This window comes from Aquarana catesbeiana, linkage group LG05 (genome assembly GCF_042186555.1).
Source record: "Aquarana catesbeiana isolate 2022-GZ linkage group LG05, ASM4218655v1, whole genome shotgun sequence".
In the NCBI taxonomy this organism is placed as follows: domain Eukaryota; kingdom Metazoa; phylum Chordata; class Amphibia; order Anura; family Ranidae; genus Aquarana; species Aquarana catesbeiana.
This window is the reverse complement of record NC_133328.1, coordinates 5,251,385-5,381,141: the sequence shown is the minus strand read 5'-3', so window position 1 is coordinate 5,381,141 and position 129,757 is coordinate 5,251,385. Positions and strand designations below refer to the sequence as shown.

The following is a 129,757-nucleotide window of genomic DNA, read 5'->3' as shown; positions in this document are numbered from 1 at the left end:
TTAATAGCAAAAAATATGCATTTTAACTCGTAAGCAACAAATGTCAGAAAAAGGCTTAGGCATTAAAGGGTTAAAGCATGACATGTTGGGTATCTATTTACTTGGCGTAACATCATCTTTTATATTTTACCAAAAATTGGATTACCTATTGTGTTTTCTTGCATTAAGCTTCATTAAAGTGTGTTTTTTCCCAAAAATTTGTGTTTGAAAATTGCTGTGCAAATACTGTCTGACATAAAAAATTGCAACGACCGCCATTTTATTCCCCAGGGTCTCTGCATAAAAAGTCCTCCTCCCCTGCCACATTTGGCATGTCATTTTGTTTGGGAGGGGGGGGCAGGTATCTAGTTTCGACTGGCACCCGCTCCCACTTCTGCTCGCATCGCCTCCCTCCCTCCCCGCAGTCCTCTGGTACACGGCGCGGCTCCCGGGAGACTGCAGGATCCAATTCACAAAGTACAGAGCGGCTCATGAAAGCTGCCCATTCGGCTGCCCACCGTTAGGATGCCGGCGCTGGGAACCCGAAGACTAGTGAAGAATTCTCCCCGGTTAGGACGGCGTTGGATCCCTGGACAGGTAAGTGTCCTGTTATTAAATGTCAGCAGCTACAGGATTTGTACCTGCTGACTTTTATATATTTATTTATCTCTAGAATGAAGAATCGATTGTAATCACAGAATACAGGAGGAGACCTAAAAAAGAGGAGGAGAAAATGAATGAGAGGTGGCAGTGAGAGAGGAGATACTGCGAGGAGAAAGGAAAAGAGGGAGGAGGAGAGAAGATAGTGTGAGGAGGAAGGAGGGGAAAGGACGGAGGAGGAGAGAAGATAGTGTGAGGAGGAAGGAGGGGAAAGGACGGAGGAGGAGAGAAGATAGTGTGAGGAGGAAGGAGGGGAAAGGATGGAGGAGGAGGAGAGAAGAAAGTGTGAGGAGGAAGGAGGGGAAAGGACGGAGGAGGAGAGAAGATAGTGTGAGGAGGAAGGAGGGGAAAGGACGGAGGAGGAAGGAGGGGAAAGGATGGAGAAGGAGAGAAGATAGTGTGAGGAGGAAGGAGGGGAAAGGATGGAGAAGGAGAGAAGATAGTGTGAGGAGGAAGGAGGGGAAAGGATGGAGAAGGAGAGAAGATAGTGTGAGGAGGAAGGAGGGGAAAGGATGGAGGAGGAGAGAAGAAAGTGTGAGGAGGAAGGAAGGGAAAGGATGGAGGAGAGAAGATAGTGTGAGGAGGAAGGAGGGAAAAGGATGGAGGAAGGAGGGGAAAGGATGGAGGAGGAGAGAAGAAAGTGTGAGGAGGAAGGAGGGGAAAGGATGGAGGAGGAGAGGAGATAGTGTGAGGAGGAAGGAGGGGAAAGAGGAGAGAAGATAGTGTGAGGATGGAGGAGAAGAGAAGATAGTGTGAGGAGGAAGGAGGGGAAAGGATGGAGAAGGAGAGGAGATAGTGTGAGGAGGAAGGAGGGGAAAGGATGGAGAAGGAGAGGAGATAGCGTGAGGAGGAAGGAGGGGAAAGGATGGAGAAGGAGAGGAGATAGCGTGAGGAGGAAGGAGGGGAAAGGATGGAGAAGGAGAGGAGATAGTGTGAGGAGGAAGGAGGGGAAAGGATGGAGGAGGAGAGAAGATAGTGTGAAGGAGGGGAAAGGATGGAGAAGGAGAGGAGATAGCGTGAGGAGGAAGGAGGGGAAAGGATGGAGGAGGAGAGAAGATAGTGTGAGGAGGAAGGAGGGGAAAGGATGGAGGAGGAGAGAAGATAGTGTGAGGAGGAAGGAGGGGAAAGGATGGAGGAGGAGAGAAGATAGTGTGAGGAGGAAGGAGGGAAAAGGATGGAGGAAGGAGGGGAAAGGATGGAGGAGGAGAGAAGAAAGTGTGAGGAGGAAGGAGGGGAAAGGATGAAAGAGGAGAGAAGATAGTGTGAGGATGGAGGAGAAGAGAAGATAGTGTGAGGAGGAAGGAGGGGAAAGGATGGAGGAGGAGAGAAGATAGTGTGAGGAGGAAGGAGGGGAAAGGATGGAGGAGGAGAGAAGATAGCGTGAGGAGGAAGGAGGGAAAAGGATGGAGGAAGGAGGGGAAAGGATGGAGGAGGAGAGAAGAAAGTGTGAGGAGGAAGGAGGGGAAAGGATGAAAGAGGAGAGAAGATAGTGTGAGGATGGAGGAGAAGAGAAGATAGTGTGAGGAGGAAGGAGGGGAAAGGATGGAGGAGGAGAGAAGATAGTGTGAGGAGGAAGGAGGGGAAAGGATGGAGGAGGAGAGAAGATAGTGTGAGGAGGAAGGAGGGGAAAGGATGGAGTCCCATCCCCCATACAGTTAGAACACACTGAGGGAACACAGTTAACCCCTTGATCGCCCCCCTAGTGGTTAACTCCTTCCCTGCCAGTGTCAATTATACAGAGGTGATCAAATAGCACCAAAAGAAAGCTCTATTTGTGGGAATAAAAGGACCCAAATTTTGTTTGGGTGCAACTTCGCATGACCGCGCAATTGTCAATTAAAGCAACGCAGTGCCGAATCGTAAAAAGTGCTCTGGTCAGGAAGGGGGGTAAAATCTTCTGGGGCTGAAGCGGTTAATCACCACTGGGGTATATAATTTTTTGCTAAATAAACGAAAAAAAAGACAGAAAATTTTGAGAAAAACATGTTTTTTATTTTTTGTTTCTGATCTTAATTTAGCAAATAAATAATATGTCTTCAAAAATATAGGCCAAAATGTATTCTTTTTTTTTTACATCCTGTCACCAGTGCACTATCATCATATAACTGGTGTGGCCGTGATCAGGGACACTGACTGGTGACAGTATGAAAAAAATATATATTTTTTTTTTTTTTTTGACCAATCACAGCTAATCAAGACAAAATAGACGGAATGATTCATTTTCATTCAGTAAAATGCTTGTTAATAGCAAAGTAATTCACTGCTATGAGCAATCAGAATGTGTACAAAAAAAGTAGAAAAATCCTGATCACTTCCCCAGAGTAATACAATGTTTTTATGGTAACATTATGTTGCTCTGGTCACAATGTGTTAAAAAAAAAAAAAGTAAAATAAAAATGTATTAAAAAAAAAAAATGATATATATATAATTTTTTTTAATACATTTTTATTTTACTTTTTTTTTGTAACACATTGTGACCAGAGCAACATAATGTTACCATAAAAACATTGTATTACTCTGGGGAAGTGATCAGGATTTTTCTACTTTTTTTGTACACATTCTGATTGCTCATAGCAGTGAATTACTTTGCTATTAACAAGCATTTTACTGAATGAAAATGAATCATTCAGTCTATTTTGTCTTGATTAGCTGTGATTGGTCAAAACTAATCATATGGTACAGATAGGCTGTGGTTGGCCTTGTCTGTACCATGTGATCATTCCGACCAATCACAGCTAACCACACATTTGTACACATTGGATGGTATGAAAGGAAGCCATCTATTGTGTCATGTGACCTGCTGTGATTCGTCATGGCGGGTACATCGTACCAGCTGGGAACTCGCATCGGTCATCAGCCATGTCCCGTGGATGCGGCTGGTGACAGATCGTGCCGATGCGTGGCCCTGCGATCGACATATCCTGACAGGACAAAATATGATGCCCAGTCAGGATGGGAGAAGCACCGCCACGCCGTCATTTTGCTATAGGCCGGGAGCGAAGTGGTTAAGAAGAAACTGTATGTTCAGCTAAGTCCTTGGAATACTGATTCCTGAATGGGGGTGTCTGTGTTCATCCTAATCAGCTGGTGCCCTGTTTGCTAGTGAGGAAAGTTGCAGGGTCTGCATCCCCTTGGAAGTCACTAACCCATGGGGGAGTGACCATTGTATGAGTTTTTTACTCATCTGTGAGGTGAGAAGACAATTTGGCTGGTGAAGGTATATACAAGTATTGATCTCAGGACGGATGAGCACAGCGATGGATCGTTTTATACACTGATAAATTCAATAATAGATGTTATATGTATACAGGCTGGTCTCACTGGGATATCAATCATTTATTCAGAATATATAAAAGTGGATTATCATGTTTTTTTTAAAAGATTTTGTAAATGTCATACAGAGCTGCACTATAAGGAAATAATTGTTCAGTTGGTGCGGTGAATCACTGCGAGTGTTACAGCAGCTGTGGGGTTTATTTTCACATTTATTTTGATCTATACATTGTTTCTATATAAATAAACATGAGAGAGGACTAAAGGGATTTTGACGGTGCAGTTTTTTCTTCCTTAAAGTGGAGTTCCACCCAAAAGTGGAACTTCCACTCATTAGATTCCTCCCCCCCTCCGGTGACACAGTTGGCACCTTTCAGGGGGGAGGGGGGTACAGATACCTGTATATTACAGGTATCTGTACCCACTTCCGGCATAGATACCCGCAGAATCTGCGGGTATTTACGCCACTTCCTGCTCCCTCCCGCTGCCTGCTGGGAAACACACGGGTCCCAGAGGCAGCAGGGACCATCCGGATTGCGCTGCGCGACTCGCGCATGCGCAGTAGGGAACCGGGAAGTGAAGCCGTACGGCTTCGCTTCCTGATTCCCTTACCGAAGATGGAGGCAGCAGCACCCGAGGACGGAGAGACGCTTCGGCCTCGGGTGCCGACATCGCGGGCGCCCTGGACAGGTAAGTGTCCATGTTTTAAAAGTCAGCAGCTGCAGTATTTGTAGCTGCTGACTTTTAAAAAAAATTTTTTCGGTGGCGCTCCGCTTTAAAAACAGTTTATTGTTTACAATCAATTAAAAGGAGAACATATAGTTCGTGTATAATAACAGACAAATTTCTTTTTGCAACAATATAAGAACAAAGTGGTCAGATAGGGAGAAAAAGTGTATACTATACTACTGACCACTTTGTTCTTATATTGTTGTCAAAATCCCTTTAGTCCTCTCTCATGTTTATTTGTATCTTTGTTCAGGGATGTGGTGCCTACATATGAGGGTGTTTTTCCCATACTCGGAACCAAAATCTTTACTAATTGATTCTATATAGTTTTATGCACATTGCACTTTAGTTTATTGGCGCTGATTGGCACTATACACTACACACCCTTGGGGAGTATCTCACCAAAAAATATAATTCCGATTACAGGGGATGCCTAAAATCTGACTTGTGTCTTAGTGCAGACTTCTGGGAAAATCAGTGAGCCAATCACAAAAAGCAGGAAATTACATTTCTGGGGACTTTCTGTGCACCATTGGTTTACAGAATACCCCCAGGCGGCCATATTGCATTGAATTTTACAGAAAACGACAGAGCCGCAGATTGAAAAGGAAAGATCATGTTTAGTAACATTCAATTACAATATGACTTGTGTAGCAATTGTATAGGATATATTTTTTTTTCCCACAAAAGTGGAGTCACCCTTAAGCCTAGGTTTACATCGATGCTTTTTTTTGTGTGTTTGCAGATCTGCAGAAATGCTCTATAATCCATTCAACATTTTTTCCAATGGGTCCTGTTCGCCCCTTTGCAGTTTCCTGCAGTGCGTTTTTTTTTTTTGTTTTTTTTTTGGAAAGGTTCTGGGACTTTTTAACATGTATTTAGCTCTACAGACGTCAAAGGAACCGTTGTACATTCGTTTTTTTTTAAATGCGGTTTTGGTGGGGTTCTGTGTTTAATGACCGGTGTCCTCCTCTTACCAAAAAGGAAGCATGAAAATGCACCAAAACATAGATGATAGAAAATATTCACAAGACAATGTGATAGAATATACTATCTGGCTAAAAGTCTGTGGACACATGAACATCATCACACCTATATGATCTTACTGGACGTCTCATCTCAAAGCCATGGCCATGAATATGGAGCTGCAATAGTCAGAGGAAGGACAGCTGCCATCTTAGGCTTCTCACACAGGATTTTTCTTCATGACAGGTTCCCTTCATCTGTCTCTGCTTAGATTTCATGTGAGTAGTGATGGAGTTACATTGATCTGAAATTTCTGGCTGTTTTTGAATGTTGGGGGCTCATTGGGTCGTCATCCTGATTCTGGACTTCCTGTCTAGTGACCCACCACCAGTATGGAGATCAGGGTAAAGTAGGTTAATGCCGTGTTTCCCCCCCGAAAATAAGACCTAGCGTTATTTTCCAGGAGGGCTGCAATATAAGCCCTACCCCGAAAATAAGCCCTAGTTTAACCACTTTCCGCCCGCCGTATGCAGAATGACGTCAGGGGAGCCGTTGTGTTATCCTGACTGGGTGTCATATGACGTCCAGCAGGATAACATGCCGGCGCGCGCCCGCGGGGGCGCGCAGCGTGGTGATCGCGAGTGCAGCGTGTCAGTCTGAAACCCCCGTATCTCTGATCGTGATAAGAAGCCTCTGTCAGAGGCTTCTTAGCATGTGATCAGCTGTGACCAATCACAGCTGATCATCGCGAGAACCAGGAAGTGCCGATAAACTGCATTTCTCGGTTCGTGCTGACACGGCTCTCCCTGTCAGAGAGGGGGTCTGTGCTGATAATCGGCACATCGGTACATTGATTATCAGCACAGCCCCCTCAGATGTGCCCCCTCAGCTGTCAGTCAGTGCCCCAAGTAAAACACAGCTCAAAGTGCCAGTCAGTGCCCAGCAGTAAAACCTGTCAGTACCTCAACATCAGTGCTGCCCATCAGTGCCAATCAGTGCCGCCAGTCAGTGCCCATCAGTTCAGCATATCAGTGCCTATCAGTGCTGCATATCAGTGCCGCTTATTGGTGCCCATCAGTGCTGCATATCAGTGCCCATTAATTGTACATATCAGTGCCGCCTCATCAGTGCCGCCTCATCAGTGCCCGTCAGTGAAGGAGAAAACAAAATTTTATAACCGAAACGAAGAAAACTTTTTTTTTTTTTTTCAAAAATTGTGTTCTTTTTTAGTTTGTTTAGCAAAAAATAAAACCCACAGAGGTGATCAAATACCACCAAAAGAAAGCTCTATTTGTGGGAACAAAATGATAAAAATTTAGTTTGGTTACAGTGTTGGATGACCGCGCAATTGTCATTCAAAGTGCGACAGCGCTGAAAGCTGAAAATGGTCCTGGGCGGGAAGGGGCGAAAGTGTCTGGCATTGAAGTGGTTAAAATGCTTGTAAAATCCTATAATACACTCTATTACAGTCCTATATAATGTACAATGTGTGTGTTTCTGGAATATAATTGTGGGGAAGAGAGCTCCGGAGGGTCACTGAAGCGCAGAGTGGCGCTATAACGAAGGTATTTGTCAAAATTATATTACAGAAACACACACATTGTACATTATATAATACTGTAATAGAGTGGATTAGAGGTTTTTACAAGAATTTAACTCAGTTCACACCGGTGATTCCTGTCAGGCAGGGAGAAGGGGAGAGAAGACAACACATTACATGGTAAGACCTACCCCGAAAATAAGCCCTACTGTGTCTTTAGTTGGCAAAATTAATATAAGACCCGGGCTTATTTTTGGGGAAACACGGTACTAATCTGTCTCACGACGGTCTAAACCCAGCTCACGTTCCCTATTAGCGGTTGAACAATCCAACGCTTTGTGAATTCAGCTTCACAATGATAGGAAGAGCCGGTCCTTGCTGGAAGGTGGTCAGGGCTCCTCCCCCATTCTTTAGTAGAAGAATATACTGAATGGACATTTTTATTCTTTGTCAGTATAAAGGTTGTAATGGAAGGTCCCACACTCCGTGTGAGTGCTTCCGTCAGCACACTGCTTCCCCCAGTCTGGAACTTCAGATATCAGATATTACAGCCGATATATTGTAAGAACCAGACCAGACTAGCTCAGTTACACAGTTTGAACATGGAATGATTTAGTGGACAAGAATACAGCCTTTTATACATTTGAGAAGTATGTAAGTCTCTCACATACACAATAACCTCAAATATTTACCCAAAACATCGCACAATGGTATAGCTAACGAGGTAGGGCCGACTCATGGCTAATCCCATCACCTAACCACTTGCCGACCGCCGCACGCCGATGTACGTCCAAAGTTTGGCGGCAGATATCGTTGTTATGGCAGCAGCTAGCTCCCATAACCCCGGGATCCCCGTTTTCGTGCGGTGGTCGGCTTTCAGATAAAAGTGGTCTCTGCGGCGGATTCGCCACAAGATCACTTTTATCGGTGGCGGGAGAGGGGCCCCCCCCTCCCGCCACGATCCAGTGCCCTCCGCCGCTTACCGGAGCCGTCGGCAGCGGTGTAGGCAATCGCGTCCGTCTCCCTTCTGTGCCCGGAGACGAGTGAGGCTAAGATGGCGCCCACTCGTCTCCATGACACTGCAGGACGGAAGCGACGTCAAAACGTCACTTCCGCCCATACGTCTTAAAGGCACATTTTTTTCAATGTCATTTTTCTAAATGACTTTTTTTTTTTTTTTTATTGCATTTTAGTGTAAATATGAGATATGAAGTCTTTTTGACTTCATATTTAGGAGGTCCTGTCATGCTTTTTTCTATTACAAGGGATGTTTGCATTACTTGTAATAGGAATAAAAGTGACACCATTTTTTTTTTGTTAAAACAGTGTAAAAATAAATAAAATCATGTAAAATAAATAATACATTTTTTTTTTTTAAAACCCCTTGTCCCGACGAGCTCGCGCGCAGAAACGAACGCATACGTGAGTAGCGCCCACATATGAAAACGGTGGTCAAACCACACATGTGAGGTATCGCCGCATTCGTTAGAGCGAGAGCAATAATTCTAGCCCTAGACCTCCTCTGTAATGCAAAACATGCAACCTGTATAATTTTTTAAACGTCGCCTATGGAGTTTTTTGAGGGTAAAAGTTTGACGCCATTCCACGAGCGGGGCGCAATTTTGAAGCGTGACATGTTTGGTATCAATTTACTCGGCGTAACATTATCTTTCACAATATAGAAAAAAAATTGGGCTAACTTTACTGTTGTCTCATTTTTTTATTCAAAAAAGTGAATTTTTTCCAAAAAAAAGCACGCTTGTAAGACCGCTGCGCAAAGCAGCAATAGATTTCATCAAAAACAATAGACCCACCCAGCAACAATGGACCCCCACAACAAAATACCACCCCAGCAGCATCAACAGATGCCGCCAGCATCAATAGTCTCTCCAGCAGCCAGCAACCATAGATCCCCCCCTTTGTCAATAGTAGATCTCTTCAGCAATAATTGACCCCCAGCAACAATAGACCTCCCAGCAAGAATAGACCGCCACTCAAAAATCAATCTGCTCCAGCAACAATAGATCGCCCAGCAGCCAGCATTAATAGACCCTCCGGCTCACCCCAGCACCCCTTGCCAATACACAAAGTACATTCAGTGCTGGAGATGTCAGAACTGCGTTCCCCCACGTTCCCGCTGAAAAAAAGCCCTGATTTTAGGTAATCCAAGACTCATTTTCTCAGTCATCCTGTGCCCTTAATGGACACAGGGTGACTTAGACATAGGGGGTGTATATGGGGAGCTGAAACAAGGGTTTCCCAACCTCTCCAAGGGATTCTGGGTTCCATGGGCCCTCCCGTCACAAAGGTGCCTGATGGTGGCCCAGGTCTTTTTGGAGTCGTAATACCCCTAATGATAATCAGGGAATCTCATTTTCTTTATTTGGAGGCCACCAAGCCTATCTGCTGTCCAATGGGTCTTTTTATTTAAAGAAAAAAATCTGTGCAACCAAGAAAATCAGTCTAGTTGTGGTATCAAGTAAACACCGCAACTGTGCTAAAATCAGAACATTTACTCAGTTTTCTCTCACCTGAGTCTATATATTTCCCTGTAACAGTATTCAAAAGAGCACCTCACAGGGTCAGTTGGAGGGTTGTAGGATTGTAATTCCTGGAGCCTGTGCTGTTTTTCTCTCTCTCACCAATCAGACCAATATTCCAAGGTGAGTGTGAATCTGATTGTTGGTAGAAACTTCTTAGAACTGACCCCAGGATTTCAGTATGAAGGAGTCGGCAAAGATCCTGCAGAGGGTGATTATGCATCACAAGCATCCATGATCCAGGATCACCAGATCCTTTGTCTGTAGTCTGCTCGGTGGAGGAGGTTGGTGTATAGTGGAGCTTGTGCAGAGATTATTTCATGACCTGCAGTGCTGCCCTTATGAGTCCTCACCTTGACTGAAGTCTTTTTCTTATCTGTTTTCATGTGCGTGTATTTACTTTGTAACAATAAAACTTTACAGCGGAGAGGACTGTTTTTCTTCCTTTGCGTTGTCGCACATTGGTTCTGATTAGACATGTGCACAGCCAAAAAATGTGTTCGTTTTCGTTTCATTAGTTTATTATTTTTTTCGTTTTTCGGGTCATTCGTTATGATCGCGATTCGTAAATTCGTTCATTCGTACATTCGTACATTTTTACATTTGTACATTTGTAAATTCGTACATTCGTAAAATCGTACATTTGTAAATTAGAAAATTCGGACATTTGTAAAATCGAAGTTTGAAAATCCAAAAACCCGAAAATTCAAAAATCTGAAATAGTAACTAACTATTAACCACTTCAGCCCCGGACCATTATGCTGCCTAAGGACCAGAGGTCTTTTTCCAATTTGGCACTGCGTCGCTTTAACTGCTAATTGCGCAGTCATGCAATGATGTACCCAAACGAAATTTGCGTCCTTTTCTTCCCACAAATAGAGCTTTCTTTTGATGGTATTTGATCACCTTTGCAGTGTTTTAATTTTTTGCACTATAAACGGAAAAAGACCTAAAATTTTGAAAAAAAATGATATTTTCTACTTTTTGTTATAAAAAAAATCCAATAAACTCAATTTTAGTCATACATTTAGGCCAAAATGTATTCGGCCACATGTCTTTGGTAAAAAAAATGTCAATAAGCGTATATTTATTGGTTTGCGCAAAAGTTATAGCGTCTACAAACTAGGGTACATTTTCTGTAATTTACACAGCTTTTAGTTTATGACTGCCTATGTCATTTCTTGAGGTGCTAAAATGGCAGGGCAGTACAAACCCCCCCAAATGACCCCATTTTGGAAAGTAGACACCCCAAGGAAATTGCTGAGAGGCATGTTGAACCCATTGAATATTTATTTTTTTTGTCCCAAGTGATTGAATAATGACAAAAAAAAAAATATTTACAAAAAGTTGTCACTAAATGATATATTGCTCACACAGGCCATGGGCCTATGTGGAATTGCACCCCAAAATACATTCTGCTGCTTCTCCTGAGTATGGGGATACCACATGTGTGGGACTTTTTGGGAGCCTAGCCGCGTACGGGGCCTCGAAAAACCAATCACCGCCTTCAGGATTTCTAAGGGTGTAAATTTATGATTTCACTCTTCACTGCCTATCACAGTTTCGGAGGCCATAAAATGCCCAGGTGGCACAAAACCCCCCCAAATGACCCCATTTTGGAAAGTAGACACCCCAAGCTATTTGCTGAGAGGCATGCTGAGTATTTTGCAGCTCTCATTTGTTTTTGAAAATGAAGAAAGACAAGAAAAAACTTTTTTTTTTTTTCTTTTTTCAATTTTCAAAACTTTGTGACAAAAAGTGAGGTCTGCAAAATACTCACTATACCTCTCAGCAAATAGCTTTGGGTGTCTACTTTCCAAAATGGGGTCATTTGGGGGGGTTTTGTGCCACCTGGGCATTCCATGGCCTCCGAAACTGTGATAGGCAGTCAAGAGAGAAATCAAAAATTCACACCCTTAGAAAGCCTGAAGGCGGTGCTTGGTTTTCGGGGTTCCGTACGCGGCTAGGCTCCCAAAAAGTCCCACACATGTGGTATCCCTGTACTCAGGAGAAGCAGCAGAATGTATTTTGGGGTGTAATTTCACATATTCCCATGGCATGTTTGAGCAATATATCATTTAGTGACAACTTTGTGCAAAAAAAAAAAAAATGTGTCTCTTTCCCGAAACTTGTGTCGCAATATAAAATATTCCATGGACTCGACATGCCTCTCAGCAAATAGCTTGGGGTGTCTACTTTCCAAAATGGGGTCATTTGGGGGGGTTTTGAACTGTCCTGGCATTTTATGCACAACATTTAGAAGCTTATGTCACACATCACCCACTCTTCTAACCACTTGAAGACAAAGCCCTTTCTGACACTTATTGTTTACATGAAAAAGTTATTTTTTTTTTGCAAGAAAATTACTTTGATCCCCCAAACATTATATATTTTTTTAAAGCAAATGCCCTACAGATTAAAATGGTGGGTGTTTCATTTTTTTTTTTTCACACAGTATTTGCGCAGCGATTTTTCAAACGCATTTTTTGGGGAAAAAACACACTTTTTTAAATTTTAATGCACTAAAACACACTATATTGCCCAAATGTTTGATGAGATAAAAACGATGATCTTAGGCCGAGTACACGGATACCAAACATGACATGCTTTACAATTGCGCACAAACGTGCAGTGGCAACAAAATAAATACATTTTTAAAAGCCTTTAAAAGCCTTTACAGGTTACCACTCTAGATTTACAGAGGAGGTCTACTGCTAAAATTACTGCCCTCGATCTGACCTTCGCGGTGATACCTCACATGCATGGTGCAATTGCTGTTTACGTTTGACGACAGACCGCCGCTTGCGTTCGCCTTAGCGCGAGAGCAGGGGGGACAGAGGTGCTTTTTTTTTTTTTTTTCTTTATTATTTTTTTGCTTTTTTATCTTATTTTTAAACTGTTCCTTTCATTTTTATTTTTTTTTTAATCATTTTTATTGTTATCTCGGGGAATGTAAATATCCCCTATGATAGCAATAGGTAGTGACAGGTACTCTTTTTTTGAAAAAAATGGGGTCTATTAGACCCTAGATCTCTCCTCTGCCCTCAAAGCATCTGACCACACCAAGATCGGTGTGATAAAATGCTTCCCCAATTTCCCAATGGCGCTATTTACATCCGGCAAAATCTAAGTCATAAAATGCTTGTAGCTTCCGGTTTCTTAGGCCATAGAGATGTTTGGAGCCACTCTGGTCTCTGATCAGCTCTATGGTCAGCTGGCTGAATCACCGGCTGCATTTTCAGGTTCCCTGTTGAGACAGGAGAGCCAGAGAAAAACACGGAAGACGGTGGGGGGGGGTCATTCCCTCCCACGGCTTGTAAAAGCAGTCTAGAGGCTAATTAGCCGCTAGGGTTGCTTTTACATGAAAGCCGACCGCTGGCTGAAAAAAATGATACCAAGATGATACCTAAACCTGCAGGCATCATTCTGGTATAACCACTCAAAGTCGTGAATGGTGTACCTGAAGACAAAATAATGGTTAACAATAAAGCACAGTAAACGGTAAAGTATAAAAAATTGCATACCCGAAAAGCAAACATGATAAAACATAATAACAATAAAACATTGCAGAATAGAATACAGTAAAAAAAAACAGAACAATAGAGAGAGAGAATAGAGAGAGAGAACAATAAAACGACAACTATTTTTTTTTATTTTATATATTTTTTTTTTTTTTAAACTTTTTTTGTAACTGTAACTTTTATAACTGTAACCGGTTCCAGGTTCGGGTCTCTCAAAATGCGATGGCATCTTGGGAGACCCTGTGAAAGTGTGCCTAGTCTGTGCAATGCTGTACCCTACGCTAATACTCAACTAGTGAATGGTAGCGTTCAAAACATTCACCAATGCAAAGACCAGGATTGTCAGGACAGGAGGGACAATAATAGCGGGTGTCACGCCTATATCCACGCTTGCTGCAGACACGACATCTTTTTTGGGGGTTCGTTGGGTAGGGGTACTCGGGAGGACATAAAGAAAATGCCTCTCATGCAGCCGACTGCATTTGGTTGGGGATGTGAATGGGGGAAGTACGGGTGCTGCAGAAGTGGTGGGTTCCCAATTAAGATTGGCGAATGCAGGAAGGGCACTATGGGCACGACGGGCCTGTGTTTGTCTTCTTCTTGGTGGCAGCGGGACACTACTTGTGCTTGCCACCTCACCAGCTTGAACTGCACTTATGGGACTCGCCACGTCACCAAGTGTTACTGCAGTGCCGGTTTGACTACGACCGGGGTGTACTAGGCCGCTGGCGCTTGCCAGTTCACCAAAATGCTACCAAAAAAACTGTTAGCGATCGCAGGGATCAGGCCTGACTCTGAGAATGCTGCAGTTATGCGTTTAGTGTTTTGTAAGTGACAGTGATCGATCGATACTGCACTTGGGTGGGCTGGACTGGGCCGGGCGGAGGGGCAAAACGCAGGTGCTAGCAGGTATCTGGGCTGATCCCACTAACACTGCGTTTTTGGGAACCCTAAACTGCTGGGGACGCTAGTATAGATCTGATCGGATCAGATATTGATCCGTACAGATACTATACCACTAAGGGAGGCGTATGCTGCGTGCGTGGGTGTTAGCGGTACTGGCGCTAATCTGACGCTGCCTGGGGCGACACATATCACCGCCGGGCGATCAGGGGGCTAAACCTTTATTCGGTAATAAACGGCGGGTGCCCTGACACTATAAAAAATAAACGAACTAACCAGCGTCACCCGTAACAGTTATACGGTGATCAGTGGTTAAAGGGTTAACTAGGGGGCCATCAAGGGGTTAAAACATTTATTAGGTAGTATATGGGGGTCCCTGACGCTATAAAACGCTGACGGCGAACCTAAATATTTACGTCCCTAACTAGCGTCACCAGCGACACTAATACAGCGATCAGAAAAATGATCGCTTAGCGACACTGGTGAGGGGGGGTGACCAAGGGGTTAAAACTTTATTAGGGGGGGTTAGGGGGGTATCCTAGACCTAAAGGGGGGTAATACTAACTGTCTCAACACTGTAACTGTCACAAACTGACACTATGCAGTAATCAGAAAAAAAAAAAAAAAAAACTGCTTGGTGTCAGTTTGTGACGGGGGGGGTGATTGGGGGGGATCGGGGGGTGATCGGGGGGGGGGGGGATCGGGGTGTTTTGTGTGCCTGGCATGTTCTACTGTGTGTGTGTAGTGTTGGTGCACTCACTCACATGTCTTCTCTCCTCGGGCCGAAACGGAAATTACCGAGCCGAGGAGAGATGACGTCATTTCCTTTGCTGCTGTTTAGCATACAGCAGCAAAGGAATGATTCGATTGGCCGGCGGTGATCGCGAGGGGGGGGCCACGAACGGATGGTCTCCCCCTCACCTCTGATCGCCGCTGGACAAAAGACGACCGCCTCGAGCACCGGGGAGGGGGGGTCCGATCAGACCCCCCTCCCGCGGAAGGCAAATCACGTACATGTACGTGATTTTGCCTGTCCGTGCCACCTTGCCGACGTACATCGGCGTGAGGCGGTCGTCAAGTGGTTAAATGATAGGTATTGTAATTTCCTTTCAAATTTGACTGTCAGTGAACGTAACGAATACGAATTTTCCGAAGTTACGAATTATCCAAAACGAATGCTGCATCTAAACAAATTGGACGGAACAAATTAATAATAAATAATAATAATAAAACATTGTTATTATTATTATTGTTATTTATTATTATTAATTCATTACGTTCCATTCCGTTTTTTCGGATCATTCATAACTTCGGATAAATTTGTATGTGTTACGTTCACTAACAGCCAAATTTGAAAGGAAATTACAATACCTATAATTTAAAAGTTACTAGTAATAATTACTAATAGTTAAGTTATTATTAGTTTAACTATTATTTAAGATTTCCGAATTTTCGAATTTACAAATTTACATGATCGATTATGAAAATAGTTGTCGACTATTTTCATAATCGATTAGTTGGTCAGATAATTAGTTGGCCTGCATACAGAATGCATTTCTTTGTTTACATATCAAGAAATACAGTGCAGCTCACATACAGCTCAGTACACTGTCCATACATGTCAGTAAGTGCCTGAGAACGTGTGAATGTGTGAGGAGCCATGCCTCATGGGACATGTAGTCCTGGGCAGGACAATTAAGTGATTTAACCACTTGACGTCCGCGCTATAGCCGAAAGATGACTACCTCAAATACTGGGAGGGCGTCCACGCTACCCTGGGATCCTTCAAACTCATCACAGAGCAGGTTAAAGGGCCAATCACATCGGCCCTTTACCACGCGATCAGCTAACAGCCAATGACAGGTGATCACGGTTATCGGCTTTATTTATTTTTCTTCACATTGTCAGCGTGAAGAAAAGAATAAAGCTGATAACTGGCTTCTGTTAGAGGGACATCGGTCCCACACAGTGCACATCAGTGCTGCAAATCCATGCCATCTATTAGTGCCCATCAGTACTGCTAATCAGTGCCTCATCAGTGCCACTTCTTTGTGCCGCCTCATCAGTGCCACCTATCAGCGCACATCAGTGAAGGAGAAAAATGACTTGTTTGCAAAATTTTATAACAAAATATGAAAAACATTTTGTTTTTTCAAAATATTCTGCCTTTTTTTGTTTGTTTAGCAAAAAATAAAAAACCCCAGTGGTTATTAAATACCACCAAAAGAAAGCTCTATTTATGTGGGGAAAAAAAAAAGATAAATATTTCATATGGGTACAGTGTTGCATGACCGCGTAATTGGCACTCAAAGTGTGAAAATTGGCCTGGGCAGGAAGGGGGTGAAAGTGCCCAGTAAGCAAATAGTTAAAGTTGTTCTAAAGTCAGAAGTTTTTTTTTTACATTGCTATAGGGGGCGCTCTATACTATACTCTTTGCAGCTTGCTATTGGGGCACTCTGAGGGCAGGAGGAGCCAGAAGCATCGGTGGGGGACCCCAGAAGAGGAGAATCAGGGCTGCTCTGTGCAAAACCATTTGATGAAGGGATGAATGTCATTCGAAAACTTTGCTTGCTTTTGACACTGAATTTTAAAATGAAGTTAATTTCTGAACAAAAACCACATACACTGTCTGAAAATTGATTGGATCATTTTCCTATTTTGCTTCTTCGAAAATGAACGTCGATTTTACCCAACCCCCCCCCCCCGGTTCGGTTCGCACCAGAACACCTGGAACAGGCAAAAAGTTCTAGCGAACACCGTTTAAAATCTCTGGGACACGACCATGAAAAATCTAAAGTCCTCAGTTGAAAGGCTTATATGCAAGTTATTGCCATAAAAAGGGTTTGGGGACCCGGGTCCTGCCCCAGGGGACATGGATCAATGCAAAAAAAAGTTTTTAAAACAATTGTTTTTTCAGGAGCAGTGATTTTTAATGATGCTTAAAGTGAAACAGTAGAAATTAAATATTCTTTTAACCAGTTGCGGACCGCCCCATGCCAATGTTGGTCGGCAGAATGGCACAGGCAGACATATGGGCGTACCTGTATGTCCCCGCCTGCACGCGGGCAGATCGGGCCCCCCCCCCCCCCCGGTGCCTGCGGCGGTTGGAATCATTACAGGAGCGATCCGTGCTGAGGGGGAGGCCACGGATTCATGGCCACCCCCTCGCGATCGCTCCTGACGAATGAGAAGCTTCCTCTGCTCCTGTAATGTAAACAGAAGCAGAGGAAGTGATTTCATCTCTCCTCGTGTCAGTCTTTTTATTCCACCGCCCAAGGAGAGAAGACATCAAGTAAGTGCACCAACACTACACTAACAGTAGAACACTCTAGGCACACAAATCACCCCCCCTGCACCCCCTGTCACAGTGACACCAATAGCAGTTTTTATTTTTTTACTGATCACTGCATTGGTGTCATTTGTGACAGTTATAAGTGGCAGGGCAGTTAATGGTAGGCCCCTTTAGGTCTAGGGTACCCCCCTAACCCCCCTAATAAAGTTTTAACCCCTTGATCACCCCCCAGTTAACCCCTACTTCTCTTGTCGCCAGTGTCACTAAGCGATCTTTCTTCTGATCGCCGCATTAGTGTCACAGGTGACGCTAGTTAGCCAGGTAGGTATTTAGGTTCACCGTCGGCTTTTTATGGCGTCAGGTACCCCCATATATTACCTAATAAAGGTTTTAACCCCCTGATTGTCCCCTAGTTAACCCTTTCACCAATGAGTTATTTTGAGGGGACAGCAAATTTACACTGTTATACAAGCTGTACACTCACTACTTTACATTGTAGCAAAGTGTCATTTCTTCAGTGTTGTCACATGAAAAGATAGAAGAAAATATTTACAAAAATGTGAGGGGTGTACTCACTTTTGTGAGATACTGTATGTAATGTACAATATACTGTATATAGTGTAGGGGGAGTGTAATGTACAATGTGGTGTGTATAGTGTAGGAAGAGTGTAATATACAATGTGGTGTGTGTAGTGTAGGAGGAGTGTAATGTACAATGTGGTGTATATAGTGTAGGAGGAGTGTAATGTACAATGTGGTGTGTATAGTGTAGGAGGAGTGTAATGTACAATGTGGTGTGTATAGTGTAGGAGGAGTGTAATGTACAATGTGGTGTATATAGTGTAAGAGGAGTGTAATATACAATGTGGTGTGTATAGTGTAGGAGGAGTGTAATGTACAATGTGGTGTATATAGTGTAGGAGGAGTGTAATGTACAATGTGGTGTGTATAGTGTAGGAGGAGTGTAATGTACAATGTGGTGTGTATAGTGTAGGAGGAGTGTAATATACAATGTGGTGTGTATAGTGTAGGAGGAGTGTAATGTACAATGTGGTGTATATAGTGTAGGAGGAGTGTAATGTACAATGTGGTGTGTATAGTGTAGGAGGAGTGTAATGTACAATGTGGTGTGTATAGTGTAGGAGGAGTGTAATGTACAATGTGGTGTGTGTAGTGTAGGAGGAGTGTAATGTACAATGTGGTATGTATAGTGTAGGAGGAGTGTAATGTACAATGTGGTGTATATAGTGTAGGAGGAGTGTAATGTACAATGTGGTGTGTATAGTGTAGGAGGAGTGTAATGTACAATGTGGTGTGTATAGTGTAGGAGGAGTGTAATGTACAATGTGGTGTGTATAGTGTAGGAGGAGTGTAATGTACAATGTGGTGTGTATAGTGTAGGAGGAGTGTAATGTACAATGTGGTGTGTATAGTGTAGGAGGAGTGTAATATATGTAGCGCTGGTAGATTTTTAATCTACTGCTGATAGGTAAATTTAGTGGGTTATCCGTTCATACATAGTCAGATTTGCCTCTGTTCCAGCTCAGCTGAGTTGCATGTAGTTTCGCACTGTGCCTGTGGGTGTCGTTGTTACTATGGGCCGGTGTTGGAAAGGCAACACGTTGAAGCGTATGGGTGCTCCTCTGTCCCGGAGATAACTCGGTGGAGGTGGTCCTCCGAGTTGCATTCTGGGAGAGGGTATTTATGGGTCAGACGCCATGTTTTAGGGGTCTTTTCGTTCCACCTGCTGGCCCTCCTGGCCGACAGGTATGTGTTAGGAGTACTACCTCATGGTCCTCCGATCGGGAGGCCCACGTTGCTGCAGCGAGTGGGAGGGCCCAGAAACCTGTCTGGGGCCTACCACAGCGGCAAGGGAATGGTCCTGGGCTGTCTGTCCTACGGGAAGAAGCTGGACAACTGAGAAGATCCCAGGGGAGGACCCATCATGGAAGGATCATGCAGAGTGCTGGTCTGGAGAGGGGCCTGGTGACTCAGTTGGAGGACGCATCCTAAAGTTAACTTAACCTTTAACGGCTTAAATGTTCTAGTGCTGTGTTTGCTATTCATCGTAAACCATTACATCCTGTGGCAGAGGATCGTACGGGTTTCTAGTTCATTCAAGTCTGTGGCAGAGACTTTTGTTCGTGCTGCGTACTGGCTGCTAGGTTAGTGAGAGAAACCTATCCAGGCGGGCAAAGATTCAACTCTAAAGTGAGAGCACATTCGACTACAAGATTCCAAGTTACAATGATTCACTAAGAAAAGGTATTTGAACTTCCCTGCAACTCTTCTTCTGCCTCTTTCCTGCTACTTCCTTTAATCACGTTTATTAAAGCATTGGAAAAGATACTCAAGTGTCCGGTGCCTACATTGTTCTGGTATTAAACTCAACAGGACCCTAGACCCAGTTCTGGTAAAATTGAGGTAACGAAGGTGACGGTAACAGCCCGCTATAAACCAGCAGCTCCACCGAGAGTTATTGCTACATATACAATGTGGTGTGTATATAATGTAGGAGGAGTGTAATGTACAATGTGGTGTGTATAGTGTAGAAGGAGTGTAATGTACAATGTGGTGTGTATAGTGTAGGAGGAGTGTAGTGTACAATGTTGTGTGTATAGTGTAGGAGGAGTGTAATGTACAATGTGGTGTGTATAGTGTAGGAGGAGTGTAATGTACAATGTGGTGTGTATAGTGTAGGAGGAGTGTAATGTTCAATGTGGTGTGTATAGTGTAGGAGGAGTGTAATGTACAATGTGGTGTGTATAGTGTAGGAGGAGTGTAATGTACAATGTGGTGTGTATAGTGTAGAAGGAGTGTAATGTACAATGTGGTGTGTATAGTGTAGGAGGAGTGTAATGTACAATGTGGTGTGTATAGTGTAGAAGGAGTGTAATGTACAATGTGGTGTGTATAGTGTAGGAGGAGTGTAATGTACAATGTGGTGTGTATAGTGTAGGAGGAGTGTAATGTACAATATACTGTATATCATGTAGGAGGAGTGTAATGTACAATGTGGTGTGTATAGTGTAGGAGGAGTGTAATGTACAATGTGGTGTATATAGTGTAGGAGGAGTGTAATGTACAATGTGGTGTGTATAGTGTAGGAGGAGTGTAATGTACAATGTGGTGTGTGTATAGTGTAGGAGGAGTGTAATGTACAATGTGGTGTGTATAGTGTAGGAGGAGTGTAATGTACAATGTGGTGTGTATAGTGTAGGAGGAGTGTAATGTACAATAAAGTGCAGCCCCTCAAAATTTCTGCTTGCATTTGGCAAGTGGAAATTAGCTGAGGGCAAATGTGGAGCCTCATCGCAAAGGAGGGGGCAGGTGTCTCCGGCAGACAGGGTTGAAAGGGAGCCGATTCTCCTTCCAGCGATTGGCCAGGAAACTGTGGGGAAGGGAGAGGAGAGGAGGAGGAGAGCCAGACGGGTCACACAGAGGGGGGGATTTCTTCTGTGACAGCTTGGATCTGAAACACAGACCACTGTCAAAGTCCTGCTTCCTAGACCGGTTCCCATTATAAACAGCACACTGGTCCAATGCTGGGAAATTGAAGTGCGACGTCTATCATAGGAGCCGGTCCAGGCGGGTGGACTTTGTTTGACAGCGGGCGACATTTCAAATCCAAGCTGTGTGATCCCTGTGAAGAGATAGGCTGCATTGATGGGCACTGCTAGGCTGCACTGATGGGCATTGATGTTGTTAATATTTATTTTTGTAACTTAATTCTGCATAAAATATTTAACAGTGTCATTTCATGAGATAATTTATGAGGGCGTGTTTAGGGGCAGAATTAGGGGCAGGGTAGGGTTTGGGTAGGGCAACTGGTGGAGAGAAACTATTAAGGCCTGGCTAATAGCTCAGGACTTGAAATTTTGAGCCCTGATATAGTGTATATAGTGCAGGAGGAATGTAATGTATAATATAGTGTAGGAGGAGTGTAATGTACAATAAAGTGTAGGAGGAGTGTAATGTACAATAAAGTGTAGGAGGAGTGTAATGTACAATAAAGTGTACAAAACAAACAGAAATAATTACCGCGCTACCATGGAGAAAAAACCCCAATACAAAGCAGCAGTTCAATCGTGAAAATTTCACAATAGACAATAAGAAACCAAAAAAAAACTGCGCTAAATTAATATGACGAAAATAATAATGATATGAAAACAACACATACAGATAACAGTGATGTACAATCAGTATGTTAAATCGATATCATATTGCACTCAATCAAAAAAGTAATACATGATAAATACACACATATGTGTTACTGGTGTCAAATCAGTGCTCTGAATAAGTGGCAAAGTTCATAGGTATAGTGGAAAACGAAAAAAAAAGTCCCCTGGTATCTCTCTGTAAAATCCCAGTGAGAAATGGAAAACGAAATGCACCATGCAGAGTGAACCTCCACCAACAATCAAAATGCGCTTACCAGATGGGAAGCACAAATAGGCTCAACTAGGACAACTTCCAGGTAGGGCTGCAGGATAATGGGGACAATCCTCTGGAAACCCTTGTGTATGATGAATGTATAGACCAGACCCTGGTAAGCTGTCTAGGATCTATCTTCGTATGGCATGGCTCCAACCACTCAGCAACCCGAGCAAGGACATAGGAATGGAGGGAGAACAACCATAAATCCGGTACAAAGAGTTTATTTAAAAATGGTAAAACACTTACAAAAAGCAGCAATAAAGGAAACAAATGCCGGCCGGCAAGCGAGCACCCGTTCATAGTGAGTTGCGATGACGTCAGAGCGTCACCCTCCCGACGTACGTTTCGTCTGTCACTGACGTCGTCTGGGGAACGGGCGACACTCTGACACATCGCACTATTATACAGAGAAAAGATCCGCCCCGTTGCAACATCTCGGAGGTGTCGGACACGGATAACTAATTAGCTAAGAGAGTGAAACCCGGAAGTAATCTGACCATAGGAAGTTGCCCCATGGACAATTCCTCATTATACCAATACTTATAGTATTATAATACTGAATAGAAAATGCAAAACATATACCGTTAGACATAAGGGATCAGTCCAAATGTGAAATAAGAAGCACAAATCTGACATGAGTACATAGAAAAAATCTAGCATATCGGATCCAAAAGAAACATAATAAGGCACTGTGACAGGAGACAATAAATCGCCATCTAGTGGGAAGAAAACAAAATTGCTACTAGAGAGTAGCATATAATTAATTTAAATGTAACCAGGAATGTTACTCAGAAAAAACATATATTTAATTCTTAAAAAATATATGTAAGGAATAAAATTAAAAAATATGAAGGTCTGAAAAATAAAAAATATGAAATATAAAATTAAATAGCGGCCTCAAGCCGTCTTAAATGAAAAAAACCATGTTTAAATGTTAAATAATTGACATCTCCAGGAAAAAAACAAAATTATATCTTGAACTTAATATGGGGTCCTAAAAATTAACGATGACATACTTCAAAACATACGAGGGACAGACCCATACTTCTTACTAAATAATTAGGGGACTAACATAAAACCTCGAACGTAATAAAGCTATTAACCAAAATTATGCACAAAGAATCTCCACAGGACTACAAAAATAATAACCATAAATGGTCACCTAAAACAGTGTTGACCTTAGGGAGTATTTATAAATGCCTCCTTCAAAGTATTGAAAATAATGCGTATAACTGCCTAGGCCCAAAAGTTGAAATAACCAAGCTCCAAATGAAACAAACACAACAGCTCGTTGAATGTTAAACCCATGCATACATTTAGGCCCATTAAGTTCCCGAGATGTTGCAACAAGTTCACAGAGGCAAACATAAGTAAAACTACCATAAAAAATATACTGTATGTGTAGTTTTCATATCATTATTATTTTCGTCATATTAATTTAGCGCAGTTTTTTTTTGGTTTCTTACAATATAGTGTAGGAGGAGTGTAATGTACAATATAGTGTATATAGCATGGGAGTCTATCCTTCAGATCAATCACCCCCCAGGTCCCTGAGCACAATTACCAACCCCCACATCAGTGTCCCTCAGCACAATACTCCCTCCAGGTCAATGTCCCCCAGCACAATTACCACTCCCCCAGTTCAGTGTCCCCCAGTACAGTCACCCCCCCTGTTTTGGTCTGCCAGCACAATCACCCCCCCCCCCACAGTTTAGGGTCCCCCAGCACAATCATAATCCCCCCCCCCCGTTTAGGGTCCCTAGTACAATCACTATCTCCCCTCCCCAGTTTAGGGTCCCCCAGCACAATCACCATCCCCCCAGTTCAGGGTCCCCCAGCACAATCACCAAGCCCCCTCCCCTCAGTTAACAACTAATAGACTTCAGACACATCTGCGGCATGTAAATTTTCTTTCCCCCCTCAGGCTCAGGATGACAGCGCCTCACCCCCCCAGTGCCACTGGCTGTATCCCCACATGTTATAATCAGAATTGTATAATCTCATTAAGATCTACCAACATCTATGTAGTAGAAGGATCTGCCTGATTGGATACTAATTAACAACTTTCTGCCCGCCCACAGAACTCACTGTATCGGTCTTGATGGTTCAAATGTTTTACCTTCCTATGAGATAGTCCAGCCTGTGACTGTTTCTTGCCCAGACATAGTTTAGCAAACTAATATGAAGGCTTCTATGGGCCAGTGACATCATGTGTACTGATGGGTCAGATTATGTGGGATCTGTGCAGAGCCGGGTCAGATTATTTGGGATCTGTACAGTGCCGGTTTGGATTATTTGGGATCTGTACAGTGCCGGTTCGGATTATTTGGGGTCTGTGCAGTGTTGGGTTGGATTATATGGTTCTATGCAGTGCTGGGTTGGATTATTTAGGGCTGTGCAGTGCTGGGTCAGATTATTGGGGTATGTGCAGTGCTGGGTCATATTATTGGGGTATGTGCAGTACTGGGTTGGATTATTTGGGCTCTGTGTGGTGCTAGGTCAGAATATTTGGAGTCTGTGCAGTGCTGGGTCGATATTTAGGATCTGTGCAGTGCTGGGTCAGAGTATTGGGGTCTGTGCTGTGCTGGGTTAGATTATTGGGGTCTGTGCAGTGCTGGATCTGATTATTTGGGCTCTGTGCAGTGCTGGATCTGATTATTTGGGCTCTGTGCAGTGCTAGGTCAGAATATTTGAAGTCTGTGCAGTGCTGGGTCGATATTTAGGATCTGTGCAGTGCTGCGTCAGATTATTTGAGATCTGTGCAGTGCTGGGTCAGAGTATTGGGGTCTGTGCTGTGCTGGGTTAGATTATTGGGGTCTGTGCAGTGATGGGTCAGATTATTTGGGGTCTGTGTAGTGCTGGATTGGTGTTTAGGATCTGTGCGGTACTGGGTCAGATTATTAGGGTCTTTGCAGTACTGAATCAGATTATTTGGGGTCTGTGTAGTGCTGGGTCGGTGTTTAGGATCTGTGTAGTGCGGGTCAGATTATTTGACATCTGTGCAGCGCTGGGTCAGATTATTGGGGGTCTGTGCAGTGCTGGGTCAGATAATTGGGGGTCTGTGCAGTGCTGGGTCAGATAATTGGGGGTCTGTGCAGTGCTGGGTCAGATTATTTGACATCTGTGCAGTGCTGGGTCAGATTATTTGACATCTGTGCAGTGCTGGGTCAGATTATTTGACATCTGTGCAGTGCTGGGTCAGATTATTGGGGTCTGTTGCAGTGCTGAGGAGACCTTCCATCCTTCTTATTGAGGATCAGTTTGTGTTAGTAAATGAGGGCGGTGAATGTTACATCTCACACCCTCCTTGCTCAGGATTATAACACGGGAAGATCTCACCACATAATCTATCTGGTATTGTTGGGCAATGTTATTGTATCAGTGGAGAAGATGTCGCAGGCTTTAATTTGTTTTCTTTCTGCCTCAGGCACACAGGAGAGGATTGCTTTGTATGTGTTATTCTTGGACTCCAGCCAGTCTCCAGTCTTGCACAGTTGTACCGGCTCCTCTCCTGGACTGAAACGGCTTCCTCTGATTTCACTGCACACTATGAGCTTCTCACAATGTGCATTGGAAGCTGCAGCAGTCAGATAGAGCCCCGCCTCGTTTCCTGGCTGGAGGACGTCCAGCATCATCTAGCCCTTCCTCTTCAGCCTGACTGTCCTTTGCCCCACCCCTTTGCTCCCCAGCCTGAGTGTTCCCGGCCCCGCCCTTTGCTCCCCAGCCTGACTTCACTGGCCCCACCCCTTTTCTCCCCGGCCCGACTGTCCCTGGCTCCTCTCTAGATTGGATTTTAGTTATTTCAATCACGAAGGAACAGAATCACATGTGGGTTGTCTTCTGCAAATACAGCCTGTCCAGGACCACCCACTCCAGACTGACTCCCACCCATTTTAATCATTTTTTTATTTGAACTTCTCCCACTACTTGCATCAGTGCTGAGAGGAGTAGTGAGGTCGTGGGCTGGGATGTGTTCAGGAAGCTCTGTACAGCACCCGACTGGCCCCGCCTACCTGTCATGATCTGCCTGCATTGCAAAGAGAAGCACAGAGACCCGGTGATGACATCACTGGAACTAAAATAAAGTAACCAATGAAAACAGAAGATTTTATTTATGTCATTAGCATGTTAATGAGGGGGGAGGGACCAGGGAGGGCACAATACAAGCAGATTAAACTGCAGCTTTAACTCTTTGCTGCCCGTGCTATAGCCAAAAGACGGCTACAGGGCGGGCCTTAATTGCCGGGAGAGGATATCCATGGACGTCCTCCTGTGCATGAGCTACCTGCGCGTCTCTGTGATCACCAAGTCTATGAGACTCGGGTGATCACAGATCGGAGTAAGGGGCCGATCCTGGCCCCTTACCACCTGATTAGCTGTCAGCCAATGACAGCTGATCATGTGATGTAAACAGAAGATTGGTAATCGGTATTTTTTTTCCCTCACGCTGGAAGAAAAAAGACGATCACCCGCTTCTGTCAGAGGGACATCAGTCCCTCACACAGAAAGCCGCGGCTTTCTGCCCTGCCCACCAGTGCCACCTTCCTTTGCCCACCAGTCCCACCCATCAATGCCCACCAGTGCTGCCAATCAATGCCCATCAGTGGCTCATCATCAGTGCCACCGATCAGTGCTGCCTATCAGTGTCACCTACAAGTTCCCATCAGTGCCACCCATCAGTACCGCTTATCCGTGCTCTTCAGTGCCACCTATCACCTATTATTCCATTCTACCCATCAGTGCCACCTATCAGTGTCGCTTATCAGTGCCCTACAGGGCCACCTATCACCTATTATTCTATTCTACCCATCAGTGCCACCTATGAATACCGCTTATCAGTGCCCTTCAGTTCCACCTATCACCTATTATTTCATTCTACCCATCAGTGCCACCTATGAGTACCGCTTATCAGTGCCCTTTAGTTCCACCTATCACCTATTATTCCATTCTACCCATCAGTGCCACCTATCAGTCTCGCTTATCAGTGCCCTACAGTGCCACCTACTGTATCACCTATTATTCCATTCTACCCATCAGTGCCACCTATCAGTACCGCTTATCAGTGCCCTTCAGTTCCACCTATCACCTATTATTTAATTCTACCACTAGATGTCCTCAGTCTTCCTAATTAAATGACACCCAGCTTCCCTTCCAAACTTGAAACTAAAGATATCCTGTGTCATAGACCCGCCCGCCCCTCTCCATGGGGCACCTGGGGCACAGTCAGGATAGAGGGATGAGATGAATTGTGCAAACAAAAAAAAAAGGGGTGATTTTCTTGCTGGGGGGTGTAATGGGGCAGGAGCATTTAGGGAGAGAAAACTCATCCCCCCGTCCATGAAGATCCATTTAATTACAGCACAGAAAAATCAGGTCACTTTCCCAGGCAAGATCAGGCTCCTTCAGTTTCTGTATAGCAGAGCTCTGACTTAAAGCGTTTGTTAACCCAAAAAACAAAAAAACAGATCCTGGTTATTTAAAGCATTTTATACAGCACAGTGCTTGTCCTGTGTCATTTGGCCGCCTGTAACACCTAAAAAACCTGGCTGATCCTGCCTGTTTCTCCCTTTCCCTCTGCAAACTGACCACGGTGTATCATGGTTGCTGAGCCCTGACACTGTGGTCAGATTACATGCCTCCGTCATGTCATCCGCAGCCTGCTCTTTTGTGTCTCCTCCCCCCCTCTGCATGTCACCTAGTGAAAGTGCCGCCCCATCCCCCTCCTGCTGCAGGAATAACACATTTTTCTGTATACTATCCGTTCTGTCTCTTAATGCAGTGCCCCCCCCCCGCCTCCTTGTTTTAATAAAGAAATGCTTCCTTTACCGTATTTCACGGCGGCTCCCTGCAATCACGTGACCGGCCGTGTCTCCTCTCTCCTCTTCTCCTCCCATCTTGCTGACGTCAGCGGGGGGATCGCGGCCCCTCCCGCTGCTTCTGTCAGACGGGCAGAGATCCTGGTCACGTGATCGCCGGGAGCCACCGTGAAATACGGTAATGGAGGTATATTTTTTAATAAAGCACAGAGACAGGGGGGCACTGCATTAAGAGACAGAATGGATTATGTGAATTTCTGAAGGTGGGTTAAACCACTTTTTAAGATGGAAGACATAACACAAGGAGCTGATCAGGTGTGCCGCTCTGTACAGTGTTGCAGAGCTGTAATAATCTCAGGACTGGCTGGACAGAAATACAAATCCTTTGGAAATGTTCTCTCATTGATATATTTATCTTTTTTTTTTTTTCCTGATGTTCAGCTTTAAATCACTACTAAGCTATCTTTTCCAAATGTAATATGGACAATTAGAACCTTTCATACCTCTGTAAGTGAGACTTCTGACAAATGATAGAGATTATGGAGTAATACGAGGTGAAGTGTGATGTTTTTTCTTCATGTGACTATTGTTAGTATAATGAGGAGAACAGATTAATGTCACATCAACAGTCACACCCAGATACTTAATATCATCACCAGGAAGGAGCGAGCCGCCCCCATACATCATTCCTATCCAGACACTCCACCATGGATCTCCGGGTCACCTCCATCCTCCTCTGCCTGGTTGGGGGTAAGTGGGGGGGTGCTCCTCGTGTCTGTTGGGGCTCTTGGAGGATCTTTATTTTTTTGAAGGAAATTGTTTTCTGTGTGTCTGATATCATCACCTGTAGACAGAGATCTTCATTCATGCCTGAGGTGACTGTAGCCGTATTAGTTTACTTGCAAGAAGAACAATGAAGTCCTGTCCGTGATACTTTCAGGACAAGCTTTTAGGGTGTACCCCCTTCTTAAAGACCCCCTTCATCAAGGTACTTCAAGAATCCTGCTTGGACCCTGAAAACCTGTCCTGAATATTTGCATGGAAGTGCAAATAAAAAAAAGTATCAGATATTGTAGACTGAGATCTGAAATTAAAGGTCCATCTATGATCTTCTACCCGTTCTACCCGGGCCCCTTACCAGTGGGGTAACTAGAACCTTCAGGGTCTCGGTGCAAGAAACTATGAAGTACCCACCCGGCCAGGGCCCTTCCCTTCCGAGCCCAGTGGCGGAACGCCAGGGCCAGTCACAAGTGCAACCTTTGTGACCCTGGTAGTTCCGCCACTGGTGTGTCCGTTTGTTTTATTTTTGCTATTTTATTTTTTATGATTTTGTTTCTATTTATTTTTATTTTTTTTTAGGAGTCTCGCTGGGGGGGCTTTGGTGAGAGATCAGGGGTCTAAACAGACCTCAAATTTTTCACCTTTGAGACAGAGAATGGAGATTGAGGACACAGCTATCAACTGCACAGAATGAATGGACAGGAATAGCTCTGTACAGAAGCTTCCTGTTCATTCATAAACTGAAGCATAGGAAACACAGTTTACTATGTTTCAGTTATGATTGGACAGAGTCAGTGATTGGTACTGATCACGGACTCTCCATTCAGATTAGGAAGGGGCAGGTAAATTACACTTATAGAAGAACTGTTGCATATAGAAGCTGAATGCCTATGGGAGGGAGAAGAGGAGAAGCAGACATTCAGCCGGAGAGATTGATTCTTCTATATGCAGCCGCCCCACCTCTACTCCTATCCAGGCATACAGGAGAGCCGGATGGCCCCCTGCAGCATGGGGCTGGGTTGCAATTGCGACCCTTGTAGGTATGCTCCTGCCCTTTACAAATTCTATGAAACTTTGGTAGACTTGTAGAAGCTCTGGTGTTCCGAGGTCCCCCCTCTGTATGCCCCCTGTGATCTCTTTTGATATGGAAGCAGAAGGCCAGAAAGGGATCACTTAGTCGCAGTTGACTAGAAAGGGATCATTTTTGATGCAGTTGGCCAGAGAGGGATCACTTTGACACAGATGGCCAGAGAGAGAGATCACTTTGATACATTTGGCCAGAGAGAGATAATTTTTGATGCAGTTGGCCAGAAAGGGATCACTTAGATACAGTTGACAAGAAAGGGATCACTTTTATACAGTTGACTAGAAAGGGGTCACTTTGACGCAGTTGGCCAGAGAGGGATCATGTTGGCACAGTTGGGCAGAAAGGGATCACTTTGATGCAGTTGACTAGAAAGGGATCACTTTGATGCAGTTGGCCAGAGAGGGATCACTTTGACACAGATAGCCAGAAAGGGATCTCTTGGCTGCAGTTTGACTAGAAAGGGATCACTTTGACCCAGTTGGCCAGAGAGATATAACTTTGATGCAGCTGGCCAGAGAGATATAACTTTAACGCAGATTACCAGACGGGGATCACTTTGATGCAGATGGCCAGACAGGGTTCACATTGACGCAGCTGGCCAGAAAGGGATCACATTGATGCAGCTGGCCAGAAAGGGATCACGTCGGCACAGTTGGCCAGAAAGGGATCATGTTGGTGCAGTAGGCCAGAAAGGGATCAAGTTGGCACAGTTGGGCAAAAAGGATCACTCTGATGCTGTTGGGCAGAAAGGGATCACATTGACTCAGTTGGCAAGAAAGGGATCACGTTGGCACAGTTGGCTAGAAAGGGATCACTTTGATGTAGTTGGCCAGAAAGGGGGTCACGTTGGTTGGAAAGGGATCATGTTGGAACAGTTGGGCCCGAAAGGGATCACTTTGATGCAGTTGGCCAGAAAGGGATCACGTTGATGCAGTTGGGCAGAAAGGGATTACGTTGGCCAGAAAGGGATCACGTTGGCATAGTTGGCCAGAAAGGGATCACATTGGCACAGTTGGGCAGGACGGGATCACTTTGACACAGTTGGCCAGAAAGGTATCAGGTCGAGGCAGTTGGCCAGAAAGGGATCACGTTTGCCAGAAAGGGATCACGTTGGCACAATTAGCCAGAAAGGGATCACTTTGGCAGAGTTAGGCAGAAAGGCATCATGTTGACACAGTTGGCCAGAAAGGGATCACTTTGATGCAGTTGGCCAGAAAAGGATCACATTGGCCAGAAAGGGATCACGTTGGCACAGTTGGTCAGAAAGGGATCACGTTGGCACAGTCAGCCAGAAAAGGATCACGTTGGCACAGTCGGCCAGAAAGGGATCACGTTGGCGCAGTTGGCCAGAAAGGGATCATGTTGGCACAGTTGGGCAAATAGGATCACTCTGATGTTGTTGGGCAGAAAGGGATCACTTTGACTCAGTTGGCCAGAAAGGGATCACATTGACTCAGTTGGCAAGAAAGGGATCACGTTGACACAGTTGGCCAGAAAGGGATCACTTTGATGCAGTTGACCAAAAAGGGATCATGTTGGCCAGAAAGAGATCACGTTGGAACAGTTGGGCTGAAAGGGTTCACTTTGACACAGTTGGCCAGAAAGAGATCATGTTGACGCAGTTGGGCAGAAAGGTATCACGTTGGCCAGAAAGGGATCACGTTGGCATAGTTGGCCAGAAAGGGATCACATTGGCACAGTTGGGCAGGATGGGATCACTTTGATGCAGTTGACCAGAAAGGGATCAGGTTGAGGCAGTTGGCCAGAAAGGGATCATGTTGGCCAGAAAGGGATCATGTTGGCACAATTAGCCAGAAAGGGATCACATTGGCACAGCTGGGCAGAAAGGGATCATGTTGGCACAGTTGGCCAGAAAGGGATCACTTTGATGCAGTTGGCCAGAAAAGGATCATGTTGGCCAGAAAGGGATCACGTTGGCACAGTTGGTCAGAAAGGGATCACGTTGGCACAGTTGGTCAGAAAGGGATCACATTGGCACAGTTGGGCAGAAAGGGATCACTTTGATGCAGTTGGCCAGAAGGTGATCACATTGACTCAGTTGGACAGAAAGGGATCACGTTGACTCAGTTGGCCAGAAAGGGATCACTTTGATGCAGTTGGCCAGAACGGGATCACGTTGGCACAGTTGGGCCGAAAGGGATCACGTTAATGCAGTTGGCCAGAAAGGGATCACTTTGACGCAGTTGGCCAGAAATGGATCACGTTAATGCAGTTGGCCAGAAAGGGATCACGTTAATGTAGTTGGCCAGAAAGGGATCACGTTTGCACAGTTGGCCAGAAAGGGATCACGTTTATGCAGTTGGCCAGAAAGGGATCACGTTGACGCAGTTGGCCAGAAAGGGATCACATTGATGCAGTTGGCCAGAGCGGGGTCACTTTGACACAGTTGGTCAGCTTGAACACGTATTGCAATATATGCAAACTAAGAATCCCCATTTTATAAGCTAGAGTTTGCTATATGTAAGGGTTCATGAGTGATCACACCTCTTTAGTATCTCATGTGTTGTACATATGAAGCTATTTAGGACCTGAACACTTGTATCTCCATTTCTACTGGACGGGGATGCCTGAAGTTAATATAATATTCTTTTGATGAAGCTATAAGTTTATGCTCACTGTGCTTTAACCTGCTTATATATTATAATATAATATACTCACACCTGAAAAAGTCCAATATTTTATCTAAAACAATAAAATCACTCCATGTAAAGCACTGATATGTCCAACTAGATTGCAAAAAAGGAATATACACGGAAGCATAACATACCACTGTACTCCCCATGTATACAATCATGGACATGGTCACTAGCATCAAATCTCTAAGCTCCACCCAACACGTTTCATCCCAACAGACATCATCAGTGAATAGAGACGGGACACCACCACTTGCTTTGAATCAGAAACGAACCCCTCACAATTTCTGCTATGTTGAAAATACGCATGCATCACAAAATCATTTTTTGGGGGGGTTGTGTAGAGGAGGAAAAGGTTAAAACTCCTGCCAGGTTATTTTTTTATTTTTTTGCTGTCTGTGTATCATTGGTCTAGTTCCCTTTCACTTTCTGTCCCAGAAGTGCAGCTGGAAGTTAGAGAAAATTTCCCAATGTTTGGTAAATTCCCCTAGTGGTCTCTGAAAAAGGTGTCCCCTTTGGAAGATTTTCCACTACCTCTTGTTCTGAGGACAACTCTAAATGTTTGGAATAAGCCTCACTTTCTATTTTGGTGGCAATGGTCAGCTGGATAAAAAGAGGGTGAATCTCCCCAATGGGGAAACAGACAGCAATAAAAACATGGCAGAGGGCCTAACCCATCCCCACATCATCCAATAATAAAATTTTATTTTGCCGAGAGTTAAACTTTAAAACTAAACAGTGCTCCCATAAAAAAAGAATGAGACATGGTGTGGTGCTGGATTATCTTAATTTAGCAGTAAATAGTATTATCCAGGAAAAAAAAACTAATCTCCACCAGTTTCTGGCTCCCATACCCGTCCATACGCCGCCCCCCTAATCCTTGCGCCTGGCCCCTAATCTACATGCAAGGCGCATGGATTCCAGTGGGGTTTTTTTTGTTTTTTTTTTTAAGTACGTAATTAAAATGGGAGGCTCTAATTGGCTTAAAAAAAAGGGTGGGCTCGGGGCGCAGAGCACTGCAGCCTGAGCCCACCCAGTTGTGTGACAATAGCAAATTAATATTCGCTTTTGTCTTCCTGATTCTTCTCCTGGCCAATCAGGAAGCAGGTCCTGAGACCTGTCACCCGACTGGCCAAGAGGAGAAGCGATCCTATTGGCCCGCCTAGGAGGAGGAGAGAGGAGACTCACGGCGGAAGCTGCCGTGATGCCGAGGAGGAGGAGACGCAGGGGAAGCGCTATAAACAAAAATAGAGCGACAATTTTGAAAACTTTTTGCTATAATAAATATCCCAAAAAATATATAAATAAACACATTTTTTCCTCAGTTTAGGCCGATATGTATTCTTCTACATATTTTTGGTAAAAAAAAAAATTTGGTATTGATTGGTTTGCGCAAAAGTTATAGCGTCTACAAAATAGAGGATAGTTTTATGGCATTTTTATTAATATTTTTTTTTTACTAGTAATGACCGTGATCAGCGATTTTTATAGTGACTGCGACATTATGGCGGACACATCGAACACTTTTGATGCTATTTTAAGACCATTGTCATTTAAACAGTGATCAATGCTATAAAAATGCACTATTACTGTGTAAATGACACTGGCAGGGAAGGGGTTAACCACTAGGGGGTGAGAAAGGGGTTAAGTGTGTCCTAGGGAGGTATTCTAACTGTGTGGGGGCTGGGCTACGAGTGACACGACACTGATCACTGCTCCTGATGTCCTGTCACTAGGCAGAACAGGGAGATTTTTTTTTTTTTTTTTTATTGAAAGCCTATGGCGTGCATAACACACCCAAAAAACTTCACCCGGTGCTAAAAAAATGTGCACACACATAAAGAGTGCTCACAAAAAAGTGCAACGGGTACACAGACGTGCCAATTCCCTGATCCCCCGGGGCGTTCAGAGGCTCCAGACGGGGACAAAGGTACTTTACATTGGTCTATCTGGCTGAAACCAGACAGACCCCGTTCTCTGGAGGGTCTGCCGAGACAGAACCCACCCAAGTACTAGGTGGGGCTCCCCCGAAGGGAGACCCCATGAGAGAGGGCGAACTAAACCAGAAGGCCATGTCCACCCCTTTCCAAGACTTTCAGGGCTGGCCCGAGGACCCGTCCTTAATTTCCACACAGTGAGACAAACGTGTACAAGACATGACAAAACAAAGCATAGGATTCAATCAAAAGAAAATAAATAAAAGAAAGTGGGGAAGGGATAGTGGAGAGGAGAGTGAAAAAAGTGGCCAATGTGTAAAACAATGACCAGGCCCTCCGGCCTGGAATAAAAAAATTCCTCTGGTCCCAGCCAAAAGGCCCGGCCCAAGAGGCAGGTGCTAAAAAAGCGTGTTTATGGTGCAGTGACCGTGGTGCCTCAAATCAAAGTGACTGCCACTCACAGTGATTTTATGGCACCCCTGGACTGCCACTCCAGGGGCACATACTCCATAGGCTTTCAAAGACCAACCCTGGCCACCAGCCCAGACCACAGCAGCCCCCACCCCAGGCAGAAAGGCATGAAGTTCTGGAAGCTTGGTGAGAGCCCTTTACCATCAGGCTTCACCGTCGTTCCGTCCCTCCTACCTAATTACAATCGGGAATTACTGGCCGCTCCCCCCCGGTGGGAGAAAGGGGAGCCAGCGGTCTCTCACGAATAACTGTCTGGAGCTAGAGCCGCCCCAATCCAGGCCAGAAAGCCAGGGTCCCGACCCTCCGGTTCAGACCCTGTGGTTCTCCATCCCCATCAGAAGGCTTTCCTTTCGGCTACGAACCGTCCAGGTCACCTTTACTCCAGCAGGTTTTGCATAGCAACCGCCATCCCATCTCCATCTCGCCATAGATCAGGGATGGAAGCAAGCGCCACCTCCTGGAAACTGATAAGAACAGATACTACACTTGATCTTAGCCAAGAGGCCGAGAAGCGATACAGGGAGATGCCTTGTTTACACTGGCCTCTCCCCATTCTGCAGTTCCGTGACACGATCGCGGGACACCGGCGGACATCGAGTCCGCGGGTCCCGTGGTCACGGAGCTCATGGCAGGGCCGCGCGTGCCCGCACGGTGTGAAATTCAAAGTGACGTAAATATACGTTACTTTGCACAGCCGTGCTATTCTGCCGATGTGTATCCACAGGACACGGTCAGCAAGTGGTTAAAGAGCATACATTAAAAAAAAAAAGAGCATACATTACAGTATGTACAAGTGTGCAAGGGCCTTTAATGAAAATATTTTCTTACATCAATGAAAGGAGGTCTTTTTTTCTCTCACACTGCCTACTTCTGCTTTTGAAACGGTAATTTATTTTAACATCTTGAATATCTTATCTTTGTTACCATTTTAGTACCCTTACCACTTTTCTCTGATGTCATCTCACAACCCCCAACTTGGAGCAGAAAAGATCCTTCAAGGAATATCACGGAACTATCGCCAGTGACACCAGAAGTTTTTGTCTCTATAAATATCACTGCTGGGGACACACTGCCTTCAGAGTCTTCAGTTCCAGCAACTATTCAGAGGAGTGAGTCCTCACCAGTATCCCCTCCAACCAAACCCATCTCACCTCCAGGCCCTGGTAGAGGAGAGACCATGTCACCGAACAGCAATATGACTGCCGCAGGACCAATTCCAATAAACAAAAACATCACATCACCTACTAAGAGACCACGGGCCATCACTTTACCTGGTTCAGAGACTGATTCCACTGAACTTCTGGTCACCTCAGGACCATCTGCTACTATGATAATGGAAGGGGATACATCCCATAATGAAGCCAGAAATATTGCCACCAGCACTTATCCTTCTGGATACTTGGGTAGAGTTTCATCTGAAAATGCTTTTGAAACCCACCCACAAACTAACCCAACATCATCGACTGACAGAACTGCACCAACCTACCCAAAATCTTACCAAATATCTTCAACAGCCACAACTGCACCTGCTTATTCCCAAACTTACCCAACATCGCTGACTGCCACAACTCCACCACCTTACCCACAAATGTACCCAACATCATCAATAGCCACAACTTACCCACAAACTTACCCAACATCATCAACAGGCACAACTTCACCAGCTTATCCCAAAATGTACCCAACATCATCAACTGCCACAACTACATCAATTTTCCCACAAACGTACCCAACATCATTAACAACAACTGCACCAGTTTACCCACAAACGTACCCAATGTCGACTGCCGCAACTGCCCCAATTTACTCACAAATTTACCCAACATCATCAACAGCCACAACTGCACCAACTTCTGTAGTATCATCAGGAATTGCAACCAAAGCAATAACTTCTAACATGTCTAATGCCACATCACTAGCTGCCAAAACTGTAGCTGTCTCATCTAGTATTACGAATTCTTCATCACCAAGTACAGCACCTGCAACAACGATGGCTCTTACAAGTCTAATAACATCACTGGCAACCAAATCGACACTTTTACCGTCATTACCATTTGTAACAACTGCGCCACTAGCACCTAATATTATCAACTCTACTTTGCCAACTACCACACCTGCCTTAACGATGGCTTCTGTGACTCTAACCCCATCACTTGGAAGCCAAACGTCACCCAAACCATCTAACATAACCAACTTAACATCACCAATTGTGACACCGGTGACTAGTTTTACGAAGCAAACTACATCACTGGGAACCAAAACAACACTATTGCCATCTGATATAACCAACTCAACATTATCATTGGTAACAACTGCACCGATGATGCCTAATATGACCAACTATACATCCCCAACTACCACAGCTCTACCAATGTCTCTCAACTCTACAACTGTCAAAACTGAACAAACCTCATTTATTGTCTCCAATGAAACATCGCCATCCACCATAGTTGTACCGATAATGTCCAATCTGCTTTCCAACACAACACAAGCTACCTTGAGTTTCTCATCATTATCGAATCTAGCTAGTTCAACATTATCGACTACCATAACTGTGACAATAACATCCAGTTATACCAATACTACATTACAAGGGAACACAGTTGCACCAACAGTGTCCAATAACACCGGGTCGACTTCAACCTCAAGAACATTAAGCCTAAATACCACTATAGTACAAGTTACTGGGACAATACTGTCTAATACCACAGGCGTCACATCACTGGCTACCAAAACTGCACCAGTGACTCCATTTATCACCAAAACCATAATACCAAATACAGCAGCTACAGGATCTAATGTCACTGGAGTCTTGTCTGCAGGTGCAACCACCTGGCCAGCAGAGTCTAATACTTCAGATGCATCAAAATGGCCTAACGTCACCAGATTGTTGTCCCCAGCCACCACTGCACCTGTATCACCTGTTTTAAGTACCTCTGTTTCGCTAGATGGGAGAACTGCTGCAGTAATGTCTAATGTTAATCAGTATTCTTCGCCATCAACCACAGCAGTGCCAGGAACATCCAACATTACTTCCTCTGTATATTTAATGCCCAATATAAATGGATCAGAATTATTAGATTCCAGAACTACTCCAATAACATCTAAAATATCTATGACCCTAGGAAGTACCACAGTTGCAGCAACAATGAATAATGCAACGGGTTTAATGTCAACAGTGAATCTGAATATGTCACTGGTTGTAGGAAGTACTCCAGTACCATCAAAGATATTTGGCTCCTCATCAATGGCTACCAAAACTGCACCAATGATATCTGACGTCACTGACTCTTCTGGAACCAAAACAACAGATTCAATATCAAATAAATCAGCTGTGACCCTAACATCCACCGTAACTCCACCAATAACAACTAACATCTCTTTTGTAGGCCCACCAGTTCCCCCAACTGCTCCAATAATGATCACCGCTTCTACGTCACCAGTTAGCAAAACGGCACCGATAATATATACTGTCAATGGAGCTTCATCACCAACAGCAGTCTCTACGATCAGTGATACCACATCTAGACCCTCTGCACTGGTGATTCCCACCACACAATACACCACTAAAGACTCTTTACCAAATCTAGTTTCTGAGAGCAATACCATCCCAGTAATGTCTGGAATTAGTGGGTTGACCAGTACGCCAAGCCTGGAAAAAGTTTCTACAACTGCCAAAACACCAGCAAGTGCCACAAGTATGCTGGCAGCTTCTACAACTGGTGCTCCATCAAGCAGTACCAAAACTATACCATCTAATACAACTTTGACGAATACGGGAACAACATTTTTTACTGGAACTGAGCCAGTACATTTGAACTTCCCAACTAAAACGTCAACTGCTTCCACGCTGGGACAGGTCAATGCTACCAAAACTGCCGCTAACATGACTGATGGCACTACTGAAATGCGGCCTGCAGAGGCTGTTACCTTGGGAACTTATGAGACAAACAGCAGAGGTAAGTGGTACAAGATTTACTCACATTAATATAGCGCTACCACCTCAAGGACCGCTGAGTTGTGTCTCAGGTTCTTCTACTAGTGTAGCGGCAGCCAGGCAAACAGCAACATTCACTCCTCTGGCTCAGTATACAGTCTAGTGGTTGCCTTTTTTAAAGTTTATTGTGGAGTAACTTGGATGGGGTTTAGGGAAGCTGTAGGATACTCCAGAACACTGAGCAGGAATAAAGGAACACTCTTCCCTTTGCAGCTACTTTTTGACATAGTCCTTTGAGCAGTAGGTCGTAAAATGGACAGCACTGGAATGCCATTAGCAAAGTTCCAGGCCAGGCAAGCCCATAAGAGGTTAAGGGGTAAACAGCAGCAACAGTCACTAGGATCCGTTACAGGTGACAGAATGTGACAGGTGAAGATTGTGTCATTTAGAGGTTCCACTAGAAGGGAATAATGATGTCAGAATCTCTCATTATTGTGCACAGAGAATCGCTAACGTTTTATGAAATATCCTTTCTACCGGGCTGATCCCTCCCATTAAATAGGACGTTTTGCCACTTCCATCTATTCATGTGTCACAGGAGAAAGGAGAGTAGCAATTCAAGCTGTAGGGAAGGAAGATACACCTACACCTTGTAATGTTACAATGCGTATTCATTTAACATAATGTAAAAAAAGATAACTTGAACACAAAATATCAAGATGTTGATAAGGAAAACAACAACTCCAACTTAACTGTGAAAGTTTTTAACATTTATTTAGAAGAGAAAAGCTACAAAGTAGATATTAGAAAGAGAAATTAATATGTTTAGATCTCCTAGAGCAGGGGTGTCAAACTAAATTTCATTTCGGGCCCCATTAGCATTAAGATTGCCCTTAAAGGCCCGGTTGTATGACTAAGGCTATATAAATTTTATCCAGGGTTTTGTTTTTTTTTTGCAGGGTTGAGGAGTGCGCTACATACAGAGTGCTGGGTTGAGGAGTGCGCTACATACAGAGTGTAGGGTTGAGGAGTGCGCTAAAAAGTACAGGGTTAGTAGTGCGCTAGATTGAGGAGTGCACTACATACAGAGTGTAGGGTTGAAGAGTGCGCTACATACAGAGTGTAGGGTTGAGGAGTGCACTACATAGTGCAGGGTTAGTAGTGCGCTAGATACAGAGTGCAGGGTTCAGGAGTGCACTAGATACAGAGTGCAGGGTTGAGGAGTGCGCTACATACAGAGTGTAGGGTTGAAGAGTGCACTACATAAAGAGTGTTGGGTTGAGGAGTGCGCTATATACAGAGTGTTGGATTGAGGAGTGCGCTACATACAGAGTGTTGGGTTGAGGAGTGCACTACATAGTGCAGGGTTAGTAGTGCGCTAGATACAGAGTGCAGGGTTCAGGAGTGCACTAGATACAGAGTGCAGGGTTGAGGAGTGCGCTACATACAGAGTGTAGGGTTGAAGAGTGCGCTATATACAGAGTGTTGGGTTGAGGAGTGCGCTATATACAGAGTGTTGGGTTGAGGAGTGCGCTACATACAGAGTGTAGGGTTGAGGAGTGCGCTACAAAGTGCAGGGTTAGTAGTGTGCTACATACAGAGTGCAGGGTTCAGGAGTGCACTACATATAGAGTGCAGGGTAGAGGAGTGCGCTATAAAGTGCAAGGTTTAGGAGTGCGCTACATACGGAGTGAAGGGTTTAGCTTCCTTGCATCTCACCTACCCAGCCCATTTCCAGTACCTCCCAGCAGTGTAGGCGGCTCCACCTCTCTTTCTCACTTGCAGGGAGATCAATGGTCGGCATCTATGCACCTGGGCACAGATGGGGATCACAGTGCAGCTTAACATGTGATGCCCCATTCCACATTGCACCTGTATCTACATCTCCCTTGTCCCCCCTGTGAGCGCAGGACAGGCAGGGATCTGTGAGAGCCGCCGAGAGGAAAGCTGTCCTTGTTAACAGAGAAGGCTTCTGTGTTTACAAGTGACATTGGGGAGCGGGGAGTGGAGGGTGAGAGCCAGAGGTGGCAGAATGGAGTTCCACCATGTTCTGGCTGAAAAAAAGCCCTGGATGAGTACAAAGTCACTCTAGCAAGCAAACCTGTTACAAACCTGATACAAAGAACATTAGAATACAAGCACTTAGGAATGTAATTTAATCATTTAATACAAAAAAAATATTATTTATCAAAGAACATTTAAAGGATATAACTAAAAATAACAAAATTGACTTTGCTGTAGTTACAAGATTTTCTAAAATTCGAATTAACCAGATTGACCATGATAATAATTGGCTTTGCTGACCCAAAACGTGTACTGCATGCTACAGTGGTCCTGGTATGAGGCCACCGGATAGTTAGGAGTTGTCCTGTTATATACCGTACAGGAAGCAGGTTGGGATCAAGCAGAAGCGTAGTCAAGGAACAAGCCAAAGGTCGGCAATGAGTGGTAGTGGAGATACGGATGGCAGTAGGAGTGACAAGGGCGAGATATCAGCTGAAAAGAGCCCAACAATCTGGCAAACAGGAAGTGCAGAGACATGGCTTAGAAAATAAGTTCATGGGAGGAGCAAAGGGTTGAAGGTTCACCAGAAACAAGACAAGATTGTCCAGGGAACTGTCCAGCATCTCAGGTGGCTAATGCTGCGTACACACGGTCAGACTTTTCGGCTACAAAAGTCCGACAGCCCGTCCGACAGACTTTCGACGGACATTTGGCGGACTTGCGGCGGACTTTCTAATGAACGGACTTGCCTACATACCATCACACAAAAGTCCGACGGATTCGTACGTGATGACGTACACCAGACTAAAATAAGGAAGTTGATAGCCAGTAGCCAATAGCTGCCCTAGCGTGGGTTTTTGTCCGTCGGACTAGCATACAGACGAGCGGATTTCTGGGTCCGGCGTAGTTATGACGTAAAGATTTGAAGCATGTTTCAAATCTAAAGTCCGTCAGATTTGCGGCTGGAAAAGTCAGCTGAAAGTCCAGGGAAGCCCACACACGATCGGATTGTCAGCCGGCTTTAGTCCGTCGACGTCCGTCGGACTTTTGTAGACGAAAAGTCCGACCGTGTGTACGCGGCATTAGAAGAGATACTGCCGGGTACAGAAGAGGTTGAGGTCTGGGTCCTGACACTTTGGGGCTAATTTACTAAAACTGGAGAGTGCAAAATCTGGTGCAGCTCTACATAGAAACCAATAAGATTCCAGGTTTTATTGTCAAAGCTTGATTGAACAAACTGAAGTTAAAAGCTGATTGGCTGCCATGCAAACCTACACCAGATTTTGCACTCTCCAGTTTTAGTAAATCTCCCCCTTATGACTTCTCTGAGGATTTCCCAACAATGAGACGTTTCTACAACTCCGCTGATTCAGGAAATGTTCATAGACAGTAGATGAGTTTTCCCACAGTATATAATAGGAGTCGGTATTCACCATTATACATTGTAAGCCCGCTGATTTCTGACTCACAATCCGTATACAGAATATGACGCGCTTTGTCTGTTTTGTCAACAGGAATCTTGGCGCTAAGATTAAAACTGAAGTCATCCGCCATTTATCCTTTCACAACCCAAGCCATTCTAAAACTGGTAAGTGATCTGTTTCTGCTGCTTCTGGGGGTTCTCCAAACAAAGATGGCGGAACATGGGAGAGAACCTTAAAGTGTTCTAATTAGGAGGTTCTTGTCACACAAGACAGGGGCGGGGTCTACTTACAGTGTAAGGTATATGGAGGAGAGACCTGTCTGACCTTTATGTTGGGTCTTATGGTCCCACCCTCTGCTCCGGGAGGTCCAGGCATTTTGTTGACCTCAAAGAGGTCCGGTCCGGGTAAGAAGCTGTAAGAGGGAAGAATGTTCCTCTGAGGAAATTATACAGAGCAGTGAACAATGGGAGAAGAGCTTACAATTTATTAGGGTATAAGGGAGGATACAGAAGGTAGAAGAGCTCACACTCTATTAGGGTATAAGGGGGATATAGAAAGTAGAAGAGCTTACAATCTATTAGGGTATAAGGGAGGATACCCAAACCCTTAAAATTACTTTGCTATTAAACTTCTAAATTTTTAATGGGTCATTGTTCCAAATTTTCATGATTGTGTACAGAGCTCTATAGAGTCTCCCTCTAGTGGTTATTTGTGTACTAAGCAGTACACAGTAGTAGAAAACCACAGAATACTGTATGAGATGACATCATTTAGCAGCTTACTATGTCTTATGTCTTCAGTCTGAGCAGCTGCTGGATTTGCACTTGAAACTGCAAGGAGTAAAGTCACTATTCAGTGCAACTAACCAATAAGCGAGTCACGATATTTAGGAATTAAATAATGCTGTCCTCACAATTATAAGAAATGAGAAGGAGAGCCATCCTCTCTGCTCCTTCCTCTATAACTCTCCTCTCCTGAAATACTCTACACTGCTGGAGGACTCTGCTCCTTCCTCTATAACTCTCCTCTCCTGAAATACTCTGCTCTGCTGGAGGACTTTGCTCCTTCCTCTATAACTCTCCTCTCCTGAAATACTCTGCTCTGCTGGAGGACTCTGCTCCTTCCTCTATAACTCTCCTCTCCTGAAATACTCTGCTCTGCTGGAGGACTCTGCTCCTTCCTCTATAACTCTCCTCTCCTGAAATACTCTGCACTGCTGGAGGACTCTGCTCCTTCCTCTATAACTCTCCTCTCCTGAAATACTCTGCTCTGCTGGAGGACTCTGCTCCTTCCTCCCTAACTCTCCTCTCCTGAAATACTCTGCACTGCTGGAGGACTCTGCTCCTTCCTCTATAACTCTCCTCTCCTGAAATACTCTGCACTGCTGGGGGACTCTGCTCCTTCTGCTTTGTAAAGCCAGCCATAGACCGTTTAAATCTTGGCCAGCTTGAAGACAGCCATGACCCTTTGTAAGCTCTTGCTGGTAAGGATGGTGGACAGTGAATTTGCAGACAGGTCTCTCTTGGAGTCGTACCCTCAGGTGTTCCTATAGTTGGCTCTACTGGACATTTTCCATAAGAGCTGTAGAACCTGTTCCCAGGCTTTTCATTCCAGATCTCAGAAGATAAGACTGATCTGTAAATATCCTGGAATGTGTGAGCTCAGGGCATCACCATAGCAATACTAATACACACAGCAATAGAGCTTTTATTTTTTGTAGAACGCACCCCTTGTATGTACTCATCACTTCCTCCATACTGAATGCCGTGTCCGTACATCCATAGAAACCTCCATAGAGACCTCCATAGAGACCTCCATAGAGACCTCCATAAAGACCTCCATAGAGACCTCTATAGAGACCTCCATAGAGACCCTATCCATAGAGACTTCCATAGAGACATCCATAGACACCTCCATAGAGACTTCCGTAGAGACCTCTATAGAGACTTCCGTAGAGACCTCTATAGAGACTTCCGTAGAGACCTCTATAGAGACCTCCATAGAGACATCCATAGACACTTCCATAGAGACTTCCATAGAGACCTCCATAGAGACCTCCATAGAGACTTCCATAGAGACCTCCATAGAGACATCCATAGAGACCTCCATAGAGACATCCATAGAGACCTCCATAGAGAGGCCTCTGGGACAGTTAAAGGACAGTTTCACCCTTTAACCTGGCCAGAGATAGATGGAATTATACATAATTTTTGGGCGGAAAAATCGTAGGAAAATTTATATGAAAATTCTCAGAACAATTGTTTGTAAGATTTAATTTTGGAATGAATGGATTGTACTGTACCAAACGAAAAACCACATACACTGTTAGAAATTTGTTCCAGAAAAGTTTTCTAACCATCTTTGCTCCTTCAAATTTTCTGGAACGTCAATTTGACCCACTAATGATTGGAAAAATGAAAACATTTTCTTAGAACCTTATTTTTCCCCTAATGTTCATTCAAAGTTCTACCCACCTATGGCCAGCTTAGGGTGGCCATACAAGGACCACAATTTGGGCGATTCAGCAGGGATCGGTCAACTTTTGATCCATGTATGGGCAGGCTGGTTGTACAGAAATCCACGTACAACCAGCCTGATGGAATTTCCCCACTCAATCTGTATCGCTGTCCATAGCTGGAAGCCTTCGAGTATTTTGACAATGAGGAAGTCTCCCTGGTTCAACAAAATAAAGACTTATCTATGGGCTGCTTATGTGAAGTTGATCTTTAGAACTTGGGCTGGGGTAAAAATAAGCAATTGAGCTGTAGTCTTACTGCCTCCCAACTGCCCACCCTAAGCTACAATGGCAACTAAATGGGGCAGTACAGCAAAAAATTATACCCCATATCGTGTTCGATGGACAGTACCGCCACCAAACACATCCCATTAAAGTGAATGGGGCTGCGCCACAACCACCTTTACTACACATTGCAGCGCAGTGGTGCCGAGTTTTCAGGTGAGGTGACGTATCGCTGCCCAGCCACCTGCCTGTCAACAGCGTGTAGAGAGCAGAGTGCAGCTGAACTGTCAGTGTCTGTAGAGAGGGGAAGAATGCGGCCTGGCAGGCAACTGTCTTGAGACGTTGCGAGCCCTACACTTCCCCTCCTTGTCAGGAACCTTTCCTTGCTGCTAGTTTTGCCCCTACCAGGTGGGGTACCTGTCCCTACACTACCAACTCACAAACCTGGGAGCCAGGGCCTTAAATAGGCTCTGCCTGACCCAAGTCGGCTGCCAGAGTCACATGGAGCAGCAGCATCCAATTAGATGCGTCCACAGTGACCCAGGAAACCATAGAGGAACCTTGTTTCTCTTGAGTTCCTCTCATACTGCAGTGCCGCTGCGGAAGAGCGCCACCTGCAGAGAGATAGTAGACTGCACCTGCCAACAAGTACATTTCTCCCATTCATCATAAATGCATGTTTCCTCATGTTAATCTCTCTAAAGACCGTGTAAGTACAGAACATGCCTGTTGGTTTTCCAGAGATGTGCTCAGCATCTTATTACTTGTTGTGGGCTGACAGCACACACCATCTTAATGGACTGAATGGTGTCAGCCCTGCCTGATGCCCTTTGCTACATTATTTAATCCCTCCCACTGTCCACATCTACACAGCATAGGGGATAATTGTTGTGAAGTCCAGGACAGAAGTTGGGAGGGCTAATTAGATTCCTTGAGATAACACAGTAAGTGTGCAGAGCGCACAGGACAGCTCTGCATTTCTGGCAGGATCAACAGGTATTCTTTTAAACTTATTGAACAGATAGAACAAAATTATTTCATTGTATATTTAAATGACCAAAAAGGAGCAAATAAGAGAAATTCATTGATAGTTTTTTACATGTACTTTATTGAATACCCCACCCTCTGAGTACAGCCCACCATAATATTTGCCTTCCTCCCAGATCCAGAAATCTTTCCTCCAATAAGGCCCCCAGAAGCTTCCCCTCACACTGTATATGTGAGTTGCAACCCCCCATTCATTCCTATGGGTAAGCCCTCCTCCAAGGGCCCACTGGAGGCCGCCATGAGTATGGCTTACCCATAGCAATAAATGGGGTTGCAATTTGCATGCGCAGTATAAATAGGGGCAGCCTGTGATAATATTTGCCTTCCTCACAGATCCAGTTATCTTTCCTCCAACGCAGTCCCAGGCAGCTCCTATAGATAAGCCATACTTGCCGAAGGCCCTTTGAAGGTCACCATGAGTATGGCTTACCAATAGGAAAGAATGGGGCTGCAGCAAGCACATTATAAAATAGGGACGTCCGAGGTCTTGTCCAAGGAAAGTTAATTGAATCTGGGGGAAGGTAATATTATCCAAGGTGGTATACTCAGGGGGTGGGGTGCTGTGGGGAACCATGATTCATAGTCATGCCCCTAGTGACAACATAGGAGAAATAAAGGTAGATAGGAACAAAGTGTTGTTACCCTAAAATGGGAAGTGCCTGAACAATGGCTATCGTGGCAGGATCACCAGCATGAAGAAGGCTGAAGGTTGAAAAGTATTAAAATTGGCCTTATAACAGGATACTGCTTATATGAGATTTTAGCGATTGGGTTTACTTGTATTTTAGGCCTCATATAAACATGGAGGCATTTGTAGATACATCTAGTAGTTTTGTATCAAGAAGAAAAGTATGGGATTTTTGAGGGGCCAAAACACAACAGAAATATATAAAATATATCAAAATTTTATTATAAACATTTAAAAATCGGCAAAATTTCATCACATATATCCATACAGTAAATGGAAAAATGCAGTATATTCCAATTCTCAACATGTTTCGCCAAACTATGGCTTCATTAGGAGACTTTTCATCAAGGACTGCATACATTATCACTGAATACTGATGAATGTCTTAAAATCCAATAGAAATTTGGCTCCAAAACCACGGGGATAGATAGAAATTTACATATGGTAAAACCACAGAGGAAGGTATACTGATGCCAAAAAATGGCCTACCAGTATTGCCAACAAACGTGGGATCCTGATTGCTGGAGGTTTGATTAAAGAATTTCCAACTGGAACTTTTCCCTAAGCTTAGCAAACGGGACCAGTTTTCATCAGGACAAGTTGTCAGAATAGACCGGAAACAGTCCTTATAACAATGTCGATATAGAAAGTTCCAGTTGGGGATTCTTCAATAAAACCTCCAGCAATCAGGATTCCACATTTGTTGGCAATACTGGTAGGCCATTTTTGGGTGTCAGTATACCTTCCTCTGTGGTTTCACCATATGTCTATTTCTATCTACCCCTGTGATTTTGGAGCCAAATTTCTATTGGATTTTAAGATATTCATAAGTAATCAGTCATCATATATGCAGTCCTTGATAAAAAGTCTCCTGATGAAGCCATCCTTTGGTGAAACATGTCACGAATCGGAATATATTTCATTTTTCCATATACTGTATATACCGGATATATATGATCTTTAAATGTTTATAATACATTTTTGATATATTTTATATATTTGTGTTGCATTTGACACCTCAAAAATCCCATACTTTTCTTCTTGATACAAATTTACAAATCAAGGGATGTGGTGCGGATGACTCTCAGACATTCAGCAATCTTTTTACATCTAGTAGTTGTTCTATGAAGAATCTCCGATCTTTCAGTATTTCCTAGACACGTGCGTTTTTTGGGGGTTTTTTTGTGTTGCAAAACGAAATTCAGATGAAATTTTCTTTGCTCGGGGATTCGGATGTATACAAATTTCCAAATCACAATAGTAACGAATTTCAACTAATCCGAAATAAATTCTAATGAAAAAAATTATCCGAATTTGAAAGTCAACTTTGCATTCAAAAATGTATTTGAATTTGAATTAAAAAATGAATTTGAATTAGAAAATGTATTTGAATTTGAAATGGAAACATATTGCAATAAACACAGTAAGGTATAAAAGTTAAATAAGATGATGATTCCTACCTAGGCTGCTTTATAGAATAAAATAGACCAGAATAAAATAGAATAGTTACATAGTTACTTTGAATCGATTTGAAAACAATTGAATATACTGTATGAAACAAATCCCAATATATGAAACAAATTACTTCAATAATCATTCTAATACAGTGGAACCCAGGTTTACGAGTAACACAGTTAACGAGCGTTTTGAAAGACGAGCAACTTTTTTTATTCTAAAATCGGTTTGCGAGTGTTGTCTCACAAAACGAGCAGAATTCAAGCTAATGGGTGGTGCAGTACCGCATTTGGCCAGAGGTGCGGAGGCCCTGAGGACACTCGGAATGGTTCAGAGGCGTTCGGAAATACTCAGAATGACTTGGAAATACTCTAAAACACTCGGAAATACTCCATTCCGGAGTGTTTCCGAGCCTCTCCGAGTTCAGCCGAGCTGTCCCAGAGTATTTCCGAGGCTCTCCGGAGCCCCCCACCTCTGGCCACATGCGGTATTGCATGTAATAGAAGTCAATGCGGAACTAATTATCTTCGTTTCCATTGACTTCTATGGGGAAACTCGCTTTGATATGTGAGTGCTTTGTATCACAAGCATTCTCCTGGAACGGATTATGCTCGTAATCCAAGGTTCCACTATATAATGAATATGACAAAACAATATCCAAAACTAAGCGGAAAAACATTTGCCCATCTCTAGATTTTGGTTGAGTTTGTCTTGTCTAATCTGGTACATCTTCCCTCGAAGAGGGGTCACTTATGAAAGATGATCATACTTTGGGATTAGAATAGACTTAGTTGGACACATCTAAGAGGGTCTTGAAGACCAGAAGAGGGGCATTTTCCTTTTCCCAGTGTTGACCTATTTTTATTGGGAGAAAGGAGGTTTTTACTCCAACTGTGAGCATTGGTGGTGCTCCTTATTTTTGATTTTCCCATTGATGTATTTTTTTTGTTGTCCTTGTTCCACAGATATGTTCCAGGCTCATCCAGGATCTGTCAGTTAAACACGCAACAGTGACCTGGGGACCGCAGAGAACTTCAACTAACTGTGACACCTTCCTGGGCGCTTCGTTATAAGCCGCAGAGCAGCCGTCTGAACAGATCTGCTTATTTGCATTTAGGTTGACCACATTCCAGATCCCCGGTGGGATATCAGACAAAGAGCCGAGGCTGCAGAAAACCAAATCCTCCCATTATCATAGCAATATTAGGCCCCGCGTGTGGGCGGGGCATCTCTTAAATAACTCGTTATTTAACCAGCAGAGAGTGACTCTCTCTCTCACTCTCTGCCGGCTACATAACGAGTCAGACGGGAGGCATACCACCCTCCCCCTGTCAACCGTTAAATTGTTTTTCAATCGTTATCAGGTTTTTCTCCCTGATACATACTTCAGGACCCGGCTTGCTCTGGATGAATGTTGTTTTCTTCCCCTCTGCAAGCCCTATATGCACCTAGCACTTTGTAACTTCTACATTCTGTACATCCCGCCTTTGAGTGAATCTTTCCAATTATCACGGTGGATGCGATTGCTGGATAATATTGAGTCTACTGATCAATATCTTTAGAAAAGACTCCACCTACTGATCATTTTTGTATATCTCTGCAAACATTCTTGGAGACCCACCCATGGAGGGAAGCAACCCATAGGATATACATTTCATTGATTTCAATCCCTAGTGATACCGATTTTGATTACCAAATTGGTTTAATATGATGCCACATGACAATTCTCCTGAAGAAGCTCCAATGAGCGAAACATGTTGAGAAAAGTGGTATTTTCTGTGATATGTCACTGAATTTTATGAAAAAAAAATTTCTGTACCAAATCATGTCCCGTGATTTTTTAACATTGTCTAAATAAATAAATTTTGTTTTATTCAGCTTATTGATGATTTGATGTTTAAGATATAAACACCATTAAAGTCCAGAGGTTGGTTACCTCAAAGCCCATGTTCTTCATTTGCCCATGTCCTTAGTCTGCTTGTCTTCAGCAAACTGTTTGCGGGCTTTCTTGTGCATCATCTTTAGAAGAGGCTTCCTTCTGGGACGACAGCCATGCAGACCAATTGGATGCAGTGTGCAGCGTATGGTCTGAGCACTGACAGGCTGACCCCCCACCCCTTCAACCTCTGCAGCAATGCTGGCAGCACTCATACGTCTATTTCCCAAAGACAACCTCTGGATATGACGCTGAGCACGTGACCTCAACTTCTTTGGTGGACCATGGCGAGGCCTGTTCTGAGTGGAACCTGTCCTGTTATACCGCTGTATGGTCTTGGCCACCATGCTGCAGCTCAGTTTCAGGGTCTTGGCAATCTTCTTATAGCCTAGGCCATCTTTATGTAGAGCAACAATTCTTTTTTTTCAGATCCTCAGAGAGTTCTTTGCCATGAGGTGCCATGTTGAACTTCCAGTGACCAGTATGAGAGAGTGAGAGCGATAACACCAAATTTAACACACCTGCTCCCCATTCACACCTGAGACCTTGTAACACTAATGAGTCACATGACACCGGGGAGGGAAAATAGCTAATTGGACCCAATTTGGAGATTTTCACTTAGGGGTGTACTTACTTTTGTTGCCAGCGGTTTAGACATTAATGGCTGTGTGTTGAGTTATTTTGAGGGGACAGCAAATTTACACTGTTATACAAGCTGTACACTCACTACTTTACATTGTAGACAAGTGTCATTTCTTCAGTGTTGTCACATGAAAAGAGAGAAGAAAAGATTTACAAAAATGTGAGGGGTGTACTTACTTTTGTGAGATACTGTATATAGCATTGTTTGTAGATGTTAACATTTTCACAAAAAGCAATATACACTTATTGGGATTTTTTTTTTTTACCAAAAGACACGTAGCAGAATACATTTTGGTCTAAATTTATGAAGACATTTGATTTTATTGGATATGTTTCATAACAGAAGGTAGAAAATATATTTTTTTTTTCTCCAAATATTCCTTTATATAATACAAAATAAAAAACCCAGTGGTGATCAAATACCACCAAAAGAAATCTTTAGTCGTGTGAAAAAAAAAAATGATTCAAATTTCATGTGGGTGCAGTGTTGCCTGACCGGGCAATTGACAATTAAAGTAGCGCAGTGCTGAATATCAAAAAGTGGCCTGGTCATGAAGAGGGTAAAAACATCTGGAGGTCCAGTGGTTAAAAAAATGATAAAGAAAAATTGCAGATCATAAGTAACTTTCCCACGTTCAAGTATTTCTGAGTGACAATACGGGATTATCCACACGATATGTTTTTGTTTTGCCCGTACATACAAAAAATGAGGAAGAAAAAACAAAAAATATCAGTGATAAAAAAAAAAGTGATAAAAAAGGCAATGTAGCAATTTTCACCTCTTTAGTAAAGCTGAAAATCATTTTGTGAACAGACGGCGTTGGGAGCAACCTGTGTTCAGAAAGGAGCGATAGGCAACGTAGATTCCAGGATGAGAGACCGAATGTCTCTCCTCGTCCTCCTGGTCCTCATGTGTGCCTCCCGTGGAATGACACGTGAGTAGATTCAAAAATATCTTAACTAAGACTTTTTTCTTGAAAACCTCCATACAACTGCACACAATGTACTCTGTCTTGTATATCACATACAACTCCCATTCTTATGGCTATCAAACTTTAATTGCTTGACTTTAGTTCTGAAGTAGGGGGGTCACAATGTCCTCTGAAACATGCTGGTCTGTTTAATTATATATATATTTTTAGTTCAATAATTTTCATTCAAAATTTTCAATGATACACGAAAAAATGTGCACTGACTGCCATATAACAAGACATAGTAAATAGTATTACATGTATAAATGCATATACTGTACATCCATGACTAATATAAATGAACCGTAAGCAAGTTTTATGCACTAAACATTGGGTGAAGGGAATTGTCCGACTCCCCGAGACACCCCATCTGTGCCCCTAGGGAAGGACAACACGATCAACCCTAACTTTCCACTCTATTCATTACTGTTTATAGTAAATTATGACCAATACCATCTTACTGTTTGTTAGGCTATACAAAACTGAATGTTATGGACAGCAATTCACTAAGAACATATAAAACATATTTTATAAGGTAGTAATAAATGAAATGCATCTCTTTTTAGAGTTCCTCCCTCTTTTTTTTTTTTCCCCCTAGAAGAAGACCTCTATTGATAAAGTCGAAACGCGTCAGTGTTGGGGTTCATAGTATGATCATAACCTTTATATCATGCCATGTTTTTCTATGTGTACCCACACGGCTGTATTATCATGTACATGTTTTAGCTTCATGTTCAGAGTTCATGTTTTCATACATTGATGTCCTCTTTTTGTAATTTTACCTAATAAAATCTATATACTCAAAGAAAGAAAACTTTTTTGAATACATTTTTGCTGGCAATAAAACCCCATGGGGAAACCTTTCAATTTCATGACTTCCTCTTAAACCCTTGAATTCCTGCACTCAGGTCAACAATAGTACTATTAAAGCATGATGGGTTTGACATGCATCCTCCTATGCATGTCAACACCTTTCAGAGTGTATGTATGTTTCCCTTTTATTTCAGAGAGTAATGGTGTATACAGGTACACTTTGTACTCATAGAGATGCACCCTGACCTCCAAAAAGACACATGGAGGTTGATTTACTACAACTGGAGAGTGCAAAATCTGCTGCAGCTCTACATAGAAACCAATCAGCTTCCAGTTTTTTTTTTTTTGTCAAAGCTTCCTTGAACAAGCTGAAATTAGAAGCTGATTGGCTGCCATGAAGAGCTGCACCAGAATTTTCACTTTCCAGTTTTAGCAAATCAACCCAAAAGTATGCTGGACACAGATATCACTCATATCCATGAACCGCATATATGTAGACAGGCTCTTAGAAAAGTATTGGATGAGAAAATATCCTCATTGGGAGAGAAGATCCTCAATTAGTGTAACCAGGGATAAAGGAGGACCACCATCTCTGGTTTTCTCAGGCTGGCTTCAAAAGGTCTAGGTCAAAAATAGAAACGGTTGCTCCCCAGATAGCCCAGTTTGTCTATAAGACTCGGTACCCATCCATCTCACCAATCTAGGTCAGTGTCAGGTCATGGTCAGAGTCAAAAGTCAGGGTCCAACCCCAGCTTCAAAGGTCAGGGTCAGTGTGTTTTAGGGAGGATAAAAAACATTTAGTAATTCAGTGTCAGTCAGTGTCGGTATGTTTTAGGTAGGATGAAAAAATGAAATGTGCTTTTTGTTTCTGGGACCTGCTACGGTTACGAAGAACTAATATGGACATATGCAGTGCTGTGAGAAGGTCACCCAGAGCTCCGGGTGAACATGTCTACCTGCACCAAGATGTACTGTATGAGCATTATGTGTCAGCTAAAATTGCCCTTCAAAAGAATTGAGCACTAATCTGCATGCAACCCCCCCTCCTCCCAGGACAAATCTGCCCCCCTGTCTGAAACCCCTCTCCCAGCACAAATCTTTTCCACCCCACCACCCTCCCAGCTCAATTTTTGTAATCTGTGGAGCCGAGTCCATGTTCTGTATCTGTAAAATAACAATCTTTTACAAGTGTGATCTCCACTGTACGTATTTCATGTCTCTGATTTGTTTTTGTTTTTTTGTGGAGATCACCAGAAGCTCTCCCAGACCCGGTAAGTGTTTTGGGCTTTTTGTCAACTTTTGCTTCGGGAAGATCACATCATAACATGATATTATTATGCCCCGTACACACGATAGGATTTTCCGATGGAAAATGTGTGATAGGACCTTGTTATCAGAAATTCCGACCGTGTGTGGGCTCCATCACACATTTTCCATAGGAATTTCGGACACAAAGTTTGAGAGCAGGCTATAAAATTTTCTGACAACAAAATCCTTTGTCGGAAATTCCGATCGTGTGTACACAAATCCGACGCACAAAGTACCACGCATGCTCAGAATAAATTAAGAGACGAAAGCTATTGGCTTCTGCCCCGTTTATAGTCCCGACGTACGTGTTTTACGTCACCGAGTTCAGAACGATCGGATTTTCCGACAACTTTGTGTGACCGTGTGTATGCAAGACAAGTTTGAGCCAACATCCGTCGGAAAAAATCCATGGATTTTGTTGTCGGAATGTCTGATCAATGTCCGACCATATGTACAGGGCATTATTATTAATATACAGGATTTATATAGCGCCAACAGTTTGCGCAGTGCTTTACAACATGAGGGCAGACAGTACACTTATAATACAAATCAATACAGGAGGGATCAGAGGGCCCTGCTCGTTAGAGCTTACAATCTAGAAGGGAGGGTCAAGTGGAAACAAAAAGTAATAACTGTGGGGGATGAGCTGATGGAGAAAATGAAAAAAAAGTTGTTAGGTGTGGGTAGGGTAGGCTTCTCTGAAGAGAAGGGTTTTCAGGGATCATCTAAAAGCTAATAGAGTAGGAGATAAGCAGACAGATTGGGGTAGGGCATTCCATAGGATTGGAGAGGCTTTGGAAAAGTCCTGGAGGCGGATATGGGAGGAGGTGACGAGGGAGCCAGAGAGCAGGAGGTCTTGAGAGGAACAAAGAGAACGAGTAGGTTGGTATTGAGAGACTAGGCTAGTGATGTAGCTGGGGGCTAAATTGTGGATGGCTTTGTATGTAGTTGTTAGTATTTTGAATTTAATTCTTTGGCCGAGCGGAAGCCAGTGGAGGGATTGACAGAGAGGAGTAGCAGAAACAGAGCGACTGGTAAGGTGTATGAATCTGGCAGCAGCATTCATGATGGATTGCAGAGGTGATAGACTATGTAGAGGTAGGCCAATGAGAAGGGAGTTGCAGTAGTCGAGGTGAGAGATGAGCAGCGAGTGATTTAAGAGATTTGTTGTGTCATTGGTTAGAAAGGGACGTATTTTGGAGATGTTGCAGAGGTTGAGGCGGCAGGATTTGGACAGTGATTGATCGTGTTGCTTAACCCCCCTGGCGGTATGGCGGTATTCCCGAGTCTGGCTCGGGGTGGATTTTCAGCACCAAAAACAGTAACCCCCCCCAAGCCACACTCGGGATTGCATCACAGGGGAAGATGTCAGAAGAGAGGGAGAGATTGAAGATGTGGGTTAGAGAGTGTAGTATAGGGCCAGAGGATGAACGTAGCATTTGTGAGGGAACAGGATCCAGCGGGCAGGTGGTAAGGTGGACATTAGCAAGTAGTTTAGCAACCTTGTCTATAGTGGTGGGGTTGAAAGAGGGACGTAATGATTGTGCCTGTGGGCATGAAGTGTAAAGCGTGGAGGGTATCGGAACAGTAGAGATCTCCTTGCAAATTGTATCAATCTTCTGTTTGAAGTTATTGACGATCTCCTGGGCAGTGTGTGAGTTGGTGGGTGGAGGCAGTGGAGGATGAAGTAGAGAGTTGAAGGTAGAGAAGAGTTGACGGAGACGGGATGATAAGTCGCTAATGAGAGTGATAAAATAGGTCTGCTTGGCAGTGAGGAGGTGGGAATTGTGTTTTTGGAGGGCAGATTTATATTGGTTGAAATCCCTCTGAGACTTAGTCTTACGCCACAGGCGCTCATGAGCATGACTATGTTTTTTTCAGACTTCTAGTATCTGTTTTTCAAGGTTGAAGGGGTCAGGGCTTGATTCTGTGTGTAGTGAGGGGTGCCAGTGAGGCTAGAAGTGAAGCGTTGTATACAGAAGTGGCTAGGTTGGTGCAGGATAGGGGTGAGATTTTATCATAGATTTTATCGTAGAGGTTGTCGATAGCAGAGTAGAGAAGAGAAGGGTTGAAATGACGTAGGTTTCTGCTGGTAACTTTCAGGGGGTTGGAGGGAGAGGAGGTGGAGGAGAGGGAGAGAGTGAAACTAATAAGGTGGTGATCATAGAGAGGGAATGGATAGTTAGAGAGTTTGCATGGAGTGCAAAGGTGAGAGAAAACGAGGTCAAGGGTATTGCCTTCGGAGTGAGTAGGAGCGTGTATCCACTGCTTCAGGTCAAAGGAGGAGGTTAGGCTGAGAAGTTTGGAAGTGGCAGGAGTGTTAGTATTAATAGGGATGTTGAAGTCCCCGAGAATGATTGTGGGGATTTCATAAGAAAGAGACTAGGGTAGCCAGGCAGAGAAGTCATCAAGAAAGGTTGATACTGGTCCAGGGGGCCTGTAGATCACAGCTCTCCTTAGAGAAACTGGAGTGAAAATACGAATGCAGTGTGCTTCGAAAGAGGAGAGTGACAGAGAGGGAGGTGGCTGAAGTACTTGAAAGGTGCTATGTAGGGCTAGAAGGATTCCGACACCTCCTCCTTTACATCCACTGGATCTGGGGGAGTGAGTCCAGAGAAGACCACCATGGGATAGAGCAGCAGAAGACGCAGCGTTGGATTCGTGGAGCCAGGTTTTGGTAATGGCGAGTAGGTTAAATGAGTTGGCGATAAAGAGGTCATGGAGAGAGGTGAATTTGTTGCAGACAGAGCGGGAGTTCCAAAGGGCACAAGAGAAAGGGAGTCTGGTCTTGGGAAGTATAGAAATGGGAACTAAATAGTGTTGATTGTGGCTGCTGCCAGAGGGTGCGGGAGGTAATATGGGAGTGGGATTTATATGAAGGGACATGCCCCAGGGTCTTGGAGATTTTTAGTGTGTGTGGATTTAGAATTAACAGGAGTTGATGGGTTCAGTAATAAGGAGAGGACAGAAGTGAGGGTGATAGTATATATATATATATATATATGTGGGGGGAGAAGAGGGGTGAAGGAGAGATAGTTTAAGAATAGAGGACAGAGCTGTCAAAAGGAGTGGTAGAGAGTGCATGTTACAAGGAGAAAGAGCTGAAGGTGTAAACAAGGTCACCTGATGTCTGTGCGGTGTTTTTCAAAGTATTTTCTTGTGTCCCTTAGCTTTGTGCATTTGCTGAAGTGCAGAGTCAGAAGTGCTCCCACTTATAGAAATAGCCCCACTTTGAGAAATGGCCCCAGTTGCAAATGTGCCCCCTGCAAATGCGTCCCCCAAAATAAGCTTATATTTATACTGATAGGACTGGGGTGTGGGTGGATTTCAATTATCAATCAGGAGGTAATAAAGGTTGGCTGGTTAACAGGGCAAAATTCTTACTTCAGAAACAGACTAGCAAGAGGGCACTAAAGTTAATGGGCCATAATTTTGGGTAAGACAAGGAAGATAATAATGCATTGTAATGTGGACAGGTCTACAGACAGTTAAGCAAAAATAACAGACCAGCAATTAATAAATAGACATAAGAAAAGCAGATAGCAGTGTTTCAGTTTTTGGGTGGAGATGTTTCAGATAGCACATACCTGTGGAATGAGAGAATAGATTTTCAGATGAGACAGTCAGATAATGATGAGTGCAGAGTCAGAAGTGCTCCCACTTATAGAAATAGCCCCACTTTGAGAAAGAGCCCCAGATGCAAATGTGATAACATAACTAATTTTAGTGTTACATGCAGTGCCAGGACTAATCCCCCCCCATAAAATTCCTTTCCTAGAACATATCTTACCTCTGCCACCCCCCCCCAGATTCCCCCTCCAGAACAAATCTCCCCACATTTTTCCTTCCACCACAAGAACCTGTAGGGGAGAGAGAACACAGCCCCAACCTCCCCCCAGGTCTCTCCTCCTCTCCAGCTCAATGCTGACAGTGGTAGCTTAAATATGATGTAAATGACATAGCACGGAATGGAGGTGGTTGCAAAATGTCAACGCCTGATTAACTCTGCAGGAAGCGTTATTTCTGGTCACCATGACGTGAAGCAACACTAATGCCCTGTACACACGGTCGGAAGGCCTATCACACATTTTCCATCGAAAAATCCGACCGCGTGTACAGGGCATAATAGTGCAGTGTGTACTCCTCCATCCACTCCCTGTTTTGTCAGATTTGAGTGGTGTTGACAGGCAGCTGGGAAGCAAAAGGCAACACAATCGCCTGTTATCAATGTCCGTGTGAAAGATCCCTATCAAACAATGCTGGAGAATATAAAATGCAATATAATATAAAGAATATAAAGAAATATAATACAATATAATGAAATTACTGATCCCTTCTTTCCTTTTCCAGAGACCACCAGCAGCTCTACAACCATCGGTAAGTGTTTAATTATTACTATCTTGTGTTATAGGAAAATTAAGGAATGTGTCAGGTGACTTTACCATCTCATTTTTTAATGGGGCGTGATGTCATTTATTAAGAGCCAAATGTGGTGATAACACCCATAGGGTAATATGAGCACAGGGAGGAATATGAGCTGTTCATGTGTTATTGCATGTTGTGGTTTTATCACATGTTACCGCAATCCATAATTGTGAATTATTTCACTTTAACCACTTCAGCTTCAGAAGGTTTTACCCCGGGCCATTTTTTCCGATACGACACTGCGTTACTTTGCCTGACAATTGCACAATCATGCGACACTGTACCCAAACAAAATTGATGTCCTTTTTTCCCCACAAATAGAGCTTTCTTTTGGTGGTATTTGATCACTTCATCAGAGGACGCCCTCTGAGGAAGTGATGACGAAACGCGTCTATGCGTGACCACGCAGTTACCTACACTGGCTGTCAGTGGTCATCTCAACCCGGGTACATCGCTCTCCGTAAAGTTCCGTGGAGTGGTGAGAGATAGACAAGCGACAAAGACAGTATTGCAATTTTAACATGCTTTAAAGTTTTGTATAATTGTAAGGGAGGTTGGATTGAAGGGTGATACATTTTATCATGGAATTACGCTATGTGTGCACATATTTTTTTTGATGGAAGTATTCCCTGATGTAAAGCCACAGAGTATTACAGGCGCATGTTCTAGATTTGTCTGGTGAGTTCATGACCATAGGGAAGATTACTCCTACGGTGTGGTGACAGGATCCTTGTTTGGATAATACCCTTCATGAACGAGATAGATGACTTCATGACTTCAATCTGACCGATTTTGGACAATTGAATATGCACTTTATTTTCTAATTGTGGAATACACAAAGCACTGCCAATGTTATAGTTTGACTGAAGCATATGTTTGATTGTTTGTTTCTATTTATAGCGGCTACTATTAATGTTTATACCAATTAATATATGTAATTAGTGGTCTATGAGCACTGCGAAAGAGAGAGATTATTTAACTAATGTTGATTGATCACTTTCATTTGTTTGTAAGTGACACTTTTGACACTTTTTTGGGACCAGTGTATCAGGAACCATGAATCAGACCGAGACAGAAGTATAGTTAAATCACACTTGTTTATTAATAATAATAATAATAATAATAAGTAAACAGAGTAAGCGTAGTCAAAACAAGCCAGAGTTCAGTAACCGGATCGGGTAGTCAGTCAAGCAAATGTCAGAGAGCCAGAGATAAATGTAGTAGTACAGCAAGCAGGATCAGGAGCCAGAAGGAACGTCAGCCAAGGAAGTCTTCAACAGGAACGCAGGAGAAAGTCTTTGTGATGTTGACAAAGGCGAAGGCAGAGATCAGGTGAGCTGGATGACTTTAAGTAGGCAGGACTGACGAGCAGAATTAACAACATCTGGGTAACTGTGGAGAAAGATGGAAGCTGACAATTAGCCGATAGCTGAGCGGCCAGCTCAGAGAAGGAAGGGCTGAGCCCAGCCCTGACAGTACCTCCTCCTCAATGACCCCTCCCCCTCGGCGGACCACCGGGCTTGAGGGGAAAACATCTATGGAAATCACGGAGGAGGACAGGGGCATGTACGTACGAGGATGAGACCCTAGAGCGTTCCTCCGGACCGTACCCCTTCCAATGAACCAGGTACTGTATGCGCCCACGGAACCTACGGGAGTCAACAATGGATTGTACTCCATACTCCTCATGGTTCTCGACCTGTATAGGGTGAGGACGTGGCACTGAGGTGGTAAAGCGATTGCAGACCAAAGGTTTCAATAAGGAGACATGAAACACATTTGAGATGCGCATACTAGTAGGAAGGTCCAAGGCGTAAGCCACTGAGGTAATCCTGCGAAGGATACGGAAAGGCCCAATAAAACGAGGTGCGAACTGCAAAGAAGGAACACGAAGTCGGAGGTTGCGAGACGACAGCCAGACTCTGTCCCCAACCTGGTAGGAAGGTGCAGGCAGGCATCTGCGGTTAGCATGGAGTCTGTACCTATTGTTAGCATGTTGCAAAGCCTTCTAAACTTGTGCCCAAGTGGAACAAAGACCACAGAGATGCTCCTTTAACGCAAGACTACTCTGCAGAACAAACGAGTTAGGCAACATGGAAAGTTGGAAGCCATAGTTTGCCATAAACAGGGACAATCGGGAAGCAGAATTCAAGGCATTGTTGTGAGCAAACTCTGCCCACAGTAGAAGGTCTGACCAGTTGTTATGCTGTTCATAAATATAGCAACGAAAGAATTGCTCCAAGGACTGATTGGCTCGTTCTGCGGCCCCATTAGACTGCGAGTGATACGCAGAGGAGAAAGCAAGCTGAATTCCCAACTGTGCACAAAAGGCTCGCCAGAACCGGGAGACAAACTGACTACCCCTGTCGGAGACAATCACATTGGGTAGTCCATGCAAGCGAAAGTTCTCCGGAGCAAAAATGGAAGCCAGTTCCTTAGAAGTGGAAATGAATTTAATCTGTTCACGATGAAACTCGCACTTCTCCAGTTTACAATAGAGATTGTTTTCGCTTAGTTTCTGAAGCACACGACAGACATCTGTGTGGTGGCTCTCCAGGGACTTGGAAAATATGAGGATATCATCGAGATAAACCACCACACATAACTGCAACAAATCTCAGAGGACATCGTTAATAAATTCCTGGAAAACTGCCGCAGCGTTACAAAGGCCAAAAGGCATTACGAGGTACTCATAATGGCCTGTTCTAGTATTAAACACAGTTTTCCACTCGTCTCCTCCTTAATCCGCACGAGATTGTATGCCCCTCTCATATCAAGCTTCGTGAAAACCGTTTCTCCCTCGAGGCGGTCAAATAACTCTAATCAACGGAATCGGGTAGGCATTTTTAATCGTGAAACAATTGAGACCCCTATAATCAATACAAGGTCTCAGTTCACCACTCACAAAGAAGAAACCAGCACCAGCAGGAGACGAGGATTTGCGGATGAAACCTCGAGAAAGTGTGTCTGCAACCTACTCCTCCATGGCCTTATCCTCCAAGACCAACAAAGGGTAAACCCGGCCACGAGGGGGTATGGCACCAGGTTGAAGGTCAATTGCACAATCATAAGGCCGGTGTGGAGGCAAACTACCGGCTTGACCTTTGTCAAAGACATCTCTAAAATCGCGGTACTCCAATGGCAGGGAGGAGAGTGAAGAGGTGCACAGGACTTTGGCTAACTTCTGGAAGCATATCTCACTGCATTGTGGTGACCAGGAGAGAACCTCAGCACGGAGCCAATCAAAAGAGGGGTTGTGCATCTGTAACCAAGGATAACCAATAACCAGCGGAAACCTAGGTGAGGAAATAACTTGGAATCGGATCATCTCATGGTGAAGTGCCCCTACGGCCATGGAAAACAGAACCATCTCATGAGTCACATGGGCAGGCTGTAGAGGTCTCCCGTCAAGAGTCTCAATGCCAAGTAGAGTGTCACGCAGCTGCAGCGGAATCGAGTGCTGTAATACAAAGGCAGCATCAATGAACAGGCCTGCAGCCCCAGAGTCGATTAGAGCCTGTATCTCGATGGACGACTCAGCCCAAAAAAGGGTGACCAAAACCAGGGGCTTATCCTTCTGGATAACTGGGGACGAAACAACGCCACCTAAGGTCTGTTCATGACAGGACCTTAAGGTTCGGGCATACCCTTGACGGGTAGGACAAGACTTCAAAAAGTGACCTGCCTGGCCACAATAAAGGCACAATCTCTCCCTCCTTCTAAAGGCTCTCTCATCCGCAGAGAAACACGTGAAGCCCAAGTGCATGGGTTCATCTTCACTGACCCACTCGGTACCAGGAGGCATGGGAGGTGAGGGAGGCATGGGTGGGACTGCAAAGCTCGCATGCAAATGAACAAAAGGCTCTCTGCAAGCACTCCTTAAAAGAGAGTCTTTCTCTGAGTCTGGGGTCAATGAGGATGGCAAACGTGATCAACCTCTCCAGCTCAGTGGGTATATCTCAGGCTGCTATCTCATTCTTGATGGAATCCGAGAGACCAAGAGAAAAAGCAGCCACAAGGTCCTCATTGTTCCAAGCAACCTCTGCTGCCAGAGTACAGAATTCAATGGTGTAGTCGGCAACAGTTCTTGTACTCTGTTTGATGGACATGAGGCACTTGGCAGCAGAAGCGGAGCATGCAGGAACATCAAATACCCTTTTAAAAGAGGCCAGAAAGTCAGGGTAACTTAAGACAACAGGTTTTTGCGTCTCCCGTAGAGGGTTTGCCCAGGCCAAGGCTCTCTCAGAAAGCAAATATATCATGAAACCTACTTTGTTTCTGTCCGTGGGAAACGCCTGGGGCAGCATCTCAAAGTAAATCTCAACCTGGTTGAGAAACCCTCTGCATTGAACTGGATCACCCCCAAATTGCTGGGGAAGCGGAGCGGTACCAGACATACCTCTTATAGAGGTAATACTCGAGGCGGGTGCCTGCACAGAGACTGGCGCCGCAGCAGGGACCGCCTGCGACTCAGGTTGTACTGGAGCAGCCACAGTGGGAGTTTCCAGGTGAGCCGTGCGACTCAGGAGCCTTTGTAACGCTAAGGCAAACTGATCCAATGCGGTGATCTTGCTCATCCAATCTGGAAAAAATATTACCAACAAGTGGATTGACGATCTTCTGAATTCATGGCCTTCGCCTACTATCGGGAACCATGAATCAGACCGAGACAGAAGTATAGTTAAATCAAACTTGTTTAATAATAATAATAATAATAATAATAATAATAAGGTAAACAGAGTAAGCGTAGTCAAAACAAGCCAGAGTTCAGTAACCGGATCGGGTAGTCAGCCAAGCAAATGTCAGAGAGCCAGAGATAAACGTAGTAGTACAGCAAGCAGGATCAGGAGCCAGAAGGAACGTCAGCCGAGCAAGTATTCAACAGGAACGCAGGAGAAAGTTTCTGTGATGTTCACAAATGTGAAGGTAGAGAGCAAGTGAGCTGGACGACTTTAAGTAGGCAGGACTGATGAGCAGAATCAACAACAGCTGGGTAACTGTGGAGAGAGATGGGAGCTGGCAATTAGCCGACAGCTGAGCGGCCAGCTCAGAGAAGGAAGGGCTGAGCCCAGCCCTGACACAGTGACACTAATACAGTGATCAGTGCTAAAAAATATGCACTATCAGTGTACTAATGACACTGGCAGGGAAGGGGTTAACATCAGGGGTGATCAAAGGGTTAAATGTGTTCCCTGGGAGTGCTTGCTAACTGTGTGGGGGGGGGGGGCTTTGACTGGGGAAAGACAGAGATCCATGTTCCTGCTTAGCAGAAACACAAGATCTCCATCATCCTCTTTCACAGAATGGCGATCTGACCTCTGTTCTGCCTCTCTCGGGAACGATCGCCGGCTGCTGATGAACATCGGGTCCACTGGACCTGCTGATTGGCTCCTGCTGTGTCCAATCACAGTGGGAGGGGGTCACCTGTGGCGCGCATGTGTGCCCCAGACCCGGGAATGAAAATTACGTACAGGTACGTGATTTTGCGCTGAAGGGCCGCCCTGTACATCTACATGGGGCAGTCCGGAAGCAGATAAAAAGAATAGCATGTCCTTTATCCCGCGCCATGGAAGGCTTTGACTATGATGGCCTGGGATTGTTATACTGGAGGCTGTCCAGGGACCCTGACTTTGTGAGTGATCAGGAGTGGCGTTTGGAGCAAATAATGGAGCACAGAGAGCGAAGACTGAATGTCTCATTAGGGCACTGTTACATAGTTACATAGTTAGTAAGGTTGAATAAAGACACTAGTCCATCCAGTTCAACCTGAGTGAGTGTGAGTGTGTATCTACAATTATCCCTATTTATTTAAGGTACCCATATAGCGCCATCAATTTACGCAGCGCTCCACACATACATCGCACACTCACATCGGTCCCTACCCTCAAGGAGCCCACAATCCAAGGTCCTCAACTCACATTCATATACTGGGGCCAATTTTGGACAGAAGCCAATTAACCTACCAGCATGTCTTTGGAGTGTGGGAGGAAACCGGAGTACCCGGTGGAAACCCACGCAGGCACAGGGAGAACATGCAAACTCCAGGCAGGTAGTGTCGTGGTTGGGATTTGGACCAGCGACCCTTTTTACTGCTAGGCGAGAGTGCTACCAGCTACACCACTGTGCCGCCCACTGGGCACAGGAAGATTTGGAGTTTCTGGAATGGGAGCTGGAGATCGCCTACAGACAGCTGCTGGACTCTGCTTAGCAGCAGGGTGGGGCTCCCTTTGCCTGGGACTATCAGGAAATACCAGTTGACAACCCTGAAATCCTGGCTGAAGAATCGGCAGTGGAAAATCTGGAGATTGCCATCCCCAAAGCTGAAGTGCTGACAACAGGGCAGAGTTCTGCTAACCTCTGCCCAGCACTGATAGTATCTTCTGGGTTCCACAGACATGACATTGTGAACTTCTATCCCCAGACACTAGTTATAGAGATTGGGGATTTGATAGACTGTTCTGCTGAAGAAGAACAACCTGGTGAGCCTCCAGCAGAAGAGCTGGTATTAGGACCAAACTTCACTGGGATCTTCCCAGCACCAACAGTAGCATCTGTGGAGTTACCAGAGACTTCTCAAGCTGAAGTGATGGTCACCCGACAGAGGGTCCAAGACCTCTGCCCCACACCTGTGGCAGTTCTGGAGGCCCAGGGTGCGGAGGTGGTGGTCACTCCCGAGCAGCAGATCAGGACCCAAGGAGAGAATGCAATCTGCACCTCACAACTGCTGCTTGAGCTGATATCGGTGGATGGGACTGCGGTCTCCACTCACAGCAACCCAGCAGAAAGGCTGGCAACAGAGCAGAGTGCTGCTAGCCTCTGCTCTCACCTAACAGAAGAGGGAGTTCTTGTGGTAGTGGAGGGGACTTTGGTCTTCACTGACACAACCCCAACAATTGGTGCGGCACAGGGACAGGAGGATGTCAGCCATGCTTTGCAAGCATTGGGGGATTTTCACCTACCAAAAGTGGATGGGACTTCAGTCTCCACTTGTATGCCCCAGGGATGCTGGGCTGTCTGCCCAGATCCCCAAAAGCATGACGGAGTGAGCCCAGTCACCCCGTCTTCTCTTCAGCGGCTGAAAAGACTCCAGGGAGAAGGGCCAGTCCAGGCCTCTCCCCAGCGGCGGGTGTGTTTTCTGAGAGAGGCAGTGGTTGGCCGGGTGAGTAATACTCTGTTTGGAACAATTTGTTTGGGGTACTGTGTGGATACCAGCATTAGAGGACTAGAAATACTGACTAACTTCGGAGTCAACCCGTCTGGGGTCTTCTCCTGTGTTAGTCTCCTGCCGAAAGGGGAGAAATGTGACAGACCTAGCCGGGACAGAGGCTTTTGGAGGGGACTGAATGCCAGCCTCTTGCCAACCGATTATGGGCCCTGGCATTTGGGGGAAGAGTGCTCTTTGTGACCTGTATGCCTGGGGACCCTTGAGGTGGCATTACTTTAGATTCAGGTCCATGTCCCTCAAGACACACAGACTCTGGGGGCCCTGGATATGCCATTGTGATGGGAGTCACTAATAGGGGCACAAGGTGAATGAGAACCCCATTATGATCTGTGCTAGTCAGACTCAATGCTGTATATATATATATATGTATATATAATAGGGCTGCTGAAATTAATCGCAGCATCAATGCATCGCGATTCGGGTGTCCCCGATGCGGCATCGATGCATGCGACCCAAAAAAATTGATTTCTGGCCCCGCCCTCTCTCGGGAGAGCGCTCCGTGCGTAAAGCTGTTACTAGTGTGTGTATATTCCGCTCATGTGACTCTCGGCCGCGCATCCCTCCTCTCAGTCTCTCCTGATGTCAGCTCCGCCCACTGACTGGAGCTATCAGGTTAGAAGAGAGGCAGGCGGGGCTGACATCAGGAGAGACGTGAGAGGAGGGAGGCGCGGCTGAGAGTCACATGACCGGAATATACACACACTAATAACAGCTCCCGGGAGAATTCACTGCTGACCTCAGGAGAGATGTGACAACCGGCGGAACACCGGCGGCTGGAATGGAGATCAGGGGGAGATGGTGAGCAGGCAGATCGCTCTGCTCATTACAGGCTGCCACCGGCAGAGCAGCATGTAAGTACAGAGGGGGAGGGGGGGCGCTGTGACACAAGTCCATATCATAGAATTGTCTTCTATGTGCATTCATCACAACACAACTCCTGTGCCATGTCTGCAGACTGTGACCATCTCCTGTGCCATGTCCGCAGTCTGTGACCATCTCCTGTGCCATGTCCGCAGTCTGTGACCATCTCCTGTAGCATGTCCGCAGTCTGTGACCATCTCCTGTAGCATGTCCGCAGTCTGTGACCATCTACTGTAGCATGTCCGCAGTCTCTGACCATCTCCTGTAGCATGTCCGCAGTCTCTGACCATCTCCTGTAGCATGTCCGCAGTCTCTGACCATCTCCTGTAGCATGTCCGCAGTCTCTGACCATCTCCTGTAGCATGTCCGCAGTCTCTGGCCATCTCCTGTAGCATGTCCGCAGTCTCTGACCATCTCCTGTAGCATGTCCGCAGTCTCTGATCATCTCCTGTAGCATGTCCGCAGTCTTTGATCATCTCCTGTAGCATGTCTGCAGTCTCTGATCATCTCCTGTAGCATGTCTGCAGTCTCTGATCATCTCCTGTAGCATGTCTGCAGTCTCTGATCATCTCCTGTAGCATGTCTGCAGTCTCTGATCATCTCCTGTAGCATGTCTGCAGTCTCTGATCATCTCCTGTGGCATGTCTGCAGTCTCTGATCATCTCCTGTAGCATGTCCGCAGGCTCTGACCATCTCCTTTAGTATTTTGGAAGAGAGCCTGGAGCTCCTCTGCTGTCTCTTTTTTTCTTAAGAACAGATAGAATAAAAAAAATGGATTTCTCCTGACTATTTGAATTTTTTTTGATGAAAACCATGAGCACTTGCTCGAATCGTTGACTTGATAATCGTAATCGAATCGAATCGTGAGGCCAGTGAAGATGCGCACCCCTAATATATAATGTGTGCTGTCTCATTGTGTTGTGTACTATTTGCTGTGCTAGTTTGGGATGTGACTGTATTCCAATGTTCTATTGTGTCTGTCTGCCTTGGATATCACAGGATGTGTATTTCTATGGAGGGAGGGGGGATTCCTCCAGCAGCTCTCCTTGCTGATAAGACTGTGGGCTGATGAGACATTGGACACACCTGACCTGTGTGTCCATTGTCATTGGACAGTTTGGCCCGCCCGGTTTTCCAAGGGTGGGGAGAAAGAGTCTCTGAGTTATTTTATCTGTTTTGTCCATGTGTGAAAATAAATGAGTTGATTCCTGCTTGACCCTCAAGACAGAGCATCGTGTCTCGTGTTTGGGGGAGAATTGTTTGTGTGGGTTCCTGGTTCAGCTGATTGAAGTGTTCTGTAGCTGCCTTTGTGTTTGGGTATGGAATGTCCTAAACGACTTTAACCCCTTTCATACTCGTGGTGTCGTTACAGTGAGATATAGAGCTCACTGACCCGTTCTCATGAAAAGACAGAGAGAGATGAAAGAATATATAAAAAGAAGGGGTGGGAGGTTAGTGAGTTTTGGGGTACCTGTAACGCACTGGAGACATTCCCCACACAGCATCTGACAAAGTAAAATTTCAGTAGACATTTATGAAATGTAGATTGGTTAAAATGCTTGACTTAGGAAGTCCAGATGGAGATGTTTGACCCTGGAAGTCCAGATGGAGATGTTTGACCCTGGAAGTCCAGATGGAGATCTTTGACCCTGGAAGTCCAGATGGAGATCTTTGACCCTGGAAGTCCAGATGGAGATCTTTGACCCTGGATGTCCAGATGGAGATCATTGAGCCTGGAAGTCCAGATTTTGTCAAAGTTGGTTCCTCTGTCCAATAATTTTGCCATCATCTCATCATCATAGATCAACATCTCCTTATCCACCTCAATACCGGGCACTTTCACCCGCTTCCTGCCCAGGCCATTTTTCAGCTTGTAGCACTGTCACATTTTGAATGACAATTACACGGTCATGCAACACTGTAACCATGTGACTTTTTTATCATTTTCTTCACACAAACAGAGCTTTCTTTTGGTGGTATTTAATCACTGCTGGGTTTTTAATTTTTTGCAAAAAAAAAAAAAAAAAGACCGAAAATTAAAAAAGAAAAAAGTTTTTCTTAGTTTCTGTCAGTAAATTTTGTAAATAAGTAATTTTCCTCCTTCACTGATGGGCACTGATGAGGTGGCACTGATGAGGAGGCACTAATATGCCGCACTTATGGGCACTGAGAGGTGGCACTGATATATGGCACTGATGAGTACTGATAGACGGCACTGATGGGTGGCATTGGTGGGCACTGATAGGAGGCACGGATAGGTGGCACTGATGGGCGGCACTTACGAGCACTGATGGGCATTGATGGGTGGCACTGATGGGCAGCACTGATGGGCTCTGAAACCCAACACTTATAGGCTGAAACGTGTCAACGGACAGGTGGCAACCTTACGTGGCGTGCTCACAACACTTTTTATTATAGGAGTAGATCATCATCAGACACAAAGCCATTAAAAGTGTCACAAATCACTTTGCAGGCTACACAGGACTCTGGTAGTAGGATTCAGATCAGAGGGGGGCTAAAGTCCGAGCAGAACTATGCATAGCTTCCAACTGTCCCAGATTTGGAGGCACTGTCCCTGATTTGGAACAAAGTCCCTCTGTCCCTCATTGCTCCTCATTTGCCCCTCATTTTGATCTGATCTGTATAGATGTATATAAAATGCACTATTTATCTATCAAAAAGTGTTTCCCAGTGCTAAACCTTTCATCCAATTTCTAAATGGCTGCATTTGTAAATATTACAAGCCAATATAATGGAATAGTAGTGGTTAAAAATCACTTGTGGGTTTAACCAATCATTTTTTTTGTACAATTCTCCTTTAAGGGGGGCGTGGCAGGGGGTGTGTCCTATGCCTACATACTTTTTGCGAATAGGTGTCTCTCATTCCCATTTCAGAAAGTTGGGAGGTATGACTATGGGTGGAGGGGTCCTGATGATTGGGCAATCCCGCAATACATAGTGACAGAGGCAGAGCATTCACTTTGACAGCAGCATGGGAAGCAAATGTCCACACAGACAACACAACCCGCTCCCATGTCTGTCAGTCCAGACACCCTCCATCCCCTGCACACAGCCCGCACCTACCTTTCTTCCTCTTCATTGTTCGATGGTCAGTGGGAAGATGATAAAGAGATAAAGATGAGGAGTTAAATGTCTGGTGTGTCCTGGCATGTCCTCCGATCTGTCTCTTCCCCGACGCATGGCCTGCACCCTGTTTACACTCGAAAGACCTCCCAATGAAGCTTTTTAGCTGCAATCACCTGAAGTCAAGCTTCTAATAGACAGCTCAATGACCAGACACTCTTAAAGGACCACTTTATTTTTATATGTCTAGCTTTGGGGGGGGCTGAGGGGGGTGCACCTTATTGATGGACCGCCACTGCTACAAACTGTGGGATAGATTGGAATGTTTTGTTTATACGACTAATGATGGTGATCAGCGACTTAGAACGGGACTGTGATTAGAGATGGGCTATACACCACTATGTTTGGTTCGTGCCAGAACTCTCCAACATGACAAAAGCTTGGACCTAAATTGTGAACCCTATTACAGTCTTTGGGACCGGAACTTCAAAAATCAAAAGTGCCCATTTTGAAGGCTCATATGCAAGTAATTGGCCATAAATAGAGTTTGGCGGTCTGGGTGCTGCCCTGGGGAACATGTATCAATGCAACATTTTTCCAGGAGCAGTGATTTTACTAATGCTTAAAGGGAAACAATAAAAAATGAAAAATTCCTTGAAATATCGTTCCTGGGGGGTCCCCTTAGTCTGCCTGTACAGTGACACATCTGTGCCATGTATAGAACCTGCTGCAGCAAAACTGACATCTAGAAAGAAAGAAAAATGACATTTAAATTGCTGGCAATACAATACCATTGCCGGCAATAGAAACATGCTAAAAAAAAACAATCAAATCAATACCAGGCCCTTTGGACCTTTTGCCATTTGGCGAACATCCGAATTCGCAGGGAGCCACGCAGTGCATTCTAGGGCCCTGCATGGCTAAAGCAAAGCACCTGACCGCTGTCAAAGCCATGATTGGACAAAGTCATGATGACTTTGCCCAATCATGGTTCAGTGCTCATCTTCCCACCCCACACTATAAAAGGTTCCTTCCCAAAGGAACCTTTTTGGAGTGTGTTGTTGGAATGGAGATACCTGTAGATAGAGCAGGGCTCAGTTTGCTACTAGCGAGTTAGTGTGTTGTTGTGACTCTGAGTGTAGAGTGTTAGTATAGTGTCAGTACAGTGTGAGTTGAGTGTAGTGTCAGTGTAGTGTGTTAGTGTAGTGCAGTGTTTAACCACTTCCCGCCTGCCCTATGGTGGATTGACGTCCGGGAAGTGGTTCTGTTATCCTGACTGGACGTCATATGACGCCGAGCAGGATAACATGCCGCCGCGCACCCACGGGGGCGCGCATCGCGGCGATCGGTGGGTCAGTCTGACACACCGCTACACCAATCTTGGTAAAGAGCCTCCGGCGAAGGCTCTTTACCACGTGATCAGCCGTATCCAAGCACGGCTGATCACGCTGTCAATAGGAAGAGCCGTTGATCGGCTCTTCCTCACTCGCGTCTGACAGACGCGAGTAGAGGAGAGCCGATCTGCGGCTCTCCTGGCAGGGGGGGTCTGCGCTGATTGTTTATCAGCGCAGCCCCCCCTCAGATCACCACACTGGACCACCGGGGATCGCCACTAGGACCACCAGGGAAGGGGCAACATGTGGATGGCCAGGTATGTACCCCATGGCCATCCACATGTGCTCAGTGTGCCCAATCTGTGCCAATCAGTGCTCACAAATGGGCACTGATTGGCACCATTATGTTGCAGTGATGCCCAGCAATGCCACCCTTAGGGGCATCACTGAAAACAATTAGTGTCAGCAGTGCCACCCATCAGTGTCCATCGGTGCCACGTATCAGTGCCCATCCGTGCCCATCTGTGCCAACTATCAGTGCCACCCATAAGTAACCATCAATGCCACCTATGATTGCCCATCAATGCCAACTATGAGTGCCCATCAGTGCCGCCTATGAGTGCCCATCAGTGCCGCCTATGAGTGCCCATCAGTGCCGCATACCAGTGCCACCTATCAGTAATCATAAAATGTAGTGCTGTATACAATGCTGTATACCCTTTATTGTTTTGTTTTTTTTTTTGGTTGCTGCGTGTTTTTTTTTTTTTTGCCCCGTGCCTGCCCCACAGTCAGTGATGATTTGGAGAGCCATGTCATCTGCTGGTGTTGATCCTCCTGTGTTTTATCAAGTCCAAAGTCTGTGCAGCCCTCTACCAGGAAATTCTAGAGCACTTCATGCCTCCCTCTGCTGACCAGCTTTATGGAGATGCTAATTTCATTTTCCAGCAGGACTTGGCACCTCCCACACTGCCATAAGTACCAATACCTGGTCACATGATCATGGTATCAATGTGCTTGATTGGCCAGCAAACACTTCTGAACTAAACACCATAGAGAACCTGTGGGTTATTGTCAAGAAGAAGATGAGACACCAGACCCAACAATGAAGATGAGGTGAAGGCCACTATCAAAGCAACCTGGGCTTCCATAACACCTCAGCAGTGCCACAGTCTGATCTCCTCCATGCCACGCCGCATTGATGCCGTAATTCATGGAAAAGGAGCCCCGACCAAGTATTGAGTGCACACTATACTGTACATGTAATGTAATATTCTGATTTTCTGAGATACTGAATTTTGGGTTTTCACTCGCTGTAAGCCATAATCATCAAAATTAAAAGAAAGAAATGCTTGAAATATATCACTCTGTGTGTAGCGCATCTATATAAAATATAGGAGTTTCACTTTTTGAATTGAATTACTGAAATAAATTAACATTTTGATGATCTTCTAATTTTATGAAATGCTCCTGTATATCCCATAGTTTATGGACTCTATAACTTCCCTACAGATTAAATAATATACACTCATTTGGATTATTTTCACCAAAAAAAATGTAGCAGAATAAATTTTGACCTTAATGTAAGTTTATTAGATTGCTAAATTTTACAATAGAAGCATCGAAAAACATGTTTTTTCCACATTTTTGGTCTTTTTTTTTTTTTGTTTATTCAGCAAAGAATACAAAAACCCAGTGGTGGTTAAAGAGGAAGTAAACCCTCGATAAAAAAAATTTCTTCTCCCTCCCCTGCAAAGTAAAGACATAATCTGCTAGTATGCGATGCATACTAGCACATTATATGACACTTACCTGCAAACAAAGCCCACGCCGTCCCCGATGCAGGCCGCATCCATCTTCATCTGTCTTCTTTCTGGGGCCGCGGACTCCGCCTCTGTGACTGGCCAGAGTCGCTGACATCATTCCCGTGAGGGAGCCACCGGTCACGGCACACGCTACTGAAAAAAACGGCACGGTGCCCGTTTTTTCAGAGCGCATGCATCGATGACATCATCGGCGCAGTATACTGTAAATATCTCCTAAACGGCGCATGTTTAGGAGATATTTACAGTACCTATAGGTAAGCCTTATTCTAGGTTCACCTATAGGTATAACGTGTAAAGGGAGGTTTACAACCTCTTTAACCGCTTCCCGACCGCCTCCTGTAGATATACGTCGGCAGAATGGCACGGCCGCTCAAAGTAACGTACCCGTACGTTACTTTGAATTTCCTGCCGTGTGTGCGCGCCTGCCACAAGCTCTGTCGTGAGTCAGGTCGCGGGTTCCACAGACTCGATCGCCGCAGGGATACCCGCGATCGCCTCACAGAGAGGACGAACGGGGAGATGCCGATGTAAACAAGCATCTCCCTGTTCTGCCTAGTGATAGTGTCACTGATCTCTGCTCCCTGTCATCGGGAGCAGAGATCAGTGACGTGTCACACACAGCCCATCCCCCCTACAGTTAGAAACACTCCCTAGTACTGACTTAACCCCTCCCCGCCCCCTAGTGGTTAACCCCTTCACTGCCAGTGTCATTTACACAGGAATCAGTGCAGTTTTATAGCACTGATCGCTGTATAAATGACAATGGTCCCAAAAATGTGTCAAAAATGTCCGACATGTCCGCCATAATGTCGCAGTCACAATAAAAATCGCTGATCGCCGACATTACTAGTAAAAAAAAAAATTATTAATAAAAATGCCATAAAACTATCCCCTATGTTGTAAAAGCTATAACTTTTGCACAAACCAATCAATAAACGCTTATTGTGATTTGTTTTTACCAAAAATATGTAGAAGAATACGGATCGGCCTAAACTGAGGAAAAAAAATGTTTTTTTTATATATTTTTGGGGGATATTTATTATAAGCAAAATGTAAAAAATAATGCATTTTTTTCAAAATTGTCGCTCTTATTTTGTTTATAGCGCAAAAAATAAAAATCACAGAGATGATCAAATACCACCAAAAGAAAGCTCTATTTGTCGGGAAAAAAGGACGTCAATTTTGTTTCAGAGTCACGTCACACGACCGCGCAATTGTCAGTTAAAGCGACGCAGTGCCGAATCGCAAAAAGTGCTCTGGTCAGGAAGGGGGTAAATCCTTCCGGGGCTGAAGTGGTTAAATACCACCAAAAGAAAGCACTATTTGTGTCAAACAAAGAAATTATAAAAATATCTTATCCTAATGGGAGTGTTGGTTGCCAATTTAAAACGGAGGTCCACCCTAAAAAAAAAAAAAATACATAAAAAGGCTCCTAAAAATGTGGAAAAAAAATTGAAAAAAAAATTTTTTTACTCACCAGAAATGGCTGTTGCTAGGCAAATTGTCCTAATCTGCCACTTCCTATTCCCTGGTAGTCTTCATTCTTCTCCTCCTCGCGTTGTCTTCTGGGAAATGGGGCACGTTGTCTTCTGTGACCTGTGCGTGTCCCAGAACACAGCCGGCCATTCACAAAGCGCCATGCGACTCGCGCATGCGCAGTAGGAAACGGGCAGTCAAGCCACAAGGCTCCACTGCCTGTTCCCCTTAGTTCGAATGGCGGCGCCGGGACCCGATCCGATGGACATATCGGCCTCGGGGCGGCTGACATTGCGGGCACCCTGGAAAGGTAAGTGTGCTTGCAGTGTTTGTAGCTGCTGACTTTTAAAAAAAATTAGCAGGCTTCAGCAGGCTTTCACCAAGCTTTAGGAAGTGCTGAAGCCTGCTAGCAGCTTGCTTAAAGTGGCAATCAGCACTCCCATTAGGATCTGTTTTCAACATTAGCAAACTGGAGCTGAATTGTACTGTAAATGCTTTGTCTAAGCTTGCTGGTCACATTGCTCTTTTACAAGCTGAAGTGAAGTTTCTTTTTTTTAAATTCTATTTGATTCCACTTTTTACAAAACTTTTATTATTTTATTTTTTATTTAACTTTCTTGCTTATCACAAGAGGATTACCAAACCTCCAATGTGATATCATTAGGCAGGTGAAAGGTGTTCTTTATGGAGACATTAGGGGTTTTATTAATCCCCCCGATTTCTCACCTGACATCAACTGCAGCTAACCAAGCACAGATCCTTCTTGATTAGCCGTTTCCCTGGTCCCAGCAGCCGGGGAATGACAACTCCTTAACTGGAAACTCTCAGAGCTGAGCGCTTCGGGCTTCATGGAGATCAGACTACAGAATGCAGATGTGTTGGACCTCACTATACACTGCTATGTGGAAATTAGCAGGAGAAAGTATTGAGGAGTCAGATTGGAGCCGACATTGCAGGTTGTAGTTAGAAGTTTGAATTTTGATCATTGGAAGCCAATAATCAGATAGACAGGGAAGCAGAATTTGTGAAGTCAGAGGCAGGAGCAGGTATTAGGATGGATGGTATTGGTTCTGGTCTTTTTATTGATTTTTTTTTTTTGTTTTTTTTTGTGACTTAGGATCTGAGTGTACCGGTTCTCTTGGCTGCTCTGATCCTTGTGTGAATCGCACTGTGCTCAATGAGCCCTGGAGAAGCGTAAACAACACAGTATACACTCAGAGCTGTGATAGTTCCATGACTGGATGGTATCAGTTTAATAGTAGTGGAGGTGATCGTATACCAGAATACTGTGTACCCATACATAGATGTAATACGGACGCTCCAATGTGGATGAATGGAACACATCCGGTTATTACAGACGGCATCGTGAGTCGCACGGTTTGTGCTAACTGGGCTGGATACTGCTGCCAATGGACGTCAACCATCCAGGTGAAGGCTTGTCCCCTGGGATACTATGTGTACAACATAACCGGAACTCCAAATTGCTACTTGACCTATTGTACAGGTAAGTGACTCATTTCCTTTTCCTCGTTTTAAAAAAAAAAAAAAGAAGAGTCATTATACCTATGAAGTCCTCCAGGTTGCAGAATATCTGGAGGTATCAAATCAAGATGACCTGAATTTGCAGACGGAGTTTTCGGTGTTTTTGTTGGCTTTAGTGTAACTGAATGTAGACAAATCACTGCACTGAATACCCAGCATTTTACTTCTTTCTGGATAGATCCCGGGAAGAGTTCTGTCAGGATTTTATTCCTGGAAGGTTTAGGGCGGCATTTCTCAACCTTTTTACCTTTAGAGGAGCCCTTGAATCAATTTTAAGCCATAGAACCCCCCCCCCCGCTAAAAGTTACTAAATCTACAACTCTTGATATATTAGCGTCATTAATAAGTTGTAGAAAGCTTTAACCACTTCAGCCCCGGAAGATTTTACCCCCTTTCCTGACCAGAGCACTTTTTGCGATTCGGCACTGCGTCGCTTTAACTGACAATTGCGCGGTCGTACGACGTTGCTCCCAATCAAAATTGACGTCCTTTTTTTTTCCCACAAATAGAGCTTTCTTTTGGTGGTATTTGATCACCTCTGCGGTTTTTATATTTTGCGCTATAAACAAAAAAAAGAGCGACAATTTTGAAAAAAACACATTATTTTTTACTTTTTGCTATAATAAATATCCCCCAAAAATATATAAAAAAACGATTTTTTTCCTCAGTTTAGGTCGATACGTATTCTTCTACATATTTTTGGTAAAAAAACCCGCAATAAGCGATTATTGATCGGTTTGCGCAAAAGTTATAGCGTTTACAAATAGGGGATAGTTTTATGGCATTTGTATTAATAATTTATTTTTTTTTAAAATGGCAGCGATCAGCGATTTTTATCATGGCTGCAACATTATGGCGGACACATCGGACATTTTTGACACATTTTTGGGACCATTGGCATTTATACAGCAATTAGTGCTATACAAATTCACTGATTACTGTGTAAATGACACTGGCAGTGAAGGGGTTAACCACTAGGTGGCAGTGTAGGGGTTAAGTGTGTCCTAAGGAATGTTTCTAACTGTGGGGGGGGGGATGGGTTGTGTGTGACACGTCACTGATCTCTGTTCCAATGACAGGGAGCAGAGATCAGTGACACTGTCACTAGGCAGAACGGGGAGATGCTGTTTACATTAGCATCTCCCCGTTCTTCCTCCCCATGAGGCGATCGCGGGTATCTCCGCAGCGATCGAGTCTGCGGGACCCGCGACCCTACTCACGGAGCTTGCCGCGGGCGTGCCCGCTGGCCGCCTCTTAAAGTGGAACGTACAGGTACGTGATTCTGCCTGTACGAGCCCTTCTGCCGACGTATATCATCGCGAGGTGGTCGGCAAGCGGTTAAATAAAGTAAAAGTAAATGCGGCATACCTAGAGTACCGTATATATTCGAGTATAAACCGACCCGAATATAAGCCGAGGCACCTAATTTTACCACAAAAAACTGGGAAAACTTATTGACTCGAGTATAAGCCTAGGGTGAGAAATGCACAGCTACTGTAAGTGGAAAAAGAGGGTCAACAATGCCCATTTGCAGCCTCACTGTGCCCATTTGCAGCCTCACTGTGCCCATTTGCAGCCTCACTGTGCCCATTTGCAGCCATAGGTCCCCCAAAATTCAAGCCGGTAGTTAAGGGTTCTTAGATGCCCCCCCTAGCTGCAGCCAAAAGGGTCCTGAAATTACATTGCTGCAGATAGACACAGTTGACCGACTTTCGGGCCCCGTATCTCGGGTCCACTTGGTGCTAGGAATCCCACATTTGGTGTGCAAACCCGGTGCAACTAGCACTACAACATATCCAAAGCTGGGGTTCCTAACACCAAGTGGCCCCAAGATAAGGGGCCCCAAAGTCGGTTTGGAAAAAGCACTTTTCTGCAGCAGAGAATGACATTTTCCGAACCGAATTTGGGGCCCCGTATCTCGGGGGCCACTTGGTGCAAAGAACCCCAAATTTGGATATGTTGTAGTGTTAGTTCCACTGGAGTTCCTAGCGCCAAGTGGTCCCGAGATACGGGACCCCAAAGTTGGTTCGGAAAATGTCATTCTCTGCTGCAGAGAAGTGCTTGACTCCAGTATAAGCCGAGGGGGGCATTTTCAGCACAAAAAAATGTGCTGAAAAACTCGGCTTATACTCGAGTATATACAGTATTTGATACCCTGGGCAGATGATTTATTTATAACCCCCATTGTCAGGACCCGGATCCCCTGCTGGTGGCGCTGTGCTTCCCACACCAGAAGGTTGCAGTTTGGTTGTCCACCAGCAGGTGCCTCACAACAGCCAGCAGATCACAGTAATCAGTCGCCACCTGATACAGATATTGTAGCAAAGTGTCATTTCTTCAGTATTGTCACATGAAAAGATAGAAGAAAAGATTTACACAAATGTGAGGGGTGTACTTACTTTTGTGAGATACTGTGTGTAATATCCTGAATGTATTCATAACTTTGTAGTTTATTTTGTACAGCATAAAGAGAATGGTTTGGGGTCAATTTTAATGTTTATTTTTACGTTTATTAAGCTGATTTTTATGTGTTTTTTAAACTATTTGTATACAGTCTTTGTTTCTCAAACATACATTAAAGTGTTTCTAAACCCACAACAGTAAAATCAGTCTGTATATGCAGTAAAGCATTGCTTGTTATACTCACTGTGGAAGCAAAAGGGTTAATCCTCTGCATTGTGTAAAAAGTCTGTTTGATCCTGTCTTCTCTGATCCTCCCCTTCTTCCACTGTCCCTAATAGATCTCCTGATAAGGCAGAGCCTTTGGAGTCACTCTGCACATGCTCAGTTTGGTGTGTATTGCAAGAGAGATTTAAAAAAAATTTTTGGGGAAGGTGCATGTTATCAGCACTGTCCAGACAGAGGGTCAGGGGTCCTGCATCCTCATAGGACAATCAGAGGAGAATGAAAACTCCTCCTACATGCTGTAACCAGACACTGATAGAAGTCACAAGACTGCTATATATTGCTAATGAGAAAAGGTATTTATCAGTTTATATTGACTAAAATAATTACATTTCCATGTTCTGTGTACTTTGGGAGACCAGATATAGTGAGTTCAGAGTCCTGGGGAGATCAGATATAGTGAGTGCAGGCTCCTGGGGAGATCAGATATAGTGAATGCAGACTCCTGGGGAGATCAGATATAGTGAATGCAGACTCCTGGGGAGATCAGATATAGTGAATGCAGACTCCTGGGGAGATCAGATTTAGTGACTGCAGAGTCCTGGGGAGATCAGATTTAGTGACTGCAGAGTCCTGGGGAGAGCAGATATAGTGAGTGCAGAGTCCTGGGGAGACCAGATATAGTGAGTGCAGACTCCTGGGGAGACCAGATATAGTGACTGCAGACTCCTGGGGAGATCAGATATAGTGACTGCAGAGTCCTGGGTTTAGTAACACTAATAATGATATTAAAATTTGGTTATATGTTTATATTCTTTCTATTCTATTCTATTGTTATTTGTTTAAATTATATTCTTTGCTTCTATTTTCTAATCTATTCTTTTTTTATTCTTTTCTTTTCTGTCCTATTCGAATTTGAATATATTCTATTTGAATTTTGGGAAATGGTTATATTCTTTCTATTCTAGTCTATTGATTTTTTGAATTTCATTCTATTCTCATATTTTCTAATCTATTCTTTTTATTCTATTCTTATGTGTTCTATTTGAATGTATTCTATTTAAATTTTGGGAAATTGTTATACTCTTTCTATTCTATTGTTTTTTTTTTTATTTGATTATATTCTTATATTTTCTAATCTATTCTATTTTATTCTATTCTTTTATATTATATTAGAATTTGAATGTATTCTATTTCAATTTTGTGAAATGGTTATATTCTTTCTATTTTTTTTTTATTTAATTTTATTCTTATATTTTCTAATCTATTCTTTTTTATATTCTCTTCTTTTCTGTTCTATTTGAATTTATTCTATTAAAATTTTGGGAAATGGTTAAATTCTTTCTATACTATTCTATTCTATTGTTTTTTGAATTTCATTCTATTATATTTTCTAATCTATTCTTTTTTTTATTCTATTCTTTTCTATTCTATTCAAATTTGAATGTATTCTATCTAAATTTAGGGAAATGGTTATATTCTTTTTAACCTGTTCTATTATATTCTATTGTTTTTTGGAATTTCATTCTAGTCTTATATTTTTTTAATCTATCCTTTTTTATTCTATTCTTTTCTGTTCTATTCGAATTTGAATGTATTCTGTTTACATTTTGGGAAATGTTTATATTCTTACTATTCTATTGTTTCTGGAATTTCATTGTATTCTTATATTTTCTAATCTATTCTTTTTTTTTATTATTCTATTCTTTTCTGTTCTATTCGAATATGAATTTATTCTATACGAAATTCTAATTTTGGAAGACGGTTATATTCTATTTTATTCTCTTCTATTTTTTCAATTCTATTCTATTATTTTTTTTCTATTCTATTCTTTTCTATTCAATTCTATTCTTTTCTAGTTTATTCTTTTCTATTATATTCTATTCCTTCATTTTCTATTCTATTTTATTCTCTTCAGAAATTCGAATTTGATCCAAAAAAACTATGCAAATTCGAATTTCGTCTGAAATGTTATCCGTTATTTCGGATTCGTTTTAAAAAATTTGTCCGAATTTCAATTCGGAAAGAAACGAACCGCACATGTCTACCTATTACACGGCGCCGCTCATACCTGAAAAGCAGATATGCGGGGAGAGCTCTTCCGTGGACGACACGGTCCAGGTGGCAGAAATCACAATTTGCTGTCTATGGATTACAATTGAGAGGTGAGGCTTTATATGTATTTCTGGATCGGAAACTTGTGTTGAGCTTTGGGGATTAGGTGACGCCTTAACATAAGAAGTGTTTACAGAACAAAAAAGAAAAAAAAAAACAGTTGTCTACGAACACAGCGCTATTGTATTCATAGTTACCAGTCCAGTCACGTTCCCGACACGCTGACAACACAGCGCTATTTATAGAATTCAGTCTGAAAATTCTGAACGATCGGTTATTACCTACAGCACAGGACACACGAGATACCACCGATTAAAGGGAGAGTACAATGGTTTATGATACCTCATTTTATACAGTGGGGGGGGGGGGGATAATGATTGGATCCCCTGCAGATTTGGTAAGTTTTGCCCACTTACAAAGAAATGAAGGGTCTATAAATTTTATCATAGGTGTATTTTATATGATAGAGACAGAATATCAACCAAAAATCCAGAAAAAGCACACAATACAAATGTTATAAATGGAGTTCAGGGAGTAAAATAATTATTTGATCCCCAAGAAAAACACGATTAGTAGTTGGTGGAGAAACCCTTGTTGGTGATCACAGAGGTCAGACGTCTCTTGTAGGTGGTGATCAGGTTTGCACACATCTCAGGAGGGATTTTGGTCCACTCTTCTTTACAGATCTTCTCTAAATCCTTAAAGTGATTGTAAAGGATCGTTTTTTTGTTTTTTTTTAAATAACAAACATATCATACTTACCTCCACTGTGCGGATCGTTTTGCAGAGAGTAGCCCCGAACATCCTGTTTTGGGGTCCACCAGCGGCTCTCGCGGCTCCTCCCCACGTCAGATAGCCCCTTAAGAGAAGCGCTCTCCCAAGGGGGGTTACCTTTGCGGGCGCGCTCCCGAGTCCAACAGAATTTGCGTCCACAGACACGAATGCCAGACTCAGCCCCGCCCATCTGGCGCTCGCGTCATTGGATTTGATTGACAGCAGTGGGAGCCAATGACTGAGCTGCTATCAATCTATCCAATCAAGAGCCCGACCCCGTGGAGAGAGGGAGAGCGCGTCTCCACCAAAGAGATGAAGGGGCTCAGGTAAGTAAAATGGGGGGCCGGTGACTGCCAGGTGTTTTTTTTCACCTTAATGCATAGAATGCACGAGGGTTTACAACCCCTTTAAGCCCCTTTAAGGTCTCTTGGCAACTCAAAGTTTCAGCTCCCTCCATAAATTTTCTATGGGATTAAGGTCTGGAGACTGGCTAGACCACTCCATGACTTTAATGTGCTTCTTCTTGAGCCGCTCCTTTGTTGCCTTGGCGGTGTGTTTTGCATACTTCCCAACTTTTTGAGATGGGAATGAGGGACACCTACCAGCAAAAGTATGTAGGCACAGGACACGCCCTCTGCAACGCCCCCTTAACCACTTCCCGACCGGCTCACATACATATATGGCGGCAGGTTGGCTCTCCTGCGCGAATCGCCGTATATATGTACGGTGGCTCCTTTCAGAGCCATAGCAGGCGTGCGCCCTGCTGCATGGTGGGGGGGGGACCCGATGCACGTGTCCCGGCAGGCGCGATCGTGGACACGAGATCCAGAGCGGGGGATTTGTGTGTGTAAAACACAGAAATCCTCTTTCTGACAGGAGAGAAAAGACAGATGTGCTGTTTGCAGTAATTGCGAACAGCGATATGTCTCCTCCCCCCACAGTTAGAAACACTAATGAGGGAACACATTTAACCCTTTGATCACATGGTGGTGGCAGCATCATGCTGTGGGGATGTTTTTCAGCAGTCAGGACTGGGAAACTGGTCAGAGTTGAGGGAAAGATGGATGGTGATAAATACAGGAATATTCTTGAGCAAAACCTGTAGCACTCTGTGTGTGATTTGAGGCTAGGACGGAGGTTCACCTTCCAGCAGGACAATGACCCCAAACACACTGCTAAAGCAACACTTTGAGTGGTTTAAGGGGAAACATGGAAATGTGTTGGAATGGCCTAGTCAAAGCCCAGACCTCAATCCAATAGAAAATCTGTGGTCAGACTTAAGGATTGCTGTTCACAAGCGCAAACCATCCAACTTGAAGGAGCTGGAGCAGTTTTACAAGGAGGAATGGGCAAAAATCCCAGTGGTAAGATGTGGCACCTCATAGAGACTTATCCAAAGCGACTTGGAGCTGTGATAGCCGCAAAAGGTGGCTCTACAAAGTATTGACTTTAGGGGGGTGAATAGTTCTGCACATTGACTTTTTCTGTTATTTTGTCCTATTTGTTGTTTGCTTCACAATAAAAAAAAAACATCTTCAAAGTTGTGGGCGTGTTCTGTAAATTAAATGAGGCAAATCCTCAAACAATCCATGTTAATTCCAGGTTGTAAGGCAACAAACACAAAAAAATGCCAAGGGGGGTGAATACTTTTGCAAGGCACTGTATCTATAACAGTGAGCGCCAATTACAGGCATTCCCTCCAACAACAGCTTCAATCTTGATAAAATATTTTTACAACGGTGCAAGATGCAGACCGGCTTCTTGTGTTATTGCAGCACAAGGTGTATATAAGGAGGGCAAAGGAAGGTCATGTCACGGCAAAACAAACAGGGATTTCTTCAGAAAAAAAAAGAATGTTAAATCTGTGATTGTGTAAGCAGGGCAGTGGCGGCTGGTGCTGTATATTTTGGGGGGGGGGGGGGGGGAACAAGACACCCATCACCACCCCCACCCTTGGTAGCTCGTCCGCCCCCCCACCCGCCCTGCACTTACCCCTTCTAGTAGCTTCAGCTCCTTCTTGTGTCTCCTCCTCCATGGCGGCGGCTTCGTCCTCAGCAACTTCCTTCCTCCTTCCCTCGGCGGCCAATACGATCGCTCCTCCTCTCGGGTCGACCCGCTTCCTGATTGGCCAGGAGAAGCAGGAAAACAATAGCAAATATAAATTTGCTATTGTCACACCACTGAGTGGGCTCGGGGGTGCAGTGCTCTGCGCCCCGAGCCCACCCTTTTTTAAAAGCCGATTAGAGCTCTAATCCCGTGCTTCTAAAAAACAAAAAAAAATTGGAAACCATTTTGAATGGATTAGGGAGGCGGCGCCCCTAATGGACGGGCCGCCACTGAAGCAGGGGTTAGTAGCCCTTTTAGGGAATCCCCTCCCCTGAGTGGACACTAAGGCCGGCCATACATGGGTCGAATTCTGAAAGAATTTTCTTTTGAAAACTTATCTAAGAATTTTTGTTCGAATTTTGCACCATTAGTGGGCTGCAGCAGAAGCCAATTTTTGTGCGGTCATCGAATTTAAAAGATTGGACATTTTTTGGGGGGAAAACAAATACTTTTCTAACCAATGATGGAAGAATCGTGTGAGAAATATAATTGAAAAAGAAATGCGCATGAGCGCAAGAGAAGAAAATTCCCGAAAGAATAGAAGATTCCCGGCCACAAAAATTATTTTTTGTAACCCCAGGAGGTGAAAGTGAAGACTCAGTTGGTCGAATTTCAAAATAAATGGTGGCGCCATCAGATCACAAAACGCATCAAGTTTCTGATTTTTGAATGAAAATTTCTTCGGAATTTGACCCATGTATGGCCTGCATAAGGGGCTGATTTACAAAAAACTGGAGCGTGCAAAGTCTGGTGCAACTCTGCATAGAAACCAATCAGCTTCCAGATTCTTTTGTCACAACCTAATTGAAGGAGCTGAAGTTAGAAGCTGATTGGCTACCATGCACAGATGCACCAGATTCTGCACTCTCCAGTTTTAGTGAATCAACTCCTTATGCCGTGTACACACCACCGGACTTTTCGGCATCAATAGTCCGGCGGTCTTCCTGACGCACTTTCGACGGAGTTACAACGGAGTTCCGTTGAATCGGACTTGTCTACACACGATCACAACAAAGTCCGACGGATTCGACCGTGATGACGTACGACTGGACTAGAATAAGGAAGTTCATAGCCAGTAGCCATTAGCTGCCCTTGCGTCGTTGTCTGTCCGTCGGACTAGCATACAGAGTCCATTGGAAAGATTTGAAGCATGTTCTATTTCTAAAGCCCGTCTGATTTTTCAACAGCAAAGGTCCGATGAAGCCCACACACGATCGAATTGTCCGGCGGATTCGTTCCGTGGGACCTTTGCTGTCGAAAAGCCCGGTTGTGTGTACACGGCATAAGAGTAAGGCTAGCATTGTCCCTTGTAATCTAGACCCAAAAGAGCTGTGCGGGGAAGAGGTGTGTGTGGCCGGTGTTGTTGAAATCCTCTATATCTCAGCTCCCGGGATAGACACTTATAGCGACTCTTTCTTGCCAAGATCGCATAGGTTGTCACCACATGTAAGTTATCCAGGGTTGAATAACAGTTCTTTTGCATCATGCATTTATTACCTAGACTATTATACTTTTTTTACATTTTCTAGACATGCTCAGCATCCGCTCTTGATGAGTTGGATATAATAGCACGCACGAAACGCGTTGAGCTTTACAGGATGCAGCTCCCACATTCATATATGGTTTCAACCACATCATGTCAGAAGTTTCAGTTTGAAATATGGTTTTGGTTTCATTTTGTTATGTTCCATGTACTTATTTCTTTATGATATGATGCAACATGTCCTATGTCTTTGGCCCACGTTATGTACCTTTTTGTCTATAAGGGAGTCAGTCAACATGATGTGTTCTATGTGTATATATATATATATATATATATATATATATATATATTTATATATAGTTGTGCTCATAAGTTTACATACCCTGGCAGAATTTATGTATTCTTGGCCATTTTTTCAGAGAATATGAATGATAACATAAAAACTTTTCTTTCACTCGTGGTTAGTGTTTGGCTGAAGCCATTTATTATCAGTCAACTGTGTTTACTCTTTTTAAATCATAATGACAACAATGACTGATCAAAAGTTTACATACCCTGGTGATTTTGGCCTGATAACATGCACACAAGTTGACACAAAGGGGTTTGAATGGCTATTAAAGGTAACATCCTCACCTGTGATCTGTTGGCTTGCAATTAGTGTGTGTGTAAAAGGTCAATGAGTTTCTGGACTCCTGACAGACCCTTGCATCTTTCATCCAGTGCTGCACTGACGTTTCTGGATTCTGAGTCATGGGGAAGGCAAAAGAATTGTCAAAGGATCTGCAGGAAAAGGTAGTTGGACTTTATAAAACAGGAAAGGGATATAAAAAGATATCCAAGGAAATGAGAATGTCAATCAGCAGTGTTCAAACTCTAATCAAGAAGTGGAAAATGAGGGGTTCTGTTGAAACCAAACCATGGTCAGGTAGACCAACTAAAATTTCAGCCACAACTGCTAGGAAAATTGTTCAGGATGCAAAGAAAAACCCACAAATAACAGGAGAAATACAGGACTCTCTGAAAACATGTGGTGTGGATGTTTCAAGATGCACAATAAGGAGGCACTTGAAGAAAGATGGGCTGCATGGTCGAGTCACCAGAAGAAAGTCATTACTACACAAATGTCACAAAGTATCCCGCTTACAATACGTCAAACAGCACAGAGACAAGCCTCAAACCTTCTGGTACAAAGTCATTTGAAGTGATGAGACCGAAATTGAGCTTTTTGGCCACAACCATAAACACTACATTTGGAGAGGAGTCAACAAGGCCTATGATGAAAGGTACACCATCCCTACTGTGAAACACGGAGTAAATACAGTTGATTGATAATAAATGGCTTCAGCCAAACACTAACCATGGGTGAAAGAAAAGTTTTTGTGTTATCATTCATATTCTCTGAAAAATGGCCAAGAAACCATAAATTCTGCCAGGGTAAACTTATGAGCACAACTGTATATTGTATGACATGAATTTATGCAATAAATGCATTTATACCTTTTTACTCTTTTGTTGATACTTGCCTCATTCAAACTCCCAAACCCCTTTTTTTCCCTTGAATTCTTTATGGATGGAGGTGCATTTTATCGTGCATCTCATTTAAAGTCTCGATATACCCCCTTGTCTTTACATTTGGGGAAAGAGGTTGACGGGAAGAGGGTGTCTACAGTATACCATATGTGACGCTGCAGCCCAAGGAAGTTGCCCTTCATGGTAAGCCTGATATTGGCCCCATCAAAGAGCCCATCTAAGGGAACTACTGTGAGGGAACTGGAAGTGCTGGTTGGAATCTCTGGGTTAAGGTCAAAATGGAACTCTGCAGTGTTGCTGATGTGGGGTGCAAGGAGGCAATGGCTGTATTTTCGAAAGTACTGTGTACTCCTTTCTGGTACAGTAAAACATTAAAACGCCCGATCGTGCGGACATTTGTTTATTTTGTAAGGTGGGCCACAGGCCAGGAGTGGTCAGGATGGTGGAGTTCCTCCAAACAACATAAGTATTAGTACCCTATTCCATTCCTGTTGCAGTGGGACAGTGGGAGCAGTGCCTGGACAAGGTCATCCAAGGCCCAGGGCTAAGATGCTCAATTGAGCCCCTGTCACAGAATGTCTACCAGACATTTGGCTAATAGAAATGTGCATACGCGAAAAATGGCTAATAGAAATGCGCGTGTGCGCAGAATGCGCACGGGCAACAATGAAGAATGCGCACGGGCAACAATGAATGTTGGAGCCAGATAAACTATTTAAAGGGGCTCCAGCTCATGCTCCAGTGCTGGCTGGCCTTTCAGCTGTTCCCTGTGTCCTGATATTACTATTGCTTGTTCCCCTGTTGCCGACTCACCTTGCCTTTGGCTTGAACTTGGATCCTGCTTCTGCTCTGTCACCAGTTCCCAACTCCCGGCTCCATTCTTGACCACATCTCTGTCTTATGTCTCGGTACCTCGCTGCCTGCCCTCAGCTGACCTCCGCTTTATCCAGTGGCGGAACTACCATCATAGCGACCCACGCAGGTGCTATGGGGCCCGCAGCCGAGTGGGGCCTGGTGAGAGCGAGCGGCTCCGCGGGTGAGAGCGGGCGGCTCCGCGGGTGAGAGCGGGCGGATCCGCAGGTGATAGCGGGTGGCTCCGCGAGTGCAGCCGCGGGAAGCAGAGAGATGACATTATCTCTTTGCTGCCTGACTGATAATCTGCTGCCTAACTCTGGGACACAGCAAATGACAATCCGTAATGTGTGGCAGGTGACGTGGCAAGTGACGATCCATTAGGTGGCAAGTGACAATCCGTAATTGGTGGCAGGGGACGTGGCAAGTGACAATCCGTGACGTGGCAAGTGACAATCTGTAATTGGTGGCAGGTGACGTGGCAAGTGACAATCCGTAATTGGTGGTAGGTGACGTGGCAAGTGACAACCCGTAATGTGTGCCAGGTGATGTGGCAAGTGACAACCCGTAATGTGTGCCAGGTGATGTGGCAAGTGACAATCCGTAATGTGTGCCAGGTGATGTGACAAGTGACAATCCGTAATGTGTGGCAGGTGACGTGGCAAGTGACGATCCATTAGGTGGCAAGTGACAATCCGTAATTGGTGGCAGGGGACGTGGCAAGTGACAATCCGTGACGTGGCAAGTGACAATCTGTAATTGGTGGCAGGTGACGTGGCAAGTGACAATCCGTAATTGGTGGCAGGTGACGTGGCAAGTGACAACCCGTAATGTGTGCCAGGTGATGTGGCAAGTGACAACCCGTAATGTGTGCCAGGTGATGTGGCAAGTGACAATCCGTAATGTGTGCCAGGTGATGTGGCAAGTGACAATCCGTAATGTGTGCCAGGTGATGTGGCAAGTGATAATCCATAATGTGTGGCAGGTGACGTGGCAAGTGACAATCCGTAATGTGTGGCAGGTGACGTGGCACGTGACAATCCATAATGTGTGCCAGGTGATGTGGCAAGTGACAATCCGTAATGTGTGGCAGGTGACGTGGCAAGTGACAATCCGTAATGTGTGCCAGGTGACGTGGCAAGTGACAATCCGTAATGTGTGGCAGGTGACTGATTCCTGGACAATGCAATCAGAAAGGGTGCTTCCTGGAGAGTGAAATCAGAGAAAGTTCTTCCAGGTAAATGAATCCAGAGAAGGTGCCTCCTGGACAATAGAATCAAAGAACGAGTTTCCTATGAATCCATTGCCTCTTTGGATCGATTGACTTGGCAGAACCTTCTTTGGAAGTGTCTGGGAAGTTCTCTTCCATCTCTGGACATTTTTAAAAGCAGACCCATAACTCATCTCTTCACCAAGGCTTATAGCACCACCTGACAAATCCTTCCATCCCCAATCCCACCCGAGTCCTTGGGGAGAAGAGTGCTATAGAATTATTTATATGGAAAAATGTAGCAATAAAAGTGAAGGTGACATTCAGCAAAAACTCGAATTTTTACTGAAAACAAACAAACAATTTTCTCATGAGGGCTTCTGCTTTCGTTCAACATGTTTCCTCATAGGGGAGCCGGTCTGTTAACTTCCCTACATTTCCCAGCTGGTCTCAGTCATTGTCACTTGTCATTGTCGGATTGTCATTTGTCTTTCAGGTTTGTCTCGGTCCTCGCTTACAATAAACCTTCTATTAGTCTCACCCATGTGAGTAATCGCAGAGGAGTCTCACATACCTCCCACCTTCCTGAGATGGGGAAATACGGACGCGGAACTTCCTGCAGCAATGTGACTCAATACATTGAGAATTTGCTAAAAGCGTATCTCCAGATTTAACAGGGAAAAAGCAATTTTGGGGGTCTACCCCCCTTCTTCTAGGGTCCGAGCAGTACTAATACACAAAGCTTGAGCAAAAAACAGTTTCAATCGTCAATGCAAATTTAAAAGTATCATCAATGGTATGCAGTTGTGTTGTTGCGAATGTAATAATACATCTCAAAATGTTAGCAGGGCTCTAAAATTCGCTTCCAGCAACCATCTTGCTGGCCAAGGGTATCTCCCACCCAGGGCCGGCACAAGTAGTGGGTGCGGGAGGGGCAGCTACCCTGGAGGCAGTTGTATATTGCAGAGATGGGGGTGCCACCAATCTGACTATATGCCTGACAGGAGTAGTGACAACAGCATCACTACTCCTGTCAGCCGAGCGCTGGGAACAGTGAGGAGAGCAGTAGAGAGCCAGGAGGCTGTGCTCTCTATCTCCTCTCTGCCACAGGGGTCTCCTACCATGCACAGCCTCAGTTCTTGCGATGGCTCCACTCCTAATAAAAAAACCTTCTATGGACAAGGGGATGACTGCTGGGGGTAGGATCCCCTAAGCTTGCATATAATGGGGGGGGGGGGGGTGTCACGTACCTGATTGGAGACTGAAATGACAACCGTTGGCCTCTCTTGTATCTCCAGCTCAGGTCCTGCTGAAGGTGGAACAGAGGGTACCAAGGGACAGGAGGAACATGACTGCCGGCAGGTGTTGATAGGAGCGCTTGCAGCAGGAGATGCAGACACCGGCAGGCTGGCAGGACATCAGGTCCAGAACGGTAGCTGATCCAGCCAAAGTTAAAGGGGCACTCCACACAGGCTGCGGGATACAGAGGTGAGGCTTGTCAGAGCTTCTAGCAGGCTTGCAACAAGACCTAACTGTGATGAGCAGAGCTGATACAGGGGACAGCCAGATAGGAACCAGATGTGAGAGCAGAGCCAGGAACAGCAGCTTGGTCACAGATAGAGCCAGGGGCGTAAGTAGAAATCACAGGGCCCCATAGCAAAATGTTGTATGGCGCCCACCCCTGCAAAAAGACCCCCGTCCACCAAAAAAAAGAACTAATGCCAGTGAACAACAGATTATCACACCCACGTGGCACAGTACCCGGGCAACCGCTTCTATTAATTTAGAACAATAAAGTATTCAGTATACTGTATGCAGCCCCTGAAGGACACACATTGCGGACCTCCAGCCTTCTAACCAATTTCTGTTTAAACTTCTGTGTAAATACAAGACAAATAGAGGAGAAATAAGACAGCCATGATGATCGGCGGCCCTAATGGTAGTTTGATCAAGTTTATTCTTAAGGTCTTAGGAACATTCTGCACCCCTGAACCTGGCATTGCTGCCCCTCTCTTTGTGCCGAAATTATCCTAATGAAAAAATATAGCAAACATTTTCTTCACAAAAATAGTAAAACAGGTGACAGTCTCCCCCCCCCCCCCTCCCTTCCTACCTCCTGTCCAGACTCCAGAGCCTCCTCGTGTGCCGAAAACCATGTCCCTTCACAGGCGCGCTCAAGCGTTCTGCCCTGCCCACTCTGCTCCCGCCCACTCTGCTCCCGCCCACTCTGCTCTCTGCTCCTGCCTCCTGACGTATGCGGCTGCGTGAGTCGGGACAGGGCCGGACTCGCGGGGCCCGGGAGGCTTCACAGTAAACTTACATTCCTCATCCTCACCGCAGGGGCAGATCCAGAGTCTAGTCTCGGGAGGGGCACTGCCAGAAAATACTTTTTTTAGGGGCAATTTATCGGGGCAATGGCTGATCATCACGGCGCGGCGCTTCAATCATCACGGCACCATGGTTGTTATGGTGTCAGGATGATTGAAACACATTATTTCTATTATTACATTGTAATATAAAATTAAATAGTTCAACTCACCCTAATGCAGAATCAATGGGAGCCCTGAGCGTATCACTTGCCACGTCGCCTGTCACTAGATGAAGATTGTCACTTGCCATGTTGCCTGCCACACGTTATGGATTGTCACTTGCCAAGCACCTTATCGGGATCCATTACCTGAGAACACCCTATCGGGATCCATTATCAAGAGAAACACCTTTTCAGGATCCATTGCCCGGGATGCATCGTATCAGGATTCTTTTGTCTGGGGAGCACCCTATCGGGATCCATTGTCTGAGAACACCCTATCAGGATCCATTGTCTGAGAACACCCTATCAGGATCCATTGTCTGAGAACACCCTATCAGGATCCATTGTCTGAGAACACCCTATCAGGATCCATTATCTGAGAACACCCTTTCAGGATCCATTGCCCGGGGTGCACCCTATCAGGATTCATTGCCCAGGAAGCTCCCTATCAGGATCCATAGTCTGAGAAGCACCCTATCAGGATCCATTGTCTGAGAAGCATCCTAGAAGGATCTATTGTCTGAGAAGCACCTTATCAGGATCTATTGTCTGAGAAGCATCCTAGAAGGATCTATTGTCTGAGAAGCACCTTATCAGGATCTATTGTCTGAGAAGCATCCTAGAAGGATCTATTGTCTGAGAAGCACCTTATCAGGATCTATTGTCTGAGAAGCATCCTAGAAGGATCTATTGTCTGAGAAGCACCCTATCAAGATCCATTGTCTGAGAAGCATCCTAGAAGGATCTATTGTCTGAGAAGCACCTTATCAGGATCTATTGTCTGAGAAGCACCCTATCAGGATCCATTGTCTGAGAAGCATCCTAGAAGGATCTATTGTCTGAGAAGCACCTTATCAGGATCTATTGTCTGAGAAGCACCCTATCAGGATCCATTGTCTGAGAAGCATCCTAGAAGGATCTATTGTCTGAGAAGCACCTTATCAGGATCTATTGTCTGAGAAGCATCCTAGAAGGATCTATTGTCTGAGAAGCACCTTATCAGGATCTATTGTCTGAGAAGCACCCTATCAGGATCCATCGCCCGGGAAGCACCCTATCAGGAGCCATTGCCCGGGAAGCACCCTATCAGGAGCCATTGCCCGGGAAGCACCCTATCAGGAGCCATTGCCCGGGAAGCACCCTATCAGGATCCATTGCCTGGGATGCACCCTATCAGGATCCATTGCCCAGGAAGCTCCATATCAAGATCCATTGTCTGAGAAGCATCCTAGAAGGATCCATTGTCTGAGAAGCATCCTAGAAGGATCCATTGTCTGAGAAGCACCCTATCAGGATCCATTGTTTGAGAAGCATCCTAGAAGGATCTATTGTCTGAGAAGCACCCTATCAGGATCCATTGTCTGAGAAGCATCCTAGAAGGATCTATTGTCTGAGAAGCATGCTACCAGGATCCATTGTCTGAGAAGCATCCTAGAAGGATCCATTGTCTGAGAAGCATCCTATCAGGATCCATTGTCTGAGAAGCATCCTAGAAGGATCTATTGTCTGAGAAGCATCCTAGAAGGATCTATTGTCTGAGAAGCATCCTAGAAGGATCTATTGTCTGAGAAGCATCCAATCAGGATCCATTGTCTGAGGAGCAACCTCTGAAACCATTGTCTGGAAACTTTCCCACTGAACCCATTGTACAGGAAGAACCTTCTCTAGATACATTGTACAGGAAGCACCCTCTCTAGATACATTGTACAGGAAGCACCCTCTCTAGATACATTGTACAGGAAGCACCCTCTCTGAATCCACTGTCCAGAAAGCCCCTGCGGGTGCTTCCTGGAGAAGGGATCTGGAGAGGATGCAGCCTAGCAGGCCAGAAAAGGGGGGGGGACAAGCAAGGGGGGTGTGCTTTGGGGCAACATGCCCCAACATCGACCCAGCATGCACTGGTCCATGACATCAAAAGGGGCGATGCCACCAGGTGATGTTGCCGGGTGGCCCTGCCCCATAGCTATTTAAGAACTGTCAGATGGCAGAGCAGGCCGATGGAGGTAACCTTCAGCATGAGTGGAGCTTTTCTTCTTTTTTTTCTTTTCTCGGGAGTCCGGCGGTGGCGGGGGGCATCATGATTGATGACAGGTCTACATCGGGGGGGACAATGATTTTGTTTTTTTAATAAAGGAATTGTCAAACTGTGTGTGTGTTTTTATTTCTTTTTAACACTTTTCCGGTCCATAAGTAGGGGTACAATGTACCCTATACTCATTGACATGGGGGGGGTGGGATCTGGGGGCCCCTTTGTTAAAGGGAGCTTCCATATTCTGCTAAGCCCCCTGCCTGCAGCCCCCCCAACCACCTCCCAGGGTTGTGGGGAAGAGGCAAAGCACCTCCCATGTTGAGGGCATGTGGCTCGGTATGGTTCAGGAGGGGGGGGTGGCATTTACTTGCCCCCCTCCTTCTCTGGCCTGCCAGGCTGCATGCTTGGACAAGGGTCTGGTATGGATTGGGAAGGGACCCCACGCTATCAAAACTGATCAGATATGCGATTCAGATGTGTTCCCATTGAAGGATATGAGTCTGGAATTTGTGCATCTGAATCAAACCGCAGTGCTCAGAAAACGCACAGGACTCTTTTTAAATTTGCAGCAAATTTGCACAGCCGCTGCCCCGCATATACATTATATTACCAAAAGTATTGGGACAGCTGCCTTTACACACACATGAACTTTAATGACATCCCAGTCTTAGTCCGGAGGGTTCAATATTGAGTTGGCCCACCCTTTGCAGCTATAACATCTTCAACTCTTCTTGGAAGGCCGTCCACAAGGTTTAGGAGTGTGTCAATGGGAATGTCCGACCATTCTTCCAGAAGCGCATTTGTGAGGTCAGGCACTGATGTTGGATGAGAAGGCCTGGCTCACAGTCTCCGCTCTAATTCATCCCAAAGGTGTTCTAAGACTGGGATGCCATTAAAGTTCATGTGTGTGTCAGGGCAGGTGTCACAATACTTTTGGTAATATAGTGTGTGAACCGGCTTGTTTGATTCACGTCATGCGACAAAAAGCATCCAATTGGCATATAAATAAACGGAACCTGAAAGTTGCTGAGAAGACCAGGTCCGGGAAGACCAGGCGGCGTGTCCTTTATTTGTACGAACATTGCTTCGCTGGTCACGTGTGATTTGTTTTCAGTCTCGGTATTGATAATCTCTATTGTAATCACTGATAAGGAATGTTGCTTTTCCTCTTCACCCCACCCGGCCCCATGTCAGTCAGCAGAACATTTCACATCCAGACGAGTCAGTGAGCAGATATTCCTCCGGTGTGGGGGGTTATCTGGGGGAAACTGACGGCTTACTGAACCCCGGATTTTATTGTGTGCCCCCCTCCTCGGAATAATGGCGGGACCCCGCCGTGGAGTCCTTCATGTGATTATCGCCCTCCAGCTGCTCATCTGTGGTAAGTCTTTGTAACAGTTGCTATTTTCTCTTCTTTTTTTTTTTTTTGGAGGGTGAAATCTGTGACCTACAATGGGGAGGGAAAGTATTCAGACCCCCTTAAATTTTTCACTCTTTGTTATATTGCAGCCTATTGCTAAAATCATTTAGGTTCATTTTTTTCCTCATTAATGTACACACAGCACCCCATATTGTACACACAGCCCCCCATATTGTACACACAGCACCCCATATTGTACACACAGCACCCCATATTGTACACACAGCACCCCATATTGTACACACAGCACTCCATATTGTACACACAGCCCCCCATATTGTACACACAGCACCCCATATTGTACACACAGCACCCCATATTGTACACACAGCACCCCATATTGTACACACAGCCCCCCATATTGTACACACAGCACCCCATATTGTACACACAGCACCCCATATTGTACACACAGCACTCCATATTGTACACACAGCGCCCCATATTGTACACACAGCGCCCCATATTGTACACTCAGCACCCCATATTGTACACACAGCACCCCATATTGTACACACAGCACCTCATATTGTACACACAACACCCCATATTGTACACACAGCACCCCATATTGTACACACAGCCCCCCATATTGTACACACAGCCCCCCATATTGTACACACAGCACCCCATATTGTACACACAGCACCCCATATTGTACACACAGCACCCCATATTGTACACACATCACCTCATATTGTACACACAGCACCCCATATTGACAGGAAAACACAGAATTGTTGACATTTTTGCAGATTTATTAAAAAAGAAAAACTGAAATATCACATGGTCCTAAGTATTCAGACCCTTTGCTGTGACACTCATATATATAACTCAGGTGCTGTCCATTTCTTCTGATCATCCTTGAGATGGTTCTTCACCTTCATTTGAGTCCAGCTGTGTTTGATTATACTGATTGGACTTGATTAGGAAAGCCACACACCTGTCTATATAAGACCTTACAGCTCACAGTGCATGTCAGAGCAAATGAGAATCATGAGGTCAAAGGAACTGCCTGAAGAGCTCAGAGACAGAATTGTGGCAAGGCACAGATCTGGCCAAGGTTACAAAAACATTTCTGCTGCTCTTAAGGTTCCTAAGAGCACAGTGGCCTCCATAATCCTTAAATGGAAGACGTTTAGGAAGGGTTCTGGTCGTCCCAGAGCTGGCCGTCCGGCCAAACTGAGCTATCGGGGGAGAAGAGCCTTGGTGAGAGAGGTCAAGAAGAACCCAAAGATCACTGTGGCTGAGCTCCAGAGATGCAGTCGGGAAATGGGAGAAAGTTGTAGAAAGTCAACCATCACTGCAGCCCTCCACCAGTCGGGGCTTTATGGCAGAGTGGCCCGACGGAAGCCTCTCCTCAGTGCAAGACACATGAAAGCCCGCATGAAGATTGCTAAAAAACACCTGAAGGACTCTAAGATGGTGAGAAATAAGATTCTCTGGTCTGATGAGACCAAGATAGAACTTTTTGGCCCTAATTCTAAGTGGTATGTGTGGAGAAAACCAGGCACTGCTCATCACCTGTCCAATACAGTCCCAACAGTGAAGCATGGTGGTGGCAGCATCATGCTGTAGGGGTGTTTTTCAGCTGCAGGGATAGGACGACTGGTTGCAATCGAGGGAAAGATGAATGGAGCCAAGTACAGGGATATCCTGGATGAAAACCTTCTCCAGAGTGCTCAGGACCTCAGACTGGGCCGAAGGTTTACCTTCCAACAAGACAATGACCCTAAGCACACAGCTAAAATAACGAAGGAGTGGCTTCACAACAACTCCGTGACTGTTCTTGAATGGCCCAGCCAGAGCCCTGACTTAACCCAATTGAGCATCTCTGGAGAGACCTAAAAATGGCCGTCCACCAACGTTTACCATCCCCCCTGACAGAACTGGAGAGGATCTGCAAGGAGGAATGGCAGAGGATCCCCAAATCCAGGTGTGAAAAACTTGTTGCATCTTTCCCAAAAAGACTCATCAAAAGGGGCTTCTACTAAATACTGAGCAAAGGGTCTGAATACTTAGGACCATGTGATATTTCAGTTTTTCTTTTTTAATAAATCAGGAAAAACGTCAACAATTCTGTGTTTTTCTGTCAATATGGGGTGCTGTGTGTACAATATGGGGGCTGTGTGTACAATATGGGGAGCTGTGTGTACAATATGAGGTGCTGTGTGTACAATATGGAGTGCTGTGTGTACAATATGGGGTGCTGTGTGTACAATATGGAGTGCTGTGTGTACAATATGGGGTGCTGTGTGTACAATATGGGGTGCTGTGTGTACAATATGGGGTGCTGTGTGTACAATATGGGGTGCGGTGTGTACAATATGGGGTGATGTGTGTACAATATGGAGTGCTGTGTGTACAATATGGGGTGCGGTGTGTACAATATGGGGTGCTGTGTGTACAATATGGAGTGCTGTGTGTACAATATGGGGTGCTGTGTGTACAATATGGGGTGCTGTGTGTACAATATGGGGTGATGTGTGTACAATATGGGGGGCTGTGTGTACAATATGGGGGGCTGTGTGTACAATATGGGGTGTTGTGTGTACAATACGGGGTGCTGTGTGTACAATATGGGGGGCTGTGTGTACAATATGGGGGGCTGTGTATACAATATGGGGGGCTGTGTGTACAATATGGGGGGCTGTGTGTACAATATGGGGTGCTGTGTATACAATATGGGGGGCTGTGTGTACAATATGGGGGGCTGTGTGTACAATATGAGGTGCTGTGTGTACAATATGGGGTGCTGTGTGTACAATATGGGGTGCTGTGTGTACAATATGGGGAGCTGTGTGTACAATATGAGGTGCTGTGTGTACAATATGGGGGGCTGTGTGTACAATATGAGGTGCTGTGTGTACAATATGGGGTGCTGTGTGTACAATATGGGGGGCTGTGTGTACAATATGGGGTGCTGTGTGTACAATATGGGGTGCTGTGTGTACAATATGGGGGGCTGTGTGTACAATATGGAGTGCTGTGTGTACAATATGGGGTGCTGTGTGTACAATATGAGGTGCTGTGTGTACAATATGGGGAGCTGTGTGTACAATATGAGGTGCTGTGTGTACAATATGGGGGGCTGTGTGTACAATATGGGGTGCTGTGTGTACAATATGGGGTGCTGTGTGTACAATATGGGGTGCTGTGTGTACAATATGGGGTGCTGTGTGTACATTAATGAGGAAAAAAATGAACTTAAATGATTTTAGCAAATGGCTGCAATATAACAAAGAGTGAAAAATTGAAGGGGGTCTGAATACTTTCCACTGTAAATAAATTACAAAATATCTTGTTTTATCAATTATATATGTGATAAGAATTTTCCATGAAAATGGGAATTGTCTTTAACCACTTGACCTCCGGAAGGTTTTACCCCCCTTCATGACCAGGAATTTTTTTGCTATTTAGTACTGCGCTATTTTAACTGGTAATTGCGCGGGCATGCAATATTTTTTCACTCAAATGGAGCTTTCTTTTGGTGGTATTTGATCACCACTGGGTTTTTTTTTGTTTGTTTTTTTGCGGTATAAAATGAAAAAAGACATAAAATTTGGAAATAAAAAAACAATATTTTTTACTTTTTACTTTCTGTTATAAAACATATCAATAAAACGTATAAAACGTATCAACAAAAAAATCGAATTGCTTCATAAATTTAGGCCAATATGTATTCTGCTACATGTCTTTGATTAAAAAAAAAAACAAAAACAAAAAAACAAAATAAAAAAGTACAGTGTGCATAAGGCCTTACATGTACTGGAAATTTTTTAAGAAATAGCTAAAGTACTAGTGATGGTTTGGTGAAAATTATCAAAAAGTCAAACGCTGAACTCAGGTCTGGCGATTTTACTGGCTAATAAGCTAATGTGAAACAAAAACCATGGTGGGGGCTGGGCACATTGAGAAACATGTACCAAAGCAAATAGCAAAAAAAAATAAAAATAAATTAACCACTTGCCTACCGGGCACCCCCCCCCCCCCCTTCCTGCCCAGGCCAATTTTCAGCTTTCAGCGCTGTCACACTTTGAATGACAATTACGCAGTCATGCTACACTGTACCCAGATGACATTTTTATATTTTTCTTCACACAAATAGAGCTTTCTTTTGGTGGTATTTAATCACTGCTGGGTTTTTTATTTTTTACAAAAAAAAAAAAAAAAAAAATTTTGAAAAAAAATAAAGTTTTTCTTAGTTTCTGTCAGTAAATTTTGTAAGTAATTTTTCTCCTTCAGTGATGTGCGCTGATGAGGCTGCACTGATGGGCACCGATGAGGAGGCACTAATATGCCGCACTTATGGGTACTGATAGGTGGCACTGATGGGCACTGATAGGCGGCACTGATGGACAGCAATGATGGGCATTGATGGGCAGCAATTATTGGCAGCACTCATAACCATCACTGACTGGCATCACTAATGGGCAGTGGTTGGTGGCAGTAATGGGCACTGATAGGCGGCACTGATGGGCACTGATAGGCGTCACTGATGGGCATTGATGGACAGCAATGATGGGCAGCACTCATAACCATCACTGACTGACATCACTAATGGGCAGTGGTTGGTGGCAGTAATGGGCACTGATAGGCGGCACTGATGGGAATTGATGGACAGCAATGATGGGCAGCACTCATAGCCATCACTGACTGACATCACTAATGGGCAGTGGTTGGTGGCACTGCTGGCACTTTATTGTAATCAGGGCACTGATTAGACGTCTCGATGTCCCCTGGGAGGAGATGCCGCTGATCGGCTCTCCTCGCCGCACACATTCTGTCAGCATGAGGCGATAAGAGCCGATTACCAACATTTCCGTGTTTACATGTTCTTGGCTGTGATTGGACACAGCCGATCACATGGTTAAAGAGCCGCGGCTCTTTACAGAGATCGGGGTCGCGCCGTGTCTTAGCAACACAGCACAGCCACGATCGCCGCGCTGCGCGCCCGTCCTGGGGCAACGTCATATGAAGCACCGTCTCTCCGTCATTTGATGGTGGGCCAGGCGGCAAGTGGTTAAATATTTCGTTTGGATGGGAGCAGCGATTTCCAGTAAGGCTTATGCTGGCCATACATTATACAATTTTCTTCTTCAATTTCCTTTGGATTTATCAGGGCCGGCCTGATTGCATACAGATGGAAATGGTTTAGGTTTGACCTCATATTCTGTGGTTTTGGCAAATCTAAAGGAAACTTGGACAATGTATGGCCAGCCTAGAAGCAGTCATTTTTAATTAATTTCATTGAGTTTATTTTATATAAAATGGTTCTACTTTAACAATTTTTGCAGGGTGTTAAAAAATAATAATTTTAGGCCTGAAGATTGTTTAAAACCCCTGAAAACATTCCATCTACCCGCTGCTACACGGAGGGATAATGCTAATGAGCACTAGGTGATTAGGGTAGCCCTAGACCTCTTCTGTAACTCTAAACATGTAACCTGTAGAATTTTTTAAGCGTCGCCTATGAAGATTTTTAAGGGTAAAAGTTTGTCGCCATTCCACAAGCGGGCGCCATTTTGAAGCGTGACATGTTGGGTATCAATTTACTCTGCGTAACATTATCTTTCACATTATAAAAAAAATTGGGCTAACTTTACTGTTGTCTTATTTTTTAATTAAAAAGTGTATTTTTTCCTAAAAAAAAAAGTGCGCTTGTAAGACCGCTGTGCAAATACGGTGTGACAGAAAGTATTGCAATGACCTCCATTTTATTCTCTAGGGTGTTCAAAAAAAAATGTATAATGTTTGGGGGTTCCAAGTAATTTTCTAGAAAAAAAAATGTTTTCAGAAAGAGGCTTGGTCCTTAAGTGGTTAATGTGCCGTCCTGGAGGAGTTGGACTGCCTGTGTAAACTATATAGGGTCCAGGTATGGCCTTGTGCTACCAGTAGTGACGGTGACCCTAGCCAGATACAAAACTATTGAAAAACAATCAGAAAAGATGAGTAGGGGGGAAAAAATGTCTGTGGCCTCCACCTGTAAAACCATTCCTGTTTTGGAGGTTGTCTCATTGTTGCCCATCTAGTGCACATGTTGGTGATTTCATTAACACCAAAGCAGCTGAAACTGATTAACAACCCCCCTCTGCTACTTACCTGACCAGATCAATATCTCCGGAGTTTCATTGACTCAATGCTATACTCTGATTAAAAAGTCTTCCTTTCATTTCTTGAGCAGTGTATAATCCAACTACAGTGCCAGATGATAGGTTGCTATGATAACAATCTAAATATTGTGCTAGAGAATAGGTTGCTATGGTAACAATCCAAATATTGTGCTAGAGAATAGGTTGGTATGATAATCCAATTAGAGGGCTCGGAGCATATGAGGAATGTACACACCATTGGCTCCTTTCCCCCTGAGGAAGTCCGGTACACACAAGTATAGGGCGGAGTAAGGTGACGCAAAGTGCGCACGCGGGAAAGGCTGGGTGACGACATTATCTGCACGAGTGGGTTGTATTCTTATGATACAAGATTCTCTATTTATATGTTTGGTATAAACTTGTTTTTAACAAAATAGTAATATACACTACGGGGTCTATTTCTAAAGAAAATTGCAAAGCTATTTGTCCAATCAATCTCTATGTACATTCATTCTGTGCAATTCAGATTCAGAATACTTTATTAATACTAAAGGGAAATTGTTAAATGTTCTTTCGGCTATTTTATCTTCTGAACAAATGTTCTTTCGTTATTGGCAGTAGTAAAACATTGCATTATGGCCACTAGATGGCGCATAGGAAATACATGCTTTATTGTTTTTTTTTTTTGCCTTCCTCTGGATCAACTGTGGGCATAGGATTGTGTATATGGCGGTTTCTACTCATGTGCATTGATGTGTGCAGCCTGTAAGGTTTGCACCCCCAGATCACAAACACACATGTGTGTATATCAGCAGAGCAGTGGACGGTGTCAGTAGAGCAAAGATTAGTGTCAATAGTTTTTTATTTTTTACAATTTTATTATTTAAAAAAAAAATTTTTTTACAATATTATTTGTAGCAAGGTCCCAGGCCTCCTTTAGTCTAATGAGAACTTCCAGGGCCAAAGACAGCTGATATCCTTCTGTATATGGTGGGTTGTGAGGCATGGTGGGCCTTGGGCGGGAAGTGGCATGGTGGGCCTTGGGCGGGAAGTGGCATGGTGGGCCTTGGGCGGGAAGTGATTAACCACATGTCGACCAGCACACGGCGGTGTACATCGGCACAATGGCACGGCTGGGCAAATGGGTGTACAGGTACATCCCCTTTTAAATCGCGGCATTGTGGGCACGCCGCGTACTCTGTGACCGGAGCGGCAGAACGGGGAAATGCCTATGTAAACAAGGCATTTGCCCGTTCTGCCTAGTGACATGACAGAGATCACTGCTCCCTGTCATCGGTAGCAGTGATCGCTGTCATGTCAGTGGTAGCCCCCCCCCCCACAGTTAGAATCACTCCCTAGGACACACTTAACCCCTTGATCGCCCCTAGTGTTTAACCCCTTCCCTGCCAATGTCATTTACACAGTAATCAGTGCATTTTTATAGCACTCATCGCTTTATAAATGACAATTGTCCCAAAACAGTATCAAAAGTGTTTGATGTGTCCGCCATAATGTCCCAGTCACGATAAAAATCGCAGATCGCCGCCATTACTAATGAAAAAAAAATAATAATAAAAATGCCATAAATCTATCCCCTATTTTGAAGACGCTATAACTTTTGAACAAACCCATCAATATACGCTTATTGTGATTTTTTTTTTTACCAAAAATATGTAGAATACGTATCGGCCTAAACTGAGAAAGAAATTCGGTTTTTTATATATTTTTTGGGGATATTTATTATAGCAAAAAGCAAAAAATATTGCTTTTTTTTTTTTCAAAACGGTCGCTCTTTTTTTGTTTATAGCGCAAAAAATAAAAACCGCAGAGGCGATCAAATACTACCAAAAGAAAGCTCTATTTGTGGGGGAAAAAAAAGATGTCAATTTTGTTTGGGTGCAACGTCGCACGACCGCGCAATTGTCAGTTAAAGCGACGCAGTGCCGAATCGCAAAAAGTGCTCTGGTCAGGAAGGGGGGTAAATCCTTCCGGGGCTGAAGCGGTTAACATTCAATTTGGAGATGAATGGGTGCGATGTAATGTTTATGCCTGTGAACCCGCCACACGCTATAAATACCAAATCTAAAATGTTCATGATGGACAAATGATTCTACCTTTGAATGAAACTTTTCCTTCAAACCAAAAATATGATTTTTCCTGAAAGGAAACCAACATTCACATTTAGATTTTAATTTATTCACATAAGAAATGAGAACAATTTTGCATTCTTTGCCTTTGATTTTTCTTATCATTACTAATCAGAAAGAATTGTTAAATCGTCCCCATTAACCATTAGAAAATCAAACGATCTTTTTGAAAATTGTAAAAAATTTGAAAATGCCCCCCGCCCCCCCCCCCCCCCTTCCGGTCACGCAAGGTGAACTCTTTGAATCCAAAATATTTGCTTTTCATTATCTTTCTGTACTTGTTTGTCTTCTTGTTTTTGTTCTTACAAAAAATACAGAAAAGAGGCGTCTTCAACCAATTATCTTATACGGTCCGAAAAGCTGTTCACAGCCCAAGGAAAACATAAATTAAATAAAAAATACAATCAAAAGATGATCTCTTTTGGGTGTGTCACAATGTATCAAACCAAAAATCGATTCTGAAGATGTGAAGTGGTTGTAGACCTGGAAAGTCAAATACAAACAAAACACTAAATCTAATGAAGGACAAGGGCACAGATCATGGCTGGTAGAAGAAGAACAGCCTGTTTTCTGTAATCAGGACTGGTGGTTATAGGTCAAGGTGCTCCTCACACTCTCCGCTGTATTGATTAAAACCAAAGAAACAAACCACTACGAGACTGCGAAAAAAATGGTGACTCCACTCCCCTTCTCTTTTGATTGATATCCTGTGTAATGAGACACATGCATGAGCCTGCACGATGGGGGCGTGTCTGATGCTGCTCTGTACCTTGCTGTGAGCTGTGACTGAGGTCCAAACCCAGAGAGATAGAGGGCGGGGAGAGAGAGAAAGAAAGAGAGAGGGCGGGGAGAGAGAGAACGAAAGAGAGAGGGCGGAGAGAGAGAGAACGAAAGAGACAGAGAGAGAGAGGGGGGGAGAAAGAGAGAGAGAGAGAGAAAGGGGGGAGAAACAAAGAGAGGGGGGGAGAAAGAGAGAGAGAAAGAAAGAAAGAAAGAAAGAAAGAAAGAAAGAAAGAAAGAAAGAAAGAAAGAAAGAAAGAGAAAGAAAGAAAGAGTCAGAAAAAGAAAGAAAGAGAAAGAGAGTCAGAAAAAGAAAGAAAGAGAGAGAGAGAGAACAAGAAAGAAAGAAAGAAAGAAAGCAAGAAAGAGAGAGTGTGTGTGAGAGAGAAAGAAAGAAAGAGAAAAAAAAAGAGAGGACCAGAGAGAGAGAAGGAGAGGAGAAGAGAGAAGGGAAGGAGAGAAAGATAGAAAAATGAAAGAAAGAGAGAAAGAGAAAAAGAGAGAGAGAAAGAAAGAAAGAAAGAGTGAGAGAAAGAAAGAAAGAAAGAAAGAAAGAAAGAAAGAAAGAAAGAGAAAGTCAGAAAAAGAGAAAGAAAGAGAGAGAGAGTGTGTGTGTGTGAGAGAGAAAGAAAGAAAGAAAGAAAGAAAGAAAGAAAGAAAGAAAGAAAGAAAGAAAGAAAGAAAGAAAGAAAGAAAGAAAGAAAGAAAAGAGAGGACCAGAGAGAGAGAAGGAGAGGAGAAGAGAGAAGGGAAGGAGAGAAAGAGAGAAAAAGAGAAAGAGAAAGAAAGAAAGAAAGAAAGAAAGAGATGGCGCCAAACTTCGATACTTAAAAATCCCTATAGGCGACACTTTAACATTTTTTACTGGTTACATGTTTTGAGTTACAGAGGAGGTCTAGTGCTAGAATTATTTCTTGCTCTAACATTCGCAGCGATACCTCACATGTGTGGTTTAAACACCGTTTACCTATGTGGGTGGGCACTTCTGTATGCGTTCGCTTCTGCGTGCGAGCACGCGGGGACAGGAGAACTTTAAATTTTTTTTTTTTATTTTTAATTTTACTTTTTTTTTTGTTAATTTTACTTTTTTTTTTTTTTTTTTTTTTACACTTTTAAAAAAATTAAAAAATTTTGATCACTTTTATGCCTATTACAAGGAATGTAAACATCCCTTGTAATAGGACTATGGCATGATCGGTGCTCTTTACAGTGAGATATGGGGTCAATAAGACCCCACCTCTCACCTCTTGGCCTGGGAAGCCTGAAATAAAATAAAAAAATGATCTTGGCTTCCCAGCCGAGGCGGCGCCGTTTGTTTGAATGCAGAGACCGGGCGTGACGTCATAACATTGCGCCCGGACTTCGAATGATCATAGAGACTCCGGCGACCATCTGGCCCACTGGGAATTGCCTTGTTTACAAAGGCAGTTCCCCGTTCTGCCTGTGTAAAAGGCGATCGCAGGCCACCGGTGGACATCGAGTCCACCCGACCCTTGGGCTCGCTCCCACAGGACAATTTACAGAATGATGCACTGTGTCTGTGTCTCTCCCTCCAGCAGCTGAAAGCCGGAGGGAGAGGGGAGGAACCAGCTTTCAGCTGCTGGAGGGAGAGACACAGTGCATCGTTCTGTAAATTGTCTGGCGGGAGCGTGCTGACAGGTCGGGCGGACTCGATGTCCGCCGGTGGCCCGCGATCGCCTTTTACACAGGCAGAACGGGGAACTCCCTTTGTAAACAAGGCGATTCCCCGTTCTGACAGGGGACATGACAGAGATCTACTGTTCCCAGTGATCGGGAACAGTGATCTCTGTCATGTCCCCGGTAACCCATCCCCCCTACAGTTAGAGCACAGAAGTGGGTAGGGGGTCGAAACAAGTGGTGACTCAGAAGGGGAGTACCTGCACCTACTCTCTGAGAATAAACAAGGGACAGTGCATGGAGTTAGGTAGGGGGTGGAGACAAGGGACGGTGCTCAGAGGTGGGTAGTGAGTGGAGACAAGGGACGGTGCTCAGAGGTGTGTAGGGGTGGAGACAAGGGATGGTGCTGGGAGGTGGGTAGTGGGTGGAGACAAGGGATGGTGCTCAGACATGGGTAGGGGGTGGAGACAAGGGACGGTGCTCAGAGGTGGGTAGGGATGGAGACAAGTGACGGTGCTGGGAGGTGGGTAGTGGGTGGAGACAAGGGATGGTGCTCAGAGGTGGGTAGGGGGTGGAGACAAGGGACGGTGCTCAGAGGTGGGTAGCGGGTGGAGACAAGGGATGGTGTTTGGAGGTGGGTAGGGGGTGGAGACAAGAGACAGTGTTCAGAAGTGGGTAGGGGGTGGAAAAAAGTGGTGACTCAGAAGGGGAGTACCTGCACCTACTCTCTGAGAATAAAAAGCACTTGTCCCCTATATGTTCAATGATTGCCTTAGACCAGCCTGTTTCAACCAGGGTCCCCAAGCACCCTGGGGTGCCTTGAGGTTTCTTCAGGGGTTCCTTTGTCAAAATGCCTTAAAATTGCCCCAAAATTGTATACAAGCCAGTGGGTGGATGAAACCTGCCTTTTAGTTACACAAAGTCAGAGGTTTTCATTGTACACCATTACAACCTTATAGCTGCCAACCTCCTAACGACCTGACATCATCAGTTGATCAGAAGGATGTCAGTTGCCTGCATATCATCCTAGTTTCACCCTCCCTTTCCTTTCTTCATTAGCTTTGGGGTCTAATTATCTAAGTGAGGGAGAAGAGAAACATTGGAATACTAGTCAGTACCAGTTTGCAAAAGTGTAGGGCAGTGGTTCTCAACTCCAGTCCTCAGGGCCCCCCAACAGGCCAGGTTTGCATGATAGCTGAAATACATCACAGGTGATATCACTTGCTGCTCAGTGATTGCAGTATTCTAGTCTGCAACTCCCCAAGGTAATACTTAAAATCTGGCCTGTTGGTGGGTCCCGAGGACTGGAGTTGAGAACCACTGGTGTAGGGGGTAAAGACAAGAGATTGTGCTCAGAAGTGGGTAGGGGTGGAGACAACGGATGGTGCGTGGAGGTAGGTAGGGGGTGGAGACAAGGGACGGTGCTCATAGGCTGGTACGGGGTGGAGACAAGAGACAGTGCTCGGAAGTGTGTAGGGGGTGGAAACAAGTAGTGACTCAGAAGGGGAGTACCTGTACCTACTCTCTGAGAATAAACAAGGGACAGTGCATGGAGGTAGGTAGGGGGTGGAGACAAGGGACGGTGCTGGGAGGTGGGTAGTGGTTGGAGACAAGGGACGGTGCTCAGAGGTGGGTAGGGGGTGGAGACAAAGAATGGTGTTTGGATCAGAAGGATGTCAGTTGCCTGCATATCATCCTAGTTTCACCCTCCCTTTCCTTTCTTCATTAGCTTTGGGGTCTCATTTGCTAAGTGAGGGAGAAGAGAAACATTGGAATACTAGCCAGTACCAGTTTGCAAAAGTGCATTTGTTTTGAAAGAATACATAACCTTTAACGTTGGGTGTCCTATGTGTACTGATTTTGCTGAATTACGTAAAACTATCACAATAGTTTTTACATTTTAGAATGTGGTGCCTCAAGACTGTCCATAATTTTGGAGGATGCCTCGAGATTGTCCATCATTTTAAAGGGTGCCTTGACTGAAAAAAGGTTGAGAAACACTGCCTTAGGCTTGTAGGTAACAGCTTGATTGCTAGAATATAAAAGTGGGGGAACAGGGACACCTTTGCTCCATACTTCTTGTCAAGGTGATAATCTCTTGCACCCACCCATTAAAACACACCCTGGTGCTAATGACACAAAAACCACCAAACCCATTTAACAAACGTGGGGCTAAACCTGAATGTTTGTAGCACAGCCCATTCATAACTCTACTTGACCAAGTTGAAGCCTATGGACAGCCAAAGAGACTTTGGTCTTGTGTGCCTCTAAATTAGGGAATGTTAAATATTAAGCTTACCCCCACTATCCTGGGGAAAGCAAAGTAACATTCTCTTTGCCTCCATTATAGAGGTGGGTGCGACTCCCCTTCTTCTCATTGCTGGTGCTTGGCGACTGGCTGCTCAGGTACCTAGAGCTGTCACGTGGGGACAAAAGCCAAAATTAACCACAAATAGGGTAGACGATTGAAATCTGTAAGTTCAGATGTTTTTCACAAATGTATGCTCTGGAATTAGGGCAGCTCTAGAATTAGGGAATTGCCAGAAATCAAATCTGATATTTACAATACTGTATTTTTATGGCCTTCACAGTCACTCTCCAGCAATATTAGTGCTTGCTTCTCTTTCATCGTATGATGTGAATTTACACTGATATTTTATTCATCTTCTGCTCTTTTAGATTTTGCATCAACTACATCGACAGCTTCCGTAACGATCTATCCAACTGAAACTACAACCACAACTGAATCTACACCAGCAACTGAAACTACAAACTCAACCACAACTGAATCTAAACCAGCAACTGAAAATACAACCTCAACCACAACTGAATTAACACCAGCATCTGAAACTACAACCTCAACCACGTCTGAATCTAGACCATCAACTGAAACTACAACCTCAACCACGTCTCAATCTACACCTGCAACTGAAAACACAATCTCAACCACAACTGAATCTACACCAGCAACTGAAACTACAACCTCAACTATAACTGAATCTACACCAGCAACTGAAACTACAACCTCAACCACAACTGAATCTACACCAGCAACTGAAAATACAACCTCAACCACAACTCAATCTACACCAGCAACTGAAACTACAACCTCAACCACGTCTGAATCTAGACCATCAACTGAAACTACAAACTCAACCATAACTGAATCTACACCAGCAACTGAAACTACAACCTCAACCACGTCTCAATCTACACCTGCAACTGAAAACACAACCTCAACCACAACTGAATCTACACCAGCAACTGAAAATACAACCTCAACCACAACTGAATTTACACCAGCAACTGAAACTACAACCTCAACCACAACTGAATCTACACCAGCAACTGAAACTACAACCTCAACTATAACTGAATCTACACCAGCAACTGAAACTACAACCTCAACCACAACTGAATCTACACCAGCAACTGAAAATACAACCTCAACCACGTCTGAATCTAGACCATCAACTGAAACTACAACCTCAACCACAACTGAATCTACACCTGCAACTGAAATTACAACCTCAACCACGTCTGAATCTATACCAGCAACTGAAACTACAACCTCAACCACGTCTGAATCTAGACCATCAACTGAAACTACAACCTCAACCACAACTGAATCTACACCTGCAACTGAAATTACAACCTCAACCACGTCTGAATCTATACCAGCAACTGAAACTACAACCTCAACCACGTCTGAATCTAGACCATCAACTGAAACTACAAACTCAACCATAACTGAATCTACACCAGCAACTAAAACTACAACCTCAACCACGTCTGAATCTACACCTGCAACTGAAAACACAACCTCAACCACAACTGAATCTACACCAGCAACTGAAACTACAAACTCAACCACAACTCAATCTAGACCAGCAACTGAAAACACAACCTCAACCACAACTGAATCTACACCAGCAACTGAAACTACAACCTCAACCACAACTCAATCTACACCAGCATTTGAAAATACAACCTCAACCACAACTGAATATACACCAGCAACTGAAACTACAACCTCAACTATAACTGAATCTACACCAGCAACTGAAACTACAACCTCAACCACAACTGAATCTACACCAGCAACTGAAACTACAACCTCAACCACAAATGAATCTACACCAGCATTTGAAAATACAACCTCAACCACAACTGAATCTACACCAGCAACTGAAAACACAGCCTCAACCACAACTGAATCTACACCAGCAACTGAAACTACAACCTCAACCACAACTGAATCTACACCAGCATTTGAAAATACAACCTCAACCACAACTCAATCTACACCTGCAACTGAAACTACAACCTCAACCACAACTCAATCTAGACCAGCAACTGAAAACACAACCTCAACTATAACTGAATCTACACCAGCAACTGAAAATACAACCTCAACCACATCTGAATCTACACCAGCAACTGAAACTACAACCTCAACTATAACTGAATCTACACCAGCAACTGAAACTACAACCTCAACCACAACTGAATCTACACCAGCATTTGAAAATACAACCTCAACCACAACTCAATCTACACCTGCAACTGAAACTACAACCACAACTCAATCTACACCAGCAACTGAAAACACAACCTCAACCACAACTGAATCTACACCAGCAACTGAAAATACAACCTCAACTATAACTGAATCTACACCAGCAACTGAAAGTACAACCTCAACCACAACTGAATCTACACCAGCAACTGAAAACACAGCCTCAACCACAACTGAATCTACACCAGCAACTGAAAATACAACCTCAACCACAACTCAATCTAGACCAGCAACTGAAAACACAACCTCAACTATAACTGAATCTACACCAGCATTTGAAAATACAACCTCAACCACAACTCAATCTACACCTGCAACTGAAACTACAACCTCAACCACAACTCAATCTACACCAGCAACTGAAACTACAACCTCAACCACAACTGAATCTACACTAGCAACTGAAAACATAGCCTCAACCACAACTGAATCTACACCAGCAACTGAAACTACAACCTCAACCACAACTGAATCTACACCAGCATTTGAAAATACAACCTCAACCACATCCGAATCTACACCAGCAACTGAAACTACAACCTCAACCACAACTCAATCTAGACCAGCAACTGAAAACACAACCTCAACTATAACTGAATCTACACCAGCAACTGAAACTACAACCTCAACCACAACTGAATCTACACCAGCAACTGAAACTACAACCTCAACCACAACTGAATCTACACCAGCATTTGAAAATACAACCTCAACCACAACTCAATCTACCACTTCAGCAGTGCAAAACACAACATCACCTACCACTCCAACAGTGCAAACCACAACATCACCTACTACTCCAACAGTGCAAACCACAACATCACCTACCACTCCAACAGTGCAAAACACAACATCGCCTACCACTCCAACAGTGCAAACCACAACATCACCTACCACTCCAGCAGTGCAAACCACCACAACACCTACCGCTGCAGCAGTGCAAAACACAACATCACCTACCACTCCAACAGTGCAAAACACAACAACACCTACTACTCCAACAGTGCAAAACACAACAACACCTACCACTCCAACAGTGCAAACCACCACAACACCTACCACTCCAACAGTGCAAACCACCACAACACCTACCACACCAACAGTGCAAAACACAACATCACCTACTACTCCAACAGTGCAAACCACCACAACACCTACCACTCCAACAGTGCAAACCACCACAACACCTACCACTCCAATAGTGCAAAACACAACAACACCTACCACTCCAACAGTGCAAAACACAACAACACCTACCACTCCAACAGTGCAAAACACAACATCACCTACCACTCCAACAGTGCAAAACACAACATCACCTACCACTCCAGCAGTGCAAACCACCACAACACCTACCGCTGCAGCAGTGCAAAACACAACAACACCTACTACTCCAACAGTGCAAAACACAACAACACCTACCACACCAACAGTGCAAAACACAACATCACCTACTACTCCAACAGTGCAAACCACCACAACACCTACCACTCCAACAGTGCAAAACACAACATCACCTACCACTCCAACAGTGCAAAACACAACATCACCTACCACTCCAACAGTGCAAACCACCACAACACCTACCACTCCAACAGTGCAAACCACCACAACACCTACCACTCCAACAGTGCAAACCACCACAACACCTACCACTCCAATAGTGCAAAACACAACAACACCTACCACTCCAACAGTGCAAAACACATCACCTACCACTCCAACAGTGCAAAACACAACAACACCTACCACTCCAACAGTGCAAAACACAACAACACCTACCACTCCAACAGTGCAAAACACAACATCACCTACCAATCCAACAGTGCAAACCACCACAACACCTACCACTCCAATAGTGCAAAACACAACAACACCTACCACTCCAATAGTGCAAAACACAACATCACCTACCACTCCAATAGTGCAAAACACAACAACACCTACCACTCCAACAGTGCAAACCACAACATCACCTACCACTCCACTACCAACACCACCACTTACAAGCCGATCTCCATTTAATTCCACAACTCCATCTGCAAACTGGACCACAACTAAATCTAGCTTCAGCAGCACACAGTCCTCCCCTGTTGCAGGAGGTAAGTAGCTTCCAGTTCCCGGCTCCTTACATGTCGGCTTGTTTATTTATTGCATTTCGGAGTATACAGTATGCAGGTTGCTGGTTTCTTTGTGGTGGACTGGACGGCATTGTAATGTTTGCAGAAACATGTCTGGACTTTGGTAACCTTCCCAAAAACGGATATTTCGTTTTTTTAGTAAATGCCGGAGAGAGTTAAATCACCCGGCAATCTGTGATCTCTGCAATGACTCCAATAGGTAGGATCTGTCCGGGAGATCCGGGTCTACAACACCTGGGGCCATCACAAGGGGCTCCAACTTTCCCACATGGATTTTTTATACTTTTTTTAAAAAAATAATATGACAAATGTATTGGGAGGAGCAAGAACATGTAATAGTGGGTGGTAACACCCAAAATTCTCAGGATAGGGAAATATGGTCAGGAACTCTCAGGGATCGAATATCTAAGACACATCACAAGTCAAGAGCCACTTTGTGAGGTTTCCCAGGAAGGGGCGTGGTCTACGTGAATTATATAAATCGGATATCAGGTTATGCTATAACATTTACTTTTAGGTTGAAGATTCAAATCTGCAATCATAGATCCCCACCAGCAACAATAGATTCCCCCAGCAACAATAAATCCAGCCAGCAACAATAGATCCTTCCCAGCATAAACTGACCCCCCCACCACAACAGTAGATCCCCCTCAGCAACAATTGAACTGTCCCAGAAACAAAAGATCCCTACAAGCAAGGCTAGATCACCCCACTAGCAATAGGTGAACCCCCCAGCAACAATAGATCCACCTCGGTAATAATAGACCCCCCAGCAAAAATAGAAACTCCAAGCAACAATAAACCCACCCATCAACAATAGATCCCAGCACCAACAATAGATTCTCCAAGCAACATTAGACCCCCAGCAATAATAGACCCCCCAGCAAAAATAGAAACCCCAAGCAACAATAAACCCGCTCATCAACAATAGATTCTCCAAGCAACATTAGACCTCCAGCAATAATAGATCCCCCAGCAACAATAGATCTCCCACTAGAATGTATCGATTCCCTAGCAACAATAGATCCTCTCAGCAACAATAAACACCCCAAGCAACAATTGATCTCCCCAGCAACAATAGATCCCTCCAGCAACAATAGACTTCCCAGTGACAGTAGACCCCCCAGCAACAATAGACCGCTATCGGCAACAATAGATCTCCAGCACAAAGCAACAATAAATCAGACCCAGCAATAATAGACCCCCCCCAGCAAAAATAGAAACTCCAAGCAACAATAGATCCCAGCACCAACAATAGATTCTCCAAGCAACATTAGACCCCCAGCAATAATAGATCCTCCAGCAACAATAGATCTCCCACTAGAAATTATCGATTCCCCAAGCAACATTAGACCCCCAGCAAAAATAGATCCCCCAGCAAAAATAGATCTCCCACTAGCAACAATAAATTCTCCCAGCAACAATAGATCCCTCCAGCCACAATAGACCCCCAGCAACAGTAGATCCCCCAGCAACAATAGCCCCCTATTAGCAACAATAGATCTCCAGCAGGCAGCAGCAATAGACCCATATTGGCAGCCATAGATCCCCAGCAGGTAGCATCAACAGATCCCCCCACAACAGTAGATTCCCCTCAGAAACCATAGCCCCACCAGCAACACTACATCCCCCACCAGCAATAATATACCCCCAAGCAACACTACACCCCCCCAGCAATAATAGATCCCCAGCACTCCTAACAATAGAAACCCCAAGCAACAGTAAACCCATCCAGCAAGAAAAGACATCCCCAGCAACAATAGATCACCCACCAGCAACAATAGAACCCTATCAGCAGCAATAGATCCCCAGCAGCAGGCAGCATCAATAGATCTTTCAGCAGCCAGCAACATTAGCCCCACAAGCAACAATATATTCCCCCCACCAGCAGCAACAGACCCTCTGGCAACACTACATCTCCCCCTGTCAAAATAGATCCCCCAGCACTCCAAGGCACCCACTGCCAGAACATATACAGTACTCTGTGCTGTAGGTGCCCCAGATCTGCGGATTTCTGCATTCCCACTGGAAAAAAGCCCGGACTGCGTCTACTTCTCTGCCACCAGGCATTACGTCACAAGATATCTATATATATATATATTTTTTTTTTTACTGTACTGTAGCATACTGTATGTCTTATGACCAATGACATTTCTTATTTTTAGGTTCCGTTGTGCTGAGGGTTGTTATGAGAAGTTCCATTGGCGTAGATACAAATGTATTGAACACCTTCGCACAACAGGTAATGTCACACACCGCCCCCCAGTGGCCACTTTGTAAAAAGCATGAGCTCTCATGTCTCTTTGCTCAGACTTTGTGGCTCATCCATTGGTTTCCAACCAATTGACATTTGTAGTGTTTGATTATTCTAACCCTCTGCAGGCGCCTCTTTGTGGAAATCAAACCGTCATTTAAAATGTATGCAAACCAAAATCTAGTGATCAGTATATTTGGCCTCACTGCATAATAAACCCCCCAAAAAAACATTTCCATATATTGCAGATTTCCTATTCTTAGATGTGGCGGCTGAGTTCGTTTTTTTTTTTCCCCTTTATTTTGCCTAGTGATCCTGCCAGTAACACGCCTCCTGTCTTAAGCTGGACACACACTATACAACTTTTGTCTGATTTCCTTTAGATTTACCAAAACCATGTAGTGCAGGGGCCTGCCTGATTGCATACACATTGAAAGTGTTTAGGTTTGACCTCATATATTATATGGTTTTGGTAATTCTGAAAGAAAGAAAAATCTAAAGAAAATTGTATAGTGTGTATCCAGCTTAAAGGTGACTTCACTCTGGATGGAGGAGCAATGGAGACACCTTTGGACAGCAGCATTGTTAGTCATGGGGGGGGGGGGGGTGTTAGATGGACTATCAGAATTAGATGGACCTGACAGGGATCTCCAGACTACACCAGGTGGGCCAAATGTGGCCCCACTACAGGATTTTATCTGACCTGCAGCTGATGTGACCAGTCTCCACTATGTAGGGGACCCCGATTCAAGGGGGACTATAATGGGGACCCTCATGTGAGGTGAGAGTCTGATGTGCAATCTGATAAAGGAGGACCCTGATGTAAGGGGGCATTCTGATGGGGACTCTGATAGAGACTCTGATGTAGGTTTGTTGCTTTGAATATTAGATATTAATTAAATAGGGTTTTTGGTTTGTGGTGCTCAGAGGCAGTGAAGATCAGCAGCTGCAGCCAATCAGCATGGGGTTTATGTGGATAGGGGAACTTATAGTGGGTGGAGCCAGCTGGGCCCCTCCCACATCTCTGCCCTCTCTCTTCTTGTGCGGGGTGTCCGGTCTTGTCTCCGCCCCCCTCCATTAGTTTTCTGCAGGCTGCCTGTAGAGGGTGGAGCCCGCTGGGCCCCTCCCACAGCCCTGCTCCCTCTCTCTCCTTGTGCAGGGTGTCTGGTCTTGTATCCGCCACTTCCTGTAGTTTTCTGCAGTAAACCTATAGAGGGTGGAGCCTGCTGGGCCCCTCCCACAGCTCTGCTCTCTCTTCTTGTGCACGGTGACTGGTCTTGTCTCCGCCCCCTCCCAGCGTTTTCTGCAGTAAACCTATAGAGGGTGGAGCCTGCTGGGCCCCTCCCACAGCTCTGCTCTCTCTTCTTGTGCACGGTGACTGGTCTTGTCTCCGCCCCCTCCCAGCGTTTTCTGCAGTAAACCTATAGAGGGTGGAGCCTGCTGGGCCCCTCCCACAGCTCTGCTCTCTCTTCTTGTGCACGGTGACTGGTCTTGTCTCCGCCCCCTCCCAGCGTTTTCTGCAGTAAACCTATAGAGGGTGGAGCCTGCTGGGCCCCTCCCACAGCTCTGCTCTCTCTTCTTGTGCACGGTGACTGGTCTTGTCTCCGCCCCCTCCCAGCATTTTCTGCAGGAAACCTATAGAGGGTGGAGCCTGCTGGGCCCCTCCCACAGCTCTGCTCTCTCTCTCTTCTTGTGCAGGGTGTCTGGTCTTGTATCCGCCCCCTCCCATAGTTTTCTGCAGGAAACCTATAGAGGGTGGAGCCTGCTGGACCCCTCCCACTGCTCTGCTCTCTCTCTCTTCTTGTGCAGGGTGTCTGGTCTTGTCTCTGCCCCTCCCATAGTTTTCTGCAGGAAACCTATGAGGGTGGAGCCTGCTGGGCCACAGCTTTGCTCTCTCTCTCTCTCTCTCTCTCTCTCTGTCTGTCTCTCTCTCTCTCTTCCTCTCTCTCTCTCTCTCTCTCTCTCTCTCTCTCTCCTTGTGCAGGGTGATTGGTCTTGTCTCTGCCCCTCCCATAGTTTTCTGCAGGAAACCTATAGTGGGTGGAGCCTACTTGGCCCCTCCCACAGCTTTGCTCTCTCTCTCTCTCCTTCTGCAGGGTGACTGGTCTTGTCTCCACCCCCTCCGGTAGTTTTCTGCAGGTAGCCTGTAGAGGGTGGAGCCTTCTGGGCCCCTCCCATGGCTCTTCTCTCTGCATGGGCTACATGGGCCCAGTGATGATGTCTCTGCTACTTTCACAAGGTAATATCTTGGTTTGTACAGGTGTTCGGTGCACACAAAGTGGATTTATACCCTTTATGGGCTATAATGGGATATACAGTATTTAAAATGATGCTTTATTATTGGATACTTAATTTTCTGTTTCCTTCCTTCTGTTACTATATATAACCATTGAAGCTCGCTCGTGTCTCCGCCATTCACAGGACTCTTGTGTTTTACAGGCATGCAATATGGTCTTCTCCGTGGTACACACCGGACAAATCACAGTGACCTATGGGGGGAACACGATCTCTTTGAAATGCTCTTAAGTCCCTTCCATTATCTATTAGTCTGACCCTCCAGAGGATCCTAATCAACGTTCTATACTAATACAACACTTGGTGAAAAATGGAATCTCACTTTCCTTCAATCATTTGTAGGTTTTATAGAATACGCATAGAGATCATTTCAAAAAAATTATACTATAAGACTTTCACTGCCTGTCCCTACAGGCCAGAAGTCAATGGAATGGCCAGCACAGCCATTGTTTCAATTGGTCACCAGGTGGAACTGAAATCTGAAAGTCCCCTCCCCTGAGGATCTGAGTGCATCTATCAAAAGGAACTGGCGTCCTTACTTTTTACAAAATATGAGAATTAGAAAAATGTGATACTGTAAGACTTTCACTGCCAATCCCTACAGGCCAAAAGTTAATAGAATGGCCAGCACAGCCATTGTTGCCATTGGCCACCAGATGGCACTGAAATCTGGAAGTCCCCTCCCCTGAGGATCTGAGTGCATCTATCAAAAGGGACTGGCGTCCTTACTTTTTACAAAATATGAGAATTAGAAAAATGTGATACTGTAAGACTTTCACTGCCAATCCCTACAGGCCAAAAGTTATTAGAATGACCAGCACAGCCATTGTTGCCATTGGCCACCAGGTGGAACTGAAATCTGGAAGGCCCCTCCTCTGAGGATCTGAGTTCTGCATTTAAAAGGGCCTGGATTCCAAACTTTTTACAAAATATGCACCGAGATGATTTAGAAAAATGTGATGCTGTCTAATGTGCAGGGCCCTCTGATTCCTCCTGCATTAAATTGTAATGTAACTGTACTTTCTGCCCTCATGTTGCAATGTGCTGTGTATACAGTTGTTGCTATATAAATCCTGTATAATAATAATAATACTGTAAGACTTTCACTGCCAATCCCTACAGGCCAGGAGTCAATGGAATGGCCAGCACAGCCATTGTTGCAATTGGCCACCAGATGGCACTGAAAGCAGGAAGTCCCCTCCCCTGAGGATCTGAGTGCTTCATTCAACAGGGGGGGTTGGACTCCCAACTTTTTACAGAATATGCATAGAGATGATTTAAAAAAAATATTATACTGTAAGACTTTCACTGCCAATCCCTACAGGCCCAAAGTTAATAGAATGGCCAGCACAGCCATTGTTGTCATGGCCACCAGGTGGCACTGAAATCTGGAAGTCCCCTCCCCTGAGGATCTGGGTGCTTCATTTAAAAGGACCTGGATTCCAAACATTTTACAGAATATGCATAGAGATGATTTGTAAAAATGTGATGCTTTTAAACGTGCAGGGCCCTCTGATTCCTCCTGTATTAAATTGTATTGTAACTGCACTGTCTGCCCTCATGTTGAAAAGAGCTGCGTAAACTGTTGGCGCTATACAAATCCTGTATAATAATAATGTAAGACTTTCACTGCCAATCCCTACAGGCCAGGAGCCAATGTAATGGCCAGCACAGCCATTGTTGCAATTAGCCATCAGGTGGCACTGAAAGCAGGAAGTCCCCTCCCCTGAGGATCTGAGTGCATCATTCAAAAGGGGTTGGACTCCCAACTTAAAAAATAAGATCTGTAAAATAAAAATACTTTTTTTTTTTTTTTTATGAAAGACTTTAAAATAAAAATGGGTCCAAATCATGAAATAACCCATAGGCTTGGATTTCCAACAAATGATTTAAATTGTAGTATGATGAGGTCACCGATATGAAAGAGCTGTGTGAAGGCGTCATATATATATATATATGTGTGTGTGTGTATGTGTATATATATATATAATGTGTTTATATGTATATATGTGTATATATTTATTAACATATATTTACAGATTTCACATTGAAAAAGCGCAAAATTAAAGAAAAAATCAATTTCTTTCAATTGTAAATAACTTTTCAGTGCTTTGTACCATTTCTGACAACTAAAGTGAAAACAAAACAGTTGCGGTAGCCGGTAGGTATCGGCGAGTACTAAAAAAAAAAGTCATCGGTACTTGTAAAGAAAATGGTATCGGTGCATCCCTAGTAGAGATTTCAGTGGAGTCCAGCAACATTCAGACAAGCCCTGGTGAAGGGGGAGTGCCTGAAACCCGAAACGCGTTGGGTTTTCTTTTATTGATCATTAAATAAAACATTGCTTTGGGCTCTGACTTTTGGTGTTATGGTCCTTCTGGTTCCTGTATAGTTGGATCTGTCTGGTCCGGTATTTGTGAGCAGCCTTATGAAAGCTCAATCTATAAGATGGTCTTTGACCACCCCGGATACCAATAATAGAAGACCTAGTGCCTCTGTTTGTAGACCCCCTGACCTTTTTTTATTGTTATTTTATATATATATCATTTTTTATTATGCAGATCAGCAATTCTGGTTCTCATTGTACCTTTCCTGAACCTACAGATTTGTGTGATTGTATTGTATAAGATGATGTCACTATATCTCATCCAATGACACTGCATGTGATTGAAATGGCACACTAAGTATACTACTGGCAAAGAGTGGGGGGCGGGGACAAGCATAGCCACACAATACTAATATATTTGATTTTTTGTAAAACGCACTGGGTGTCAGGTGACTTGAGGACTGCAATTTCTTAAAGATAATGTATTCTGGGTTCCAACATATTTCCTTCTTTATTATGGTAAGGTCTAAAAAAAATTTTTAAGGTATATAAGACATGTTGCATATAAATATATTTTGCATTCTTCTTTTAAACCAGCAGATGGAGCTCTGATCTTATTTTCCCATGTTCAGCTATAGATCATTCTCTTCTTCACTGAAGAAAGTCTTTGTATAACCACTTGCCCTACGAAAGATTTACCCCCCTTATAGAATGGTTTCCTGAAACATACAAGTACCATATTTCACAAAGTATCCCTGGACATCCAGGTCTTATGTCTTAATATAATTCTACCTCCCCTAGTCTGCCTACTGCTTTAACCTGAGCCGCCTTCCTGACCAGGCCATTTTTTGCGATACGACACTGCTTTAATTTAACTGACAATAGTGCTGTCGTCCAACGCTGTACCCAAAAAAAACTGATGTCCTTAACCACTTCCCGCCTGCCATATAGCAATATGACGTGCGCAAAGTGGTTCTGTTACCCTGACCGGACGTCATATGATGTGATCAAGGTAACAGGCCGGCGTGCGCCTCCCGGGGCGCGCAGCGCGGCAATCGGTGGTGCCGTGTGTCACTCTGACACACCGCAACACCGATCTCAGTAAGAAGTCTCTGATGGAGACTCTTTACCACGTGATCAGCTGTGTCCAATCAGTGCAGCCTTTCAGTGCCCATCAGTGTCCAATCACAGCTGATCCCGGTGTATCGGCTTTTCCTCACTCGGGTCTGACAGACGCAACTAGAGGAGAGCCGATCGGCAGCTCTACGGACAGGGGGGGTCTATGCTGATTGATTATCAGCGCAGACCCCCCCCCCGAGGATGCCTGCCCAGGACCTCCAAGGAAGGCCACCACTGATGATCACAAGGTATGCCACTCATGGCCAACAGGGATCCCAATGTGTGTCCACATATAATGCCAATTAGTGCCCATCAGCAATTGCCTGTCAGTGCCTCCATATCAGTGGTGCCCCTCAGTGCTGCCTATCAGTGCCCATCAGTGCCACCCATTAGTACCATCAGTGCAGCCTTTCAGTGCCCATCATTGTCGCATATCAGTGCCAATCAGTGCCGCATATTAGTGCCCATCGGTGCTGTCTATCAGTTCCGCCTATTAGTGCCAACCATAAGTACCCATCAGTGCAGCTTTTCAGTGCCCATCAGTGTTGCATATCAGTGCCCATCAGTGCCACCTATGAGTGCCCATCAGTGATGCCTGTGAGTGCCCATCAGTGCAGCCTTTTAGTGCCCATCATTGCCACCTATCAGTGCTTATCAGTGCCACACATCAGTATCCACCCTTGCCCATCAGTGCCACCCATAAGTAACCACCAATGCAGCCTTTCAGTGCCCATCAGTGTCACATATCAATGCCCACCAGTGCTGCCTATGAGTGCCCATCAGTGCTGCCTATTAGTGCTGCCCAACAGTGCCGCCTATCAGTGCCCATCAGTGCCACCCATAAGTATCCATCAATGCTGTATATCAGTGCCCATCATCAGTGCCACCTCATCAGTGCCACCTCATTGGTGCCCATCAGTGAAGGAGAAAATATATAACAGAAACGAAGAAAAACTTATTTTTTAAAAAATTTTCGGTATTTTTTTATTTGTTTAGCAAAAAATAAAAACCCCAGAGGTGATCAAATACCACCAAAAGAAAGTTCCATTTTTGGGAACAAAATAATAAAAAAAAGTTGTTTGTGTAGAGTGTTACATGACCGCGTAATTGTCATTTAAAAGGCGACAGTGCTGAAAGCTGAGAATTGGCCTGGGCAGGAAGGGGGAAGTGCCCGGTATTGAAGTGGTTAATAGAACTTTCTTCTGGTGGTATTTGATCACCTTGGCATTTTTTTTTATTTTTTGCGCTATAAACAAAAAATAAAAAAGTGCGACAATTTTGATTAAAAAAAAAACAATAATTTTTGCCCTCTGCCTTTAAAACGCACCGATTAAAAAAATGTAAAAAATCAAATTTCTTCATAAATTTAGGCTAATATGTATTCTGCTACATGTTTTTGGTAAAAAAATCCCAAAAAGCGTATATTGATTGGTTTGCGCAAATGTTATTGCGTCTACAAACCATGGGATAGATTTATGGAATTTTGTTTCTTATTTTTTTTATACTAGTAATGGCTACGATCAATGACTTAGCGGGACTGCGCTATTGTGGCGGAAAGTCTGACACTAACTGACACTTTGTGGGAACCAGTGACACTAATACAGTGATCAGTGCTAAAAATATGCACTGACACTGTACTAATGACACTGGCTAGGAAGGGGTTAAACATCTAGGGTGATCAAAGGGTTAAATGTGTGCCTAGCCAGTGTTTTTGTGTACCGTGTGCTGCTTTCACTAAGGGAAGTGATGGATTTTATTCCCTGCTTTGCAGGAACACAAAATCCATCACTTCCCCCCTTGTCAGAACAGAACTCGGTACTGTTTTTCATAGGCAGAGCTCCGTCCTGTGTCTCTGCCCAACGACTGGCGGGTGCCGGAGGACATCCGGTGCCCGGTACCCACAGTTAGGCTTCTGCTGTGAGTAATCAAAGCAGAAGTGGGCCGCCGGTGACATGCGCACACCCCCTGCAGGCGAAAGTTCAGAATCACATATACTGTATATACATGATTCTGCACAGGAGGGCCGCCCTGTAGCAGTAAATCTGCTATAGGGCGCGTCTTAAGTGATGGAAAAACAGAGGAGGGACTCCTCTCTCACCATGTGGCTCCATTAGACGTTTCAATTAAACATCACCAAACAACAAGCAGGGTCTGCTCAACTATCTTTTTAAAGCAATATTAAACCCCAAACCAAAAATATAATATGTTGTAGCTTACCAATCATTAGATGTGGTGGCTGCATTTGTTTTCTTTTTTTTGCACCCATGGCAGCAATTATCCCTCCTGTCCCCCTTGACGCATTCAAGTGAATGGGGAAACACTGCAAACATCCCGGGGTGGGGGGGCACATTGTTTGCAAAATTATAGGGTTAAAACAAGTGTTAAGAAGGCATCCCCTCCTCACCGCTTGTCAAACGATTTTCAGAGGTTTGGCTATTTAGATACAAGTTTATAGGTTTAGTCTAAATGGCCTGCAACTCAAGGATGGCTTTTAAAGTTTATATCAAGCCAAAAACTTTTCTTGGTTTTTAGATTAGAACCCCATAGTTGTCAACAGTCACGGATTGCCCAGGACATTCATGGAAATCAAACCAATGTCCCGGTCTGAGCTAGTCCTGGGTAGAATCCCGAAAAATAGATTGTGTCAGCGCGACACAGTTATAACAGCTAATAGCGTCGCCTGTGTGGCCCCCGTCACCGTCACCCTGACTCACACTCCTTTCAGTGTCCAGTATGGTCCTCGGCTCAACTTGTGATTGGTGGGTGGGTGGGTCTCTGGCTTACTGAAAATAAGGGCAGCATGGTGGTGAACAGGGAGACACTCGAGGCAGGTACCCATGCCTGCCGCTAGAAAAGCTACAGCCACAGTGAGTTCTATAGAAACCCCCCTCTTCTCCATCCTCCCCAACTCTGCGCACCCCCCTCTTCTCAATTCCCCCACTCTGCTCACCCCCCTTCTCCATCCTCCCAACTCTGCTCACCCCCCTCTTCTCCATCCTCCCAACTCTGCTCACCCCCCTCTCCTCCATCCTCCCAACTCTACTCACCCCCCTCTTCTCAATTCCCCAACTCTGCTCACCCCCCTTCTCCATCCTCCCAACTCTGCTCACCCCCCTCTTCTCCATCCTCCCAACTCTGCTCACCCCCCTCTTCTCCATCCTCCCAACTCTGCTCACCCCCCTCTTCTCCATCCTCCCAACTCTACTCACCCCCCTCTTCTCAATTCCCCAACTCTGCTCGCCCCCCTCTTCTCCATCCTCCCAACTCTGCTCAACCCCCTCTTCTCCATCCTCCCAACTCTGCTCACCCCCCTCTTCTCCATCCTCCCAACTCTACTCACCCCCCTCTTCTCAATTCCCCAACTCTGCTCGCCCCCCTCTTCTCCATCCTCCCAACTCTGCTCAACCCCCTCTTCTCCATCCTCCCAACTCTGCTCACCCCCCTCTTCTCCATCCTCCCAACTCTACTCACCCCCCTCTTCTCAATTCCCCAACTCTGCTCACCCCCCTCTTCTCCATCCTCCCAACTCTACTCACCCCCCTCTTCTCAATTCCCCAACTCTGCTCACCCCCCTTCTCCATCCTCCCAACTCTGCTCACCCCCCTCTTCTCCATCCTCCCAACTCTGCTCACCCCCCTCTTCTCCATCCTCCCAACTCTGCTCACCCCCCTCTTCTCCATCCTCCCAACTCTACTCACCCCCCTCTTCTCAATTCCCCAACTCTGCTCGCCCCCCTCTTCTCCATCCTCCCAACTCTGCTCAACCCCCTCTTCTCCATCCTCCCAACTCTGCTCACCCCCCTCTTCTCCATCCTCCCAACTCTACTCACCCCCCTCTTCTCAATTCCCCAACTCTGCTCACCCCCCTTCTCCATCCTCCCAACTCTGCTCACCCCCCCTTCTCCATCCTCCCAACTCTGCTCACCCCCCTCTTCTCCATCCTCCCAACTCTGCTCACCCCCCTCTTCTCCATCCTCCCAACTCTGCTCACCCCCCTCTTCTCCATCCTCCCAACTCTACTCACCCCCCTCTTCTCAATTCCCCAACTCTGCTCGCCCCCCTCTTCTCCATCCTCCCAACTCTGCTCAACCCCCTCTTCTCCATCCTCCCAACTCTGCTCACCCCCCTCTTCTCCATCCTCCCAACTCTACTCACCCCCCTCTTCTCAATTCCCCAACTCTGCTCGCCCCCCTCTTCTCCATCCTCCCAACTCTGCTCAACCCCCTCTTCTCCATCCTCCCAACTCTGCTCACCCCCCTCTTCTCCATCCTCCCAACTCTGCTCACCCCCCTCTTCTCCATCCTCCCAACTCTACTCACCCCCCTCTTCTCAATTCCCCAACTCTGCTCACCCCTCTTCTCCATCCTCCCAACTCTGCTCACCCCCCTCTTCTCCATCCTCCCAACTCTGCTCGCCCCCCTCTTCTCCATCCTCCCAACTCTGCTCAACCCCCCTCTTCTCCATCCTCCCAACTCTGCTCAACCCCCTTCTTCTCCATCCTCCCAACTCTACTCACCCCCCTCTTCTCAATTCCCCAACTCTGCTCACCCCCCTCTTCTCCACCCTCCCAACTCTGCTCACCCCCCCTTCTCTATCTCCCACTCTGCTCACCCTCCCTCTTCTCCATCCTCCCAACTCTGCTCACCCCTCCTCTTCTCAATTCTCCCACTCTGATCACCCTCCCTCTTCGTTATCCCCCAACTCTGCTCACCCCCCCTCTTCTTCATCCCCCCAACTTTGCTCACCCCCCTCTTCTTCATCCCCCCAACTCTGCTTACCCCCCTCTTCTCAATTCCCCCAACTCTGCTCACCCCCTCTTCTCCATCCCCCCAATTCTGCTCACCCCTCTCTTCTCCATCCCCCTAACTCTGCTCACCCCCCTCTTCTTTATCCCCACAACTCTGCTCACCCCCTCTTCTCCATCCCCCAATTCTGCTCACCCTCCTCTTATCCATTCCCCCCACTCTGTTCACCCTCCTTCTTCTCCACTCCCCCAACTGTGCTCACCCCCCTACTCTGCTCACCTGCCCTCTTATTAATCTCCCCTAATTCTGCTCACCCCCCTCTTCTCAATTCCCCCAACTCTGCTCACCCCATCTTCTCCATCCCCCCAACCCTGCTCACCCCCCTCTTCTCCATCCCCCCAACTCTGCTCACCCCCCCTCTTCTTCATCCCCACAACTCTGCTCACCCCCTCTTCTCCATCCCCCAATTCTGCTCACCCTCCTCTTATCCATTCCCCCCACTCTACTCACCCTCCTTCTTCTCTATCCCCCCAACTGTGCTCACCCCCCTACTCTGCTCACCTGCCCTCTTATTAATCTCCCCTAATTCTGCTCACCCCTTCTTCTCTATCCCCCCAACTCTTCTCACCCCCCTCTTCTCTATCCCCCCAACTCTGCTCACTCCCCTCTTTTCCATCCCCCCAAGACTGCTTACAACCCCTTCTTCTCTATCCCCCCAACTCTGCTCATCCCCCTCTTCTCTATCCTCCACAACTCTGCTTACCCCCCTTCTTCTCTATCCCCCCAACTCTCCTCACCCCCTCTTTTCCATCCCCCAACTCTGCTCACCCCCCTCTTTTCTATCCGCCCCATCTCTGCTCACCCCTCTCTTCTCCGTCCCACCAACTCTGCTTACCCCTTCTTCTCCACCCCCCAACTCTGCTTACCCCCCCCTCTTCTCTATTACCCCAAATCTGCTCACCCCCCTCTTCTCCACCCCCCCAACTCTGCTTACCCTCCTCCTCTCTATCCCCCCAACTCTGCTCAGCCCCTATTCTGCTCACCCTCCCTCTTATTCATCCCCCCAACTCTGCTCACCCCCGCACTCTGCTCATTCTGCCCCCTTCTCCATCCCCCTTACTCTGCTTATTATCTGCCCTCTTCTCCATCTCTCAACTCTGCTTACCCCCCTCTTCTTAATTCCCCCCACTCTGCTCACCCCCCTCTTTTCCATCCCCCCACTCTGCTCACCCTCCTTCTTCTCTATCCCCCCAACTCTGCTCATCCCCCCTCTTCTCCACCCCCCCAACTCTGCTCACCCCCCTACTCTGCTCAGCCTCCCTCTTATTCATCCCCCCAACTCTGCTCACCCCTCTCTTCTCCATCTCCCAAACTCTGCTTACCCCCTCTTCTCCATCCCCCCCAACTCTGCTCACCCTCCCTCTTCTACATCCCTCCCAACTCTGCTCACCCCCCTCTTCTCCATCCCCCTCCCTACAAACTACCAACCTCCATACACTGCTCTACCTACCTTCCCTATATATTACTAAATTCTCCATTATGTAAGTCATCTCAGACTCTAACCGCACCCCTTTAAGCCACGCCCAATATTTCATGTAATTTAAACTGCGCCCATTGTTTATGGCTTAGTACGCCACATTTTTTCATTCCTGCTGGACCACGCCTACAAATGAAGGCGCCACCCTTAATTAAAATAATATTCCACCTACATTAAAAAAGTGTCTCTAATAATTTTTGGAGAATGTTGGTGTAATGGATCCTATCCCACACTCCGCTGAGTACTTCCGTCAGTAATACCGCTTCCTCAAGTCTGACCATCAGAGAGATATATTATTATAGCTGCATTGAATACAAGTCTAGCCAAAAATAGCTTGTAGAATCTTGAATGATAGTAAGATAATGAGGTAGGGTTGGCTCATGGATATTCCCCCCTCCCTTCTAGCAACAACTTAAAAGACAATTATATAATTAAAATGTTAATTAACACAGCACTTAAGGCAGCCTAGGTGACCAGACAGTCCATCTCCGGAGGTCAATGTGATCAGTTCTTTTAATGATCATGTATTGTTCAGAATTAACAATCAATAATAGTGTTTGGGCAAATCCAAGAAAACCTTCTCACAATAGCAGAGTTAATTAACACAAACAACAATGGGTGAAAGACTCTTAGAGCCCACACTAGCCTTATTTACAATAAACACATTATAGCAGACAACAGACAGGTGGCTGGAGTTGATGACATCAGCATCTTCTATGAGCCCCAACATTATGAATGAGTCACTATTTATAACATGGCACACAAAGGGTTCCCAGAGTCTGCGTGTCCTGGGGGGATATGGACCCAAATCCAAAGTAACACCACCTCAAGGGTCCCCCAGGCATACAGCTCACAAAGAGCACCGTTCCCCCAAATGCCAGGGCCCATGATCGGTAGGCAAGAGGCTGGCATTCAGTCCTCTCCAAAAGCCTCTGTCCTGGCTAGGTCTGTCACATTTCTCCCCTTTCTGCAGGAGACTAACACAGGAGGAGACCCCAGACGGGTTGACTCCGAAGTTAGTCCATAGTTCCAGTCCTGTAATGCCTGTACCCACACAGTACCCCAAACAAATTGTTCCAAACAGAGCATTACTCACCCAGCCAACCTCTGCCTCTGTCATAGAACATCGCTGCTGCTGGGGGGAAGTGCAGACTGGTCCTTCCCCCTGGAGTCCCTTTAGCCGCAGGAGAGAAGACAGGGTGGCTGGGCTCAGTCCTTCATGCTGTTGGGCATCTGGGCCGACTGCCCAGCATCCTTGGGGTATACAGGTGGAGACTGAAGTCTCATCCACCTTTACAGGAAATCCGCCCTCTGTTAGTTGAGGGCAGAGGCCAGCAGCGCTCTGTTCCGTTGCCAGCAGTTCAGCTGGGCGTAGGAGCTTTCCTACATCATCTGCTCCAGCTAACTGTTGGGAAGAGGCCGACTGCCCCAGCTCCCTGGAACTCCGCAGTTGTTGCTGGTGCTGGGCAGAGGTTGGTAGCACTCTGCCCAGTTGCCAGCACTTCTGCTGGTTTTCTGTTAGTGGAGACCACAGGCCCATCCACCGACACCAGATCAAGCTGCAGTTGTGAGGTGATGACTGCATTCTCTCCTTGGATCCTGATCTGCAGCTTGCGATAGACTGCCACTTCCTCACCCTGGGCCTCCAGAATTGCTGCAGGTGTGGGGCAGAGGTCTTGACCCTCTGTCCGATTGCCAGCACTTCTGCTGGGGGTTTGCTAGGTGCATTCTCCTCTACAGAAATGTCTATTAAATCCCCAGTCTCTAGAATTGCTAAAAGTGTGGGACAGAGGTCTTGGACCCTCTGTTCAGTTACCAGATCTTCAGCTGGAGAAGTTTGTTGTAACTCCATAGATGCTTCTGGCAGAAAATCACATGTCCCTGTCAGTGTTGTGGGAGAAAGGCCGACTACCTCTTCTCTCAAGAAGGCCGAAGCCACTGTTGGTGCTGGGCAGAAGTTAGCAGAGCTCTGCCCTGTTATCAGCACTTCAGTTTTGAGGACGGCAATCTCCGGAGTTTCCACTGCCGATTCTCTGGCATGCTGCTGAACGTGTTCGAGCAGTTTCCTGTATGCCCTTTCCAGATGCTGTTCCTTCCTTAGCAAATGGTCTAGATCAGGTTTACGCTCTGAGACCCCTGCAAGACTGAGCATAGCCTCTATATATTCTCGCAGGTCCTCAAGGGTAGGCTCTCCTTCATCGCCAAACACAAAACGATCTGTAAGGCTCTCCCACAGCAATCCAGGGCCTCCAAAGTCATATCCCTCTGGAGAGCATTCTGTTGTCTCCCCTGTGTGCCATTGCAGAGCCCAATAATGAATGTCCAGCTCTATCTCCTGCTGGACCAGCCTGTCCAACTCAGTCACCCTTTGCTCCTGGGGCTGCTCTCCTAGGAAATGCCATCCGCAATGCCCGTTGGTCACTGGCCCCTTGCTCCAATTGTTTGGGCTCCAATCCAGAGCTCCACCTGAATCTGCTGCCTGATCTCCAGGTATTCATCCTCAGACACAGTCCTGGTGTATGCTGAAAGGACGATCTGCAGCAGCCCCGGGAACTCTGATGCCAGGTCCATATCTCTGCTGGGGTGACCGAAGTCTGCTATCCTGACCTTGGATCCAGGTGGAGGTTTGGATGTCCCAGACCACAGGAAGCGTCCCACTGCTTGCCACCAATGTAACGGATCCTATCCCACACTACGCTGAGTGCTTCCATCAGTAATACCGCTTCCTCCAGTCTGACCATCATAGATATATATTATTATAGCTGCATTAGATACAAGTCTAGCCGAAAATAGCTTGTAGAATCTTGAATGATTTATTTGACAGAATACAGCCTTTTTTTACACTTTTAACACAAGGGGTTAGATAATGAGGCAGGGCTGGCTCATGGATACTCCCCCCTCCCCTCTAGCAACAACTTAAAAGACAATTATATAATTAACATGTTAATTAACACAGCACTTAAGGCAGCCTAGGTGACAGACAGTCCGTCTCCAGAGGTCAATGTGATCAGCTCTTCAATGATCATGTATTGTTCAGAATTAACAACCAAGAATAGTCTTTGGGCAAATCCAAGAAAACCTTCTCACAATAGCAGAGTTAATTAACACAAACAACAATGGGTGAAAGACTCTTAGAGCCCACACTAGCCTTATTTACAATAAACACATTATAGCAGACAACAGACAGGTGGCTGGAGTTGATGACATCAGCATCTTCTATAAGTCCCAACATTATGAATCAGTCACTATTTATAACATGGCACCCAAAGGGTTCCCAGAGTCTGCGTGTCCTGGGGGGATATGGACCTGAATCCAAAGTAACACCACCTCAAGGGTCTCCAGGCATACAGCTCACAAAGAGCACCGTTCCCCCAAATGCCAGGGCCCATGATCGGTAGGCAAGAGGCTCGCATTCAGTTCCCTCCAAAAGCCTCTGTCCTGGCTAGGTCTGTCACAGTTGGCAACTATGGAATCCCTGTCTGTTTTAACTGTTGTCCAGGCTTTAGAGAGATTTTCATGCACTTCCTGTCCAGTGACAACAATTTTATTAGACAGGAAGTGAGGGAAAATCTGCAACAGGAACACAGGCAAAAATAAAAAATTAATTAACTAACAGGAGTTACAATGCTAGGTATATCCTATTCTACTACTTTCATTTTTTTTTCTGTCTGTGTTGCTGTTGGGGAGGTGATCTCTGGTCTAGGAAAAGCCTACATTCATGGGATGCGAAGAAAGTGAAGTTAACTACTAATCAAGATGAAGAATAAAATAGAACTGAACTGCTTGGCTAGGTTTGGGCCAGGAGCACAAGTCCCCATCCCCGTCCCTGTCCTGCCAGAACACTGTCCCTCCTGCTGAATCTAAACCCTCCATCATCTTGTGCCTCATTCCATGCCAGAGACCTCCACATGACATTCCCGGCTGTAGAAACAGTTTTGCTGCACTTTACTGGTGGAATTCAGGAAGTAGCATTACAGTCAGATCACTTCAGCATACAATCCGGAGCCGCTTGACATTACAGTCACAGTTAGTGGACGGTCCGCAGTAGTTACATGTGAAAGCAAGGGTGGTCCGAACAATATCTGCACTTGGGCAGGACGGTAGCAATGC

At 44.9% G+C, this 129,757-nt stretch overlaps 2 protein-coding genes and 1 pseudogene across 4 annotated transcripts; 2 read left to right on the top strand and 1 right to left on the bottom strand.

Annotated features, from left to right (window-relative positions):
• The first annotated feature begins 28,238 nt into the window (after window positions 1-28,238).
• Window positions 28,239-49,763, top strand: LOC141144046 (uncharacterized). The gene is made up of 4 exons (XM_073629390.1): window positions 28,239-28,407; window positions 35,519-38,545; window positions 42,042-42,115; window positions 48,847-49,763. Exons 1-4 carry the CDS (start codon window positions 28,365-28,367, stop codon window positions 48,952-48,954), a joined length of 3,252 nt encoding a protein of 1,083 aa, XP_073485491.1. The 5' UTR covers window positions 28,239-28,364; the 3' UTR covers window positions 48,955-49,763.
• On the bottom strand, window positions 34,970-35,102 carry LOC141146423 (U2 spliceosomal RNA; annotated as a pseudogene).
• Window positions 49,764-49,893: 130 nt separating the features above from the next.
• LOC141144045 (uncharacterized) lies at window positions 49,894-118,278 on the top strand. 3 transcript variants are annotated; one of them, XM_073629387.1, is made up of 7 exons: window positions 49,894-51,394; window positions 57,902-57,928; window positions 74,897-75,283; window positions 107,332-110,913; window positions 110,977-111,333; window positions 113,538-113,614; window positions 116,066-118,278. In XM_073629387.1, the coding sequence occupies exons 1-7, from the start codon at window positions 51,331-51,333 to the stop codon at window positions 116,150-116,152; spliced, it is 4,581 nt and encodes a 1,526-aa protein (XP_073485488.1). In that variant the 5' UTR covers window positions 49,894-51,330; the 3' UTR covers window positions 116,153-118,278. The 3 variants fall into 3 exon arrangements, with proteins under 3 accessions (XP_073485488.1, XP_073485487.1, XP_073485490.1); XM_073629386.1 differs by having other exon boundaries at window positions 107,332-111,333; XM_073629389.1 differs by lacking the exons at window positions 49,894-51,394; window positions 57,902-57,928; window positions 74,897-75,283 and adding an exon at window positions 93,648-93,956 and having other exon boundaries at window positions 107,332-111,333.
• Window positions 118,279-129,757: the final 11,479 nt, after the last annotated feature.

Coding starts and splice junctions, on each gene's coding strand:
- LOC141144045 (XM_073629386.1), top strand. CDS start 51,331: ATGAGAGACCGAATGTCTCTCCTCGTCCTCCTGGTCCTCATGTGTGCC. Junction 57,929..74,896: donor CAGCAGCTCTACAACCATCG/GTAAGTGTTTAA, acceptor TTTGTGACTTAG/GATCTGAGTGTACCGGTTCT. Junction 111,334..113,537: donor GTCCTCCCCTGTTGCAGGAG/GTAAGTAGCTTC, acceptor TCTTATTTTTAG/GTTCCGTTGTGCTGAGGGTT.
- LOC141144046 (XM_073629390.1), top strand. CDS start 28,365: ATGGATCTCCGGGTCACCTCCATCCTCCTCTGCCTGGTTGGGG. Junction 38,546..42,041: donor TTATGAGACAAACAGCAGAG/GTAAGTGGTACA, acceptor TTTTGTCAACAG/GAATCTTGGCGCTAAGATTA. Junction 42,116..48,846: donor CCCAAGCCATTCTAAAACTG/GTAAGTGATCTG, acceptor CTTGTTCCACAG/ATATGTTCCAGGCTCATCCA.